General features: G+C 39.2%; 1 protein-coding gene across 5 annotated transcripts; it reads right to left on the bottom strand.

Annotated features, from left to right (window-relative positions):
• Positions 1-225: 225 nt before the first annotated feature.
• Positions 226-91,554, bottom strand: ENAH (ENAH actin regulator). Of its 5 annotated transcripts, none has more exons than XM_085219135.1 (15): positions 91,266-91,554; positions 45,705-45,870; positions 44,414-44,591; positions 35,144-35,228; positions 21,641-21,960; positions 19,640-20,440; positions 17,644-17,951; positions 17,259-17,392; positions 16,801-16,855; positions 16,467-16,515; positions 12,401-12,467; positions 10,579-10,638; positions 6,544-6,622; positions 4,260-4,317; positions 226-3,231 (listed from the first exon to the last, which is right to left on the bottom strand). In XM_085219135.1, the coding sequence occupies exons 1-15, from the start codon at positions 91,268-91,270 to the stop codon at positions 3,194-3,196; spliced, it is 2,403 nt and encodes an 800-aa protein (XP_085075261.1). In that variant the 5' UTR covers positions 91,271-91,554; the 3' UTR covers positions 226-3,193. The 5 variants fall into 5 exon arrangements, with proteins under 5 accessions (XP_085075261.1, XP_085075262.1, XP_085075260.1 ...); XM_085219136.1 differs by lacking the exon at positions 91,266-91,554 and adding an exon at positions 82,105-82,225; XM_085219134.1 differs by lacking the exon at positions 91,266-91,554 and adding an exon at positions 77,844-77,989.
• Positions 91,555-106,736: the final 15,182 nt, after the last annotated feature.

The following is a 106,736-nucleotide window of genomic DNA, read 5'->3' as shown; positions in this document are numbered from 1 at the left end:
TGAATTGGAATTTACGTACATTACCATCCATGAATGTTATAGTCCCTGCAGTTACACTCTATGTAAGGTATTTCATTTTCTTTATCAAATCTTCCAAAGGAAAGGCAAAAATGAGTGGTGAAACCAAGGATTACGGAATTAGCAGTCAGTAAGGTGTTTGAGAATTTTAGTACTGAACACAGGAGATTCTTCCATGAAGTTCCATAAATAAATGGTGGCAACATGTATATATTGCAATTTTATTTCATTCGCTCAAACAAAACGTTAGCATGTAAGAAATTTAAAATGACACAATATGGTAAAAATAGCAGAGAATGAACTGAGAAACTAAAAAGAAGGTAAACCTAAATGCATGAAAATTCAACATTCATTAGTGATCGTCTTCAGTTTTCGATTGACACTTGATGCTTGATAACTTTTTAAAACAATGAACTGGAAATTATGACTGTCTGAAGAGATTTCAGCACCAGCACTAAGATTTTTACATTCAGTTTGTTTGTGGTTGACTTGTTAGCCACTTGTATATAGTACAGGTTTATCACAGATTAGATCACAGTGTTGAGGAAAGCAACGCTTTCCTGGAATCAGAAAGGATCCCCTAAACTGTCCTCAGTTTAAGACATCCATTATACAAAAGCACAGAACCACCACAATATGGTTATCAAAGAACTTAGTTACCAGTAGGCAAAATAACCTTAGCTTCTGTAGCTCATTTTCAATACTGAAATCTCTGGAAATGGTGCAACTGTCAGTATGACAGGAAATGTTTACAGTAATCTTTAATTCAATCAGATTTTCTGGAAAGAACCAATTCAGCAATTTGGGATTATAGAAAGTATGTATGTAGAAGCAGCACGAAAGAAGACATCTGTTCCTTTTCTTTTGAACAGAAATCATGTTAATTTTAGACCAAGGCACAAAACGTTTAGTGCATAAGCCAGTTCCTTGCACAACCTAGTCGCTTCTCGTTTAATTTTGGACCACTTATATCCATTCACACTATCCCACTAAGCTACTCCTCAACTCTCCTAAAAACAAACCCAACATGATTTCTGACAAGGGTAAACTTCCTTAATGCTGAAAATGTCCGTGTAAAACAAAGTTACAATAACAAAGATGAAAATGCCTCCTCTTATTTTGAGAAAAACAGTACTTTACAAGGTTACTACGGGTTTGCTTTTTTTTTTTTTTAACGCCTCCAAGAAATGCATGCAGAAAAACAGTTTTTTCTTTTTTTAAAAAATGGTTTCATGAATTGAATTAGGCAATATTTCCACTGTAGTCTTCTCTCAGGATTGGAAAAAAAGAAATGTTTGGATCCAACTTAAGCCTTTCTAAACCAATAAGTGCTGTTTTGCTTTGATGTTCAGCACTGAAGACAGTATGTTATTAAAAGCATTTGCCCATGGGATGGAGCTGCGCATACTTCTATGCTGAAACATTATTCTCTCCAAAAGTTGCAAGTAAACTTTTGTTTCAGATTAGCACAGATCACAAAGCAAACATGGCACTGTTACGGCTCAGAAAAACTGACAGTGCAAAGGAAAGGGGAAGATTTCGATCCGCATTATTTTTCCAAAACACTACAGGTCCAATTCACAGGAATTCTATGCCACCAAATTGCACAGAGTCAAAAAAATCTGAAAACCTGGGGAAACAGAAGGGTGGCATCCTCCCTGGAAATGATTCTCAAATTACTGACTGAAACCAACGGTACAGCACTGCTGTTTTTCAGTTTGGATTGTGTGGAGCAGCTGTGTTTGTTGTTGGTGGTTTTGGTAGGGTTTTTTTTCCCTTCTTTTTTTCTTTTGGAAGGAAGGTGGCAGATAAATTAGAAGGGGAGATTTACTGTGATCTGACGCCCCATATTTCTAATGTAACTAACTGCTGTCTTGTTTCATTAACCAATCAAAAAGGAGTCTCAGAAAACAGTGAAGCAGAGGGTCATGGTAAAAGGTAAAGAATAACACACTTGTACAGGTGCATCCTCAGTAATTTAGATGTCTAAATGTTTGTTCTCTCATCAAAAAATGAGTTAGATTCTCATGGTAGTTTCAGAACCATTATGGAAGTGTTACTGAATTTCAAATACAAAACTGGAGAAAAAAAAAGATACAAAAAAGGATTAAGTACCTGGTTCCATTAACATGGTTACTGATAAAGTCACATTTTCCTCATTATTACACATGCATGTAAGATGAAGAAAAAGTGTAGAAAGTAATAAAAATGTGTCACCTTCCCCCTCCCTCATCCCACATTTTTCTGGGCATAAATTAAGCCTTAAAAATGAAAAGGCTACTTAATATCTGTGACATGCAATTTTTTTTTTTTTTTAATTAAAAAGCTGTGTTGTGTTACATTACAAAAATGTCCACATGCATAAATCTAAAAAAAGCCCAAAAATCTACTGTAAATCTACAACATACTAATGATTTACATTTGACTGCTGATTTGCTTTATGTAGAAGTCTTAGATTTGGTAAAGCATTGTAACAATGTAGGAAGGCATCTACATCTTTAAACTCTGGACTGCAATTGCTTTTCTTTTTTTCCTATAAAATTGCATGAAGGCTAACTAGAGAGGCTTCCTATCATAAAATTCCAAAATCTTGACAAGTGAACTCTGTCTAGGCCATTCACTTACAAATATTGCCCTTTAAAAGTACATATTTCTAATTGTTCCATATTTTGTGAACTGAACTTACACACATCTGATCTTTTAAGTTATTCATGGAAACATCAGATATGATAGGAAGACAAACCTGAGATACATCTGAAGTACAACAGTATAACTTGCTAAATCCTTCATTAATAAAGAAAACCTCTCTGAAAAGCCTTCCCAAGCTTTTCCCTGTTGTTTTTTTTTTCTTTAACAACAAATTCTGAAACATGTGCAATTTTATTTTGACATGAGTATACTTCAAAGCACTGTGATCTTGTCTGAAAGGTGTAGGAATTTCTGCACAATCATTACAGTAACCTTAAGACTCTTTTCCACCCTGCTGTAAAGGTCAGAAAAAAGCTGCAAACCAGGAGGGAAATAGCATATCACCAGAGTGATGCGTCTGAAGCTTTTCAGAATATGATGTTTCTCCCTCCTTCCAAGTGTCTGTTTCCATTTTCTTCTAACAGCTCACAAACGTAGTCAGTTTTATACCAAGTTAAAGAGTCACATCGGCTTAGTACTAGTCTTTCTATGCAGTATTCGACTTGCTCAGTTCCTGCCTGATAGCTACAGAGAAAGAGAGATAAACAAATCATACATTTTAAAACAAGGAAGAAAGTCAGCATACCTAGCTAGCTTCTTAAAGAAAGCTCAGCTTTCTAAAGCAGTCACAGAAAGTGAATAATCATATGTAATGGAGCTTCACATGATTAAATGCTTGTGTAATTCTCAGCTAGGCAGTGCCCTTCTCCCCTCTGTAGTCTTCACTAACATTTTATTTTTCTATCCCACGTCTCAATGGTAGACTTGCTGGAGATATCCAGAAGCATGTGTGTGGGCTTATTTGGATTTAGTTTAAGGAGAGCCTTTCTCATACTCAGATTTGGTACATTCCACAAGGAAAAAGAAATCTACACTAAAGTGTTAAAAAACACCACTACAGTCTACAGCTTACATATAATTTTATTTACTACTTGATTCGTGGATGTATGTAATATTCTTTCTAAATAATTTCCCATGACTACAGAAGACCACTTAATATCTTCTTTAAAAATAAAAAAAATTGTGAACATTCTTTTGTCTGAATCTTATATTGAAGACTGAGCATGAGAAGTGTAGAAGGTGGAAACAGCCATTGCCTGAATGTTATCAGTTTTGAAATATACATTCCAGCAGCTATGAAGTATTTTGATTATAGAAATAGCCAATCTACAATCACACAATATTAATGATAGCTGCAAATGATTCAAATACAGCACATATTCAAAACTGGCACTTGGTGCCAATGCACTCTGCTTTTGCACAGCCTTTGCCTTTTTTTCCCCCTCTTTTAGTAAACTGTCTTGTCTAGAACTGTGAATCTTTCTTTCCTCCCATATTTCCTCTCCCTGTTCCTTTGAGATGGTGGAGTGAGAGTGGTGCTGTGGAGTTCAACTAACTTTCACAGTGAAACCACTACAGGCACAATTGAAAGAATGTCAACAGATAGCAAACTTACATTTACCAATACTTAGTTCCCAGAACAGAAACCAGAAACAAATTAAGACTGCACTTTTATTTGCTCTGAGACTCAATGATAACAAACTGATACTTACCATCAATGAGTTCTTCCTTTAATTTTGTTAACTCCTTCCTCATTTCATCTAAAATATCCTGCAACATAAGAGTAATAGATTAGCTTTCTAACCTTTAGTTTTCTACTGAGAGAAATCCAAAATTATTTCAGCCTTCAATAAGCCTTTAACCATTCTGAAATTTATATTCCACAATCTTAAAAGTTCATCTCCCAAACCTGAAACATGCCTACAACATTCTTACTGCAGGTAAAATTAAAAAGTAGATGTATGTGTAGAAGTCCTATAAATTGATTCCAGTAGTGCTCACTAAGAAAGAGAAGTAGTTAAGGTAGAAATTGCACTAGCATAATTGCTAAATAGAATTTTTAAAAAAGGGCAGAAGAAAATATTCAAAGAAAAACAGGCAACAAGTTAGTCCCAGCCACAAACTGGAATTTGACGTAATCAAATTGATTGTCAAATGCTATCATTAATTTTTCAACAGCCTTCTCTATAACTGATTTGGGACAAGTATTTTCTGAAACTGCTTTTGAAACCAGAGTGGGAAGCACGGTCTGTTTCTGAAGAGTACTCTGTCACATCCTGGCCAAATCAGTAATCATCAGTTAACTCATCCAGAAGATTTCAGTCTCAATACTCAACTCTCTTTTCAGCCTCCCAGTGTGTCAATATCAACACACAATACTAAACATTTTTGAAGTGTTTCTCAAACATACATGCATGAACTCAGTCTCCAAGTAACAGCAACAATCAATGCTTAGGAGGTACCTTCCCCCAATTTACAGAGCCCTGAACAAGGTGGCTGCAGCTGTAATCCTCCCACTGAAGAACAGATGTGTCAACATGCTACCATAAAACACAGCAAATGTGGAAGGGCAACGTGTCAACTACTTCACAGCAACTGACCATTTTGTCTCAAGACAAAACAATCAAGCGGTTTGACTCAGACAGCTAGAAACCTGGGACATCTGAGAGCTTTTTGAGATCTATATAGACTTAAACTCAAAAGAACCACAGGCAACAATCAAACCATCCAGACTGCTATCTGCAAGCTGTAGCACGAGTGTTAAAAATCCTCCTGAGTACCTGCTGTACCTCTAGAACAGATACTAGAATCCCAGATCTGTATGCAGCCAAAAAAGATTATAAGATAAAGATGTCTCCACTTAGGACAACAGCAAAAAAAAATAAAAAAATCAGATTTGACTGAAATTGTGCAGATTTTTTATTTTTATTTTTTTTTAACCTTTTGCATGGGATAGTTATTAGAAAATAGAAAACTGCATTTCCTTGTGAAAGACTCAAAAATCTCGGGGATTTTTTGTGCTAATATCAGCAATATTTTTTTTGACCTGGAAAGAATGAACTGAACACCCTAAATATTGGTAGAGGCTGTATGAAGCAGGGCAGACAAAACACACAGCAGAATTAACTTAAATGGAGAATGAAAGACACCTTAAAGAAATGTTCTTGGATCAACATCATCCTAATGTCCCAGATATCAACTACTCTCAAAAGAGAAAATTGATTTAATCACCCACAATTAGCAAAGATGATCATCTGACCTTGAAGGCAAACTTAGTACTTAAAGAACAAAGATAAGTTATATCCAGTTGCTCATGTGAAAGATTCTATTAGGAGCTCACCCACACTACCACAGAAGGTCTTGGTGAGACTAAGTACCAGTGATGTTGTTAACTCGTATCTCTTGCCCTGATACAAGCAACAGATCTGTTGCTGAGGTTTTTCTTGCACAGATTACTGTTACCAGAAGTTTTCCAATCCATGGTGTAACATTTCACTAACCTAACAGAAGGTTCCTTCTTCAGAAAAAGCTCTTTTCTGCTGATAGTCAATGTATCTACAGAAAAGGTGGTGTCATGGAAGCTGTTTCACTGCCAAGTGACAGGACAAGTGCTCAAGCCTGATTTTAAAAAAATTGGTGATTCTTCTCCTAGACCTGCTTCATCAGCTTTGGTTTGTTTGTTTTGAGAGAGAAAAGGAAATGTTATTCAATCAAACTTTTGCCTGGTTTTCCCTGGGACCGTCCATGGTATCAACACCACTTTATACGCTGTGTGATGCAAAAGCTGGAACAAGCATCTGGGAGAAAATAACAGGGCTGTGTAAGCAGCATTATACAATTACAGTTCCTAAGAGTACTGACATAATTTTCTCTCATTTTAAGGTAAAGTTACTACTAAGTTATCACAGAAATTTGAAACCAGTTAGTAAGGCAGTACAAATCTGGGTATTTGAAAGCAACAAGTCCTAGTGCCCAGGTTTTCTTCTGTATGCATACCTGCTTCAATCTGTCATAATCTAGACCTTCTGACTGTACTCCATTGGCACTGGGTTGCCCCGCTGTTGTAGATTTTGGTCTGCAGTACAAAAACAAATTAGTGAATTACTGGTCATTTATTTTTAAGGCATATATAATTCTTCATCAAGCTTACTAATATTCATCCAAAGCAATATTAAGTAACCAGAATGAAAAAAAAAAGTGGAAAAAAAAATCAGTTAGACCCCAAATACCACACAGAATGGGAATCAACAACTAAGAACATCTTCCACACACTGTAAATATTGATTACCATAGGAATAGATTATTAGTTGAAAACAACAGCAGACATATTTCACTATCAGTGGTTTCTGATTTCTTATCATGTATCTGAAAAACCGATCCCTCATCAAATACTTTTATTTTTCCCCTTTTAAACTACTTAGTTATTTCAGAAGAGCTCTCTCCAAGAAGCATTTTCTCTAACCACTACACATTGATGCTGCAAACTAAAAGCATACTGTGGCATCACCTGGAAGAACAAGACTGAATAACCTCATCTAATTCCTTCTCGGAGCAGGAACTTGGCTTCCAAATCTTCCTTCCAACCTTTTATTAGTTCATGAATCATTTTGTAAAGATTCTGAGAACAAATATTTTAACAGCTGCAGGTTTAATCATATAATATTTGAGATGATGTTCTCATTTTTTGGTCTGTGGAATGTTTAAGCTATGTAATACTCTGAGACTTTTTAAATTTGCTTACAGAGACTATTCTGCATTATTAAAACACAGAATTCCAGAACAAGAGAATTCTCAATCATGTCATTTCTGTTCTCCTGATCTCTTCCATTTGCCCAACATGCAACTCCCAAATTCATGTCCTTACTACATTTTCAAAGGGCCTTGCATATGCAACAGCTAGGAGCGGAGATGGAAGCTAGGGGCTAAAGCAGGAATACAGAAATGGCTGTCTAAAGCAGGGTTGAATGACGGTGTGGGGACAAGAGGAGGAAAAATGTTCTGCCATCCTGAATTACTTTTTAAATCCTAGTCTTTGTTAGTCTACAAAACATTAAACAAAAAATATTTAGAAGAACTGCTGGAGTTAATTTCAAGATGCTTCCCCAACATTAGAATTACCTTAGTATGTTATGTTTAAGGAAGGATAAGTTGTTAGTAGAATAAACTGGGACCTGTTCCACTGTCCATATATGTACCATCACTGAACAAAAAAATCCTAGTCTAAGCCCAGTTTCTCATTCAGAAACTCTCAGGAGGAAACAGGAGGAAATCAAACACCGCCTTTTTCAAGATTTGTTGCTTGTGCAACCTTGTTTGTTCAGGTGGAAGTTGATCAGGCACAGCAAAGAGATAAACCAGCAGGAAAGGTATGGTTCTGCAGCTTATTTTCTTTCTCACACATTTACTCACACAAAACATGATGAACACAAGCAGCATATCCACTGCTTTAAAAATACCTAATTAAATTGAAAAAATAATTTAGCTAGTAGACAAGCCGTGCTCTCACTCAGAAGAAAAAGAAGTGAACCTCTTTATATTTTTAAAACAAAACCAATACATTCAGGTGTCACTCACTACAATATAGTGGCTTATCCCTCAGGAAATAGCCTAATTACACTATTTTTTCTAACACTAACAGAAAGTCCTGATGACTTAAAGTCTGACAGATTTTCTTATTTGCTAACCAAAAGAACAATTCAAGAGCGACTTGCAACCATCACACTATATGACACTAAATTGTCATTCTGGTACTATTAAAACTTCCCCAGGTTTGCATTCTCCTACTTTTACCTCTTATTGATTCTCTGTGGAAAAAAAAAAAAGAGAAAGTGAAACAACATGGAACACAAAAGTTGCAAGATCTGGCCCTATTCTAATACAAATTCATAGCTATCAACTAATACTGGTGACATGACATTTCACATTTGTGCACCTGAATCCATTCAACGCTGTGGAACAAAAGTAAGAACACCAGTGCAGACAGGCCAGTGGTAGACATTTCTCAGCAGTTTTCTTATTTCTGCTTATTCCTGCACCCTGAGAAGTTACTTATGTGCCGTTTAGAGGCAGCAACACTGGAGAAAACTGCCAACAGTTAACCAAACAAAATAGAGTCAGGAGAAGCAACGTTCAACTGTTCCTCCACTGCTGGACTTTGCATTAAGGCAGACAGATGCAGGAACATCTCATGTTGTTCTACCAGCTCTGTTCCTCAGGTGGGATCAGATCAGAACAAAAATAACTTGTAAAACAGATACTGCTAACATTATTTGACTTGAAACACACTGAAATGAAATACATGATCCAGTGATTAAGATAGAAATTGAAAGACAACGTAACTTTACAGTAGAAACAGCTGGAAAACAGATTTCACCCTGTAGCCACCAGAAGATCTACAGTGTGTGCTAATGCTATGAAAACAAACCACAGTTTGAAATCTTTTACAAAAATCTCTAGGTGCTGACAGTGCTAAGTTCCTTATGAAAGAACTCCTTGCTAAAAAAAAAAACACAAAGATAAATATTTATCTCTCTATCAAGATGGGAACTTTGTCAGTTGATGCTTCATCACATATCTGACTTTCAGAATACTACTTCTGCAGGTAATATCCAACAGTTCAAACACTGTCTGACTCCAGACAGAACTGCATGAGCTTTTCAGATTCTTGATATATTGTTGCTGATGATTAGCTATCTTTTTGTTCCCGTATACAACAGTATTACACCATTTACTGAATCAGACTGAAAAACCCACCACAATAACAAAAAATCCCCAACAATCCATTTCCTCCCAAATGCAATCAAACAACAAGGATCTACTACTCTTCAGCTCCAGATCTCCATAATAACAAGATAGATCTGCCAATTGTACGCTATCCTCTCCTACAAGTATCTGTCAAGAGGCTCAACAGGTAAACACCTTTATAAACTCTGTCACTCAGTTGTAGGAACATATTCAACTTTCTCTTTCTGAGAAGTCTTGCAAGACTTCATTTAACCAAATACAGAAGACCATAATATGTAACTAGTAATTACTTGTCAGTCAAATCTGCCTTCCCCTGCCCAAATTATCCTTTTCTTCCTTCTGTTTGCTCAGAGGAGAGATAAATAGTGAATGCAGCTGCCATTAAGACAGATGTTAGCTATGAATATTAGCAAATAGAACTTCTCAACCATTAGCCCTAAGATGGCTACAGAGCTCTCCCATGTGGTTTTTCATAGCATTGCCTAGCAGGACAGTGAAGCAATCTTCATAGTCCCTAAAGCATCTTAAACCAAACATGCAAGATAAAGATGACATTCCGTGCCAACATGCAGAATACACCACCCAAGAGAAGTAGAAGTCGAACTTTTTATACAAAAGATGAAGTATTCACCACACTGAGTGCTTTGATGAAAAACAAAGCTGGAATTCGACTAAATAATTTAAAGGGACTCTTATAAGAAGTTTAACTGTGGAAAGCTCTTAAAGCCCAAAGGTTTTCAACGTCAATATTTTATGGTTACTGCTACAGAAACTGAAATATACAGCTTAGAAATATACAATGATATTTTAAAATGTATGAATAGTTCCCTGAAAGAAACAAGATTTTATATTTAATGAGTCTTTTATTCTTTCACATGCTTAGGTCAAGTAAAATCTATTGTTACCTTATTTCATCTGTGGCAAGCAGAAATGAAAAGTCACCTGGAAAATTGACTGCTATTCTCCTATATCTGAACTAACATTTCTGAAAAGCTCCTAAAATATTGCAGGTTGCCCAAATCACGGCACACCCAACAGAAATTTATAACTTCATAGGTGAATACCAGAAATCCAGTATTTACTATGAATTCTAAATTGGTTCTTGAATCACCTCAATTTGCCTGTGGAACCACCTCTTTTAATCATTCCAAAAGTGAGTTCAACCTGATAGTCAAAATGTGAAGAGGGACCTAATAATGTGGTGATTACCAATCGATGTACAAAAAGTCCAACCCTGAATTGGTCATAACAGTTATTACAAAGTCTCAAGTCCCAACAGGATGATACCTGTTTAATGAATCATAGAACCTGTTTTCAGAAACGAGGTTTTTCCATGGAGATTCCCGTCTATGAGGGGGGGAGAAACACTACCTTAACAAGCTATAATAGAACTTCGTTACGTTCAGTTTTAAAACCTTGAATACAATGGAGTTTCATTAATTATGTTCTAAGAGTTCTATACTGAATGTACCAAGAAATGTGAAAAACACATAGCTCAAGTCTTAAAAATCTGTGCTAGAAAAAAAGCCCTACTTTTAAGTAGGATAGTATCTATTTCAAAATATTTAGAACACTCATTCTGAATCACAAATCCTTTATTGTCTATTTGTTTGGAAGCTCTCAATAGAAAACTCTGATTACTTGCCAGTAATCGCTGGCAAAGACCACATTCTCTCTGTTTAGTTCAGAAACAGGTTTTCTAGGCTAACAGGTGAAAGATATTCCCTCTGCGGCAAGTTCTAAGTAGCACTACCCTTTCACCAATTAACTCAAGGAATTTTAAACAACCTGTTTCTCAAGTTAGGCATGTAAACTGTAGAAAATGTTGAGAATAATGCAAAGATAATTCAGAGAGACTTCTATTAATACCTTTTTCTTTCCTCAGTCCATGAAAGAGTCCTCAGCTTGGCATAGAAAACTAAGCACTGCCTAGAAGACTTTGCCAGCAATTCTAAAATGTATGCGATGGCACCTACTGGTATATTGTGACAGTGCTGGAAAGCAATAACGATATTTGATCAACAAGTAATTGTTAATTTTAAGTGCTTATGGAGAATACATTAACCAAGGCTCTGATCAGTCTGCATTCTATTAACATTTCCCACTGGACGATGAAGACAAAAGCTTGGAGTGATTTTCTTAATGTATCTGAAGTAGTCTTGAAAAGTCTGTAATTTCTTCTAGGTCAGAAAACCTTTTAAAACAGACTACAGTAACCTCCCCATTTAACCAACTGAAAAAAACATCAGAGAAATAGGGTGTATGCAATAGTTTAATAGGAACTAAAGGTGTAAGGACAGGCCAAATGAAGATAGAAAGATATTCTGGACTTCCCAAAGCAATCTGATAAGGAAAGTTGCCCTATTTATTAATCACACAGCTTTCCCTTCAATTATATATACACAGAGCTTACGTCCAAAGAGTCAAATCTGCAATGTCTCAAATAATATGAAATCTAAAATACTCTCTAGGATTCCTTTCACAAGTTCTTTTTTTTCTGTAGTAAGTTTCTCCTCCACACAATGCTTTTATACCTTTATGTGCTTGAAAATAAAAGAGCTCTGTTAAAGCATGCAGGATCTACCAGGGTGAGGAGTAGCTGGAAGAAATCAAGTCAAGGCTTGTAAAGCAGTATAGCAGAGTGGACATCACTAAAGTCTTCAAGCTCAGAGATACTGTAAGTTACTAGACTATAATACGCACAGAAATAGGAAGGAGAAAAGCTATTCAGTAGATCTATTACTGAACATACAAATGATAGCACTGAACTTGGTTTCCATTGCAGGAAATTTCAGACTTAATGCAAGGAAATAGAAAGAATTAAAACATTTGTGTAGACAAAGATAGACCACAGCAATTGTTAAGTAATCTTTTGGCTTTTCACTTTTACTACCAAAATTTTACTTCTCAGCATTCCTCAAAAGCAATACTTTATACTTAGTTAACACTGCCAAAAGCAGTTTCACAGTAGCACTCTTCAACCCATAAATCTTGCTTTAATACTAGTAAGATGATTCTTTTCTCGCTACTTCAGCACAAGATCTTTAGCAGCATGAGCAAGAGCAGCAAACATATCTTTTTAGATAGCTATTGGTATGAAAAGGATTACCTGGATATAACAGGAGACTTGCTTCCATTTACTGTATTTGTTCTTTCCCAAGGCTTTCTTGTTAGTTCTGTCAAGAAAAAAGAAGATTAAACATTGTTGTCTTCTGTTTATTGTATAAATATGTGGGAAAATTAATTGGCATAGTCAATCTTTTGTTTGTTTAAAATTACACTGCTTTAGTTCCTTTACACTAAGCAACCTCATCTTACTTTAATCCTATAGCCATTTATGTTCTGGTAGTACCTTTATTTCTCACTTCAGCGCTAAGCACTGTAAATGCCTCTTGAGTCTTAAACCAGCTGGAAGAAAGTCTGCCTTACTTCATGTATTTTATTGCCTTAGATGTGAAACACTGAATTTTGGAACCATAACCAGTCAGCTCCAGAAACTGGCTGAGTATGTTTTTAAAAGAAGAGTTTTCCTAGCATGTTAACAAATTACGTAACAATAATTCAGTGTCAGTTTCAATAAAGCAACACACAACTTCACTGAACTAGAATATCTTTCGGCAGCAAGATATTTAATTATCAAAATCCGTTCCTAAAAAAGATGAGTCTTGAGTTCCAATGCATAATTTCCTCTTTCAAGACAAGACTCAAAATTAACTGAATTTTAACTAAAAAAAAAGTACATTTTATACATGGATCCAGAAAGCTATTAGCTTACTGACCACAATGTGACACCGGACAAAGTTTCACTGATCACCTCTACTACTGCACGGGCAGCTTATTCAATGAAGGTCAAGCATGCTGTTACACATTGTGAGACAGGACTTTTGGGCCTAGTCTACAGACGGAATAAACTGTATTCAAGTTTAAAACGACCCGTCCATCTTTATACAAACTAATGCTTCACTTTACAGAGCTGTTTTTAGTTTTGTTCAGAATCCTCTCCAAGAAACTTTGAACCAATCACTGAAATTATTACAGCAACATGAAGTAATGTGTGAAAGCAAGCTTAACTGAACAGTTTTGTTTCTCAACTCCGGACAGAAATAACAGCAAAAACAGGGCAAACAGTTCAATTAAGTACTGCTTACTGTGCATTACTGCACGGTAAATGAGATTTTTGCCCTTCCACATGACATAGCTCTTACCACAAAGGTTTGATTTCTTATTGGTCAGGTTTTATTCCTTGTATTGTTCAACTCTGCTTAAACTGAGCAAATTGAGAGGCGTAATACCCAATCTGTGATTCATATAAACCAGGAAGTTCTCTTGAATTCCACAAAAACAATAAGACAAGTATTTGAACTACAGAATTCTACTTGAATAGTCTGTGGCCAGCCAACTACATACTGCAAATACTACTACTAGGTCTCAGGCTTTGTTGATTTGCTATTCTGCACATTAGAACTTATCCTGCCTTGGAGCTGTTTTTGCTATATTTGCAAGATTATTTGAGGAAACTTTCACCATGGCCACAACCTGCCCAAAGATGGGAATTATTACCCAGCTGGAATAGCAAAAGTATTCGAGTTTCACATGTCTGTAGCCTCCTGCATAGTTCTGAGGTTGTTTTGTTTCCATTACTTAACATGTTTTAACTTACACAGTTGCATAAACCTAAATAAAATGTGTTTATTCTCCCCGAAGGAATATACAACTTGTTAGTCCATCTCTGCAAGTCTAATCATGCCATAACTTTCCCTGTAAGCAACAGAAGAGAGTGTAACTCCTTAGAAGAGCTAAGACACATAAGAATACAGCCAAACAGATCCAAGCTCAAAACAGCAGAAATTTCTCCCCTTTCAACATCATACTCCTTGTGACAACGAATTTGGGACACTGGTAGCTCACAGCACAACACATAGGAAAGGCAAGCTCAGCACCTAAGATTAAATGTAAGTCTGTGCATAACAATTTCAATCATACTGTTAATGGTAATTAGATATAATTACACAACTAGACCAAGCACTCATATGCTGCAACTGAACAAACAGTAATTGTTTAGTGTTTCAGCAGCCTGCTCAAATTAACACTAAAAGCACTGTCATGACAGATCTACTGTTCAGACTGCTCAGCATATGGTTGATACAACTACTAGAAGGTTATCCATAAAGAAACACTACATAGAGCATCTAAAAATCACTATAGTTCATAACTTGTCATTCCTCACTCCAAGATACAAAATTCAAAAATGAACACCACTCTATAACTCCACCAAAAAGGGCAAGAAAGGATTCATCTTCGCGTTGGTATTTTTATACATCCGTTTCACTCAATTCCTCCAGTTGGCAGCCCTGATATTTCTATCTGTCCTCAAGTTTCTGGAAAGCCAAACAAGCAAGGAAAACACTCTTCTTCCTTACACATAAAACTCTTAAATACGTTTCTACCTTTTGGCAACAATGTGACTAGGTTTTTCCATTCCTACACTTCAGACAACAGGCTCCTCCGAAAGATCAACTTTAACCATTGTTCTAGCACTACAACACTCTCATTCCCTCACCAATCCCCACTTCTGCAACAAAACCCTTTCACCAAAGGCTCCTCTACCAAGAGTAGACTACTTTGGTACCATGATGAATTCTGTGATGTGAGGGAATGGGGAAAGAGATGGCAATACCCTTGCATTTAAATTCATGATAGTCGCAATGAACCTATTGTTCTAAAAGGCAGATCTGCTTCTTCCTAAAAATTTAGGATACTCATTTCTAAACGTCTCACTGGAAGTTTCTGCATTTCATTCTTGTCTACTAACAAAACTTTCTTCAAACATGATTTGTACTATCTTGCCCTATAGTACATTGTTGCAATTATGTTTTTGAATTTTTGATCCTCTTAAACATTTAGTAGACACGTTCCGATGATGATGCATGGCATTATCAGAATATTTTATATCATCAAGAAATGAAGTGGAATCTGTCCTCTGTGATGAAACAGTCACATGTCTGGATGCATATGATATTTCCAAAAAGTTTGGAGGGGCAATCAATGAGTGCCCTGCTGGCCAGGAAGCAACAATCAAAGAAGCCGCTTCCACTGTTCCTAATTTCCCCTTTTGGTCTATATTATTAGAAACAGTATTCCAAAATCAGTCAATTTTCCCAAGGTTAACATCTCTGCCTCAATAGAGCAAATTCCAAAGGCGAGAAAGAAATAAAGTTTTCCATCTTTTCTTTTTAAAGACATTTATTGCCTCACAATCTCACATCTTGAGTAGATCTGCTGTATCACAATAGTAACAGTTTTCTCATTATTTCCATTAAGGCATACTTAGCTCCTGTCTCTCCCTTTTATCTCAAAGACAGTGATTACCTGGAACTTGTTCACCCTACAGCAATGGTTTTCAACATTAAGACTTGCAAAACTCTGAGTGGCTTAATTATTTACTGAAGAAACATAGACATGGGCAAGCAATCAACAAAAAGTTGAAGCATACTGAATGTTGGTGTATGGCACATTCCTCCCCCTTTGTATGCACAGTGGGTGGTATCCAGGGAAGGTAATGTTTAAGAAGTTACTACTGAAGGACAGGAAAAAAAAAAAAAACGCTGTATTACAAAGACTTGAGTGACATGCAAGTACTTACAGTATTCATTCCGATAATACATATCGACTGACTACAGAAACACTTAATATACAAGTTTTCCTTAAAGAAAGCAGCAGAAACATAGACTACACAGTTCCTAACTCTGCCACAATCATGTATCAGCAGAAGAACTGTGCTTAAAGAATTTCTACACCAGGCTTCTAAATCTAGAATAGACTTAAAGGACTGAATCTTTACTGAACTACCTGTAATTGATAGCTGTTATATATGATTGTAAAAGTTTTCATTCAGGTCAGACATAGAAACAAATTAGCAACCCAGTGTGTTTTTACAGGACTGAAAAGACAGCTTGCTTTCATATTCACTGCTGTTTCCACGCACCAGCCTCACAGGTTAGACACAGGAAACTGCTATATTAAACACAGTGCTTCCAGTAGATGTCATTCTACAGTAAAATGCCAATTAGTGGTCGTGAGGTAAGTACCAGACTCCAAAAGTCAACACAGTTGATTGAGATTTATCTTCAATTTAGTATTAAGAGTCTGAGAGCTCACAAATCTATGCTACTTACCAGGTGTACTTGTTGAAGAAGCCTTAGAGGTTGAAGACTCTGATTCTTCCTGATTAAATGGAAAGAGAAAAGGATGAAGAAGGGAGGCAGGAGTGAGTGGCAGAGAGAAAAAATACTTTGGACTCTTGTGAATTTAGCAAATGAATCTCAACTGTTCAATATTTAAAACAATTTTCATAGAGATTTAATGGTGTTGCTCAGTAATGTTACATACGAGCACAATTCACAGAACAGACAATGTATATTAATATGGTAAAATATGGATTATCTTATGTGCATTAGGATCTTTTTCAAATATCAAGTAACGTGAAGTAGATACAATTTCTCAACTCACAGTTTTATCTTCTTTCTGCTCTGGTTCTGTTGATCCCTTTTCAGCAATTCTTCTCCTATAAGCAGAGAAAAAAGTTACCAAGATCATCATGGCTTTAAGATGAAAGGGTGTTGTTAACTGTAATTAAAGATATCTAGATATCAAGCTGTTTATAATTGAATATGAACGTTAAACAACTTCCAAAATGTTTTCAGGGACAAAGCCCGCTTGCCAAAGTGATTTTGCAATTCCTTATCCTTTTGAAGTGCGTAGCCCCTACTGCTGCACAAAGACTTACAGAGAAGAAAAGTACTCACTTGTACTTGAGTAAAAACAGCTACTGACAAAACATTCTCAACTTCACAAAACAACCACATGAGCATGCAGAGGTCTGTTTGATCTTTAGCTGGCTGAAAACAGACACCAAAATCCTACCTCTAAGATGACTACACAGTTCCAGCACAAAACCTGTTACTTGCCTCCTGGCCAGCAGGGCACTCATTTCTTCCATTAAGCCACTGCCTCCCAAGGGAAGCGGCCCATTTCCACGGCCACTGTCTGTTTTAGATGAAGCAGAGCCTCCTCCTCCACTTGAACTGGAGGAGTCTTCACCCTTTGTAAAACACAAAATACGTGCAAATGAAGTTGTAGCTGACAATGACATAAGCTGAAATTAGCAAAGCATATTAGAAAGAAACAGTTGCATAAGGAAGACAAAGTAGTACATCCTGTAACACTTTTTAATAACAAATTAAGCCTATCTATTTTACACTGCTATTAATCTGAAACAAAAACTACAGCCAGTTCAGGAACATAGAACTTAGAAATACAAGTTAGAAAAAGAAACAGAATAATTGCATTTACCCGTGATACTTTCCTAAGCTTGGCTCCAGCAAGTGCAGCTGCTAGTCCAGTTAGAGGACGATTTTCTTCAGACACAAATCCAGCTGAAAACCCCGAAGCAGGAAGGGGGGGAGCAGGAGGTGGGAGGGGAACTGTGGGAGCTTGGCTGGGAAGCGGAGGAGGTGGTGGTGGTGGTGGAGGCCCTGATGAAGGGAGAGGTGGCGGCGGTGGCGGTGGGCCAGGAGGTGGTGGGGCTGCTACTGAGGCCTGGGCTGGGCCTGGGGGCAACGGGGGTGGGGGAGGAGGTGCAGGTGGTCCTTGGACAACACCTAGTGCCAAAGAGAAAAAAAACAGCCTATAGTGAGGATATTGAAGATAATTCATTTGCCATACAGTTCTTTGTATATGAGAAGTTAATACCAGTATCTTTTTTTTTAATAGACAAGAAAACACTGCAAGTTTCAGCAGGGGAGACCATTCTTACTAATGCACTGGAAGTATTACAGAGCACGCTGTAAAAGACAAGACAATTTCAGAGCCATTTAAAAACAATAACCCTCCAGTCAGGTTTTGTGCTGCAACCAAGAACCTTCTGAAGGGAAACAGGCAAAGCTTTTATAGTCAAGTGAAGTAAGAATACAATACCACAGAAGAAATGCATTATTTCTCGAAACAGGGCTGAACAGAAAATGACTTCTCATTTTCTCAACATCATCTAACACACCATCCAAGCATGTGAACCCTGGAAACGTGCGAATTCCAACACCAGTTTCTAAGCCTGCATAAAAGTCTTTCCTCTAAAAAGTACCTAAGAAATCAACTTCAAAAACTAAACACAAACACTAATTAGTGAGTTAGAAGACTGACATTTTAAGCTGACGAGGACAAGCTCCTCCATTTTTTATTTATGAGTCCTTTAATCTTTTAAATTCACACTGATATGCAATACAAATATGTTTTGAAGAAAGAATATTCTGATTACTGTTGAACTATTCATATTACAGGAATAATTTCAGAACCAATGATTAAGAAAACAGCCCCACACATTCCTTCTGCTCCCTCACTCAACTACAGAACTGCAATCTCAAGGCAGGAATTACACATACAAGACTCCCTGGCTTCCTAATATGCTAACAACCCCTGTGTACATTCAAACACATTTTAAACTCTCTAGCAGTCACTCACCATCCAAGAACCTGCTTTCATTCCATAATAAAACTAAGGCCACTCAGTCTACTGTCAACTCAATCGCAGAGCAGCTCACAACTTAATGCAAGACAGTGTGCATCAACAGGGTCAACTCTGCACGGTCTGTGTGTGATGAAGCTACTTATTCCCCTGGATTCCCTCCATCCAAACCTTCAGCTGATCTACTGCAGATTTATGTATGTAAGACCTAAATCTGTTTAGTTAATATAAAATAGGATTCAGGTTAACACAGACATTTACTCCATGTAAATCACATGTATTGGTAGAATGTCTTTTAAGACTGTCATCTGCTAAGCTGGTAGAACGCCATAAGAAGACCTTAAATGTGCACACAGCACATACATCAAAATAGAAGAAAAAGAGCTACTGTAGTTGTTACACACTACTTTCTAAAATTTAAGCTACATTACAAGTACCAAAGCAGTTCAAATTATTTCCCACTTAAGGTCATTCATATGTCCAAAAAACCACATACACATTCTGCTTCAACTGTCATTAGAAAACTAATGATGCTGCCTATTAATACAATGATCTCAATAACCTAAAAGTGCAAGATTTACCAATTAAGTATTCAACAAGCTCTGTTCTCAACCGATGAGAGCTTAAGAAACCCAAATTTTACTTAAGACAGATCACAGCTGGCTCTTCTCCCTTACCAGCTTCCAAATGGTATTTCATTGTGGTATTAAGATCACTGCAACTTTTGAAGCATTTCATTAATTCTTCAGAGCAGTTAAGGGCTTTGATACAAATTGGTTTGGACTGCAATCCTCATTAGTGAATTAGTAGCAATAACAGAAAGCCTTACCCTGCTGGGTCGTAGGTTCAATCGGCTGAGAGGCTGCCTGCAAGACTGGCTCAGAAGCAGAGGAGTCTCCCAGCACAGAGTTTAGAGAGTTCTCAACAGAGGCAGGGGTAGCTGCAGAGGGAGAAGGGAGAACACTAGGCTTGGATGAGGGAGTCGAGGCATTAGGGGAGTTTGGAGAAGGAGAAGCTTGAGGTCCAGAGAGTGACAGAGGCGGAAAGGAAGGCAGTGGTGGGGGAGGAGGCGGCGGAGGTGGAGTTGGACCTGAGGTAGAAGGTGAAGGAACCGTATAAGTCACATTCTCAGAAAGCCCATTAGGAGCTGTAGGAGATGCGGGCATCTGAGCCACTGGATTAGAAGCCGACACTGGGAGGACTGGTCTCGGACCGGTGGCTTTGCCTGGCGGACTGCTTATCATTACTGGAGGTGATGGGGGAAGCGGGGCAAAACTGGGCGCAGACCAGGCAACTGGCTTTGGGTTTGGAGGTAACGTCGCCGGGGCATTCACTGGAGAAGGGGGCCGAGAACTTTTGTTCAGCGGACGAGGAACCGTAGCGTAATGGGGAAGAACTGGGTGGAAAGCTGAGCCTAAAGATGTAGCAAAACGTGATGCAGAGTGCCTTAGAGGCGGTGTAGGGGGAGTGGAAGTCGGTGGTGCAGAAGTCACTACAGCATACTCCGGTGTGGCCTCTGACATTGGTGCTGAGACTGCTTTTGCATATGATGGAGGAGGTGCTGAAGGAGGCTGGCAACTGGAGTATTCAGGAAGTGGAGTGCTATACGGGGAGTTGTCGAAAGATGGAGCTGGACAGAAGATGGAAAGCAGCAGCAAAGGCAGGATAAAAAAAGGAGAAAGAGAAAAAGGGAGCTAATGAAGCAACAAAACCAGCATTCAAACAAAATGTATAAATGTAGACTACAGTTAGTACCAGAGGATTAGGCACAAGTGAAAATACTGTTAGGAAAGTTTTATATCTCATAAACAACTTCCTTTAAATTTTACCAACTATTTTTGTGCCAACATTGAATTTACAAGCGTGTTCTTGTTCAATGTTCTAGGATAAGTTTTCTCTCAAATCCCACCTGTGAGATGGATTAGACACAGGATTGATTAATCAAGTCTTATCAGCTTTCATCTTTTTTTTGTTGCAAATTGCAAGCAAGTGTAGTGATCTTAACTTTTTTCTTTTTTAAACAATTCCACTAATACAAACTCATACCATAGGCAGCATGTAAATATTACCTTTCTCTTCCCTACAAAACACTCCATCACAAACTTCAAAGTACTTGGAATAAAGCTACCAATAAAATCCTCTCTAAAATGGCTAGCTTTTTACATAATATACTGAATTTTACCTTGACCTGATCACTTAGGTAAAATTGATTTAGCTACTGAAGAACAACCAAGAAGCACTTCACTAACATTCCATTGTATTACCAATGTGAGAAAGCTTCCAATTGTGGCTTGATGCATTTCCGCAAGCAGTACATTATCTACAAATACATCCCATTGAAATTTACTACAATCATAATGAAGCAAGACTTCATACTTGAAGGCATTTCTCACACTATTAATTCACCTTACATAGGTACATACCCTTACATTAACACACTCAGCCTAATCTTTTCTCGTCATATTATGTAATGAGAATACACCTTGTTTAATAGAGCAAACAACAACAAAATACTTAGAAATCTTAACTCGTCATACTTTAACCAATGCTGGAGATGCCCAGTTTGATTCAAGTTCTTCAAGCAACCAAGAAGTAAAGCAATGGAGTGAAGAATTTAAATATTTTATTTCAGGGTTAATGGACAATTATGACAGGCAAGACAAAGATCTTGGACTTCTTCCCGTAAGAAATGAAGCAATTTCAGCAACTGCAAGTCAAGCACTGACTACTCTTGAACAACTATACTCACTGCCCTTTGTTGTCTCTCACTCCATCACCCAAACACATAAGGAGTACAGTACTCAAACACGCTCAGTTTTGAATTTCTTACCAGCATTTGAAATTCTTCTCTCTCTTTCCCATTCCAATTGTTCCCTTTCCAACTGTTCTTGTCGTTCTCTCTCTTGCCTTTCCCGTTCAAGTCGTTCAAGTCTTTCTCGGTCCTGTCTCTCCTTTTCCTGTCTCTCCCTTTCTAGGCGCTCTTGTCGTTCCCTTTCTTGTCGTTCTCTCTCCAGTTGTTCCTGCTCTAGGCGCTCTCTTTCAAGTCTTTCCCTTTCTAGCCTCTCTCTCTCCAGCCTCTCCCGTTCCATTCGTTCACGATCCAGCCTCTCCCGTTCCAGCTCCTTCTGCCTTTGTTGCTCTTGCAACTGTCTACAATCATGAAAAAAAGGAAAAAGACTGAGCTGCAAAGTGAAAACCAGAAATATCAAGTAACTGTTAGAGGGAAAAAAAAAAAGAGATGAAATAACAAACAGTCTTTGCAACAGTGAGAATAAAACTGCAACATTTGCATCTATATAGAATTCTGAACTTTGTATGCTATTTTTCAAAGCTAGATAAAAGGTACATTTACTGTAAAAAAAAAAAAAAAAAAGAACCACATAGACAATTTCTTCCTAACCAATTTAGCATTCTGAGAGACAGCTTTCAAAAGCTAAGAATAGAAAGCTACTGATGATAATTTATTCACTGATACAATCTTGTGAGTTGAGGATATGGAGTTACATTTGCTCTTTGCATGGTATTTCATATTTGTAGTGAATAAAAGAATAGTGAAATAGCAATAACAAATCCCCATAAAAAAAATAAAAAACAAACTTTCATATAAACTAGTCAACCAGTACTTATCTAAATTTTACAGATGTATCAAAGTGCACACTTATGTATCCTTTCTCACTTGCATACCACACATATTTACATTTGAAATATCATCCAGATAAGAACATCTTTCAGGGGGAGATTGGGCAGTGATGAGAAATCTCAGGATAAGAAACCAGGGAAGCAGTGTAGGGGGCTAGTGTGGGTTCCAGCTCCTGAAAGTCCTAGCAAAGGAACGCAGAAGGGTACAAGATGCAGAGAGGAAGAACAGAAGCAGATAAACAGGCAGAGGAAACAGAAATAATTTCCTAAGAGTAGGAAGTCCACAGGCTGTGCAAAACTGCATTTTTCTTTTTCTATTTTCTTTCTAAATATTCACTTAAGGTTTTTTTTTTTTTTGTGGGTTTTTTTTGTTGTTGCTTTTTTAAGCAGTCAACTAACATGCATGTTTCTAGTCAACTAAAATAAGGGAGCTCAATATTACAAGAATTAGGCAATGCCCTCCTCCTCAAAGATGTGACCACTGTGTTTCTGTCAGCATAACACTGAAATTAATTCTCAATTTAAAAAACACCCAAATATCACATTTATAAAGTAAAAGCTATATATTAAGCACACAGACATTTTCTGCTCTGCTTCAGATGCAAGCTGAAGATTTCTCAACAAATATAAAGCACAGCCAGCAAAAAAAAAAAAAAAACTAAATTTAGACACCTTAATCTATGGCATATGTTATCTACAGACAGCTACTGGCCAATTTTGTTCAGGAAGGTCATTGGTCATTCTACATCATAGGCTTACAGCCATGTAAAACTAGCATGAAAATGAATGGAACTTTAGCTATTTCACTTCTATTCATGCTTGGAATATACTTGCAGAAATGGAAAACCCGGCCCATGTGCTGTTACTATTCAGGTCCATCTTATCTCAGAAGAATGATCCTCCTTAAAAATAATAATATATTAAAAAGCCACTAACACACCGACAGTTTGTTACTACAAACAATTAAGTCCCAGTTATGTACAGGAAAAAATTACTCTTTTTTTACTGAACTTGTTACCCAACAACCTGAGAAGCTGCAAAATAGTTCTGCTTCTACACTCCCATGCAACGAAATTGTAATGGCAGTTAGAAAGAAATTAATGCTGCATATCATCTTGTTAAATGCTTATTTTTAACCTCTCAAGTCTACCAAAAACTACATTAATTGACTAATGCATTTTTTGTATCAGTAGAAGGTTGCCATAAAACATCAAGAGAATAAAATGCAGACCACAGAAACGTTCAAATACTTTGAAAATATTTTTGGCATTACATTCCTACCTTCCCACCTGCTGTGTTTTGTACAAAACTAGTTTTTCCTCCATTCTCTCCTTCCTCAGATAAATATCTATCATCAGAGAAAAATGGGGTTTTCATCTTGGCTATCTTCAGCTGAGCCATCTTAGGCTTTTATTTCATAAATGACAAGTGGACACATTTTCCTATCTAAAAAAGGCTATTCAGAACAGGAATCAGCATTTACACACTCTAAAGCAGCTTTACTCATTTTGTTAACTCATTTACTCTAAATTAGCATAGTCTATCTAAGAAGCTGCACACTGTCAATCCCAAAACTAGAATGCAGATAAGGTACTAAGCTAGACATGTCATATTATGAAGCTAGAAGGTATCATCAATTGATCAAGCTTAGTAACGTATCAAGCAATTGCAAGATACTAAAAATTTTCTTTTTTTTTTTTTAACAGAAAAATAACCTTGATATAACCTTCTCACATAAGAGCAAGGTGATAAGCCATACCAAGAGCTGCATCATTTTGTATTCCCGTAACTAATCAGGAAAAGAAACAGTGAGGTGCCCCAGTCTAAGCTCCTTAATATTGGGGTTCTTAGGATAGCAAGGATGATTGATTGTGAAGAATTACAGATGTGTCTTTTAATTCCAAGTAATCAGGAAATAAAACTAGTAAACAGAATAACTGTGACGTAGCTGACACAATGCAGGGGAGAAATCTGCTAAATTCACATAAAATGCTTGACTTGATTAAAGAGTGAGACTTGTGAAAGAAAATTCTATGCACACATCCATTTGAGTGTTCTGTTTAAAAACATTACCTATATGCATTCAGTAAATGCTATACAACAGTACAGAAAATATCTTCATAAATCCATGGTTAATTTACGTCTGTGTTCGTAATTCAGAAGGTAGGAGAACCAGCAGAACTATAAGGGTTCACAGATGCAACACCATCATCAAATGTACCAAACAGCTTCCACACAACAAATAATTAAACAAGTGGAACTCCACATTCTGGAAAAGACAACTGTAGGTATACAAAACCTTGAGTAATTAATAAAAATAGTAACTCTAATAAAAAATCTAGGAAGAAAGATTCAATAACTAACAACAGCAAGGCTTAACAAGAAAACAATAAAGCACCTCTGCACATCAGGCAGATGAGACATGGAACTCCCTGTCAGAGCAATTCAAAAAAGAATCCTTAGAATATTATATTATATATATATATATATATATTTATATATATATTTAATATATATATGGAAAGGCACTTTGAAATTGAGTCAATTACAAGAAGTTGTAGAACCAAAAATGCCTAGAGAATGGTAGAGCAGCAGGGGAAAGCATTCTGGAGATTTGCCCTATTTGAGTCTTTAAATTAGATGGACACTTGCTCTGACCCAGTAAGGTGGACTTTGTTATCTTTATTTAAAACTTTTCTGACTATTTGAGAGGGGTGTGTGCATATATGTAGGTATGCACACATACACAAATAGAAAGAGATCAACTGTACAAACATAAATGTATACTGCCTCTATACTTCATGTATTTGTATGCAATTTTAGCTTAAGTGTAAGATGCACTTCAAAATTAAATTGTGTTGAGATTGACTTGTTCTCTTAATACATGTGAACACATTCATAATGCTTACCTGGGCTTCTGTCCTCTTTAGAGAGCTATAAATACACACAGTGTTCACATGTCAAAACAAAATGTACTTAAGCCTTTGAATGCTTTAACATTTATCTGATGCAAAAAAATACGTAAGTCAGCAAAGGACACATACCAAACCATACTGGCTGCCTACCAAGATCCAGATAAAAGACAGAAAAAGACCTACCAGATAACCATTTTTATCTACCTACAACCTGAATAAAGAATTATCATTCATTAAACAGCAAGCGATTCAGCACTTAACATTTTTGTACAAAAGTTTTCATTTTCCATTTACTCAGCAAATCCAGAAAAGTTCTGATTTAATTTCTAACTACGCAAATACAGACTATGAACGAGAAATTTGTTTACAATTCAGATGTTCTACTCAGAGAGGGCAGCAAAATACTTTGCAAACATTTCCTACGTTATCCAAAATTCCCATTCAGTAATACATGAAACCAACCCTGACAATAATTTAAACTTATTCTCACTATTTATCTATGAAGCCTCCCTTTCTCTCAACAGGGTGAAAGGAAGAAAAAAACCAAACAACCCATGACTGGACTCCTACAGTAAACCTTTCAGATCTGAAGCCAAAAGTGGCACAGGTCAAAAGAAAAGCATGGCAATAATGCAATTATATTGCTTCAACACACATTAATGAACAAGGATGAGTTCGGTAATCTAAAAAAGGACAGCAACATAACAAGTAGAACAATTTTAAAAGATTAAAAACTAATTTTGCTTATTAAAACTAGAATAAACGATATGTTTGTTTTTACAGTTTTCTGTTATCACTTGATAATGTAATTTTAAAATTCTCGAAAGCATTTCTGAGATGTCAAGAATCTGGTAGATCTAAAACACATGTACTTTCTATGTGACTGAAGAATTGTCATGTATGATCATGAACGTTCACTATCTACCAACCAGGACGACTTTTAATGGAGCTCAAGAGGCACTGCAAATGTCCCATCATGCTATTTATCTGACAGCGAAATGCTAAAGCAAATTGACTAATTATTTAAAAAATGTGAATTATTATAATCTAACAGCTGACGTACATTGAACAATTGACACTGTGCTATGAAATTGGACGGCACATCATTCACATGCAATGTAGGTACTGTTTTACTGTTTTAAACACATAGTCAACAAGTAAAAGGTAGTGCTAATAAGCTCAGCTTCTGATGTTAGACAAAATGAGTCAATTGCTCTGCATAGAATGGTCGCTTTCTAAGCATATTTTAGCAACTAACAGTACTACATGTAACAGATCATCACACAATGCAACTTAGAAAGCTATTCCAAAGGAGTCTCATGTAGTACCTCAAGGAAAAAAAAAAGCCAACTAGGTTATGTTAGCTCTTGTAGATGAATGACTGAGATCCCTAAGTCCCTTTGTTAAAGGTTTCAATACAATCAAAAGAATTGAAGTCTCAGTCACTTCCTTCAGAGGTGACCATTACCACATGGGTTGAAGGAAAAACAACAGCTACATTAATAAACTTGCTGGTGAAACAATATTCTATATCAAAACAAATCTAATGTACAGGGAGAGACAATTCTTTCATGAAACTTCTCACTTCTTTACTGCCTAAACACTAAATCTCATCCTGTCAAAAAATAAAACAAGAGCAGAACACCAGGAAGAAAACCCTACAGATAACACTCATTGCAAAGCAGCTGGCAAAAGAAAATTGTTGTCTGCTCTGGCAGGCCACCTTATTTCCTCAGGTGGAAGTTTTCCCTGTACATTCACATAAATCTTTAATATTCTAACATTGGGTTATTCTGATCTTGACTGTGGGATCAAGCCATTAAAATTCTTCCTAAAAAGGTGACGAAACTGCACCAAGACCACCATGTATGTACCTGAAAATCAGAATTCACCCACGAACCTGAAGGACTTCTTGTCACGAAGCCAGATACATTAATAACAGGTATTTCCACAAGCAATACAGACAGAAGAATCTTTATTATCACATCCAAATCCAACAGGCACTGAGCAGATCAACATTCCAAGATGATTAGAGAATAACTTGAAGTATTTTTTTTTTAAGCCTCATTGTAGAAAACAAAGGCTGCAGAAAAAAAATATCTACTGAGGACAAACTGAAGAGATTGCTGCACTGAGAGGTCAGCTGCATGCAGCTAAAGCCTAGTATTTGTTTGCCATCTTTATGAGCACACCAATTTCATATTCTGTTATTCCTTTGCTGAATAACTTACAAGTCAAAGTAAAGCATCAAGTCACTGAGGAATACGAAGAGGAAAACCAACCCTGTTTTGTCTGCTTAAACTGTGACAGTCACAGCAACCAAAACAAGAATAGCGAAGAACAACTTTAAGAAGAGTACATTGAACAAAGGCACCAGAAACATCACTTGATCCACTAAAACTCCAAATTAAACTTCATGGTCGTTAAGTTGAAGCACATTTACCAATTTAAGAAGTTGCACTGTCATGACTAGCACTGTGAGAAAAGGTCAGTAGCACTCCAGTCAGGCAGTCTAGGCATGCCCATGTTTTTAGGGCTCTGAGCTCTTGAACTAGCTTCTCTAAACCTGTCTCAGTATATGGAGCAATATACAAAAGACAGCAACATCTGGAGTTTTATTGTAAAATGCTGAAAGCACGTGGGCAAAGATACCATTATCTAATCCAGCAGTCACTGACTGCCTACCAGAATGCATCACATATGATCCTCACCTCCTCCCACCACTGAGTCACTGCAACGAACAGAGCAGCTGGCTGCAAGCAGGCAACATGAGGCTTAGCTCCAGATGCAGGAGTGACCTCAGCTTTTCAATGATGCCTTTCGAAGTTTACCAGAAAGTGGCAACCCAGTGTCTGGACATCAGTTTAACTGCATACAGTCAATCCAATTTGATCACTGTTGAACCGTTTAGAGAAATAAACTGAAATGTGTTTTAATAAGTTGATTATTCAGAACATAGTAATAGATCGCTAATTTAATCCTCTGATCTCCTTTTGCCCAGCTTCAGAAAGGGAAAAGGTGTGCCTTCTATGGCCCTTAAAATTTGCGCAAACTTTCCTGAGTAATAAAATCTGAATATCAACATGAAGATAGCTCTTTCATCTTCCATACTGAATACTTATCCATCATTCCATAATCTAACATTTGCCAGAGCTCATTCTCTCATATGAAGATAAAATGAGCTGGAAACACACAGTGGAGATCTGCAATGTTTGACTATTCAACAAAGGTAGAGATTTATGAAGTGAGTTTAAGGAAGTGAGTTTAAGTACATGCTCTACCTTTCCAGTTTCAACGCTGGTGGACCACTAGATCTCTAAACAGTAAAGAAAGGTGACTATTCAATGATTTCTTTTTTCTGAAGTTTGCAAAGAACACCTGACACTTTAACACCATTTAATACAAAATTATACAGGAATTTTAACTGCATACCTGTGTCACGATTTTAGAACACTAATCTAGTTTGTCATCACAGCTATTTCCATCATTTAAGCGCTTTCTTTTGAAATTGATTGCCAGTGAATGCCAAAATTCCACTGTCAAATTTTATTTTCCTTTAGTCTAATATTAAGATATCCCAAACAGTAACATTTAATGTACAGGTGGTTTTCCCCTCCCTCTAAAAGTGTCCAAGAACAGGGCATCAGCTTTCTATTATCTCTCATTCCATTCTGATCAAGATCTGCAGTGTAATCCATTTCCTGCTTCTCTCCTTTGTATTCATGTACCTCAACTCCCATCAACAGTAGGACTGGTTTCTTCAGGAAAACTAAATAAAAGATGACTGTTTCCTCCAATGCAGGAGGAACTGCTGCTTCTCACACTTCCTTAGCAGTCTTCCCTTCCACATTAACTAGGAACTTCCCTTTTGGTGTCTGTCGAATGTTTTACACTAAAGAACACTGCATCAATTGCCTTTTGTCTTTCACAAAAGAAAACACAATTTGGCCGTAGTTTACTCAGCTGCTTTATCTGGTTAATTATTCTTTCCTTAGAAGCAGTTATAAGGCTTTTCACATTACCAAAGTCAAACTAATCAGCTTTCATTTCCTTGATCAAAAGAGATTTAAGTTCTAACAACGAGCTTTTATGTCATAAGCATTTCAAAACACATCAGATAGAAAACAAAGTTTTTCATCAGTCAGGCAAAAACTGGTAACTAGCCACCACAACGAAGACGTGAAGGCAACTACAAACCAAAGGATTATTACATACAGAATTTCCAGTAGAGAAAGGGGTCTATTAATGAACTTTGATTGGGCCTCATAGTTCTCTTTAACTTGGTCTTTTAAACCTATTATGTAGACAAACAGAACACTTGAACATACCTGGTAGAAACCAGATTGAAAGAAGTCCTCGGTGCATAACAGATTTTAATAGAAAGTAAGAGTCTCAAATAGTAGAAAAACCTACTTTCATTGGCAAACCCCTCAGTGGTATTTCCAGGAGTATAACTGGGACAGAACTAGTTTCATAAAATGGAGTCACAGAAATGAAAGTTTTGGAAAAGGTGTGGACTATTTGCTTACCCTGATTTCACAATTTGCATTAAACAGAAAAATAAAACCCATAGAACTGAAGGTTTTGTGGAAATAGTAAGATTCCAGAGACATTTTTCAAGAATCACAACTAACATACTTGCAGAACCATCCTTCAAGTAAATACATATTCAGTTGCAGCAATTAAGGCAGTAATTTTGCCAATGTAGTTATAAGATTGCTTATTAGAAGAGAGCTTTCCTCAGTCTGCTGAATATGTCAGTGTTGCCTGACATCCATAGCTATTCACAGCTGTAACCAGCCTGCACCCCCATTACCACCTCTACGTAAAATCAGTTATGTCTCTGTAACCAGACTTGACAGACCTAACAAAAAATTTTACTGTGAATGGAAAGAAATTGTGAATGGAAATAAAACGAGGCACAAAAAAAAAAAGTCATTACCAAACCAGAGCTCTTTTCCATAAACTTTGAGGGCAAAAAAAATTAAGTTTTAGGATGTGATAAACAATGCTGATGGGCATTCATTTTTGACTCATTTTCCTCTCTTTCCACTATGGAACAGTGAAGTTGTTACGATCCAGATTACCTCAGGATGACCCAGGAAACTACCTCAACAAGCTCAACCTGAGAACTAAGCTATACTGCTACAATTTCATCTCCCTGGAACCCTTAGCTTATGCACTGCAAAAGAAAAGAAACACAAAAATACCAAAACAAAAAAAAAAAAAAAAAACCATACCTGCCCTTTGACTCCATCTAAATTATGACTTTGCAGTGTAAACTTCATGTGGACTTTGTAAGAGACATAGCAGTATTCCACTGAACATTTATAAACCTAAGCCAGGAAGATAACTACTACATTTAATTCACACGCCTATCTCAATTATAACTGTTTGCTCAGTTAAACCTAATCAGTTTGTAAGCCTTTAAAGAAATTTTACTTTCCGAAAATAAGTTGTCAGATAGATAAACTTCAAAGGCAAAAAAGAACTGGAAACAACATATGCAGCTACCAACTAGGGAAAGGTCACAGATTAGGTGAAAAAAAAGAAAACCAACAGCAGAAATCAGGCTATAAGCACAGAAAGCGATGGGCAAACTTCCCTTTCTTTACATTTTAACTACTAGATTTCTACTTAATTGCAGGATGCGGGTGCTTGTTTTCCTTCAGTATTTATTTCTGTACCTGTTTTTAAAATAGTTGAGGAATTATATTCAAAATCATGTTTACCAAAAAATGTAGACCCTTATAGGGTGGTTATAAATTAAGATCAAGGCTTGAGAAAAAAATACATTTAATCTGTAAAATACAATCCCTTCATTTAGGCCTTCTGAAAAATGATAAGCAAAATGCTACCTTTGTCAGCCTCTAAACTTCTGCCACAGACTGCCAAGAAGCCTCCCAAAAGATGTTGTGAATACTGCACCACATCAATACTACTTTCTAACAGTCACACAACCAAGTTCTCTTTAATAGCATCAAGGCAAACTCAGATACAAATAAAAGCTGTAAGCAAACTTCAAGTACTGAACACCTACCAAAAAAAAACCCCTACTACTATTCTGCTATTGAGTTTTGAGAACTTTTAATAGTTTTGATTACTTACGACAAAAGTCGGTCAACTTTTGGTCCATTACGTCCCTGAAAGACAACAGGTGGCTTGTATACCTTCATTATTCCTTACAACCTATACACTTCCTCTGTTTCTGATGCTCTTGGTCTCTTTATTTATGAAGCAGCGATGATTTTGAAGTTATTTATAAACATTAACTCAATAAATTCCTCAGTGTCATGCCAGATACCAACTCAGTGAATCATATTCCTGACAATATATTTATCATGGCTAGAAGAGAAGGTAAATTTATACTCAGGGGTAGCACACAGAGGCATTTCATGAACTCATCTTGTATTTTAAAATGTTAAGTAACTCTGAAGTTATCAGCAAATATCTATGTCAACGGAGGTTGCTCATTACCAAATAACCAGTGGAATTTGTATATACTGCCTAACACTGACAAAATGAAAAATAACTCTTAGGACAAAAGAAAGCCTTCACTTTTTAGGATCTAACAGAAGCTCAAGTGTTTTAAAGCTTATCATTGTTATATTTAAATTACTGAAAGTTAAGGAAGGTTAAAAGTTATCCTGAAATACTCCTTGTTTTTTTTTTTTATATGGAAAGCACACACCTGTGGTAAGGTTGCTTTTAAGAAAATGACAATTTAAAAACTTACCACTGAAATTATTTAATTGACCACTCAATCTATAATCTTGGCCTTACAAAAACCTCAGTGTTTTACACTGCATACGTGGTACTAGTGGCTTCATAGACTGTTGTTCAATGCATACTAATGCAAACTTTCATTTAATACGCTCTGAAAAGTAAAATTACTATTTTAGTACTTTATTCAAAATGTAAGACATCTAAATGATTTCTAAAACAACAATCTTTGAAAAATGTAGGACACTTCTGTTGACAAAGATTTAATTAAATTCTTCAGTTTCCAGATTCAGTAAGATTCTTGAACAGCTATGAAAGCACAGTATAACATCAGATGAGTTGAAGATCTCCTTTAATATCCCATTCTTCACCGGCCACTCCTGTGGCAAAGTATTTGTGAGGCAATACTTGTGCCTATTTGTGCCTAGGGAAGCCCTGAAGTTACAAGTCACTGAAATTAGCCCTACTTCAAAAGCAGGAGGTTAGACTAGATGATCTTTACAGGGTCCTTTTCCAACCTCACTTATTACGAAAGCCGATCTTTTATTCTCAGACCTAGAATCACCTAAAATGTATTTTCCTAAACTTCCTTAATGTGGAAGTTGGTCAAACACTACTGGAATGAGGGATTTTTAAGGGAAGGGATACGAGACCAGCACTTAAGAGAATTATTATTGAGTCACACTGTAAACAGAAACCCTTCGTCCCAAGACACACATTTCAGAAGCAATAGACTCTGCAAAGCTTGCATTTCTACTGATGCATCTCAACTCCATATTCCTTCCCACACAGTAACGTTCATTCCCTTCTCCTGCGCTCTCGTGTCTTTCTGCTCCCCACAATTCTGCCCACTCTGCCACTGAGACTAGAAATGTCACCCAAAGACCTGTCAAATGTAATACATACATAAGTGCTTTTTTTCCCCCAACTATTTACTATTCTCTACATTATCACAGGAAGATTGTTGTTATTACAGTCTGAAAATTAAAAGACACTTAGTGCATAAGATGTAGCTCAGAGTTAATTGAACTGTATTACAATTATATGCTTACAAAGACAAAAAAAACAGAGACAGCAGAATATTTGTGATATGTTCTGATAAAATTGTGTTTCTCTTAAGCTTGTTGACACAAAAGCAGTATTTTTTCCACAAACAATCTGGCTATCAACATGAGTAAGTACTCATTCTAGTTCCTATCTTTTTTCATGGGCAGAAATAAAGACAAATCAAAAACAGGACCAGACTTCAAAGAGGACGTTATATTAGATGAAGACAAGTAGAGCACACAGATCAAATGAAAAGTGAAGCCATAAGAACACCACCTAATAATACAGCCTTCATGCATAATAAGAAGTTTCAAGAGACTTTCAGAGCTCTTCATACAGGGCAGCACTTCTTTCTGGTGACATCCATCTACAATGCCTCTCTGCTAAGTATTTCAGCACTAGAAATTTCAATTAATAAAGCCTTCTAAAGGAACAGAAAGGGAAATAACATTAAAAAACATTACAGTGGAACAAAAAAGATCAAAAGAAAACAGCTGTTTAAAAATCTGTCAAAAGGAAAGAAACATAAAAAGAGACCTTTATCATGGCAGCAGATTTACACGTAAACACCTTAAACAGACAGATTTGTAATGAACTTCTTGATGTTCATTTTTAAACAAGGGAACTGTCAGATAAAGCAATTTATCCTCAGATTTAAGAAGTGTCATATACTGCTAGAAAGACACAGACAAGTATGACCAATGTTGACGTCAATACTTTGTTCCACAAGTATAGAGAATTCATGTAATATATTATATGAACTGTTTGTAAATTGGCCATCTGTTTTCACTCACCTCTACACAAACTAAGTAAAAAGTGTAAAAACAGAAAAATCTTCAGCACTATTACCAATGAGACCCAGCATGTTAACACTGTTCCTGTTAGCACTGAAAACTATTATGTGCATTTCACTGTCAATCTGAGCCACTTACTTTTCATTCAAGGACCCCATTCCCTGCATTGTACTCTGTGTAACCCAAATCACTCCTAGCACCCCTTCTGGAAGGGAACAGTTAATCACCTGGGAGCAGTTTGATGGTAAGACAATCCAGGACTGCTTCACAGGCAGTGAAGATAATCCAAGACCTTTGTTTTTTTTACTTTCAACTCTGTCTGATACCATTACCCTACAAGACCCTGCCATTTCATACAGCACTATCCCAGACACTCTCCAAACAGCACTAATCTGTACTGACAGGCAACAAACGAAGGACTATGACAGTTTGGAAGTTTGTTCCCAGAATGTAGCCAAATGATTGACACACACTAATCATTAGAACAAATTGGGAAAAAAATCCTGCATGTTAAAAATGTTACAGGTCTGAAAAAGTGGACACGACATAAGGCTCAGAGGCTTCTCATTGAACAGAACACTGCTTAGAGGATTGCCACCTGGCCAGAGGATCAGAGACATCTCCCAGTATTGCTACAGTTGAAAATTACACTACTAATGGATCTCTGAATTCATACACTGGAAGCTGAAAATGAAGGTTGTTGGATGTTTTATTGTTTTTTTTGCTAAGATATTATAAATGGAACAAGTTTTCTAGTTTTCCCATGTAATATTTTGATCTACTACACCTGCACCCAGCAGAAATAAAAAAAGCCATTCCCCTTGATGATTTAATTATTTCCAAATGTTAAAAGTTACTTCATTGCTTACTTTTTACTTTCTTCTTTAGAAGCAGGTGTACAAACCTGAAGCTACAACAGACACTGGAAAAAAATCAGTCTCGCTGAAGATAACAGTGGTGAAATCTTTCATCCAGGCCAACCAAATCTTTCATGACAGGCCGAGACCACCAAGCCTTGCAAGATCTGAATGGTTGGAGACCAAGAACAAGTGATCTAGCTATTAAGTTTTTATAAAGCAAAGCTGTGCTATTGAAAATCACAAGCATATGCTGCCCTAGTGGAAGAGATTAAGTCCTCATCATTTAATTTCTCATTATCAGTGAAGAGCAACTACATTCTTCAATTGAACAGCTTGCTCGCTTGCAGTACCATACCTTCTCTGGATGTCCAATTCCTCTTGTGATGGGCCATTTTGTACTTGAGAGGGAAGCTGTGAATTCTGTCGAGGCAATGTAGGACCTAAAAGTGAAGACAGATAATAAATCAATAGTTTGGACTTTTACTTCATGGGGGGGGGGAGGAAGATAAAGTGCAACAATCTAGGAACATGAACAGCCATTGCATGACATAGAAGCTATCTACTCCTGCTTTGTAAGCCAAACAAGCTCAACAACATAATACAGCAAATAAAAGCTGCAACAAACGTTACCTGATCTGCAAAATGGATTTATTTCACATGGATGAAATTTTTACAGAAATGCAAAACGAATTTTTATAGATGATGGGACTTAACAAAAGCTCTGAAAAGCACCCATGTCTGGTCTGTTATTTTCTTAAAACAGTGAACAAATGTTCTTGGAGGAATAGAAAAGGCTCAAAAACTATAGCACTCACCTAAATAGAACACTGGAAGTTAAAAAAAAAAAAAAGGAAGAACAGGAGAAAAAAAAACATCAGAAGCTTATCAACATATCAAAAGAAGGAAAATAAAGTATGTTTCTACAAATCACACCAAAATTCACTCAGATTTTAGCTTCTCAACTTGGATCAGAGAAACTCCCATTTGGGGTAGGCAAGTACTGTGTCAAAAGGAAAAGGCACGTAACTATTGCCAAAACTGCACACTATTAAACACAAGAGATGTAAACGAGAAGGACATCACTTATCTGTGACTTCTGACTGGTGAGCAATTCTAAAAGCAAAGAGGGTTTCCTACTTTGCTTGCAAGTATCTATACAGTACAAAATTATTTCAGAATTAACAAAACTGAAGGACAGAAAATTGGAATTACATAAAGCACATAGTAAATGCATTTTTTCCTGCAATAATGGTTGGTAAAACAGAAAATCAATTAAATGGCAGCTACCTCTAAGATTACAGAACTTAGAATCAAAGAGAATTAGGATGAACAAAAATTGATCCATTTCCAAGGAGGTCCCAAAGCAAAACAGGAATTTCTTGCCAAGATTCCACAAAAGTAGTTAAGAGTGGGGGGGTTGTAATGAGATCTCATCCATCTCAAATGTCAAAATGTAGATGCTGTTTGCCATCTGAACTCAGGAAAGTCATCCAAAACATAGAGAGATCATGTGCAACACATTGAGACATCAAGGACAGTTAATCTGCCTCAGATTCAGCAAACAAGTGCCCTGTTCAAAGGCAACACAACAAGGTTTTTACTCAAAACAGCACTGACTTGTTTCCACTGTGGTCATGCATTCAATGGATCCTGAATACGCTAAAACTTTCCGCATCCTACAGTTAAAGTGCAACGTATAAACTTACTTATAAAATACAGAAGTGGGAAGTGTATTACAGAGGTTATCTTTCTTATTTATTCTTTTCAGCAAGCATCAGGTCCTGATGTCTAAGTGTACAACAAATAAAAGTGGCTTGTATGCACTACTTTTGCTTGGAGCATCATTAAGAGCTACCAACAAATGTGAATCTTTATTACTTTTAATGCAGAAGACCTACCTACAATGACAATTAATAATAAAATTGTCAGTAAGTGGAAATATACTGGTCATCTGGGAAGTTGTTCTGCTTTAAAACTTCTGAAATTAGATTTCTCTGCTCATCTCTCCTGCATGACAGCTGCCAGGCTTTTATGCCCATTAAGCTGTGACTGAAGCTCTCAGGCAGCCCAGGAAGCAGCCTGACTGTCTGCAATCATGCTACAGCCTTTCATGGTCTTTTAGAATTAGACACTATCCAGGAGCAGCTGTATGGCTGCACAAAGGTACTGGATGCCACTAAGTGCTGGCTACATCTCACATATTCCTTTCAATCAGACCTGTCATTTATCAGAACAAACCACATAGATCTAAGCATTAGAAAAGAAAGAACAGAAATTAGAAAAAAAAATAAGAACAACTTTTGATGATGGCTTTGCTCATTCACTAACTAGAACTATAATACACTAGAAACAACTTCATCAAACCTACACCCATATATAGTGTTCAATGAAGACAGAAGGGAAAGGAGGGAAATGAAACAACACAGACTGGTTGTTGTATCTTACTTTTGTTATTCTACAAGTAGAATTTGTACTTTAAATGATTATGTTCTACCATGGATCACAGCCTCAAACTTCTTTGTAGAATACACGGTGCCAAAACACACAAGCCAAGCTTGCAGAATCTAACCAATCCACCCTAGAAAGTTCTGGTACTTGCTTTGCATCTGTACATGCAAGAAACCCAAACACAGTCACCTGCTAACAATTAACACGGTTTGGTTTAGTGCCTCATATTTTTGCCATGAGAAAACACAACCTGAGCATAACAAAGGCTTTTAGGAAAGAAATGGTGAGCTGCAGAGCCATCTGGCCTGTTCACCAACAAGTTTCTCTCTGCAAACACACACTTACAAAAACCCCACCGTTCTGATGGATGTAGGCAAGTTAAAAGGTACATATCAAGTGTCAAAGCATATGTTTGATGCTATAAATCCATTTATTACAATAGCCAAGACCACGATTTCCTTGCTAAACTGCAACCTTTCAGATGGGGGGCAAGATGCTATAAAAATTTAAAAAAGCAGAAACAAGCAGGAGCTGGGTACTAAAAAGCTTTCTCAGAGGCTTCAGGATACTTCGGCAACATCAAGCTCACCGAGAAGCAATCACAGACCCTGCTTGGAAGAAGCCTGAAGCAGCAGGATTACTATCTTGAAAGATCAGTACAAACCAAGTATAATATGAGGCTGAATGGTCTATGCATTTTGAGTTTTGAGGAAAATCTAACATCTTTCTTTCTCTCAGGAATATATAGACAGTGCACTCCAGCATATTTTAACAGAGGATATGATTTCATATTTCATCCATCTCCTTTAAAGGCTTTCCATTTTTCAGTCTGTTCTCACCTCTGCATCCCCCTTCCTCTGCAACAGTTTGGACAACTGGCTAATGAGAGATAGACTGGAAATCCAATGCACCAGGAATCCCCCCCAAGGGGAAAAGCCTGCCAAAGTTGCCTCTCCCAGCAGGTCAGGATCTGTCCTGGTTCTTCCCACAGATGACTCTTGGCACCACTCAAAGCAGGACATCAGGCTGCAGGCAGCTGCATGGGCCAAATTAAGCATCTGCAATATCACCTTTCTAAAACTGACTTAACTCCATATGACTGTTCAAGAGCAGAATTTATTAATTCCAGTTGCATAATGCTGTGAAGGTGCAGTTAGCAAGTTGGCAGCAGAAACGCATGATTTTCTCAATGCCTTTCAGCCTGTTTCCCCCCCATCCCTCAATATCTGCAATTATGTTGTCCTGCTTTGGAATTCTACTTCAAACTCTCCACCTCGCCTCTTTTAACATCCCTTGTCTTACCTTAATAGCATTGGCAAAGCACCTGAAGACATTACATTTCTATAAGGCAGTAACCCTAAAAAAACAACTACTATCCGATATAGGAACAACCCATGAACTACAGGATATTCAAGGACCTATACAAGGTCTATACAAGGCTATAGAAGTGCATCTCTTCATTTACTAGGACAGGCTTGCTTCAGAGCTGGTCAGACAGCTGGGGTAGGTCCAGCCAACAAACATACAAAAATACAACTCCAATACAACTGCTCAGAATACAGCAGTAAAATACAAACTTTTAAAAATCAAGTGTCTTTAGAAAAACTTGACCAACTGTATCACAGGAATTTTATTTTGAGGTGAAGATATAAAGAGAAGCAGTTATAAAAACAACCCAGTAATTAAGAATTCCCATTGCTTAATTCCTCAGTGTATCAGCGCCAGAACTACATAACATATCCATTATGTAGTCTGATATTCCAGTCTAAGTAGGAATGACTTTTCAAGGACAAATGGAATGAAAGCAGACAGCAAGTAAATTTGTATAGGCATACGTTATAAAGGTAAGTGCATTAAGAATAGTAATGAAAGCCTTTTCCAAAAGGTTATAAAGGACAACCTGAACAGATCTACTAAGCAAAGAACACACTCCAGACAGGAGTTCAAAACTAGAACAAAAAGATGCAATTCTGCTGTGGAATGTCAGAACTTTTAAAATGCAATAATAAAATTGTGTATTTTAAAATAAATGCTTAATCTTTTTAAATGAATGGAAAGTAGACTTTACTTGTACTACCAATCCCTAGGATAGGAAAAGTAGTGATGGCAAAGTAAACTCTTGTCTCTACTTCTCCTGTTCAGAGTCTGTCCTACTACAGTGCATCACAGAATAAAGCCTTGGCAGTGCTGCTATCTACTCCTCAGCAAAAGCAAAGTGGCACCACTCACCTAGACCTAGATTTGGATTAGGGATTCATAAATAAGACTACAACAGTCAAAAACCAGGGCATTAACAAGTAAAAAAACTACTCAAGTACTTCTGCATAAGCTAATCATCTTCAAGACTTCCCAATCCTTCCAATATCTACTTCCTCATATATGGCTCCCTTTTTATAACTGCCTTCAGTTGAATTAATAGACTCATTTTGATTTATTTTAGCAGAAGGATAAGTAGGTTACTTTTTTTGTTCTTCTTATATAGAAAGTCAATACTTTTCATTTCACTTCACAGATACTTTTAGTTGATCAAGGTAATAAAAGGGGCCAAGAATAAAAGACCTTAAAAATATATAAAAATACATTTGAATTTGAGTAGAGATAAGCCTTCTATCAAAGCCAGCAGAGCCTCCTTATCAGCAGCAGCAGAGCCCTGAAAATAAAACTGCTGGGTGTTACACTTGGCTTGGGAACAAGCTTGTTTGGCGACCTTAAGCTTGTGGCTTCCCTCCCCACCACCATTCTACATAGGGGGAAACAGAGACAAAAGCTTCTAGAATATAGTGCTAAGGTCACTTAACAAAATCACACAGTTTGTCTTTAAAAAGAAGCAGAGTCAAAAGTTAAATATATTAATCTACTGCAAGCTATTTATTACATTTTTTCCCTGATTCTGTAAAAAATTTCTTTAAATAGCTATCTTACAAACAGTAACTGTTTTTGTATAATGCTAAAGAAATGAACCTTTATAACAAAGTGATATTTCCACAATTACATTCTTGACTATATGACAATGCTGTTTGCAAAAGGCTTCAGATTTAGTCTAGCTGCAAATTCTACTGGGAATATTTAAGACAAATATAACTCTCAAGAGAAAAATATATCATCATCCAATGCTTATTAAACAGAACTTTATCTATAAAATTAATATACTTCTGCCTGTGGTTGCTCTTCAGTTAAGACCAACTATCAGTTTTTCATGAAATTCTTTGGATTGCCAGCCCAAGCCTCAACACTTCCATTTGATATAACAGTTATCCTCAAGAACCACACAAATCAGAAATACCACACAGGCAAAACTTAAAGGTGAGCATATCACTGAAAACTGAGCAACTCCCCCTGCCCTTCTCAATACCACAAAGAAGTTGATTGTTTTGATAATCTTACATGCAACTCAAATGGAAATATTTTGCCTAAGCAGCAGCTCAATTTATTTCATATCTGGATTTTGGCATATAAATCAGGATTAGTTATTACAAAAGCTAACAGTTAAAAAAAAATCTCTCCTTAATCAATCCAATATACAAAAACAAGAGGAAAAGCTTACTACCAAAACCAGAGATATTAGCTCTTGACAACACAGGTAATACCACATCACACTCCTATCATTCTGACAGGGAGCGCTGACAGCCTGCTCCAGAGCTGCCAAGAGGACAAGTACTGAATAATTACACCATTGCAGCAGAATCATTTTTCTCTTGATACAAGTTTTAGCATGATGAGAAACACAACAGTACAAGGAGAAGCTCTCCTTCCCCCTACTTCCCGTGTACTTCTCATTTAAGCCTCCTATAATCTCTATACGTAATATCATGAGGCAACTCCAGTTTCCACCCCCAGTTTGTATTTCCCAAAGACGCTAAGTTATTCAGTCTATGATATGAATAAGTCCATTCAAGGATTTAATTAACTATCTTTGCCAAAAGAGAAAAGACCATATGTAGCTGTAATTCCAAAGCTGTGAATAAAGCATGCATTTTTTCCTCTGTAAAGGTTCGATTCGTTAAGAACTAAACAACCTAGCTTCCAGGGTTACTAATCATTTTAAAGAAACATGACTTCCAGTTCCTTTTTACTGTTGGATCAGCAAAATAAAGACAGATTGGGAAGGAAAAGGTTCTTCTCCTCTTCCTGATTTTCATATGAGTTAACATACCATGTAAAGCAAAAGAAACCCAAAACAAACAACACTGAATCTTACATGCATATGATTATATTAGAAAGAATTAGTATAGGCTTGCTGACAGTTGTACAACACCTTTCAGTTATCCCTTACCAGCTTTCATCTGCAAACAACCTTAAGCAGCAAACTACAAATGTAAGTCTCATACTTGTTTTCTTCTTCTCTTAGCAAAGCCTTCCTGGGACTAAAGACAAAGGTACTACAAAATAATACTACTTCCAAAAACACTGGAAGATACATTCTGCAGTAAAACTGAATGATATCTGTTTCTTCTTCCTACCTCCCAACCTACAACTCCCTTTTCTCACTCATCTGTTTTCTTTCATTGCCACGCTTCTCTTGTTCCAGAGTCACTTTGTATTTGCAACACAACACAAAACCTACACAGCAAGCACTCATCTTTATTCAAGCCAATTAAGACCAATTACCAAATACCTGGAACGCACAGCATGCAACCTTTAAGCCAGAAATCCTCTTCAAATGACCTCTTAAACCGATGACACATTTGTCATTCGGATAAGGCGTAGTGCCTCTTGACTGCCTGCAACAATTACTTTAATGAAATGAAATCTTTTGCAAATCTCCCAAGTGAGTGCCAGAAACAAAGTTTGATTTCTTTTAATACATCTCCTGAGCAGGAGTTCGTAGCCTCAGTAGGCTGACTTCAAATCTCAGCGTAAGGATTGCACTCTGCATGCTGGCCTTCTGTCCTGGTGTGCAGGGGGCCCGTGGTCTGCTCAGCCGGTCAGCAGAAGCACAGGGGCTGCTTGCACAGCTACTGCAGCCACACAAAATTGAGTAAGAACACGTTGAGCTCTGTATTTATTCCAATAACCAACATTCAAATGTAGGAGAAATTGCAATAATCACATGATCTCCAGATCAAGGAGAGAGAAAAACTAGACATACAGCACATTTCAAACAGTTTCACTGACAAGGCAGCTTTGAGAAAAACACTTCGGTTTTATTTTTTTAAATCAGAAAATTGCTGTTTGCAGTAATGTTTTTTTTCCGCTCCAACTTCCAACGTTTTCACTCTGCCTTCTAAGCTCGTTCGAACGACAAAAAGCCTGTTGTGCTCAGTACTGCATGCACCCTGTCTGCTCCTGCAGGACCACTAGAGGGAGAGAGATACTAAACTAAGCTTCCAATGAGGCCGCTACGAGTAGAAGACCGAGGACATTTTTCCAATACATGCAAGAGAAGGAGATGAAGACTACATAATTTTAAAAACAGAGAGAGTGAGCTCTAACAGCTCCCCGGAAAACCAAAAGCACATCAACAAAATAATATTTAATATTCCCCAGAAGTCATTTAGTTTTCTGTGAACCTTAGCATAAAGCCATAGCTTTATGAATTTCTTAACAGTACACTCAGCTAGCATTAAAACTGATTTCCTTCTATGAATAAAAATAACCAAGCTACTGAAGGGAATTGCCAAAATGAGAAAACAGCGGGAAATAAGGATACTGCAAGAATCAAACTTCCATTGTAAGCAATTTTGCAGAAGTGAGGTTATCTATACTGGATTTTATTACTTAGATTTTAAATGCTCTTTTAGATACACCAAGAAACTCAGCAGTTTCTTTTGTTTTATTTTAGAGGAGAGACAAGCTCTCCTCTTTAGGTACATGTTTTTGAAGCAGTATCACAACAGCTAAGATGCACATCATACAAATTCTTACAAGTCTAGCAGATAAATCAGAAGAAACAAAACCAACCAATATATAGCATATGTTGACTTTCATGTACTAAAACAAACTGTATGTATGCATGATGTGAATGCTTTTACAACCAGCACTGCAAAGTGAGATGGTTTGATAATAAACACCTGAAGCACCTGAAACATTTACAGTCAAACAGTCCTTAGGAAAAGAGAACTCTAAGAGAAAACATCCAGGCAGAACAGGATACACAACTGGATTACTTTAGGTGGCAAAAGACATCTTAATTCTAGCTACCCTTTATTTTTTGGCCTCATATACAAGCATTGCAGAATGCATCATCACTCTTTGTGCAGACAGCTTAGAATCTAGAGGCAAGTTCTTGAAACAACTATCAGAATGAAAAGAAACCTAAAAGTCACCTTTTTTTTTTTTTTGCTGCAGTTGGGACAGCTGTAGTAAGGTTACCCACAGCATCTCTTCTACAAGAGAAAGAAACCTGGCACAGAAGTACTCTCTCTTGTTACAAGGGCAAACTTTAAAATTTAATGAGGACAAAAGAATTCTATTTGATTACATGAACACAAAAGTCTCTAGAAAGTCTTGTAAAATAAAATCTCCCTCTGCAGGCGTCCCAATGCTATACTGATCATTTTGCTGTAATATCTATCTAGAATAGATTATGGATACCACATGAAAACTGAAAGCCACTAAATTCACCCTAAGAGCTTAAATCTTCAACATCACCTACTCTCCCACTGAAAGAGAGCAAACGAAATAATAGATTTGTTGTCTAAGTTGTATGTGCTCATCTCAGTGTTACTCCTAGAATCTAAAGTCTTGACACTAGGAAACTGTATGATAAGAACATTATCCTACTATCAAGAGGACAATACCAATTCCAAAGTTCAGAGGTAAAAGAAGTCTAAAATGTTCATAATAAACAATTACTCCTCGAGAAGGAAAAATATTGATACATATTAAAAACATTGAATAGTTTTAGAAATCCTGAAAAACACTCTGATTAAGAGTTACACATTTCTTCATCAGGCATTTTTTTTTTTGTTTCCCAAAGAAAGTGGAGTCAGTAAGTTTCTACATGTAAGAAATATCATGAAAACAGATTGTTTTTATGAACTGCATCCACATGGACAGCATCAGGTTGAGAAGCACTATTAATCAGCAGCAGTTAAGTACACAAAAACACCCAAATAATTAAATGGACTAGAGGCTTAATCATGACTAGAAGATCTACTGACTTTTCTGCATAAACATTTGAATGTCTTCATCCCTATTTGATCTACCTTCCAAAAAAAAAAGTTGAAAGACTTACCAGCTTCCTGTGAATTTAATACTTCTAAGGCATGCATCATGGCACTTGCGAAGACATTGGCATCTTCTTTGCTGCCAAAATTCAGACCATACACTTGTCTAGCATCACGCCACTGATGGAAGGTCTGTGTAGCCTGATTGTACTTGAGCCCTTTTGGAATGGCACAGTTTATTACCACCTACAACAGTTAACAAATGGAATAAATAAAATTGCTGTTTCATTGCAAGTTTCATTTCGATTTTATGGAGCAATATAAACAGTTCTGATTTTTAGTATCAGCGTAGTTGTGCAAATGCATCCAGATTTCAGAGACTGCCTTGGTTTTCCATTAACCTCAGAGTACTTGTTAAAAATATACATATATTCTAACAAAATTATCACCTTCCTCCTGTGGATGCTGCATCCCTTAGTTTGCAGCGCTTTCAGCAGCAGTTTACATGGACTTCTACTATGCATCATAAGGCATCATCCTGCAAGATTGTTACAGCTCACACAAAAGATGATAAATTCTAGCCAGTACAACAACCATTTATTACCAGCCATCCACAAAGATCTCATTGCATTTGGTAACTATATCCTCTCAGCTTTTTCCACTGACTATCAAAAAGAAAATTGTCCTCAGATGAATACACAGGTACTATTTATTACTTGCAACAAGTTTTTAGTGACAAATCACACAAGGTATTTTCAGTCTACGCCCCAGGTACATGGTAGAAGATAAACAGAAGAGAATCATTTCATGAAAAGCTGGAAAAGGGGTGATACGTAGAAATTCTCCTCAAAAAAAAATTACAACTCCACCCCAAGTTATCACAAAGCAGAGCAAATTTTATAAGAGTGCCAGTCTGTTATTTAATCAAGATCTATTAAATTCTTCATCGAGGAATTACAATGTTATCATTACTGCTCCCTTCTCAAGCTCTCAGCATAGTAGATGTTTTTTTGAATAAATTGATCTGAGAAAATGAGTAACTATTCAACTGCAGAAAATAGGGAAGAACAGAAGTCCTTAGACCCAAACTCTGACTTAGAATCACATCATTTACATCTACACTACCACTCTTCCTTCCCAGAAAGGAAAGGTAAATATTGCACAAGGAGAATCATTTTAAACGTATACAAAGTGCTTAGTTTTATGGGGAAAAGGTCATAATAAAGTTTCATTATTTGAATTAAAAATGAAAGTAAATTTACTACTTGAAGTTCCCACATTACCAAAGATGCATTTCTTAGTGTTAAAAAGAAGCAAAAAATTAACGTTCTTATTCAAAATTTTTAGAGATTCACTTACCTGATGATCTTGAATCTTCCTACCCACAACTCTGAATGTGTTGTTGCCTGTGTGATGATATATGTGAACTCTGCTGAATCCAGTTGATCCACCAGCTGGTACCCATTTCTTATTGGCATCATCGTAGACCATTACAGCAGCTCGTGCTTGGCAGATACTCTGTTCACTGTTAACATACAAGTATTTCAATCAGAACATTAAAATTACTTCAGGCAAATTCTTTTCACTCAGAAAGTTGAAGTAGCACTCCTTGCAGCTTTCTCACTTTCCGTTAATTCAAAACTGCTATCACTTTGACATTTTGCTAACAGGCAATCATTCTGAACATGTACAGTCAAGACAAATACAGTATAACTACAAATGAAAAAAGCATTTACTTTTTTTTTTTTTTTGTACCTTTTCTTAGCAGTTTTCTTCACATGTTTTCCTTTGTCCTCTCCATCAACTATGAGCTTTCTAATTATTTCTAATCTCTAATTTCTAACACTAAAGCTATAGACAGCATTTTGGACTAACAGTAAAGAGCAAAGAATCTGGAGCTGTACTAGCTTCATACAATTTGCGTTTTCCAATGGGCAACTAATTCTACAAGAAGTTAAGACTGGAAGGCCCTGGCTCTTGTTAATATGTATGAGGAGACAAACACAAATGCATGCATGCACACACAAATGCTAGGATGAGGTTCAGCACACAGAAGTTTATCTACTCATAAATGAAATGCTTTTTGGTTTTGATGTATTTTACATCAGTTAGCACCTAGAATTCACGTTTCCTCGTTAAGGAAAGGTTCTGTTAATTACTGAAAACTGCAATTTCAACATCAGAGGACTTTATTGACGTCCACAGCTAATCCTGATTACAGCAGTCATCCAGAAGCTAAGGAACAGCCTGAAGTTAAAGGGGGAATATCACGAAAGGCATCGTAATAGAAATGAAACTACGGAAAGCAGAATATACTGTAAACATGATTTATTGGAGGGGTGTGGATGGGACAACACAAATTGTCTTTGCGGGAAACGTCCAGATGCAGACAAGACATAAAAATAGAAAGGAATGATTTCTTATCAGTACGCCAAATTCTCTGAACATTGCACTTCAGCAGACCCAGCATTACAGAAAACACATGAGATGCCTGGCTTGCAAGGAATGCAGTGCACCATTTGGAGAACAGAGAAAGCTGAGGAGACATGCTTCTTTTTTTTTCTTTTTAATAAATAACAAAAGGACAGTAATGAAATATTTGCTCATAAAATATAAAGGTGGAGAAGACAACTCCCCCCACATTCCTACTAAAAAAAGAAGAATCAAGAGATTTTCCAATATCTCATCTGCATCTCCTGACACAAGAAAACACAGAAACGTATCCAGCTGTTTTGCTAGCTTTCAGTAACAATGGTTTTGACAAAACACTGCACCAATTTCCATCACATTTCCCCCATAGCTCTCTAGCTAACAGAGTAAATGCTCAACACCAGAATGGTGGAGAAGAGAGAACACAGATCGTGCTTCTTACAGCAGCAACAGATTCAATATCAGATGAAGAAATACACTCCCGGTTCTAAAATGACAAGTATTCTCACTATCTAAGCTCATAACAGGAGAACAATCTCTCAGTGGGCTACCCTTTTGCCAGACAGAAATTAGGTAAACACAAGTAGAGTAAGATTATAACGTATGAACTATACTGGGAAAAGAAGTGCGGTATATATATCTGAAATTTATCATTAGTCCTAAAGGACCACGTCTGGTCCAAAGAGAAATGCAAAGACTTGTAATCCTGTAAATAAAATAAGCTGCAAATCTCAGATGCTTCACAAGTCGTATTAAAAAGCACAGCACAGGTAGGTGGTGTTCCTTCATCTGAGAGGAATGCAATTCAAAAACATATTTGATTTCCCTATTTAGAGTCTTCTGGCAACAATCTTAGCAATGTTCAGATCCAGAAGTGCTCTGCATTGATCACGAAGTACAAAATAAACAGCAGTGGTTTTCTACATTACACAGTAGTTTTTCTAAACCTACAACAGTTTTGCTACATCTGAATTTGGGTTCACCTTAAGCATGATAAACCATAAGTGACAGGACCTAGATACTGATTTGGAAACAGAGCCACGTGGTCTGCAGAGTTCCCGTCAAAAAATAACTTTATCTCAGATTCACAATCATGTGCAGACAAAAAAAATAATAATTTAGATCCTATTAAAAATGGAGACAATAAGCTAATATATTCCAATTACAGTAAGGTAATACCAGAGAATGATTAAGTAATGGTACAGTGATCAGAAGACTTAATTAGTAGGACAGATCGCCAAATTCAGATGCTCTTTTTCTGTGCCTTCTTATTCTCTGCCCTGCCACGGTCCTTCCATGTGGCTAAGCTCTGGAGAAGCTCTGTTATTACGTGATTTTTTTTCTTCAACATAAGAAAAAAAACTTATTTTACAACTATTCAGAATGTAAGTGGCACAGTGTAAAGCACAAACAAAGCGGCCCTGAGTACTACTTCCAGCTTTTCTTTAACAACTGTTCTAATTATTTTTAGTTCCACTTTTCAGGCTATGCTACATACTACACAAAAGTCTCTATCACTAATATTTCATGCTCCATTTAAAATAAAATAATTTTCTTAATAGCAATGGGTAATTCTTACCCATACAACGATACAGGATGATTCACATCCTTTAAAAAAGGCAAATACCAACAGTTTCCAGTTGACCTACTTGATTATTACAAAATAAGCACTCTACCTTCATTTCACACAAATCCTAAAACTAAAATTTTCACATTCCATGCCTATAATTTTCCATCCAGGTACCAATTTGAAGGCAGCAAACTCCCCTCCTGCTAACAGCTCCCACCATCCATCACTTTGTTTACCAGCCTGCAGCAGTTAAGATAGACAAATGAAACCACTGCTATCAGAAACAAATTAAACCGTCACAGTGTGCTAGTCTTTTCCCAGCGTTCAATAATTGTACTTTACTACATGGAGGGAGACAAATTCAATTTCTTTCTCTTAGTAAAAGTTCTGCACTCTAAAATGACTGCTACTTATTCTGAAGAGGAATAGGAAGGCGTGATCTCTAGCAAAAATGGATTCTCAGGCCTTCTCTTTGATGCTTATTTGAGTACAACAGCCAACACTATAAAATAAATATGTAAGGCTCCCTCCCAAAATTCTCCTTTTTTAAAACAAGAACCATACCTGAGCTCCTGACCTCACAAGGCTACACCAAACCAAACAGCCATGTGTGTACCTCACTACCACGCCACTGACAGGTCTAATAAAAAAACAAGGCTTTATTTTCTTTCCTTGATCCACCTTCTCCAGGGAAAGCACCAAGTTTTAGGTAAGGACTGTTAACCAGCACCTCACCCGTACTCTTCATATTTCTCCACTAGACACAAACTTCAGTTCAAAAGGGATAGGAGCCAACTGAAACAGAAGAGTGCCTTTATATTCTTTGTTCTTCATGTTTATTTCACTTCCCTGCTGTATTTCCAACAGGAAGAAGGTCTTCACTCATCTTGGTATTTATACGTGACCTCTTTACAGTCCACAGAGGCTCTATGAATGCCTGTATTCCTATGACTACAGGACTCGATTGTCAGATGTAAGGAGATGACTTCCTTCATCACCTAAAAGCCACTGTGGTATTATTACAGCACACATTTTCAGACAGATTGGGAATGAGCAAGTTCTCTACAGTATGCTGCGGAACAAATGGAAAAAGGTCATCACCTCTTTGCCATGCCACTAGACCTTCTAAAGCATCCTTCATTGACTCACATCCCTACAGTTTTTCTTTCTTCTGGTGTATATCCTAGTGTAACAGTCCCAGGAGCCGTTACATTCTGACTAGCCAACAGAAGCTCTTGCTGGGGTATGTGGGAGAACAAGCAAGACATCTCCCTCCAGCTCCAAAGGCTGCTGCCAAAACACGCAGCTGTTTCCAGGGGCCGACTGCCAGCTCACTGGGCCAGTGGGCTGCAGAACTGAAGTGACAATCTAAATCTTCACTCAATTAAATGAAGTGATTATCTATTTCCAAGTAAACTCGCTGAAATAAGCATGTGAAATGATATCCACAGAAGGGAAGATTTGTGCTAAGCAGCGCTTACCAAACCTTAGGAAGCGAAGCATACAAGCCCTCTCCCCAAAATTCAAAGCTTGACAAATAGCTGGATAAATATACGTTAGCAACAGTTCTATAGACATAAAGCTCTGACTGTTGAAGCCAACTATTATTCTGAATAAATCCACCTACAGCAATATTATATAAAGCTGAAGACAGGGGGGTTGGTTTTTGTTGGGGGTGGGGGGAAGTAAGGGGAGGTCTGGCACTCAAAAAGCTCACACAGAAAAATATAGTAGTAATGAATCATAAGATTGTTCTTAAGGGAGAATATACTTTCCTCCTCCAGCGATGAGATCATATGGAAAGTTGAAAAACCACAGCAAACTGACCCCTAACAGACATGATTCCTTTGCCCAAATGGAATGTGCTCCCTCTTTCACATTCCAAGTTCTTAAGCTCAGTGCACAGTGACACCAGCAGTCTGCTGAGCTAAGCCTCCCCCAGCAAAGGGGATGCTTGTTTTCCCTCCATTAAAGGATAAAAAAGGATGAAGGTTGTAGATGATCGAACGCACACAGAGAAGTGCAGGATTGCAGCCACAGAAAAGATAATTCAATATACCAACAAAAGCAAGGAGAATGTTCAGAACCTGAGCAGTCTCAACCTTTAGTATGTTAGTGATATAACAACTAGAGTCGTGTTTGTTTGCCTGTTTTTAAGTCATATCCACTACCACTTCTTTTGGTGATTCAGTGGTTTTTGGCTGGTATGTTCCCAATTCATAGAAACAACATTCTCAAATGAGCAGTCTTTGTAGGTCAGAAAGGAATGGAAAGATGCTGATTCACCAAATGCCTACTTAGGATTTTCAAACTGCAACACACAGCTAGAAAACCACAAACATTTCTAATACTGATGTCTTAAAATAGAATTTCACAAGCAGCACAACATAGGTCCAAATATCCAGTTCTGTACCTTGGTGGAGTTTTGAAAAATGATTTTCCCTGGTTGTTCCTGAACCCCTACTGGCATGATACAATGAGAATGTGTGTTCTCCACCTTGTTATTAAAAGAAAATACACCTGGTACTGCAGCACTACTTTCTATCAACTGAAAAGATACTCCACAAAGTTGGCATGTATTCTAAGTTGCTCATTTGGCTTAATTCAGTAGTTATTTGCTGGCATTTTTAAGTTAATAAGATGTTTCTAATGCCCTTAAGTTACTTTTCTCTCTAACTTACTAACTGAGCAGAAAGAACCTCCATTTTTTTCCTGCATTGCAAAAACCTGGCTGAACATGTTACTCCACAGAAGCACCGGGTGCCTGGTACAGCAGAACGAGCCACGTCACCTTGTTGTTGCATCCGACCTCAAATAACATGGCTTGGCCACTCCAGGACTTCAGATTGTACAGCATTTAACTCACTTTCTAAGCTATAGAATAAGAGCAATGTGAGACCAGCTGACATACTTAACACCTGCTTCTCACGCAGAATCTTTTTCTGACATTAGGATCACCCTGAGGACAAGACTGGCTGTTGATTTCTTAGAACAGGTCAAACTCATCCACGAGTTACCATTCAACTGGGAGGTGAAAGCAGAGGAAGCAGCTCCAGATTGCTTCACTAACAGCTCCCTTGTAATGTGTTAATTCTTGCCTTTGCTCGGAAAAACTTTTGATTGATAACTGAGAGATTCATTCATCTCTCCCACTTTTTCCCTCTCATGAATTACTCAGAACAGACGAGCTGCAGTATCAGAAACCAGACAAATCTGCATGGAAAACTCTATACTAGACATAAAGCCTACTACCAGTGAGGAGTAAAGGAAGCTGAACCTAAATGCTGGGACTGAAAGCTTGCAAAGGAACAAAGCTTTACTTTTGGCACGGTATTTTGCAATGCTTTATTCCGAAATTTTACTATTGTACAGCTTTTTTTCTCTCAATAAATGCCTTCAACAATGGAAATTGCTTCTCAATTTTTGTATAAAATCATTTAACATTAATCTAAGAGCAGCCTGTTTTAGTTACTATAAAATTAGTAACTAACTTACAGAATAAACTTCTTATTTTGCTGAAGATCTTTTAGTTTCACAGTTTTATCAACAGACCTGGCAGCAGGTGGCTATTGGAGAGGTTAAGGAAATCACTGCAGGAAGTATCATTTAAAACAACTTAGCTTAATCTCAAATGGAAGTATTTTTCACGTAATTTCTAAGCCTGTGAATTCTATATTTTCAAATATTGTTGCACATTACCACATTTACCATGAAAGTATTCCATAGAGTGGCCATGCAGTCACTGAGTTGGCAATTGAGTACCATCTCTACGTTTGTGATATGCTGAATCACGTAAAAATACAGCAATTATTCTCATTAGAAACTGCTATTTAAGTTTGAAAACATATGCTTGAGTGAGACAAACGTTCACAGTTCAGAATATTATTTCAGAAATATCAGACATGCAAATTTCTGTACAAATTGTTATTTGTTTTAATTGATAATAATAAAGTACACGCAAAAATAGTCTGAGAAATTGTAACAATGAATGTGTTCTGAATGCAGACAGTACAAGGACTGAAAAACATCACAGAAACCACATGAAAAAGTAACAAATTTTAACTACCCTGTACACAAAAAAAGTCTCTTGTCACTTTTTTAAGCTGACAAACTATTACAGCAGACAAAAGAAATGACAATTTCATGTCTTGTTTTTTAAGGAGGAAAAAATCCTTAATTTTGATCATCCGTAGTACACATTGCATTCCATAAAACTGGAGATACTCAGAAGTATCAGCTAAAAAACAGGGTCCAAATCAACACACCATCCGCACCACTTCACCCTTCGCAGGTTAACTGCTTCCCTTCATTTTTTCTCTTATTTGTGTTAAAATACTATCCGCACATTTATCTGCTTTGGGGCTGTAAAGGAGGAGCAGTCTTGTCATAAATTGCACTTCAGATTCAAAGGCTTCCTCATCAATAATTTGGTGCGGAAAAAAATGCAGCACTAGAATGTTATACATTCAAAACGCACGCACAGTCTTGATACAGACAATACTTTCAAGAGACGAGGTTTTAAATCCCAATGAAGAATTTATTTTGAACAATTGAACACTGTACATTTGTCCAAGCTCCTAGACCAAAAGAAATAGAAGCTTTACTTGAAATTGCATGTTGTGAGGTGAAGAATTAAGAGTTTGGATAAACTGGAATTTTATACACAAGATTTGGTCTTCACCTTGTATACAAACTTAGCAATAACTTCAAGGAAATACTTCATTAGATTAATAGCTTTCATTAATTAGCTTTGAGATAATATATTTCAGTGAAGTAACCTCTAAGCAGCAAAAGCAATCTTTTTCCCCCTAATTTTCTACATTCTTCATCCTATCAAGAATTATTAGAATGTTTTCCAACAGAAATTTTGAAAAATATCTGAACTATGTGCTGGCTGGCTGTTTCATTACAACCAATTTGTAGGAGGAATAAGATCTTTGTAGACACCCTTCTTATACTGCTAAAGTCAAATCTTGTGTTTAGACTCCAGAGACCCACAAATGGGATGGTTCAGTTTACACTTATGCCACGAACTCACTCACATTATTGCTTTCTTTTATCCTCTTACACAAGTTGCTCTCTGAAGTATGCCATTCCTGGTAATTTATCCAGATTTTTTTTTCCCCTGAATATATTCCACTCTTAAAAGCAAATCTATTTTTCCCCCACACTTTCTTCACACATTTCAGGAGTTTACTGACACTAAAAGATTATGCAGAATCTAAGTGATAATTTAAGTAGATTAAGATTCCTCGGTGTAGATCCAATGATTCAACGCAGTGGCATTACAAGCCAAAAGTTCTGCTACAGTCTGGCAAGCACTGTTTGGATGGCGGTCTTACTTCATGGTGGAACAGAAGCACAAGGTTGCTACCAATGATCTTTTGAACAACTTGAGCCTTTTCTTAAATCTAAAATGTCTATTACACATAACACTCTGAAAAAATCAGATTCTCAGCTTGTATACTTCTTTTGACAAAGCAAACAGATAACAAGCTCCAATACACAATCTAGGGACAAACCAATTTGCAAGCACCAGACTCTGCTGTGACTGAGCAAAGCTAGCAGTCGTAAAATCAATACGTTTACTGAAAAGGAACTATCATAGACTTCAACTTTTAAAGCTATTAACTTTAGACCAGTGCCAAAAGCTAGCCAGATGCATTCCTTCCTTTCTACAAACTTTCTTTTTATATGGTTTGTCATTTTCAGTGCTCCAGTTCCATGAATCTGAGCCCAGTCATACCATGGGAAGCTTTTAAGTAGGCACAAAGAACAACACCATCTTTAGCAACTAGATTGACAGTTGCTCACAATTTCCTGTGAAAAAAACACTTAACACCCATTTCCCATCTTCTATACATATTTTAACAGAAATGACCTTATGTGATTTCTTAAAACTTTCAACACACGGCACAAATCACAGCTTCCAGAGTCCAGGCTCCCAGTGCAATGAGAGCTCTTGAATGCACTCTGCAACACAATCCGTCATTACACTACCACTGCTGTGGATCATGTAACTCACTTTGCTTCCAGATAAAGGATACTCTGTTCCTCCTGGAATCATACGATAGTAACATTTTTACATTACTTATTTAATATAATGGATGCTTCCGATGTAGAGAGCTGTGAAAGGGGATGTGGCTGATCTCTGATTGAGCCATTACAGCCCCAGCGTTAATACACAGATACGCAATTCACAACTCATTACAATGATCCTTGTAGGAAGTGTCTTTTTAAAACTTACTTCCACCTAAAAATACAGAAGTGAACAGTATACTTTGTGCTCTTGCTTTTGAATACTGCCTTGATATTAATATGAATTAGAGAAAACAGGGCTCCACTGCAGAAACACGGAGTATCTAGCAGCAGAGAACACAGGAAAAGCTAGAGATAGTCAGCCCCAGTCTCTATCAGTAAGTTGCCTTCCTAGGTCCACAAGCTTCATGTTAGTCTGGAGGAATGGAGTACTTAATGCCTGTGTAAATGAACATTAAGCAGGGGCTTCATTTCAGCATACTAGATACAGAATTATATAGAGCTTAACAGCATGCACTCAGTGAGAGTGGAAGTTCTGAGGTGTGATGTCATGAGGTCATAAACATCTTTAAAAGGTGAGCAAGAGAACAAGAGAACTTCTGGAGAGCTGGAAACAAGCACATGTTGTGACCTTCACAAACAAGTGGAAGAACTAAGAGCCAGGGAGCCACAGATCAGCCTGGAAAGGGCTGTGCAGAGAAGCTGTGGGTGAACCACTCCTGGACGGACTCAAGGCCACGTTGGATGGGGCCTCTCGGCAGCCGAGCTGGCGGGGGCAGCCCTGCCCATGGCTGGGGTTTGGGGCTGGGTGGGCTTCAGCGTTCCTTCCAACCCAAACCACTTTATGATTCTACAGTAAGGGATTCTTAGAGGTCTTGGTGCAACTGTCTGGAAGTCAAGAAGGCAGTTGGTCACAGACAGCAAGGATTCTCAATGACAGATTGTACCTGATCAAGCCAATTGTCTTCTGTTGAAAGATGATGACAAAGGTCACGTAACTTGACTTCAGCGAGGCCTTTGGCACAGTGTTCCACACTACCTGAAGTCAAACTAAATAGACAGGATCTGAATGTGTGGGCTACAAAGCAGATGGAGAAAAGTTGGCTCAATGGCTCAATGTTTAGGCTCAAAGGGTTACAGTGAGCAGTTTGAAATCTCACTGGTAATCTGTTACTGACAAATGACTCAGGTCAAAAGCTAATACTGTTTAACGTCTTCATTAATGACCAGGAAACAGCCTCAGCAAGTCTGTGGATGGCTGTTTCAAACTGGGAGAGCAGATATGCAGGACAGCAGAGCTATGCTAAAGCAGTCTGCAGGCTGGACAAACCAGCCGAGAGAAACCTCAGGGGCAAAATACTACACCTGAGATAAAGTAACCACCTGTCTGTAAGAAAGTGATTATTCCCCCTCTATGCAACACTTGAGATCATATCTGGAGCATCATGTCATGTTTTGAGCTCCCGAGTACAAGACAGACAAACTGGAGCAAGTTAGACAGAAAACCATTAGGAGGATTAGAAAAACAGATGCATGAGGAGCAGCTGAGACAGCTGGATGTGTTTAGTCTTAGAAGAAGCTAAAAGGCAGGCACGAAATTGCCATTCTCAACTACTCCACAGCCAGCTTCTTCTCAGAAGTGCATAGAGATGAGAGGTAACAGCCAAAGGTTACAGAAAAGGAACCTGAAACCCGCCCCGGTAAGAAAAAATTACACCAGGAGAGCAATTAATGGCTGGAACAAGCTGCCAGAAAAGCTAGCTGTGTTTGTCCCCCCTCACAGACTTCAGAATTCAGCTGGACAAGGCCACAAGCAACCCAACCCAACTTCAAGGACAGCCTGTATTGAGCCCAGGACAGCAGTGAGAAACTCCAGGAACCCCTATTGTGACTAAATTCTAGAAGGAAAAAATATCCTTTGAGGAGGTCCCACTGATTTGCAGACATATCATCAGAAGTACCTTATTTATGACAATTACTGCCTTAACACCTCATTCTACTGGAATGTTCTTCCCAAAAATAACATTGTGCATTTCACACTTGCAGTTTCAGCCAGCCTCTCCCATAGCATACAAAGAAAGACCTTAAACACTAGTAGTCCTGCTGCTCAGTGTCTAAAGCTAGGGGGTTTAAATGAACTCTGCATTTGTATTACTGACCTGTTCTATAAAATAGATGTCTGTATATTTAAAACAGCATCTGACTGAGCTATTTTAGAATGTTATGATTAGCAGAGTAACTCAGTGAGTCTGAAAGGAAAACGACATACTACAGTTCTCAACTATGGATGAAACAAGCGAGGGAACATCAAAAAACAAGGAACTGAAGGACTTGGGAAGGTCCAAGGGTAAGTAAACATCTCAATGCTTTTCCTTTTTAGATCAAACAAAGTTTTCGGTCTTTACCAATTAATAGGTCTGCCTGAACTTCTTATAATTCTATTATTAAATATATATGAACTATTAGAGGTATAATGAAGTGGGACTTAAATATGGACACACTGTTTCAAATGAAACACTGCCAATTGGGAATAAAAGTGGAAGGACAAACATCCACACATCTTATATGCAATATTCACATCCCAAAATGCCTCCTCTCTTCCCATTTCATTTTCTTCTTGTTCTAATAGTACCCAGCAAACACACATGGAATTTGGTACTCCTACTCAAATAAGGAAGGAAAAACGAAATGAGGTTTTTAAAAGTCAGGTGAGTCATTGTTCTACCAGATCAGAAAAAGGAAGGAGGAAAAAATAGTTTTAGGAAGTTATAAGAAAAGAAGTTTAGTCAAGTATTAGAAGAAATTAGTAACAACTGCTGTTATGCACCAGGACAGTTAACAAAGGAGTTGGTAGAACTCTCTTTCACATGAGATTCTTTCTCAAAAAGAGATTAGAAAAATACCTGTCAAGGCTGATCACAGCAGTCTTCAACTCATTGCTCCAAGAAAAGTCATTACTTCAGTCATACCTTGCTGTATGCCAAAGCTCCTCACAACCATTTTCTCTTCCTCTTGTCCTCATCCAAAGTTTCCCCATTTCATTTCTACTGTGCTACACCTGCTGTAACCACCCCACTCTTTTTATCTTTCTCTCCTGTTCCTCTCCCTTTAAATTACATTTCCTTGGCTCCTGCAATTGCTCATACATCACTCCCTCCACAAACATTACTTAACAGAAGGGGGAACGACTGTTTATGAGGGTGGATAGTGATAGGACAAGGGGAATGGTTTTAAAGTGAGACAGGAGAGCTTTAGGTTAGATCTTAGGAGGAAGTTTTTCACACAGAGGGTGATGACACACTGGAACAGGTTTCCCAAGGAGGTTGTGGAAGCCCCATTTCAAAATATGCTATTCCTTTCCCATATGCTTCAAGCACACACCTGTCGCGTGCCAAGCCAGAAAACAAAATAATACCTGGTAATGAGCAGTCTGCATTTTCACATGGATGTAGTTCATAGGGCACAGAATTTATCTGCAAGTTCACAATAAATTCATGGAAAAATTCAACCCAGAAAATACTTAGAGCACCTTTATGAGTGGTAGTTTTGTTGACGGAGCAATCGGTATTTATTCAAAACTGTAGAATACGTGCCAGGATCTATGATACTGAAAAGTGACTACAGATCATTTTTTGAACAAAAGATGTGGTTTCCAGTTACTAAGTTTACTTACATTTTTATAGACAACCGCAAAAGTAGGTAAGTATATCCACCATGTTAGTAATCCTAATTTTCTGAAAATGTATACCCCATATACACAGTACAGCATAGCAGTAACAAAGCAACAAAGACAAAGCAACACAGCCATTTTCTGAAGTCAGTCTTCAAATATCTCCCTTCCCTAAAATACAGGAACTGCTAAGAACTTAGTTTCATGCTACATTTAGCCTGATTTTTCTTCTCTTTAGAAAGCAATAAGTGTGTATGCTGAAGTGCACATAATGGTTAACAATCTCCTCAACTTCAAAAATGCAACAGAAAGAACTTCTCTAATCTATGGTTAACAGCAGAGTTAACTGCTATAGCACTCAGGCCAGTTCATTCTTTCCCTACTCCTCACACACACTTCTCAGTACACCCTCCTCTGACTGAAATTGCTTTTTGGCAAGTGTAATTCAACCTTACTTTGAGCAAGTCCTATTTCTTTCTCACACCTTTTAGTCTCTCAACATCACTTTTTAAACAGTTGATTATTTCTCTCTCTTATAAGCCAATACATTACTGATGTCCTGCTTGAAAGGGTTAACTCACTGCCATTTTAGAAGCCCTTCAAAACAGCGAAGATTTCAGCCCTTAATTTGTAAATCCTGCTTCAATTCCTTCACAATTCCTCACTTCCTCCAACAAATTTTACCAATACGCTTCAGTCAAAGTTTTGTCTTTTTGAAATCCAATCTCTTGGATATAAACCCACTTTTATACTCTAATGATAGTCAACTTTAATTAATCTAAAAATCAGCCAGACCTGTGATCATTTTTCCTCTGAATATCATTCATATAGTGCTAGTTAACAAACAGCAAAAATTTCAGCATCTCCTAAAATCTGACATTTGGCTTCAACAGTCAATGATTTCAAAGATAAGGTAGAAAAGGTGATTTGATTTAAAAATTCTGCCACTCTTTTATGATATTGGTGCTCGACTTAGAGAAAATCCATTGACAGGAGCTGTTGGAGGGAGATCTCTCTCCTGCAAAATAGGCACTACTGTAACTCCATCAGAATAAGATAGGTTACTTCCAAGAGGCTCTATGCAAAAAGCCCTTTTCTTCTCCAAACAGGCAAAGAACAGCATGAGCAGAAATACAGAAATCAATGCTAGAACTCACTGTAAAAGTATTTTGAGTCTCTGTGACCCACTTTTAGCTTTGAACACCAAGAGACGATTGCAGTAACTAATTCAATGTAGTTAATAATTAACACTAACATTTGTGCATCCAATATATATAACACTCTGTCCTAGAAATAGGTTTGAGCTAGATGCACCACAAGCCATTAAATAGAAGCTGTTTGGTTTTCTCAATGTCAGCTATTCCATGTGTCTCTTGGAAGAAAGATGAAGCACCTAGAAGGAAGCAGCAGCAGCTCTACAGCCCCTTTAACTAAAGTGTACCAGTGTTCTAAACACCTGCTTGAAGGGTTTTTTTTTTATCCACACTGAGAGCCTAGTATAAACTGACATTGGAATTATCATCTCTGAGTAAGACAGACTATTTTTCAACGTGTCTTGCCTCAAATAGGTCTATTATCAAAACTCAACAAAAGATGATTACCCTGCAGAAAAACGAACAATCTGACTCAGAGCACAACGCACACACATGGAGCAGCTGAGGCACGACGCATGCTCACTCTCGTTAAAAATCAATCAACAGAATTTCTAACTCATCAACGCCTTTGTGACATCACCCACGGCTTTTCCACAGAAAGCAGCTCTTCTACTATTTCAAACTACTTGACAACGTGATTATTTCCTAAGACTGCAATGTTTCATTTGAGGAGGCTGGTTGTTGGCTCCTAGCAGGTCTCTTAGATCTGCCTTCAGACCTGAATGAGAGCTATTGAGTTACGCAATGAGGAACTGTTTGCCATGAACTCCTGCTCCCAGCTCATAGGTGTTCAACTGCCATCCCAGCGGTCCTCTCTGCTTTTCAAACGTTCATGTTTTGAGACAGAAGCTGACTGTTAAGAAAGCTGTGTCCATTTCATGATGACACTAACCTTACACGTTAGTATCCGTTAAGCAGCAGGATCTCCAGCAATACAGTGGCAAACTCCTGTTCACTTGAACTTCTGTTCCATTACAATGCTCCCCTTTACACTCAAGTTTTAAAAGCAACTGCAACATGTCTACTGGTGATGTGGTAGCAGCAAGAGGAGAATATATTTCCTGACAGTCCTTCCAATTCAGAACTTTCAGTAAGGACAATTTATATCTCTGCTGAGTACATCTACAAGGCAGATAATTGTTGAGCAAATCCATTTCTCTGCATGTAAATTTCCAAGTGTATCTGGGCTCGAGATTGAGCTCCAGAATGGGTTATGCACACAAACAATATTACATAAAGGACTAATCATTTTTATATTTTATGTGCATAGCATAAAACAATCTATTATATGCAATGGTATTACTCACACTGTTCAGGAAGTCCCCTGAAGTTCTAACAAAAGTATTTTTTCCCTTTTAAGGCACGGAGAAAAGTAGTTGCCTGCTTCCTTCAGTCAAAAAACAGGAAAGTGAAGTTTTCATAACAGCAATAAGATCCAAAACAGGCCCAGAAAGAGGGTACTTATATTACTTTACCGTCAGAACTGGAAGAGGTGTTCAGGCATTTTTTCCAGTATTAAAGTTACAAACGCCAGCTATTCTATCCCCTCATATTTAGGGAGTGGAATTCACTATACCTTAAATTGCACTGAGAGCAGCATGTAAACCCAAAGCACTGCATAGGCTAATAGTACCTTGCACTTTATTTTTTTCCTGCTAATCTTTTCTTACCCCAGTGAATTATTATAAATACTTTTCATTGCAGTAATGTATAAATTCAACCCAGAAAGCATCACACAAATAGACCAGCTAATAGCCACTTAAGGCTTTTATTCTGAAGCTGTAATACTCAAAGTATTAAGAATACAGAAGTATAAAAGCTGGACACCTGTGCCATTCACTATTCTCCAATAACAAAATAAAACAGAACCCATTCACCAACTCCAACTGCAGAAAGCATGTGTAAAGCCACAGTTATGTATTCACTGATTATTTGCTCTAATAAGGTATTCAGTGTTGTAACTACAATGCAAAGGTGAGCTGAGGAATGATTTTGCCCGAAAATTAGAACTCCTTATCAGCACCCTCATTGTTGAGGCTCATGTTAACTAAAGAGCCAAAAAGCTTTATCTGCATAGGGAATTTCACTGCTTCAGCTCATACAGCAGTAATTATTGGAAAGCGCTCTTTTGCAGTATACAAGGAGCACAACCCAGCAGGCATCCCACATGCCTTTTTCATCATACAAGAGGGCTGTTATAGAGCAAGAAATTTCATGTGGTTTTCCTAATTGTAGATCACTGTACCACCTTTCCTCTGCAGCTCTAACCTCATTTTAGAAACCACCTTTTCCAGGCAGTCTTGCATTATTTTAGTTTAAAATGTTGCTCTCTGTAGCCATTTAAGTGCTAAGTTATTTTAGATGCCATGCTACAGGACAAAGTTCTGCTCTTTACAGCCTTTATTACTGGGCTGGGTTTTTCCAGTGATATCCTTCTAGCTAACTCCTGTCAGAAGTTTAATCTTTAAACCACACAGGGAGCGTCTTGTATATTCCCTCCTTAAAAAGCTTTGGGACTCCTATCCTCCCCACAAGGGTGGTTCCAGAAGAGGTGCTGTGGTTCTCACTGGCAATACCACTGGCATTGGCAGGTTCTACTTGCCTATTAAGTGTTGCGGGGTTTAGGGCTTTTTTGCTTATTCACTTTAAAAAAAAAAAAAAAAAAAAAAAACCTCAGGCTACAGTTATACACTGCTATGCTTGCCCAGAGAGGTGGTGGCTGCCTCATCTGAAGACTTTCAAGGCCAGGCTGGACAGGGCTCTGAGCATCTGATCTGCTGTATGTGTCCCTGTTCACTGCAGAGCAGATTAAATGATCTTTAAAAGGTCCCCTCAAACTCTAAGGATTCTGTGATTCTATGAGACACATACATCAGTTTGACAGCGACAGCTACAAGCTTAATAAGGTGTGGTTGTTACCTGCCCCATAAAAACGCTCTTTCAGGTAAGCAGCACACAAGACAAGGGGCTTCACTAAATATTGCATTTTCACAGAATTATAGAACTGTGGGGGTTGGAAGGGACCTCTGGAGATCATCTGGTCCAATTTCTTGCTAGAGCAGGTTCCCTACAGTAGGTCACATGGGAAAACATCCAGGTAGGCTTTGAAAATCTCCAGGGGAGACTCCACCACCTCTCTGGCCTGTTCCAGGGCTCTGTCACTTCAACAATAAAGAAGTTCTTCCTTGTGTCAGTACGGAACTTCCTGTGTTTCAGTTTGCACCTGTTGCCCCTCATTCTATTGCTGCATATGACCTGAAGAAGTCCACCTCCATCGATTCTCACGCTGTAGGTATTAAGTATTTATGTTCTGCTAAAGTAGAGTATCTCATCATGAGTTGGAAGAGACCCACAAGGATTAAGGAGTCCAACTGCTGGCTCCACACAGGACCACTCGCTAAAACCCAGCCCACTGCCCTGAGGAACCTGCTCCATGCCCACCAACCCCCGCTGAAGAACCTCTTCCTGATACACTACATGATGGTCCCCAGCCACAGCTTCATGCTAATCTCTTCATTCTATCACTAGTAACCAGATTATGTTGTATATTATTTCATCAACTGCTACTCTTAAGGTAAGCAAACAAAAACAGGTGGACTCTCCTTTAACGTTACCAACCACGTGCACAAATACAGATATAACAGAAAAAGAATTCTATCACTTTTGTGCCCTGTGTAGGCATACACTATAAGCACAGTGCATTCTGCTGGTCCCCAGTAGATTATAATCCATTTTCCACTTATGTGTAAAGCACTGTCCAAGCACACTTTGATAAAAATCATGTGATGAAATGTAACAATGAGATCTGGTTAATGTAACACAAACCAAAGTTAACTTGAACGGACTTACAGCGCATAAAATGAAACAGTAATGTTCCATAAAACCCTAGAAAAATTCATTATGTATTTTGGCAAATCATTTCCTTTAAACATTTTTTCCCCCAGCCAGCATATCAGTTTTTTTGTTTGGCTTTCTCTTTGTTACATTTATCAGCATCTTCAGAAGCAAAAAGGTAAACTGATGGCTCTCCCTCTTTCTGTGCACAAAGAAAAGCACTCAATGCCTTTGTGAAGAGTCATTCATTTTGGGAAAAAAGCTCCTAAAGACCATCATGCATACCGGTGAGAGAAAGGCTTTCAAGACTTGCATCAGGACTTCTTACATGCTACACATACCCTAAGTAGAGGCTAATCACATATGTCAGACTGCATGCTTGTGAATTCAGCCACCAGCAGGCCAGTGAGGATAACAGAACCCAGGCTCTGAGCAGCACATGCTACACGAAATCAGCTCTTCAGCTTCTCCTCTTCACACACAGGTGCTTCACAAGTGCTATGCAGCTTTCAACAAGAACTGAAATTCAGATCCATTCGTAGCAGGAACAAATGAGCTGGGAGAACTGAAGGTTCTTTTTACCAGAAGGGAATCCACAAAGCAAAGACATACAGTAAGGCTGTTTCACAGAAAGAAGCTCAAGCTAACCGGCTAGCCATGCTGTCAGCAGAATCCACTGAATAATCCAAAGGAAAACTTCTGGTTTGGTTTAGGAACCGGTTACTTCAGTTTTCATTCCTGTCATCAAAGGCTGCCAGTGACCTAGGCAGACTAATCCAATCCAGGCCTCGTTAAAAACAGTAGCTTAAATGTCAGTAGCTGCTCTCCTTATGGCAGGCTCAGCAGCATCTGCACTCAGAGCAGGGAGCTGTGTCTGTTGAAATCTAGATGTGGCAATGCAGCTCCATCTGCAAGCAGAGACATCAGACAGTATTCTTTAACTAGTATCTGTTAAATTAAGTAGCGTAGCACACAGACATCAACAAGTTTCAATAAGAAGAGCTCCCTTTAGTCCGGGCTGATTCCACTCAAGATTTTTCTCATGAGTGACACACGGAGACAGTAATGAACCTTTTCTGTGCATCTCCACCCTCACCAAACTTCAGTAGTTATCTTCAAGAAAATATCAAAATGAAAACCTACTGCAGTGAATCTGCTTCAGCGGGGGGGGTGGAGGGGAGGGTGTTGAATTGAATGATCTCCAGAGATGTCCCTCCCAAGCCCTACAGTTATGTGTTTCTACATGAAAAAAATACAACAACAAGCAGCAGCATGGAATCCTAACTCTCCTACCTAATAAGGGTCAAAAAATTATTAGGTATACTTTGTGTAAGTGTGCATTTGAAGCAACTGGAGAAGTCTGGGCATGAACCAAACGCTGCTGACAAGATACAACATATCATGGTACGTGGTATGCACATCAGCGTTTCCTTTAACACAACAGGTAAAGAACAGTCAAAGAAGCCTTGCTGGAGGTAAAGCAGCAGCTTGACCTACACAGAAGAACTGGTGCACTGGGTAAAGGTGTAAGTAAATGCAGCAGGCAGGTGAAAACAAAATATAGCAGCACAAACCAACTGGGAATACTATCCTACAAAATAAAAAAAATTAAATAGTACTTAAAAAAAAAAAAAAGACACATGAAAGGAGTTTCTTCAACTCCTTTACATAATTAGCACTTACACTGTAAGGTCTAAAGATGTTAACACAGGCCTAGCCAAACCCAGTCAAACAGTAAATCATTACTACCAACTGACGAAGTATTTATTCATTACTTAGGGGCAAACCAACCCCGAAGTATGAAAGACACACTAGACTAGATTCCCAGTTACTTCTGGATTATAAGATTTAGCACTTCCCATTTTCTGTGACAAGCCAACTGATGAGTAGCTCGTCATGAGAGAGTTTAAAGCACTGGTGGACATGTGGTAACAGTCTGGCACGTAGGAGAATATACACAAGTACCTTGCTTCTGGCACGTAGGAGAATATACACAAGTACCTTGCTATCAGGATAGACAAGAGATCACACAGAATAGATAAGGACTATCTTTCATCATTACCCAACTCACAAAAGGAAAAAATTAACTGTGTGTTTGTGGTATCCAAAACAGTATAATGTAAGTAAATAGTAAAAGGGAGGTAGATAAAGGAAAAGGAAGAACTGCCATTACCCTCTAGACAGAGGAATGACCTGCTGACAAAAGCTGGGAAAACAGCAGTGCATCAAGAAAGGCATATGGCAACAAAAGAAAGAAGTAAACCATGCAATGCAGGGGAAAAAAAAAAAAACACACCGTCATCCACAAACAAGAATAAGCAATAGGAAAGTTCCCCTTCCAGTAACAGCAATGAAACACTAGAAAATACTATTCAGAAACATTGTGAAATCTTCTCACAGAAGATCCTGAGAAAGTTAAGCACGTCAAGATAAATCTGACTGTTGCTCCTCAACTCTGCAGTTCAGGAGTGTCTCCGCACGTAGGCAGCCCTGGAGCAAACATCAGAGAGTATTTTTGGTCAGGAGCTGCGCGTACCTCTTTTTTTTAATCACATCTGCAGCCCTTTCATACGGAACATCATCCCTCCAGTCATTGATGCAAGTTAGCAACTTGCATCATTTATATAAAACAATTTCAGTTATGTCATATCCAGACAACAACTATTTAGAACATAAATATGATAGCTGCATCGGGGGGAATGGGGGAAAATCAGGTGGGGATTAGAGAAAGGTTCTTCACCAGAGGACGGTGGGCATAGAACAGGCTGCTCAGGGCTATGGGCACAGTCCCAATGCCAGAGGTCAGGGAGCATTGGACATCAGGTTCAGATTTTGGGTAGTGCTGTGTGAAGCCAGGAGCTGGACTCAGTGATCCACATGGGTCTTTTCCAATTCTGCGACTCTGTATAGTTTCTTGATCAGGTTATCATTTAGGAAAACATGGAGCAAGAACCAACCAAATGAATTTTATGCTTAAATGAGTTTTGTGAAGTTGGCTCAGGTATTCTCAGGCCATGGCTCCACTTTGATGTCTGGGGAATGCCAAGGCTGGTGACCTCAAGCAGTGCACTGTGCCAGATGAGTCTCCAAACCACATCCTTTGCCACAGCACCTCAGTATCTGCAGCAGCATAAAAAAAAAAAAATCCCACCACACTTCCATGATCAGAATATCCCAATTTCCTTTAAGCAGCTGAGACACAGAAGTAAAATGTAAGAAATCAACTGAGACAAGACCTAAACACTCACAGTAAATGCTTAGGAAATAGAGTGTTTGCAAAAAAATCCACATTGAATTTAGAATATCTTGTCAACACAAGACAGCTTTATAACCTTAGAAGACTGTTTCTGTCACACTTCTCCAACTGATTTGATATTTGGTATATTTGCCCAGAATAAACAGTCCCTCAAACTCAATCATGCCTAGAAATGTATCCGGTAAATTACAAGTTGGCAACTGATTAATGCTGAGTCCCAGGATAATAAGTTATAGAATGAGCTCTTTATGGTTAAGAAAGCAGAATGTGCTGCCTCCTTAGATATGTCTGCCAGAAAATACACTGAAGACTTTCAAGCACACTGGCAAATCAAGAAAAAAAAAAAAAAAGGGGGAGGAGGGGAGGGGGAGAGGGTATTATTTACAATCTAATGCTCCAGAGTATTTCCCACATGCTGACAAAGAGACTAGAACAAGTATTTTCAAGGTCAAAAAAGCAGCATATTAGCTTTTTTTTAACCCAAAAGATTTCAAACAAGCTATCAGAGATAATTATTCTCATTCCAAGTTTCAAATATTACGTGGTATAATGTATGTAGAGGGGAGCTCTTCTGGAGAAAAAGCAAACAGACATCCTTTACCTTCAAAGGAGGCACCTGCAAGACTAAGAACCGTAAGATGCTCAGCACCTCATTATATCCTTACAGATGGCCCTCACAAATGAGGAAAGACTGGGAAAGGAGAAGAGCAACAAGGAATCACCAGCATCAAGCCTTTATTTCTGGAACCCACCAGCATTCAGATAGAACTTTGCTTAAAATGAAACAACCAATCCTTGAATGGTCTAAGAATAGACCTAAGAATAGGTGCTTTGTTGCAGTTTCCAACATTTTTCTATATAGTAAAACTGCTAAGTTTTACTTTCAGTATTACACTATTCAAGTTTCAGTTGCTTCAGATTACAAAGATCTCCACTGAAACTCATTCCTCTGTGGTTACTCAAATGATATTTGATTCAGCTGATAAGGAAAATCAGGTTTAGCCTCAAAACAGTCTGGATCTTTATCTACTTCTTTTAAAGCTCTGGGTTGCAGTAGCTCCAAAGCTACTGAGCACACACAGCTTCTCTTCACATGGAGTGCACTGGCAATGTGGCAACTAAAATCCTCACAACGTGCTGTTGGACTTGAGTTGTCATACGAAACCAAGGACTTCAGCCAGAATCAACATCCTCAGGTGCGTGGCAACTGGCAATTCAGTATCTGCTCACACACGTGTGCTGAAACACACATTAGCTTTGCAGATACTGCAGTTCACACTGAAGTTATACTCGGAGTTATCACTAACTTCTGCCGATTATCCTCGAGCTGTTCCTATTGCCACAGCTATTTCAAGCAACAACAAATGCTTAAGCAATCAATGTGACCATTGTCTGCAGAAACTGGACATCAGTTCTCCACTGAAATGCCGCGGTATCTGGATAAATCATGAACACCTTGTGACAACCCCAGTAGTGAGATTCAAACAACGCATCGCTGAAGGCTGAGTACCTATTCACTTGCTCTTCCCAGAAAAAAAACACAGGTTGTGGCAGGTTGCATTCGTGGGATTTTGAGTCGATTCTGAAATCTGCTTTCTGCTCTCAAAAGGTTCCAGCCTCCATGAATGACACGTGTTAGGAACACATATAAAAGAGGAAAAGAGAACACAGAATCTCCTTTTGTAACAGTTGGTCCAACTTCATAGGAAAGTGAATAGGGAAGCTCTCTGTCTCAAAATCTAGCAAGTACTATCCATGCTCTTCTCCTGTATAAGAAGTCATGTTTTTAGAAATACTGTCTGATCTAAATTTAGACAAACTTGTAACTTGCATACAGTAGCGTTTCCTGACAGCAAGATACTCGAGGAAAAGTTAAGGCTTTCAAAGTTCTGACTACAGCATACACAAAGGGGTAATGTTTTCAACAAATGTCACTTCTAAAAGCCATCAGAAGGCACACAGAGCCTGGCTGCCCACACAATGCCTGCTCAAGTTCCTGCCCCTTGCAAGCCATCTCACTCAAGGAACAACCTGAAAGGCACCAGGTCCTTGCTGTTTGCATACCGACTTCTATTTACCAACTGTGAGTACGTGGCCTGAGTTTGCACAACCATACCTGCCAACAGAACTTTTAGAAGTACTTCAAATACTTTTTGGTACTGTGACTTTGCTTGTAAATGCTGAAGCAGCCTCCCGTGTTAAAAATTGTAGGAGTCTGGCAGAGGAAAACCACACCGCAAAGCCCTGAGGTGTTGATTTTGAGGCTATTTAGAATAACTTTGCATAGAGTTACACTTTTATAACTTCACTTCCTGTACCTTAAAGAGTTGCACTCAGTTTCTGATGGCTCTGAATCATCTTCCACGTTCAGAACTCAGCATAAGCCTGGACTTCTACCCTTTTACAATGCTTTCTACAGAGATAATACCTGTCTTATTTAAATGGTGAGTTACTAAGGAACCCACTGAAATGGTTCCCAGCAGCATGGCTGAGCAGCCAGGGTGTGGCAGGGCTGAAAGCTGCCTCCAAAGCCGTTCTCTGGCTGATAACATGTCTGCTAACAGCAAAGAACTCTTACAAGGAAGAATTTCAATGCATCAGCGCTTCCTCTGAAGAGAAAGCCATAGCATGAAGTTACTATGTAATGAATAGTACTGTAGTCTAGACTTAGTTTACCCAAAGTCTCTAAGCTTACATCCATCGTGCAATCCCACCAGTCTGATTTTTATTGGAAAAATACTTCCTATTGGTTTTTAACAGTTTGGATTCAATGTGTTTTCTCTACCAACAGAGTTGCAACAGCCAAGAACAGAGTTCTCTGTGAGATTTACGAGGCACTGACAGCCACATCCACATCCAACCTCACCAATACCCAATCTGGGGCACTCCAGCGATGACACACAAACCAAGTGATTCAATTACGATAACAGAATTTCATTTCTCGTTTACAGTCATCACCATGTTAGGAGGACTTCTGATTTATGGCAATATTGTTATATTTTAATCTAGATGATGGCATTATGTATGCTGATGAAAGCAATCAGAATATTTACAGCCCATTCACATCTTTAAAAAAAAAAAAAGCAGGAACACAAAGTTGGATTCCCCAGGGCAAAAAACAAAAGAATGTATAAATTAAATTCATAACCCCAAGAATAGTCTAATTTTTGCAACTAGCTGATTGCAAAGAACTGCAGAGGAAAATAATAGCTAAATGTAAGCACATTAAATGGTTCAGAGTTAATGAATTACCTCTATTACTTGCAACATGTTCTAAAATGAAAGAAAAGGCAGAAATTCATCCTCTTTAAAATGGAACTCTATTCAAGTTTCTTATAAAGACAACCCATGCTGGTGAGCATATATTCCCACTATGTGCTTCTTCTTCTTCCTAATTCCAACACACAAGACAAGCAAAGCCTTTTCTGCATCATTTACTGCTCCACACCACCTAAAACAACAGTGTTTGGCCTAAATTTAAATTATATAACCTCCACTTCTTTCTATGGGAGCCTTACAAATGTAAATAAAGACAGCTTTTGGTCCTGACATGGAAACCTAATTTAATTTTGAATGAACTAGAACACAGCTACGTTTTCTTACACACAGCTACATTCACTTTTTACAGCTACCAACTGCCAGACAAAAATGAGAAGCATGCTGCAAGTACGTACACCTTCTGTGTGCCCACAAGACATGAACGTCTTAAAACAGCATTTATGATTCCCCAGAACAGAGCAGGAAGGGTTACTCATCCCTTTCTTGCCTTCCGTGTAAGGCCATTAACCTCTGTAATACTCACAATCCTGCCTTCCATCACTGGAAGTACCACTTGCATTCATGACAAAGGAGGACACAGGAGATAAATTAATGAAGCTTTCAGGCTTGATGTCTAATTAAGACTTAAAATATGCAGAAATTGATGTTAAAATTCCCAAAGTAATTCTTACATTAATGATACACAAACTATGCCAGCCCACCAATATTGCAGTAAAGAAACAAGTAACAGCCAGCAAACAGCTTGCAAGAGGGGTGGTTTTCAAGCATTTCACTAGGTTTTGACTATGATACTATGTCTGTTTCCCTGTCCTCCGTTCCCCCCCCCCCCCCCCCCCCAGGCGTGTGCAATAACACTCGCACTGAAAACCTCAAATAAAACAATTATTCTACCAAAATCACAACATCTTTAGTGCTGCCACTGTAACCATTTTCTGAGCTCATCACTTTTTCCTCCAGGTTAGTTTTATAACCCTCATAAGAAGAGAGAGAGGCATGGCAGAAGAGTTAACTGATGCTACTACACCATAAAAACCTGCTTTTTTCCTGACAGGTAAGGAATCAGAATTTAAAGTTTAGAGAAGACTTTGTAAAGTCCTTTCTGGTACAGGTACTAACTTTGCAAATCCAACATTCCTTTTTATCACAGGATTTCTACTTAGGTTTTGTGTTTTGTTCTAAACACAGCTATCTGGTTATAGTCTAAAAAGAAGAAGAAAAAAGCAAGTGTTGACCTATGAGATGAGTAAGGAATGTAATGTGGTACAGCAGCAGAACAGGGACCTGGAGTAAAGCTGCAAGGGAGCTCTGCACTTGCATAGCATAAATCACACACAGGAGCTGTACAAATTTGAACGCTCAGGCTTTCCCTCCAGCCATACAAATTATGCAATAGATACTGCCTCTCTGCTGCATACACAGATATGCATACATCTATATAAATGGTTTCAAGAAAATACTGCTAACTACTGGAGCAATCACCTGTCAAAAAAAAAAGTCAAAACGTTTAGAAAGATCTTTACTTCCTACATTTGCTCAAAGGAATAAAGGGGAAGGTGCCATTTGGATAGTCTCAACTGCTTAGTCTGCATATCCACTTAATCTATGCTGAGGGAAGTTAATGCTCTTTTGGCCTTGAGGTATGACGAGCAACGGGATCGCTCTCCCTTTTCATTTCCCTAGCAAAGAAATAGCTGTGCGATTTCGTGCTACGTACCATGAAATAGAGAAGAATGCACGAGAGGAAAAACAGAAGCTAGTTACCAACTGTGAACTTCTGACTCTATTCAACATCAGTTCTTATTGCCCTGAAGGTTAAAGAGAGCTACTTACTGAATGAATTTGTAGCACTTGTTGGTACAGAGAGTTTTACAGACAGATAGTATCAGCCTAAAAAGGAGAACCTACAGAGGACATGGAATTACAAAGGCCTGAAGCCTTTCCACCACCTGGCCTTTTATGCTCACCAGGACAGAGCATAGGGACTGCTTCCTTTGTGATGTTACTGCGCTGCTGCAATCTCTGCTGCTTCACACAGAACTGAGCTCTGTCCATGGACAGGGAATCCTAGAGCACTGACATTTGCATTGTTTGCGTTACACATCCTGCTTGCTTTGGTTTGTTATCAAGTGAGCTGCATCTAAGATAGGAAGCAAAGTCTTTCAGATTAACAGTTGTTTTCTATTGCTTAAAATAGTCAGAAGGAAGTCACAGTTTAAATAAACAGTCACACTGTATGGAGATCAACACTGCGCAAATCTTAGCAAGCTTTTTTTTTTCCTTCTGTTATTAATTTTAGATATAACAGTTTTCAAGCCTATATGCATGATTTTAAATCTAATACAGTGCTACACTGCTTCTGATGTACTGTTATCTAACATTTCATACCAAACCAATTAACCTTAACTAAGTCCCTGAAAGCACTGGTGTCTCTGCCAAGCAACATCAGGAAGCCACTGCTTCATGCCCCTCTAACAGCACGTTATCTGATAGAAGAAATTCAAAAAACAACACAGAATGAGACTGTATTTTAGATAGCTACCAGACCTGCACACCCCTCGATGAAATTCTGAGCTCAGTATTTCAACTGCAAAGTCAGAAAAAAGAGATGACGATTTTTTCCTGTTACAAGCAACAGCAATGCAGCATTAATATCTGGTTTAGCAATTGCTGTATTTACAGGCTGGACGGCACCAATCTTGCCCTCAATCCTATGGCACACATGCAGACAGTGAGTGCTTAATCTCAGCAGTGGGAATTAGCCAAGGAGGAGCACTCAGACTTCCAAGACACTCTACGCTGAGAAGGAGAGCGGAACACAGTCAACTTTACAGGCTTCTAACAACGCACAGCCTGCAGTCCTCTCAAGAATTTAAAAGCCGAAACCAAGCCTGTAAGTTCCAGTCTCCCACATCTCAGCTGCCTCACAGTTACTGCAGTTGGGGCAGCTCCCCAGTGCCAGCACCTTCACCTCAAGCACTGTACAGCAGCACAGCAGGCCTCGTTAGCTGACATCAAAAAACAATCCTGCTCTCGCTTCAGCTGGAGAGCTAACAATAGATGCGGTGCATTCCACATCTCAAATAGAGCTGCAAATAATCCTAGCATTTTTCACCACAGTCACATGCAGTGCACAGGCCACATCACAAGTCTTCCCCAAACTGCAGAAATGCTCATCCAGGGGCTTCCTGAAGCCACTTTTTACAACCTCTGAAGATGAGTTCAAGCATACAGATTCTAAGGTGGTTCAAGCTGACAGATTCTTACTGCAGATATAAAGCTAGAAAACAGAAGTTCCCATTTTAGGACCTATTCTGCAAATGAGGCCTATCATGAAATTTTAAAATGCCAACTAAATTTAGGATTGATAGTTTGGCTGACAATTATTCAGTTAATAATCCCAAAAATCTTTACAAGAACAGAACAGCATCTTTATAGTTGTAACCACATTCTGAAAAATAATACTCAGTTCTTCGAAAATGACATTCAATTAACTCCACAGTTCAAGATGATAACGATAGAAAAATCAGATATGCAGCTTTAGATAAAAACACTGCTTCTAATTTCCGAAAAGACTGCAATAAGTACAGCTTTAGCAAGTGTTAGACATCACTTGTCATTATTTTCTGAAATTTACACAGCACACATCTGATAATAAACTCCATAAACAACATTTATTTTGACCAAACATAATGAAGTTTCCAAGCCCTAAAAGCTAAAACACAGAAAACAAGGAGAATGGTTGCATGCACTAGCAGATGTTTAGAACCCAGTATAACAGTCAAGCTGTCTTGATTCCATTACATTTTTTGGTAGCACTGTCATGATGTCTGGGCTACAAACCCTACCTATAGAGATTGCCTTGGCACAGTCTTGAGACCATCTACCATGAGAGGGAATGGCCTTAGGTTGCTCCAGGGGAGGTTCAGGTTGAATATTAGGAAACATCTCAGAGCGGTGATGCAGTAGCACAGGCTGCTTGGGGAGGTGATGGAGTCACTGTCCCTGGAGGGGTTCAAGAACCACGGAGATGGCACTGAGGGACATGGTGAGGATAGGTTGACTGTTGGACTAGATGATCTTAGTGGTCTTCTCCAGTCTTAACGATTCTGTGATCTTATAGATCATTTCCAATCCCAGAACAATCACCAGGAGAGTGCACTCAGCAGGTCGAGTTGACAAAGACATTCACCACAAAGCAAAAACAAAGCATTTTTTTTGTCAATAGCTCCACTGACAGAGGTTTAAAAATCACAGAATCACCAAGGTTGGAGAAGGTCTTCAAGATCATCTAGTACAGCCATCCACCTATCACCAATAGCACTCACTAAACCACGTCCCTCAACACAAAATCCAAACACTCCTTGAACGCCTCCAGGGTCGGTCGCCTCCCTGGGCAGCCCATTCCAGGGCCTGACCACTCTTTCAGAAAAGTAGTATTTCCTAACGTCCAGCCTAAATCTCCCCTGGCACAGCTTGAATCCATTCCCTCTAGTCCTATCACCAGTTACAGGAGAGAAGAGGCTGACCTCCAGCTCACTACAACCTCCCTTCAGGTAGTTACAGAGAGCAATAACGTCTCCCCTGAGCCTCCTCTTCTCCAAACTGAACAATCCCAGCTCCTTCAGCAGCTCCTCATCAGGCCTGTGCTCCAGGCCCCTCACCAGCTTCGCTGCCCTTCTTTGAACCCGCTCCAGGGCCTCAACATCTTTCTTGCAGCAAGGGGCCCAAAACTGGACACAGTACTCGAGGTACGGTCTCACCAGAGCTGAATCCAAGTATGTCTTTCATATTTTCACGTGTCTCCCTTTGCTGGCCCTACACAGGTGACAGTATAAAAATAACACACGTCCAAATGGAAAGCTATGCTGTTGGAAAAAAACACAGCACCATCACCACCACTTAGCTCACACCTCTGAATTTTACTCAGTACTGTGAGACAAATCCTGTACAGCATTTACCATAGCTTGATGAAAAAAAAAAAAAAGACACTCCACCCCATTCCCATTCTGATATGTTCTTTGTTATCTGAAATTCTAAGTTTAACATCTGATAGATAAGGTGCATTAAGTTACTCAAAGCGAAAGGTACTCAGCAGTATAGGGCAGATTAAAGGAACTCCAACAAGAAAAAAAGAACTAATATTATCTCACGGCAACACAAAATATAAGCAAAACTAAAAGGTTTCCACATTTTTGGACCATTCTGCAGCAAGCAGTTGCTATGCTGACAATTTTTAGCAAGAATTCAGCAAGTTTGAAGGAGCACGTAATCCATGATGATCAGTTTCAGGCTTATCCACCAAGTCTAATGTTCTGCATAGCTAGTTGGTAAAGTTTGCTAACACAGTATCAGTACTTCCAACACTTTCAGCCTGCTATGAAATGCAAATAAGCCAGGTACAAAGACGACAAGCTGCTCCTATCTTTTCAGGCAGTATTTCTGCTAGACACAGAAGCCATGACTACTGCTAATTACATCTCAGTGAAATTAATTCTCGTGGTACAAAACAAAAGAGCTTCAATCAGAAAATTATTTTCAAGTAAAATATTTTGCTCTAAGAACAATTAGCTCAAATTGCATGAGAAGAATATACTAACTGCAAGTCATACAATACTTTTCAATACGCTAGGCTTCCTGGAAGGTTTTTAAACCAAATAGATTATTACAGCAATACACTTCCTTCTAATGAAAACCTGAAGTTTCTCCTGAAATGATGTACTAGCGAAAGACTGCAGTTTTGTATGCTTCACATCTGAATATATATGATTTGTTCTCCACTGAGAAAACTCCAAACATGGTAGCTGTGAGCAGAAGACTGTATTCATTCAGTTCATGCTGAACAGATTCTATTCAAACCTGAGCAGAGACTCAGCAAAGCTATAGCCAAGACCACTATCACTGTGTTTTAAGCTGGCATTTGGAACCTCATTCCCCCATGGTCTGAGTGTCATTAAGACTTCCACACATGTTAGATCCACCAGTGATTATCTCTCTGAGGTCAGGGTAGATGTGAAGCATTGAATGGGGAAGTGGATTCAGCTGTTAGGTTTGGAAGGTTCCTGAATTTAACCAGAATCCCCCCCAAAAACAAAAGTACAAACTACCGGTAAAAACCTGCTAACATAACAAATAAACCTTCAAAGTTACTTAAAAACTAATAATATCAAAGAAGTAATTTCCTATTCTGGAGTCCTACACTAATTACTGTAGAGAAGTAGCAGATGCCATAGTATGACTTGATTCTTAAAAGAATTTACATCTTTATTTTATTTCTCGTGAAAATGCCCTGCATGCAGAAATAACTGTAAGGAAAGCAGTTTTAGAAAATAAATTCAGATAGAAGTTATTGGCACAATACTCAGAAAAAATATTTCAAGTGTACATTTTATGAAGTCTGTGCTGCATCAGAACCACAAGGAAATGGAATAATATGCCTTCCTACCCCCAAAGAGAGAAGTTGAGAAAAATACCTGAACTTAAAGGAGGATGCAGTAAGAACTCAGAATGACACCAACACACTGAAAAATAACTTGGGGAAAAAGGTTCAGTTCTGCACTTACATATACCCCCCCAGGGTATAGATGCAAGGTAGCAATAGGACAGACCAGGTGACAGTGAGACTTAGCTTCAGAGGAGATGCAGACCCAGAGGAGAGTAGCAGAAGTGGCAGGAGGTCTTGGGAAAAAGCAGCCCGCAGAGAAAGATAAATGAGACCAGCTGTCTTAATCTTGAAAAGACTTAAGGGAAAACAATCCCTCGTATACACAAGAGGTAGCTTAAAGGAGAATAAGCTGTTGTCTATGTCTACAGTTAGGAAGTATAGAAGGCCTAATTTACAGAAAGCGATTCAAGCCATACAGTAAGAGAAAAACTTCTGATAAAGGCAATACCTTTATATATATATATATATATATATATATTTATATATAAGAAGGTTTATATATTTAACTAAGGTGCCCAAACTACAGCCTACATGCCAGACTGATTTTTCTTGCAGACCGTCTGCCCGGACCTCCCCCTGGCATCATTTTTCCCCAGTCTCCCAAAATAAGGCCAGTATTATTTTCAAAACCCGTTCCTTCTTGCACTGAGTACCACAACACCTCCCTCCCTTAATAACCACGTTTGCACCTGTCAGATAGCCAAAACACATGCAAAGCGACCCGTTCCATCATTAATTATAGAGCAGTTGCATCTCTAATTATCTAGGAGTCAGAGTGGACTGTTCCATTATATAAAACACATGAACGTTACATCTGTCTTTCAGTTACGTGGCAAAGGAGAGATCAAGATAGACTAATTCAAAGCATCACCAGATAAATCCACGTGGCCTGACCCACACAAGCACTGGGAATGAGCGCCAAGGTTTTTCCCAGCCCTCTCATAAACACTGAGAAGTAAACACTGATGTGTTTTAGTTTGGTTCAAGTCAGTGGCTCCAATCATGTACCGCATGAGCAGAACACAGATTCCTTGCGTTTCAGTACTCCTCTCTGCTATGCACACACACTGCTGCAAATCACAATTTTCAACTTCCTATAAGTGCCTCATCTGCAAACTGATCAAGGACTACTGAGAGTAATGCTGATTTCAGGAAGCAAGCAGGGGTCTATATCAAGAAATTCCAAATCTGTTGGCAACCTGCATGCTGTATTTGGCTTATTAGTCCTATTTTTCAAGAGCTCAAGAAATCACACTAATATAGTTTTTTGAAAAGTCACTTCCAAAGTTAAAAAAGTACAAGAAACAAGAACTATTGAAATTCAGGCTGCATATATGTAAGAGGAAAGAGCGATTTACAGCTGTAAAATCAAATACCGTCTTAGTTACATACTTACTCCTCTCGCCCTTCCCACCTCTTTTCACAGACTACCTCTCACTAAGGAGAAATGGACTGATGAGTGAGGGAACAGCTACAGTTCTTCTCTTCACTGTTTCAATGTGTAGTGACTTTTTCCACATTAGTCAAACCTCACTCTGAATACCAAATTCAACATTTATTTGTGGCTTACATGCAGCAGCATCAAATATTGCATTTGAGAAGTTTTAACTTGAACCCAGGTATTTTTAAAATGCTAGCAAAGGTTGAGAGAGAAAGTTGTTTCCGGCACTGAAGAGCCAAAGGATGGTAACTGCACCAATCTTCTGATCTCAGTCAATCGAGGATGCTCTTGGGCTCTTTCCCTTCAGCAGCTGTATAATGCTTTCTGTGCTATATCATGTTTTCTGTGCTTTGAAGGACTAAGGAATATACTAAATTATTTACCGATTTGAAAGATTAGGCCCCATAGCCTCAAGTTAGTCAATAAGTAAAGAAGTCAGGACAGAACTAATGAGCATCCTGACAACTCTGAACAGCTCATCCAACACCAAAGGACAGAATCTCCTTAATGTAGAAGCAGCAGTCGGTTCTTCCAGAAAACACTGAGCAGAGACCATGAAATCATCTTCTCTTCCAGCAGTCCCCTCTCATTACAGGCTTTCCAACCTCTGCAACATAAAAAGACAATCTTAAAAAAAAAAAAAAAAAAAAAAGGCAAAAAAGCAGCCTTCAAACCACAGTCTGTCTTTCTTTCTGCAAGCCAGAAACCAGTCCCTGTGGGGGGGACACATTCATGTGCTTCAACACTGTTTCTACACAGTTTTGTATATGCATACCAATATTAGTGAACAAGAGCTGGTAGGCTAATGTGACAGACCACAAATATGCAAAGAAACTATCTTCGTTTCAACAGCTGAACAGAACTTCAAAATACTTGTATCAAGTCTACCAACCTGTCTCAACGTAATTTCACTTTTCAGAGAGAAGACAGATCCAAAAGCTGACTGTTTTGTAAGAGCCCTACTTACAGCAGCACAGCACCTGAGCTGCAAGAAAATACCAAAATAGTAGGCACCACTCATCTCTGTTTTTATCTGGCAACCGTTAATACACAAATCAATGGCTGAGTTGCTTTACTGCTGCATCTTTCTGTTCCTTCTGGATTGCTACTCCATTATACAATGAGGCATGATACTATAAACCTCTCAATGCAGAAAACAAAGGAAAAAAAACATTGGAGGGAACAAAAGGGAAAAAAAATGATTTTAAACAACGTTTGTTTCTAGTTGTTAATTTTTGCTCTCAATTGTTTGTCTCCCTTTCCCAAAGTTACCCCTGGAAAATTCCTGTGGAATTTTTCTTTAGTCCCTGCGTCAGCAAAATCACAGCTGTTACCAGACTGAGAAGAAAAAGGAGAGTAGTGGGCTACACAGTGACAACAGTTAAAAGATTATTCCAACAATGTTATAGGCAAATTCAAGGTCAAATTCTAGAGAGGTACTTCAGACACCTCAAGATAAAAACCAGTGTTTTAAAACATGAATCCACTGAACTTCAAGTGCTGCCTATCGCACACCCAGAGTCCTTTTAAGAAGACCCATTTCCCACCTAGAGTTCCTCTAAGTTACCTAAATAACCTACCTTGCAACTCACATTTCCCAATCTCCCGCGCTTACTTGAGACCTTCCATCCTACACATTAAGATGAGGTAATTTCATTAAAGTTACAGATCAAGTACATCACAACTAAACTACTTCCCCCACACAATAACACACATTGCATCCTCAAGAAGAAGAGGCAGATTTCACAAGTTCCTACAGTTTCTCATGCCAAATGACACCACTAAAAAAAGCCATTATGATGTTAAAAACCACAGGTAGCAATCAAACTTGCATCAGATAATTCTGGAACAGAAACAAGGGTTTATCTTCCTAAACAGGCCAACAAAAGTAAAAAAAAAGAAAGAAAACGAAGCATCTCCCCTCACGGTGTTGTATCATTTCCCTATGAAAGAGCTCCATTTTAGCCTCACCAAATACAGATTGCCATGAGAGCGTTTTAGGTTGCATCATGTTCTCTTTTGTGCACACTAAGAAATGGTTTGGACGGGGATCACGCCCACAATGCTCAAGCACCAGGTCCTGAATTAAGCAGTGGTCTACAAGGAAGAAAATGGCATTATTAGAGGTTGCTTGCTCCATTAAAGGCACCTCCTTGGCAAAACAAGACAGAGAGCAGCAATGCAATGTATTCCTGATCTTTCCCAACTTCATTTTGACTCTTGCACTTATCAAGAAGCCACATACATAAGTCTGTAATAAAAAACATTAAAAAACATGCACTGACAAACCTGCTTCAGACTGTCAGTTTAAAGCGATGTTAGGTAATGGCATACTTCAATTCTAAGAGCAGGAAGGATACTATTTGACTTGCTTATTTTAGTACCTAACTTAATTTCAGGCTCAGATTTTATAAGCTGGCTTTCAAGATCTACAACAAAATTCACAGAATTTAGAAGTAGAGGTAAAATTAACATCTTTCTAGTTCTCAAATACTATTTCTGACCACTTTTCCACTATGAAAGTCTAACTTCATTATGAAACAGCGACTTACCAGTTGTTGTTATTTGTCCATTACTTAATTACTGCTTTCAGTCACAGAACATAATGTTGCCAAGCACATCTTAAACATTTATTCCAGAATCCACCCAGAGTGAATGCAAAGAGGCCGGATGCTGGGACTGGTTGGCCTCAGTGCTGCAAATGGAACAGGGAGGGGAGAACATGCATGTGGCATGGAAGGGAGCTGTCAACACATTTAAATATCAAAGTTAATTCTAAGGAAAAAAAAACAGTTAATTTTTAATGAAGAGCCATGTAGTGCCACCTGCATTAACTTTCTCTGTATCACGTTTAAAGGTTTTTAGAATTCATAGCTCGAGGTTTTTTCATAGCAGAAATTTCTCCCTTTTGAAGTCTGAGCATGTTGCTTGGCAATATCATCCCACCCCCGGGAACATAACCATCACCCTTTTTGTCTGACTGCGTTGCACAGGTGCCCCATGCATCTAAAAACAAAGGCAGGCTATGCAAGCACGCTGACGTATCCACAGTTACAGCAAGCACCAGAATAGAAGCTCAAATATATGCTTCATACTACAGTCCTACAGGAAGTCAGAAACGTACCCTCCTGTTAAAGTACAAAAATGAGCGTTAGGAGATATGTGCAGGGAATACAAATTTAATATATCCTGCACTAAGTGACATTCTGTTTGTTGCATAGCAACAGGAATCCACTGCAGAAAAACAATATGGAACTTTTTTTTTTTTTTTTCACTTGCCAAGCTACAATTAACCCCAGTCATTCTGAGAAACAGAACATCCACAGCATAAACATGGCCCTCACCATCAACCTAACCAAGGAGATGAGGCTCGGTACAGGGTCTCTTTTACATCAAAACAACACTGTGTATTCAAATACTTGCAATACATGGTGCTGCTGAGAGAAAATACAGCGTGTGAGGCAAAGCAGTATTTTAATTCCATAGTCACGTCCATGCAAAAGTTCTTTAGTTGCATAAAATCTTTGTTCTCCAGCGTGGAACACTTTCAGCATTTTACGTCAGATTTTTGCCCTGTTACATACAATAACAAAAGCTCTCAAGTTCTAGAAGAGAAGCCTACAGCTTTATTTCCAAATACTTTTGTTTCTTTTTGCTCATGGGGTTTTTGTTTGTTGCGGGACTGGTTTTAAGAAAGGAGAAAATGAACTCAGACTAAGGCCTGCTATGAATTTTGAAGCAAAACTGTGTGCAGACATCTCTAGATTGTGCTCCTCCTTGAAGTTTTGGATAAGATGATATAATTGCATAAAATCTCTTCCCCCTCCCCTAAAAGTGGGAAAATTGTGATCACTGATCTGGTTGGGGAACAGACACCTCATAAGGAATATTAAAATACGGAGAAAGAATTTCCTCTGGTATTTTTGGTGGTGGCAGTAGGTTTTGCTTCCCTGAAAAAACCTTCCCCATTCCCAGGAAAGGCCATGGTGCTCCCCTGAGTTACAAACCAAGCTGCAGACGTATGTGGAGCTCAGCTCAGCGCTGAAGACAGAAATGCAAGAGTTCAAATATATGGATGCTGACAGAATATAAATAAATCATTCAAACTGAAAGGATTCCTAGAAGTTACACTAACGGCGCAGTCTTCATCCTAACTTCACTTACAAAGTACGTGCAATTTACCTAGAAGTTCAGGAGAAATAAGGCCTCCAGGCCTGAACACCACAAAACATGCCATTAGCAAACAAGTTTATACACCCTCTCCAATTCATAACAGCTAAGGTCTTCTCATACAATGCCATCAACAGGGCAAAAATAAAATCCTACTACTAATTCTTATTAACCACGAGGTAAGTCCTAAGATCCAATCCTTGCAACACAATCCACTTCTTTTTACCTGCAGCTTACAGATTTACCTATATGCAGTCATACTGGTGACCACTGCTGCACTGCCATCTCTACTTCCTCTATGCAGACATTGTGTTAGCAGAGATACTAGAAAACCAAATGACAATTAAATAGGGTCCTACAGATGCTTACTTGCTTTTCACATTTTTAGCTAAGAACTTCACTACATATTGCTATGAAGTTTCACATCATAATCATGAGCTGCCCATAAAAAAAACAGAGCACAGTGGTATCTACCTGTATTTGCAGCGTTCCTGTACCAATCCCTACAGTATAAGATCTCTGTATACTGTCTCCAAGGAACTGAGCAAGTTTCCCAAGAACCGAGCACTTGAATGTCTGTGTCCCAGTGCCCATCAACGTGGCAGTCAATCTAATAAAGGATACTGACTCTCCTTATAAAACCTTTTGTCTTGTTTATACGCAGAGCAACACAGCTACAGCAACAGTACTCAACCTGCAAAACAACCTTTGTGTTTATCTTACTGCCATCCGTTTGCAGATTATCTGTTGCTGGAAACAGTGGCAGCACTGTTCTATCACTGAAGAACTGTAGAGCAAGTACAAAATGTAAAGGAGTAACCAGCATTTTCAAAGCTACCTTGAGAGTATACCACACCCATGCTTTTCTTCCAAACCCCATAGAAGGACTAGTCTAAGATATTGGCAAAACACACAGTGAAATCCCAGAACACAAGAGCAGAAACTCCCTCAACTTATAGCATAGGTCTAAGGTCAGATGTAAGGTCCAGCACAACAGCTCTGGGAGTAATTCATATATGAAGCAGCTAACTGAGTTGGTCACTAAACTAAAGGCTACTAGATTCACCATGCTGTACTGTGGAAAGCAGAAGGAGCAATGGCACTGCCACTATCCCTTCACAACATACCATAGAATCTTGAAATTGCAAAATGTAATATATTTATGTACCATATGCTTTTTCTTCTTCCTAAATCTTAGATCAAGACACCAAAATTTTCATTTAAAACCCACTACTGCATTTCCAGTCAGTAGCTAAAAATCTAACCAGGCCACTTAAGGTGTCCCAAAATCTCATTCTCAAATATTCAAAATATGTGACACTGCAGAAGTAGATGAAGTGCTAGATATAATTTCTGCTGTATTTTATTAGCAGTAACTTACACGTGCTCTAGTCATTCATCTGTTCTTCCTTCTACTCCTGCTTAGACATAGATTCCCAGCTATCTTTCCAAGGTTAACCTCCTAATATACTTCTTTGGTCTCCCACTAGCCAGAAGAGCAGTGAACTGGACAGGCCTTTCGTGTCCTCAGAGCTCCCTCAAGCAGGCTGCAACCAAGAGAAGAACAGTGACTGCCAAACAGTGCCTACTGCATCCATTCCTTCTTCATTTCAGACCAAATGGTTTGTATTTGAGTAGTAAGGTAGGTCTGTCTTTACAGCACATTTCTTGCACAAACACCGAATGGAAATCCAAAGTATCATCTGCTTCCTGTGCCATTCTCACGTTCAGCTCACATCAATGATTTGACTAAATGCATTGGTGTGCAACGCTATGTTAAAATCGGATATGATAATTGTTCCTTAAGTTCCCACTGTCAGTTCAAATTTTCTGTGAAAGCAGGAATATTGTGAGAGAAAAGAAAACCTCTAAACTTAATTGCCAATAACAGATCAGTATTTTCACTAGATAAGTAGACAACCATGACCAAACTATTCATGCCCCAACCTAAGTAAGTTTACTGATTGGAGGGGTCAGCAGTGATCACTTTCCTATCAGTGCTGTCATTCACTACTTTATTATCACTGCCATAACAGGGTTCATTTGGACTAGCTTTCACTGCTCTCTAAGTCCAGCCAGACCATCTATTTCAGACAATGGGTAAGTGTTCATTTTGAAACTATAAAGTTCGTTTTTACTTAATCTACAGTAGCTAACTGCAGCTTTCTAAAACGAAAATATGCTTCGCAAATGCATTTAACTGCAAGTCTTCTAGTAAAGTTTCACTGTGTTCCATTTTCAGTTCAAATTCAAGAAGTTTAAAAGAAAAAACAAAACACTGCTCCACTAACTTCAACTGAGTATTTTTATAGAAGAGTCAGCATTGTTTAACGGACTCTAGTTTGCCAAAGGATTGTATACTCTTCTGCAGATATTTCAGGACTTCAACACAGAAAACAAAAGATGTACACGTCACTAGGCATTGTTTATAAAAGACTCAGCTTTTAAGAGAAAGCAAAAAGGAGAAAGGCTTTTGTTAAATACGAAAATAGACCATGAAAAAAAGTTTTCAGAACAAGTAACAGTGTATATTCTTCATCGTAAGCATCACTGACATGAACATCACCAGCAGCTAGAACAGAAATTCTTTCTAGGCTAGAGTTGGAAGCTCGGTACCTTAAAAATGCCTGTTCTTTCAAAATAGTTAAGAGCAAGCAATTTAAAGAAGCAACACTACTAGGTTAAAGGCTCCAACTGACTCCAAGCATACACTAAGTCAGATTTGCAAAGAGTCACTCAGAAATGTGAATATAACCTAAGAACACCAAGCACCTCTTCCACCAACGCCAGTAATAAACACCACGAATAAGCAGTATTGAAAGTTCGGTTGGAAATGCACAAAATACAACAGAATCTTAATCACCGCCCCATGCAGTATTTGCGTTTTTGATGCCATACAATAAGAACCACGAAACTGAAATGGAAGTCTCCACAAATACACAATATGAGTAGATTGAACCAGTGTGCAGAAACACTGGTCTACAGAACTGAAATACAAAAGCATTTACCAGTAGCTCAAGTGTGATGAGACCAAGATAAAACACTCCTGTAACTACATGACCTTCAAAGCATTTCAGTTACAAACCTGTTGATTGCGTACAGTAACCTGCAATAAAGTGAGGGATGACAGCAGTACATGGCCTAAAGAAATCTAAGTATTAAACTCTACTTCAGGATACTGCTTAAAGACCACATAGACTGAAATTGATTTTCAGAAAGAAAACTTTTTTAGCTGCTATAAAACTGCAATTAAGGTATAACAAAGGCTTCAGCAATAATGATTACTCTTGTAATTATATTATTCTGTTAAATCCAGTTTTTAAACTACTACTCTCTTAAAGTAGGTGGCTAGTACACTGAGAACACAAAGCCAGCAAAGCTCACCTTCTTTATGTAATTGGCAATAAGCACAGATCACTTTGCAGTCTGCGAGGTTCCTATTTGTGAACAACAGGAGAATGAGAGAATGTTTGAAACAAAATCCCTCCAATTTTGTTTGTGCTGCAAACAGGGAGCTGAGAGTTATTTCTGGCAGTACATCAGCCCAACAAAATAACATTTTTGTATCACGCTCCAGAGGGCAATCAGTTTCCACTTCCCTCCCCCATACTCCACCGGGTATCAGCACCTTTGCCATCATTTGAAAAACAAAAACATGAACAAACCAAGCAAGAAAACAAAAGCCACAGCACCAATCCACAAACTTCACAGAGAGGCATCCTAGTTTGGGACTGGTCTGAACAGTAAGCAAGCTTTGCCTGGAGGATGTTCAATACATGACACTAAGAGCAGATTTTTTTTTCTGAATATTGATCATGCAGTTGGTTTGTTGTTGCTGTTGTTGGGTTATTTCATTTGTTTGTCTCCATAAAGTTAACCCTGTCTATAGATTACTCATGGAGGGCAATGGGACCTTTCTTCAGCTCCTTGCACTGACTTATGCACTGATTCCCAAGACATACTTAAAACTAGCAGTTCCACAGGAAAACCCCATGCAAAGCAAGCTGACAAGCAATCTAATGTCCACAGAAAGGTAACATTCAGACCAGTGGGTGCACGGCGCTGTCAGAAGGCAACATGCAGGATTTTCACTTCTCTTGAGGAATTCTGGTTCGCTGAGAAACAGCTATAGGAAAGGAAAACTTGTAACGACTGACACAGGGCAGGGGAGTTAAAAATTATCAGAATGATTAGTTAGAACTACCTGAAATAAAACTGAGCATTTTTATCTACAGTATGCGTTGGCACAATGCATTTTAAAACAAGGCAAAACTGAGATCATTACTGAGATATACATTTTCTAACTTAAAGAATAAAAATGTGACCGTAAAAATAAAGTGTTGCAGTCATTTCTAACAGGGGAAAAAAAGATTCTGCATGCTACTGAACAAAAACAGAGCTAAACACAAAGCTAGTTATTCTCCAGATTTGTGAGAGCACACAGGAAACAAAGGCAAGGAGGGACACTGGGGACCCAACACAGGATCTCATCTCAGCAGTGCCAGACAGCAAAGCGGCTGTGCCCTCGTGTTAGTCCCAGGGCAGATGCCAGCAGCCCAAGAACACAACAGTGCTGTACAATTCACAAGGACCGGCAGGGAAAGGGAAGGGTGAGACTTTAAGTGAGGTAGGCATCAGCAAAAATTACTCAAATATATTGAGGGTCCTCAAGGCTTGTAAGATTTCTGTCTCTGCTACATTTGCTTTTAGCTACGATGGAAAAAAAAAAAAAAAAAAACTTTTTTCCCCCCCCCCTCAATCCAACATAAAAAGATTGTATCTTTTGCATCCTCTCAGCACTAAGGCACTCTTAAAACCTAAACCTGCCTGGCTGCTCAGAGAGCTGGCACACGTATTTCTGCCTCGCTGACTGGAAGCAGGCACGAACTGTCAAGAGCAATTCCTGAAGAAAGGTCACAGTAAAGAAGAGAATAATATCAGTTTCAGAAAACACATTTGCTTGCTAATAATGAAAGCAAATGACTCTATCCAGCAGCTCAACCTGCTCCTACAATAGCTCTGCATGAGTTGCACTGGCATGGCAAGAAGCACTCCTCATTACTAAGTACTTCCAATCCTATGCCCAATGCAGGGCACAGATATGTCACTTCGGGCTTAAGTGTGTCAGGAAGGCATTCACTGGAACAGGTGCTGAAACACTAATAATTCCTTGTATGGAAGCATAGAAGAAAGACTTTCGTGCAACAGCAGCCTGAAGTAGGACACCAAGCAACCTGGTCTCCTCTAAGAACCAAGAGGAAGCCCTGAATGAGAGCCAGGACAAGACTTGTGTCTATTCCCTTCTAGAGAGCATTCCTGACTTCTACATACTGCCAAGACCATTCCTAATTTTCACAGGCTGACAACATAATTGGTAAGATGGTCGTAAATAGCTTTTTCAAGGAAAAAAAAAAAAATCCTGTATTCTGATTCATGCATCTTCCATTCACACACAGTAATCTTTTAAAGACTTACACTTTTACTATCAAACTAATTTACTGAACTCGATCCATAGACCTTCAGGGCAAAAACAACTGTCAGATCCTGTATCAGGTGGGCAGAAACAACCAGTCCAAAAATGACTTTCTATTGTCACCAACAAAGTGCTAGCTAATGTCTGCACTTCTATCAGACAGATGACTCACTCCATCTGGTAGTTTACTTAAGAACAAGGAAAGAAACCTGAATTCTTGTACCCACCTGAAACAAACTGCCTACACCTCCAATTTTGCTCTTGAGACACGAGCAATTTTAGGATCTGTACTGGTTACAGTTATGTGTGCCCAACCTAAATTAACTGCATGCTTGCGCTTCCAACGTTTTGTCACATATTTCTGAAGTAAATTAAGCTTTCTACTTCAAATACACTACTTGTGCAAGCACCGAAGCTACCACAAAGGCAACATTCCAAAGTATGACCCCACACTGTGATGTGTAGCATTCAAATTGATGGCTTCTTCTACGCTGGTATTTTACCTTAAGTAACAGCAGTTGCTGTGATAGACTGAACGACATCCTACTGTCACTACCAATACTGTGCTCTTGTATGTGCTTGCTTTTCAAAAACCCCATGAAATGTACATGGGATTCTTGAAGCATTCCCAGCTCTAATGGAGGTACACGTTTTGTGACTTCTGCCCTGCGCTCTCACTCATATATTAATGATACTGAGTATGGTATCAGACATCTTAGCACAACACTTAAAGCATAATGAAGGCTTACTAACCCAGGCACTAAATAGGCTGCCTTTTAAATAACATTAATTATATCCTAGAGGAACATACTTCAGCAGAAAAGCTACTCGATGAGAGGAGAAATTTTAATATGAAAGCCCACAAATTTAACTTTTTATTTTGAAAACACAAGTGAGGATATGACATGATTTTCTAGAAAGAAAAAAATCTGCAGTAATTTAGCTGCTTGCCCTATCTAAATATAGAGTGAACATTCACACTCACAATACGCGTAATAGCCCATCGTAAACACAAATGAACGTACCGAGCTCTGGAAATACTCAAATTTAAAGTCCCAAACAAAAAATGCTGTTTCTTTCCCAGTTCCTGAAACTTGGGTAATGAAACCAGATTAAACAGTCTGCTTTCTGACTAGCACACTAATGAAAAACAATTCTTTCCCACACAAAGAAATGGATGTGGAAACCCCAAGAGAAAGCTGTACAGTTTGATTAAAAAAAAAAAGTCAGCATCTTGGAAAGCTCATTTATTTTTATTGGAGTTAGCATGCAAAATGAGCGAGATGCCAAACAACAAGAGAGCATTTTTAAAAGCATTCCGTTAACCTTCACTGTAGAATCCCAATTCTACACCATTTTGTTCATCAGCTTCTGTAATATAAATTTGCACACATCTTTCAATGTCATCTTGTTTACAGACGAGCTTCTTGTATAAGTATGATGAGAATTACGTTACTATTAGAACCAGGGCACAAAATTCTGCTGTTATTTATATTTTAACTACTTTTTCCCCCATCACTGCATCCCAGCTGGCTCAAAATTGAAACCAAACATACCTATTCCTGGATACCTATTATAAGTTCATTCAGGAAACTATTTTTAGGGCAGTATTCAGTCAGCTAACTATAATACATTAACAGTATTAACAAAAATCAACTGTTTACCCAAAGCCGGGGGGGTCTGCTAGTCAAGTTACGTGCCAAAGCAAGTAACTTCACATCCAGTTCTTCATTTCTTAACTGGAATACTAATATTAAAAGTTTGTCAGCAACCAAAAGCTCCAACAGATACTGCCCAAAGAGCATTTAATTTTAAATCAGATATAGAACAGACTACCACAGGAATTCCTCTGGTCAACTTGTGCTGATGGATGTTTGCGTCCTACTGAATTGCTGGTTACTTTATACTACGAAGACGCTCCCCGCAACCATATTTAGTTTGATCTAACACAAGGAAAACTAGTTTGCTCTTTGGTAAGTGATCAACTGAGCAACCCAGACAAGATGTGAAATCCGAACATGAAATCATCGTAATTATTTCAGGCTTGAGATGACTTGAAAATTAGGCCCTCGCTCATGTAAGTGCCAAAGGACATAACAGAAGCAGAAGTTATGGGGTGGAGGCAAGGAGGGCTGCAGCTCACCTCAGGATTACTTCTGGTATTTATTTTTGTGTTAACTGTAGCACCAACTGCATACTTACCTACAGATCAGCAAAAGCAGAATGTAGTTTATGCATTTCAGGAAACCATCAACCTCATGTAAAAATCTATTTTCAGCAATGCCTACAAATATAGAAACTATATCTGCAGCACTGATTGCTTCTCCTATTCACTCTCTCACTCCTCCCCATCAGAACTTACCTTGACCAGCAAATACCCATTAAAACACATTGCCCAAGCGTAGCAGGGTGTGCACATATTGGTTTGAACATGTTTCAGAAATATAGCGTCACTCCTAGTCTAAACAAGTCCAAAGGGAGAGCATGCAGTGAAAGCCTGCCATTGTACTGGAGTTGGAGCAATTAAACAAAACCAAGACAATTGAATAGTGCCTCTATAGAGAGAAAACACTGCTTTAACCACATCATTTCTTAACTTGTGCAGTTTAATTGGTACAGTTTGCTTTTTTAAAAAAAAAAAAAGCCCTGCAATCAAGCCTTTGAAGTCAGATTCTTCCAAAACACCCAATGACAGCTCAGCGTGTCCATTCAACTCCCAACCCTGTTTCCCTCTCACCAGCTTCACCTTCTGCACTCAGGAGCAGGTAGAAAGGCACAACAGGATCATATGTGAACATGAACTAACAGCTTGAAGTCAACTACTCCAACACCTAAATAAGCAACCTAAGGGTAGGTTCAACCTAGGCACTTCCCGGTTACGCCGGTTAGGAGAAATATTTGCACTGCCTCTGAGCTGGCAGAGGTCCTGAGGCAGACGCTTCAGCAGCAGCACGGTGCTGGGACAGCTTCCCTTGCTCCGCACCAACCACGCTTTGCCAGCATAGAAGCTGGGTTTAAACGGGGCCCTCTCCAAAGGTTTATGGCAACCTTGGTGTGAGTTTGTGCTAAGGGCTGCCCAAGGAAGTCAGGAGCACCCCCTGTTTGAAGGGTCCGGCTGTGAGCTCTAGTTGTAACTTTGTGCTTGCGGGGCATCCCACTTTTACAAAGTGATGCAGATGGGTGAAAATAAATCAGCACAATGCGAATCGAGGGTGAAAGGAGCGTGCAAATGCTTACGGCTAACAAAGAGAGCTAGAGGGAAATACAGGAATGCATTTTCCAACAGAACAGCAGGGACAAACCGCGTCCCCTGCTTCCAGCTGCAGGACTACCGCCTGCATAGAAGGCACACGGAGAAGAGGAACAAAAACAAACCGTGAAGTTCAGAACCGTAATTGGGATTTTGCGTGAACGGACGCGGAGCCGCAGCAGAGGCATCGGCCCGTTCTCACCCTGCGGACCCCTCCGCACTCGGAGGGGCCTCCGGCCTCAGCAGCACAAAGCGGGTGGAAGCCCCTGGGGGCCGCAGGGCAGCCGGGGCCGGGGCCCGCGCCGCACGCCGGCTGCTCCTCACCGGTGCCGCCCCGATCCGACGAGAGGACGACGAAAACGGGAGGAGGAACGGGGCGGGAGCGCCGCGGGGACAAATGAATGGGGCGCACGGAGCCGGGTCCCGTGTGGAAGCGGGCAGCCCCCGCCCGGCGCTGTTTACATCGCGGATCCCCCAAGGGGGGATTCCCCCTCCCCGCCGCCCGCTCCGTATCGATCTCACAGGGAGCAGCCCAGCTGCTGCAATGCAACACGCGCCGGGAAGGGGCAGAGAAGGGGGGGAGAAAAAAAAAAAAAAAAAAAAACAACGAAGAAAAAGAATGGATAAAGAAAGGCTCTGGGCCACCGTGCGGACACACCTCCGCCGCGGGAAGGGGCTCCCCGGCCGCTCCCCGGCCGGCCCCGGCCCTGCCGCCGCCCCCAGGCCCCTCAACTTCGCCGCCGCGGGGGCCGGGGCCGCCCCTCCCCCTCCGCCGCCGCTAACAATGGGCCCCTCCCCCGCGGGGCTCCCCTCGGCCCGCCGCCCTCCCCCTACCCCAGCCCCCCGCCCCAGCACCGCGCCGGCCGCTGCAGAGGGGGCCCCGCCGCCCCCCGCCCGGCCCCGGCCCCTCACCTCATGGTGCCGCCCGGCGCCGGGAGCCGCTCCCGCTGCCTCGTTCAGCTCCGCGCTCTCCTCGGCTCCGCCGCGCTCTCTCCTCGTCGCTCCGCTCCGCTCGCCGCCGCTCCGCGGGGGCCGGCGTCTCAACGGACAGCGAGAGCTCCGGCAGCCGGCGCCTCCCGCCCGCCCGTCTCCGCCGCTCCCTCCGCCGCCGGGCCGGGCCAGACCACCGCGGGGCGCCGGGGGTGGGAGGGGACGGAGAGGTGGGGGAAAGGGGCGGAGAGGAGCGAACCAACGCGCGGGAAGGGCGGGGGGAAGAGGGGAGGAGGGCGGGAGAGCGGGGGAGGTCGGAGACACCGGCGGGGCCGCGGGAGGGCGGGGCGAGGGCGGGCACGCCCACCCCGTGAGGGGCGCCGGCACCGGGGGCTGGGCGCCTCCTATCGCCGGGGGCGCGGGGAGTGCGCCCAGGTGAGGCGCTGGGGGCCTTGTCCTATGGCTGACCCTGCGCCGCCCTGCGCCGCCCGTAGCCTGCGCCCACTGCACCGAGGGTGCCCCGGGCCCAGCACTGCCGCCGGGAGAGGGGAGGGCTTGTCCCGCTGTGCTCCGCGCTGTGCTGCCTCACCTCCTGCCCTGGGTGCAGGCTGCGTGCCGGAACATATAACAGACATCATTGTGTTACAGGGCATCCAAAAGAGGGCAACAAAGATGGGGAAGGGTCTGAAGGCAACGTGTGTGAGGCCCCTGGGTTTGCTCGGCCCACAGCAGAGGAGCTGAGGGGAGGCCTCATGGCGGCTGCAGCTCCTCACAGGGTGCGGAGGGCAGCGCTGGGCTCTGCTCTGTGTGAACAGCGACAGGGAACGGCATGATGTTAGGGAATGGTTCTTCAGCAGAGGACAGTGGGCACAGTCCCGAGCTGCTGGAGTTCAAGTGGTGTCTGGACAATGCTGAGATGTAGAGTTTGGATTTTGGGTGCTGCTGTGTGGAGCCAGCAATTGGTCTCTGAGCCCAGTGTTTTGAGCACGTGGCACAGACATTTCAAACTGGCTCTCCTTCAGCCCAGTTCTGTCCAGCACCGACTGCCTGCTCTCTTTGGTTTCAGTCAAAGGAAATGAGGAGCAAGGATTGCTCCAATTTCCAATGGCATGAAGGAGGTTTAGTGCTTTTGCATCACTGATTTTATCTTTCCTTCGCAACTGCCATTGTTTTCTAGCATTTAGTTATTAAAAACATACAGGATATGAGAAAGAAATGTATATGTACTTCCTTCATAAATTTCTAGATTTTTAGATATAAAAAGGTACAGAATTTTAGAAATTATATAGAATCACAGAATATGCTGAGTTGGAAGGGACACATAAAGATCACTGAGGCCAACCCCAGGCTCTATGCAGCACCACCCAAAATCCCAACCCTATGTCTGAGAGCATTCTTCAAATGCTCCTTGAACTCCGGCACTGGGGCAGTGCCCACTGCCCTCTGGGTCAGAACTGTCCCTAACCCCCACCTGGTCCTCCGCTGACACAGCTCCATGCCTTCCCCTCAGGCCCTATTGCTGTCACCAGAGAGAACAGAATCATAGATCAGCACCTGCCCCTCCACTGCCCTATGAGGAAGCCACTGCTCTAGGATCCGCAGATTTGTTTCTTACCTTGAGTCTCGTTTATGTGACAGCATGCACACAACCTTTTTCTTGTTCAATGTGGTACCTGAGGCAGAGCTATCCATGGCCAGGAAAGGGTTTCAGTAACACAACAGGAGCAGAGCTAGTCTATTTAGGGGAAAAAAAAGAAGTCAACTGTTAGAAATACTACTTCAGAAAAAAGGATTGGCTCTGAAATTCAAACTGATGAATACTGATTTTGTGAAGGAAATTAACATGTTTTTACTGGCATAGGGATGATGTCAATGGCAATGTATCTGTGGAAGTGAATCACAAAATGCAGATGAGTAATCAGAACCAAAGCAGCATCATACTCTTAAAAATTAAGTGGGTACTTTTGACAACAATGTGTGCAGTCTAAAATAGGGAACTCGGATCCTGCTAAATGCATTTCTCTTAATTGTTTCCATTAAACACTTGGGACGCTCGTGACTGACTGTGGATCTTAAGAATCCTGACGAGTCAGGGATTTTCTAAGGTCTGTGGTTACTGTATCACCAGAATGTCCTCCAAATAAAAGATTTGCTCAAAAGTAAGCCATTCTGACAGTGAAAGATAACTTGAAGCAGCCAAATATAAATGTGAAGATCTATATCCAACTGATATATCTGAGCATCTATATAGATATATACCAGATCTATATCCAACTGGCTGTAGGAGATACATCAGAAACAATAGCAGAAATGTTGGGAAGGAGTCTGTTCTGAGCTCCCAATTGCTCTACCTTAGAAAATATCAGGATTGTAAAGCAACTGTTCTGATGTGACTGTTCGGTCACATTAGTCACATCTAAAGGAACTTTAGCTGTGACAGGTGTATAAAAAACACTGAAAGTATGCCTCAGCAACAAGTCTGCCTGAGAGGGAATGAAAAGAGCCAGTAGCTGTTACTCCTGGAAAAAATAAAAGAAAAACCCAACAAAAACCTATTAGCATTATTTGTGTTATACTGCTTGGTGTTCTTAGCCAAATCAGATATGGTCATAGCTTGATTTCTCAAGACATGCAGTGTTGTACAACAGGATTTGTAAAAATGCCAGAAGAAACATTCTGCGTGCCGGTATCACCGATGTCACCAAGTGCAAAGTCATGCTGCGTGCTAGCTTTGTCAGAAATCCCATTGAATTAATCTGTAACAGAATATTCAATCTGCAGAAGCTCACATTAGCAGTTGTATGAGAAGGAGGGGAACCAAAATGATATAGGGCAGAAATCAATTATAAATATTGAGCGTCTTTTTGTTTCCAGGCCCATTTAGCAATGTTATTGTCAAGAAATTAAAGCAGTTTAGCAGAAGAATGAGTTAGCGCCATGTACGTACTTATGGTTCTGAATTATGCATTGAGAAGTCTGTAATCTCTTGTGACTGGCCTGCATGTTCCCAAGCTGCAATTGTTAGACGTGTCCAAGTCAATTTGTGCAATCCTACCAATCATCTTTCTCACTGGTGGGATCCTCCAGTGGCAGAACATGGCTGTTCATGCCCTCGACAGCACCTCCTGCCTCTCTCCCTAATTGCAGTGACAAAAAGGATGTGGTAGGAAGCCTCAGTAGTTGGTGGTGTCATTACTAATAATGTAGGGCCCCTGACAGCTTAAGAGGCAGAGGCACGTAATGGCTCTTACAATTTGTGTCAGAGGGCTGTTTGTACCTTCCTTCCTTGGGATTCAAGCAGATCAGAATACCCACAAGCCACTTCGTATACTTCCCTTTTGCATTCTCTGCTGCTTGGCTGCAGCTGAGGACTGTAATTCAGATGTAATTCTGCTCAGGTTGGGCAGTATGGTGTGCCTCTGCTCCCAACAGCTCAGTGGAGGCTTTCTGAATACTGGAGAGATGGCTCACCCAGGCATTAACCAGAAGAGAATGTGTTTCTGCTTAGCGTCAGCCAGATGCAAGAGGTTTGGCAGGCTTCTCCTGAGCAAACCCAGCTGAGGCTGGTCTCATATCATCAGCATGGATCACCCTCAATACTGGATGAGGGGGATGCGTGACTAATGTTCTGGAGACACTGGGGGAATCCAGAAGCTTCAAAGAGCAGAATAATCCATCCTCTCACTGTGAGGTTTCCCATCGTCTCTGAAACAGCCTTCCATTTTGCAGCCTTTGTTTCTCTGGAAATTCTGTATTTAAGACAAAAACTGAGCTCAGATCTTCAGAGCTTCATGTTTCACGACAGTCAGTATCCTAAGGCAGCAGAGATTACACAAGATCACTTTGGCATTCTTTAATGTTCTGAGAATAGCATAATGCAGGATGCACATCAGAGAGGTTTCTGGAGTGGGGGGAAGTGGTTTTCTCAGTGGTTTGGGGCTTTTTGAAGGCTATTGTTCATTTTACTTAATGTCTCTACAGAGTTTGGAATATGTAGGAAAAGTTTTTTTACTTTGCTTGCTGGAATTATTTTCTGTAGAACTAATATAGAAAGAAAATGCAATTTACTGCATAATACAAGTGAGAGAATTGCAAAAACAAAGCACTTTCAGAGAGAAAGCTAATGCCTTCTCTGGTGGTTGTGATGGGATTTCCAGAAATAAATGGTGAGTTAAAAAAAAATGGCAGACAACGTGCTCCTGTTAACAGTCCTGTTAACATTATCAAAATAAAAATGAATTAAATAATTTAATGTATTGTTCTCATCACTGATTATGCTAATCTAATTTAGAAATGCATATTTTGCTTTAGACCAGATACAGAGCTGATGTCTGTACCAACTCCATGGGATTGAACAAGATGAGGACCAGACTGTTTTAAGGACAGATAAAATATATCGACTGGTATAATTCTTCCTGTTCTTTCTTTCCCTTACCCCCGAGTCATTTTCAGTCTCAGATTGCCACACGTCAGCTGGCTGCTGAAGTCTTGCATAGCACACCATTGAAAAAAAGCCTTTCAACCGAAAACTCTTCAGCTTTATTTTACTTATGACATTATGCAGTATTTCTCAGCCATCTTCTGGGGGAAGGGGAGTAAACTGTCTCTAAAATTCTTTTAGAATGCTAAAATAAACAATTAGAATTACTGGGATGACTCAGCAGATAAATGCAGCAGTAGTCAGCAAGGACTTTCCCTAATGGAATCATATTCTTGTTTTGCTGTTAAAAAAACAAAAGGCAAAATAGCATGATCAGAAAAGGAATCAAATCCTTCATTATCAGACATAGTCTTTTGAATCCTGAATGTGAGTGTCTTCTTGCCACCATACCCTGCTCCTTGTTATACAAGTAAACAATTTCTAGATCTTCCATCAAGCTCATCTGAAGAGGAAAAAAAACAACAGCTGAAGCTTTCCACAGTGCCTTTCCACCGAGGTTCCCTATAGTGCCCCTCATACTGCCAAACAACATCATCAAATCCAACCACAAACCTCTGCAGACGTGAGCCTGGATTATGGCATGTGTCTTTTGGTCTGTTCCCAGTATACTCACATATTCAAACCAAAATTCCTCGAATAAAAAGGGATTGTTTTTTCCCCCTAGAATTCTCATTAAAAGATTTTGTATTGTGCTGCAGGCTATTCAGTGAGGACCGAAGCCTCTTTTTGTGTAAGTACTATCAAATGTAAATCAACGCGTTGTGTACTAAGCGTAAAAACGCTTTTCTCACATTCAGATGAATTATGATTGTTGTTTTGACCCTTGTCTATCATTCACCTCCACTCTGCCACTGATTTCTGTGGTTTGTGAGGTGACATGCTGATTTAGGACCACTGTGACAGACCAATCTCATCTCCTACTTTCCATCTAATTTTATACTTTTATCCCCTAATGGTCTTATTTGCCACCAGTCTGCATTCTCCTTATGCATTACCAATAACATTTATTCATTATGTTCTTTGCTCTCCCTTGCTAATGTCTTAGAACAAATTGTACTCTGCTGCTTTATCTTATGCTGGAGGAAAGTCCAGGCACAAAGCTGGCCCAGGGTTTGGTTAAGATGGTTTTGAGCCATCTTTTCTTACAACTCCGTATGAGTTATGTTTTAAGTTCCTTAACTACAGCCAAGGATTTGAGCCATTATTAATTAGCTATTATTAATAATTGCTAAGTGCCTACAGTGCGCTTGTAGCATGAAGAAAACAAAGACACGCCTCTTGCCTAAAAGAGCTATTACTCCTAAAGTTTTGTCTACACTGCAGCCTCCACATCCAAGCCACTTCTAAAGCACTTATGTCAGATAGCTGCTGTCAGTTACCTGCTACCTTCTAGCTGAAGCAGCTCTGAGGTGTGCAAACAGCTGCTTACCTTGCTTCTTGGCCCCGGTGCTGCCCGGGATTTGGCTTAGCGGGGCATTTTTGGCAGCACCATCCCCTGTCCTCTGTCAGAGTTTAAGTAGACAGATGCCAAAGGAGTCGGAAGCCTGTATCACATTTCACCAGTTTTAAGCTACTTTGTAGTTTATCGCCAATGGACAAACAAACAAACAAACAAAAGGAACATAATGCAATGACACAGTGGGAATATCCAACTCTGACTTCATTGCAAACAAGTTCCATCTTTCAAGCATCTTTCTCCTCTCTCCTCCCTTCTATTTTAGATGACTGACAACACATTTACTATTGCTGGTTAGTTTCCATTCACTGCAAAGTTGGAATAACTTACGATAAAAGTACTGTCCCAGTTATAGATGAATGACAACACTTTTACTATAGCTTGCTAGTTTCCACTGACTGCTAAGCTGGAATAACTTGCAACAAAAATAATGTCCTGATTATAGTTAAATGACAACACTTTTGCTATTGTGAGTTAGCATCTGTCGAGTACAAGGCTGGAAGAAAGTTACATTAAAAATATTGTTCCAATAAAGGTAGGAATTTAGTAAGATGATGATAACCTCTTTACTCCTCTCCAGCACTGCAGATTATGCTTTCTGGCAATAGCTAAAGCCAACTCCATAATTTGGAGTTCAAATTTAGTAAGTGATAAATCATGCATGAGACCCAAAATATACAAAGCAGCAGTTGCAAAGATATTCTTCTTCAGTATTTTAGAAAGAACATCACAAAAATGTTTGCCAAATGAATTAACATCTCTATAAAAAGACATGAAGAAATGAGCTTTTAAGAGATTACAACACTAACACGTGCCGTTATTATTACTATGACTAGTTAGCAGCAATTTCAAAACTAAGATAACGCTCTTATCTTAACACCAATGAGAAGGAATTCCTTACAACTGGCCTTAAGTCACACTGTCAGGACTATGCACCAGTACCAACAGTCTCTGCTGTGTGTTTATTCTCCACTTCCTCTGTTAGTTTAGCTCCCGTGTTTCATAAATACGATCACATAAACAGTGATGCGTGTTTTCCTGCTTCCTCCAGCCTCAGACAGAACTGTACCATCTTGTTCCCTATTTCCTAGTGTTTTTCTGAGCTACTCATACCGGTTATTTGCCAGACTGGTGTGGTACAGTCAGGCGTTTGGGTACTGTGGTCCACTCACTGCTTTCTGAGCATACCATTCACTAGAAAGTGCTGCTGGATAGTGTAGATTCAAGAAACAACAGTTTTCATAGGGTCATGGCCTTTTTCAAACACTTGCTGAATGCTGGGGTTTCTAACTGACTATAAGAAAGCATTACTCTTCTGGAGAACATCAAAGTAAATAAATAGAGATAGGAAAGGACCAGTAAAGGAACTCTTCCTGATAGATTATTTCAAGAGTTTTGTTTAAAAACCAATCTTACAAGGTCTGTAATACATTTCGCTATCAGAAAGATCTTCCCAATCTAACTTTCCTCATTTCTCCCTTTCTGTTATGCTTAGGTAAATGCAACCTTCCCTGTGCTTTCACCCTCTTAATAGTTGTCAGCTTTATGTTGGGCTTCTTCAGACACCACCTTTTCCTAAAACACCAACCACTCCATGTCACTAAATAAGCTCTGTCGGTGTTCCCATAGCTCAGCTTCTCTAAGGCCTCCACTATTGTTTTGCAGCTTTATTCAAAGCTCCCTCCCATGTTCCCGGTCCTGGGTGCAAAAACCCAATCCCTTCATTCAGTGTGCAGCCAGCTGCGCTTTGCTCCTGACTATGCGAACAGAAAAGACATCTCACTTGACCGTTTATACTAAGGTTGTTGCTGCTCTAAAAAATTATGTGGATATATAACGAAAAGCTGGTCGCACCGAGTGTGCGAAATGAGGAAAGGCTGATCTATACTAAAGCCTGAAGGGAGGCTCAGACAATCATTTTATTTAATTGTTATGATTGGCTGAACATTTCTAACCCTTTAATTGTGAATAGAGGTTGCCTTGTGCAGTGAAATGATTCTCATAACAATGAGCCATTCATTCTGCTGTGACTACGCCAGTGGGTGGAGAGGAAGTGCCAGCTTCGTAATGTTTGAAATTATTATTATTAAAACAACGTTACAGCCAGGATATTGGTATACCTGCAAGGAAATGACAGGCCTTCCCTCTCTTACCTATGTGTGATATAGAACCACCCTGAGCTGGAAGCAACCATAACCATTAGCATCTAATAGAGATGATGTACTCATAAAATCATCAGTACTATGAGCTGATGTGATGGTGAGAGAACATGATCAGACCAAAAAAAAAAAAAAAAAAAGAGAAGTTTCTCCTTTTTTCCTTTTTCATAAGTGAGACCAGTGCAGAAATGAGACAAGTTGATTCTATAGAATCATCGCCTGTAACTTTTTAGAGAAGGAAGACATTTTACCCTAGTAAATATATTATTGGCTGCATTCAAATGTTAACTAAGAGGTGTTCTTCCCTCCTCTTACACACGGATCTCTGAGAAAAGCTCAAAGCAGCTATTTTTTTTTTCAGGAAGACCACGCTGGTACATGCTGTAGGAAGGTCTCAGACATGAGATTTCTGCTTGAGCATTTGTATGATCCTATCCTATAAAGCTTCTCTTTTCAGGTAAATTTTTGGATGGATCTTTGAACTCATAGAAACAAGGAAATTATCCTCATTGTCTGTACATGAGTTTTCTGAATGAGCCAGATCTTTAGCACACACAAATGAGACAGAGCTGACCCATATAAACACCCACCTTCCAGCGGGACATTTCTTCTTTCCTTTGGCTTCAAACATAGCAGCGCATATTTCCACTTACATGAAGATCTTTTACATCAATTACATCTGATTCTTATGCTATAATTAAGATCCCTTTGCATGGCAAAAGTGGTTTGAAAATGCATTACTTAATTAAATTAAATAAGCACACAAGAGACTGCCCTGGAGTTTCTGTTCCTCCTCTAAGAATTTTGTGAAGTTAGCTGCAATCACAAAATTGCTGAGCTTCATAAACATTTCTCCTTCACATTCTCTGACTTTCACCTTTTGCATATCTGACTGGTTTCTTGAGGGCTCACTAGTAGCCATAAACATGTTTCTGTTCCTATATCCTATTATATACGCTTACTACATCCTTTATGAGAGGTTTTCCTCAAAAGCTAATAACTTTCTCTGACCTTGTTTTCACCTTCCAAGTTCTAGAGGCATACTCTCCTGAGATTCTAACCTCACTTGTCTAATGATTTCTATCCAGCTATTGCATTCTCTTTACAGCAGGCATATGAAGAACCTGTAAGAATGAGAAAAAAGCTGGTGTCCGTGTATTCAAAGGACTTGAATGTAAGTGCAAATCATCCACAACACAATAAAAAAAGATCCACCTTACTTAACTGCCCAGTGCTGCATCTCATTGTCTCTTCTCCTGTCACTACATGAAAAAGAAACCCAAACCTTATTTATTTAACATCGTATTTATTATTACAGCTGTGAAATTGAATAGGAGTCTTAAGTGGGAATAGAAGCTATAGAGTAATTGCACAGCAGTGGCCTTTAGTAGGGCAAGACAACAAAAGGAATACTTGGATGGGAACAGTGGTATTCCAGGTGCTACAACAGAATTCATCAAACTGCCAAGATTTCTGAGTAGCCACCTCAAAGGAAAGAATGTTTGCCGCTATCTCACTTTACCATAGTTCTGTCCAAATGGGAATATCATATAGAATTCTGCTCTGCAGTTTTCTGGCATCTCTAGCACATTGGAAATAAATGATAAAGAATCCCGTGCTAACCAAACATTGATCATTTGAGAAACTGGCTGGGAATCCTTGTACCAGAAAGGGGAAGAGTTAGAAGCTGTGATCGCATGTAATAGCAGTAATCCATGTTTTGAATGCATGGTGACAGAGCTCACACATAAGGTTGGAGGGATAGATCTGATGATACTGTATGCTGTGTTCTCCCTCTACACTGCCTGCTGGGCTGCTTGAGGCGGCAGGACAGATCTTGGCAGTCGTCGGTTTCATGCCTGTCATTACCATGACACTACCATACGTTCCCTTCAGCATTGTATATGTCTTCCTTTACCTCTCAGCAGCAGCAACATCGGTTACTCAACAGGAAATATCTTGAAATAAGCCTTTCATCTGAGGAGTCTGCCAAAATTAAAACGCTTTTAGAAAGAGACAACTGATCTCCTGAACAGAAATAAATCTAAAATTAACCGAAACCAAAATCACATGTCTCCCCTCTACGCCCCCACCCAGGTCTCTGGGTTTGGAGAATTTTAAGCTGTACTCCATTCTGAAATGAAATCAGACCAGCAGTCTGCAAAGGAACATCAGATTCAGAGTTTGGTGGTGCGAGCTGAAATGATACGTTCTATACTTAGATAGCAGCACAAAACTCTAGACTCATCTGTACTCATAAGATGTTTCCTAGAAACAAAATCTTATGATTTCAGTTCAATTAGATTGTGTATTTTAATTAATTCTCTACTCTTTCTCTGGAAGCAATTCATCAAATAGAAGAGGCATCTGCACTGTTCTAATTGACTTAAATTGAAATAATGAATGCACAACCTTTGGGTCAGTTGGACACCTGGATTATTTCTCACTGAAAAAATGATACATCTGTCCACAGGCAAATTTTGGGAGGAGAGGAAGTGGTAATTTCATCAGCAGAACATTAGAAAAAATGTGGACTACAATTACGCACATTTATTAGTAGAGCTTCTACTCAATCCATTGTTAGGGCTTCAATTTAAAGCCTGAAATGAAAAAGCAACAGGTTGTTATTTTGGGGCATTTCTGTAACAGAAGAGAAGATAGGATATGCTTCATGTATCTAGCTATAGACTATCGCTTCAGAAAAAAAAGAAGATATAAAAGACCATGTCTTCTGAATAAAAACCAGCAAGAACTGAATTTGCTACCTTTATTCCTTCAGACTGAAACAATCTCCCTGAAATATATATATATATATTTTTTTTTCCCCCAGAGAGAATGGGTTTATATGTTCTTAAAAGGATAATACTATTGTTACATCTAGCAAGCAACAAGCCTTTCAGAAAAAAACTACCTTGAACTAATTCTTGCAGAATACAGACCATTTACTTTGCCAAATTAATCTCTTGTACATGAAATTTCATGCACAAAACACAAACCTCATGAATGATTCCCATAAGGATTCATTTAACAGGCTTCATTATGTGGAAAGGGTATAAAGCAACCAAAGACCTAAAATGGCTGCTCAGCATTGCACTGTTCTGTGGCTGCTAGCATGATTTACAACTATGCGTAGTGCTGAATTATAAATGAACAACTGGATCCTGGGATTCTTCTTCTAGCTAGAAAATAAAATTAACCTGATCCTGGGATGGGTTTCTAAAGCATTAAGTCAATGAATTCTTTATAAGCAAATACACTATTTGGGGGAAAGGAGCCTAACCGCTCAGAGCTTGCAGTTTTACTCTTCAGCATAGGTGCATAAACAGACCACACCACTACAGAGAGGCTAGCTGGATACCATGTCAGTAATTGTACGGATACGCAATTCACAACGTGTTGCATGAACAAATATTTAAGCAACAATAAAGGTGACTCGTATGCTTTGGCTTGATTTCAGCATACATGTGCAGTATGTTTGCCTTCTGATGCAGGTATGGGACAACGCATGCAAGCTGAGACATCACCTTCAGCCCTCCTCACAATATGGGTCTTTCTGTCTGCTTAACAACTGTGGTCCTTGTCTGAGATTAAATAATGTACACAAACGCTGCAATCTCATCCTGAGAACAAATCATAAATAATTACTGAGCATTTTGTTTAATAGATGACGCAAGCCCTGTCTCAGGGGCTTGCAGTCTACTCAATAATGGGCTGAACTGATTGAAAATATTACACAAGGCAGAAATTAGAAGGGATCTGGCACGGTTCAATAGTAAAGGCTGAAGAGAAGACATTTGTACAAAGACAAATGGGAGACACAATGTTGAAGTTCAACGTCAAGAGGACACAAACATGAAAAAGCCATCTCAATTTCGCTTTCATACAGCACACAGCCCCAAGACCTACTGGAGGGAGAATGCCCTCTGTGCACATAACTGGAAGCACCTGGATTTTAGACTCAAAGTGAGGCCCTACTTCCCTTAGGGATCCTGTTGTGCTCTGTGGTTGTAGGGAAGCACAGAGATGTACCGCATTAAATCAAATTCACAGTCATGTGAGATGGAAGGCCTCGGCCTCGGAAGGATGCATGGATCACCCCCTTGCACTGGGAGATCTCCAGCACATGGCCCTGCTCATCTCTGCAGCCAGTCCCAGGGGTTAGGATGGGCGGGGGTGTTTGTGCTGGCCCTGTTCCTCCTGCTTTACATCTCCATGCCCGCAGACCACAGCAACCAAAATAGCTCTTGGCCTTCAACCAAGGTCCTGCACCGACAGGGACAATTCTTCAGCTCCTTCCTTGTATTATAGGCATGGGTTACGTTGAGGTTAGGTTGATTTAGCCTTTCTTTCTTTCTTTTTTTTTTTTTTTTTTGTAAATAAGGCACCAGTATGTGCCAGCAACATTACTCTCATTTTATCTGATCTCATAAGGATTATTTTTAGTAAGAACGAGTTTGCCCTGAAAGAAAGCTATTCTCTAAAAAAAGCTTTGTATACTTAAGACATATGGGACAGAAGAAAGCCTGCATCTTGCATTACATTTTTTTTTTCCAGTCACCAGAAAAACCCTGAAATTGCCCTTTTTAGCAAACACAAAAGATAAATGGATTCGTTCTAAACTGAAAATAATAGATGTGCCTTGTGCCATTCTTGACAACCTTTCCTCATTAGCTCACAGAACAGAAGCACAGCTCTTACCTTTTTTATAATAAAGTGACACAGGTACAGCTCCACTGAAGTAACAGCTGCATAGCTGCAGTTGAATGAGAGCTATTTCTACCACTTCTGTTATAAAAACTAATTGAAATAGCTTAAGCAGCAGCAACATCAGCCATTCTCTTTTCTGACAAGCTTGCAGGCACTAGAGATGCTGCTTAGGGTCATCATACTCTGTATTTTTGTACACGGACTCAATGAATGGAATGCATGATATGCTTACTAAGCTACTTTGGATAAACACGGAAAAAATCTAGTGGTATAGTTGTCACAGACCAGAATGGTTGCATGTGCTGTGCAATTTGCAGGGAGATTCCTATCCACTGTGTCATTTACCTTTTAGATGTTGCTGTTGCCTGATATTTCATAACCCTTAATACTTTAGATGCTCCACTGAGATTGTTATATACATATATGCATAAAAAAATGAGAGCTGTGCATTCTTGCATGATGTCATGTTATAGCCCACAAACTGCTCTATTGCTCCTTACCATGTTTGGGAACAAAGGGCAAGGGATGTTGATGACGTACATTCCGAGTCAGAATTGTTTCCCTTTCACACTTGGGAAACAGAGCTCCTCTCCTTCACATACATTTTATGTACACATGCATAGCCTTGGGATGTGACAACAGCTGGAAAAAAACATTCTTCTGTTTTGGACATAAATCAAAGACAGCCACAGTCCTGTGCTAAATGATAAATCAATCGGTGAGGTGAATTCAGCAAAAACTGCCACGAGTTAATTTTTAACTTAATCTTTTAAGCCACGATCTTCCAAGTCTTAAGGATCTCTGAGTAGGCTGGGCTCTGTCATGCATGAGTTGGTTGCTGGCATAAGTGATACAACAGTAAATGGAGTCCCAAGTCGTGAAAGCCTTTGGGAAAATAATAGTGTGCGTCTGTGCAATGTATATCACAGGGAGACCTTGCTGATGGCTGCATTCCCTGGCACAACTGGAATGTACACACTACGCTTCAGTTTTCCTGCTAATTCATTAACCAGCAGGGAGAGAACGATGGCATTAAGCATGAAACTGGCATCCAAAGATACCACAGGGTCTGCTGCTCCCTCCTGCTTCCCATGTGGGATTCTGAATGCCTCCTCCCACGTCCCAAGCGTTGCTGCTGTGTGTCTTGTGGCAACCTCACCCTCCCAGCAGGCTGAGAGAGGGCAAATGCATTTAAAGTGAACTGTGGTCTTTGGCTGGAATTTACGAAGTGTACATTGTGACATTATGGATCATGAACATTAGGCTTTCTGTAGCTGAGGTTTTTAGTTTTCCTCATAAGTCACTATTTTCAGCTACTTAGAACGTTGGCAGATATTAATTGTAATGTTATTGTAGTTCAGGATATTGACCTCATTCCAATATTTTTGGAAAATTCTAGCCAAAGTAACCAACTCAGGAGAAAAAGATACCACTTTGCCTTTAAAATTTAACTTACATATATATATAGGAAATCCTACCATATCCTTAATCTAGAGTATGAAGGGATCACTAATGATGGCATCAAGGAGGTTACCTTTTGCTGTCCATACAATGAACCTCTCAATTTAGCCTAAACTCTGAAAACCATTTTGCATTTTTCAGTCAGGAATGGACAAGCTCAGATTAAACTTGTGTTATGTGACAAAGAGCTGGGTAGGAATTGACATTGACCTTGCAACCATTGCTCATCTGCTTTGACCACTTGCATTTTAATACGGTTTTTATTTCTGCCACTTCATGCAGAGGTTCCTCCAAGTCATCTAGTGCATAGGAATTACTTCAACCTTTTATTCTTAGTGTCAGTAAGCATTCATGTGGTGGTAGTCCAGAAGTTGGGGGGTGTTGGGTAAGCACAGAAGAGAGCCAATCTATTCACTTACAACTCTGCAATCTAAAGAATCTAGACTGTAATTCAATAGCTGGAACTTTTCTCTGCAGCACTGGAATTGAATTCAGTCTCAATCTCCAGCTTATCTCACTTGTATTCCTTCTTTGTTTTTTTTTTTCCCCTTCAATCTTTAGGCTTTAATTTCTTTTCTTTCATTTAGTTTCACACTTTTCAGCTAAAAAAAAGTGAGCACTCTGTATTTCTCACCCTTCTCCATGCTTGTTTTCCTTTCCACTTCTACTTCTGTGCTTTTTTTCCCCACAATTGGCTCTTTTTTTCCTTTTCCATTTTCATTTTTATTTTCTTCTTCTGTCATGAGGAATGAATCTTGGATTTCACATTGTCTTTGAAATTATCTGAAGCCGTATGACGTATTCAGACCACCTCTACAGTCACAAGAGCTCAAACTTGATTTTTTTTAAAAGAAATTTTGATAAAAACCGTTTGTGGGCAGCCTTCCAACCATGACATCAGTCTTACGACATTTACCCGAGTTTGCTGACATCCTCAAAGAATGATCTCAAGAGCTGAACTCTCCTGCCTGAGAGGGCCAGCAATGGTACGATGCAGTCAGTAATTAGTGAGTCGACAGCTGATAATCTAGGGGTTGGAATGGTAGAGGGGGAGAGGATGAAGCCCACCAAGAAGCAAGATCTGGAAATGGATGAAAGAAGGATGTGAATGAGAGGATGATGGAAAAGCTGAGGAAAAATAGAGGAGGAAGAAGAGGAACCCAGAGGCAGGAGTAGCAGTAGCTTAGAGAAGAGATTTTCTTTGTGTGATGGCAAAGAAGAAAAAAAGT

Source organism: Meleagris gallopavo, chromosome 2, assembly GCF_905368555.1.
Source record: "Meleagris gallopavo chromosome 2, MGAL_WU_HG_1.1, whole genome shotgun sequence".
NCBI classification, from domain to species: Eukaryota; Metazoa; Chordata; class Aves; order Galliformes; family Phasianidae; genus Meleagris; species Meleagris gallopavo.
Note: the sequence above shows the minus strand (reverse complement) of the source record. Positions and strands in the feature narration are given on the sequence as shown.

Excerpts from the sequence above, each read along its gene's own strand:
- ENAH (XM_085219134.1), bottom strand. The coding sequence starts at position 77,866 with ATGGGGCCTAATCTTTCAAATCG. Across the intron at positions 35,229-44,413 it reads ATTAAATTCACAGGAAGCTG|GTCCTACATTGCCTCGACAG; the intron begins GTAAGTCTTTCA and ends CTTCACTTTTAG. Across the intron at positions 21,961-35,143 it reads GAATTGGACATCCAGAGAAG|ACAGTTGCAAGAGCAACAAA; the intron begins GTATGGTACTGC and ends TCATGATTGTAG.